Genomic DNA, 144,179 nt, shown 5'->3' with positions numbered 1-144,179 from the left:
AATATTCCTAAAAAAAATCTTCAGTAAACTACATAATTTTTTTGTGTACATACGTTCATTCATGTTTACTAAAATCCTATTGGATTACGTGAAGATGCACTCACTAAATTAAGAGCTATATTACATGTAGTCTCTCGCTTACGCAATTGTTACAGTGTTAAATCAAATATGTCAGCACATTGGCATAGGACTAATGCGTGGCTGCTTTATCAACTTCTGATGTGTAAATTCATGCAACCATCCTTTCCAGGAAGCATAGTAACAATCTTCCTTGGAAGTATTTTGAACAATCAATATCCTTTTTAAAATAATGAGTCCAAGACTGAACACAATAAATTAAATGTGGTCTAATCAGAAGCATGTACGAATAAATTAAAACTTTCTTTTATTTTTATTCAGTATTCATATGAACACAACCCAAATTGCTGTTTGACCCTCCATTAAAAATAACACAGCGCTCGTGTCAGAGACTGGCTGACCGAAGTGCCACAGTTCTTTTCTTTTACAACACTATTGAATTAATTTCCATCAAAGTGATAATTATAGTTTAAACTCAAGGTAGCCCACATGCATATCATACTCTTAACATGAATGAAATGTCATCTGTCACTTATTTGCCCAGTTTACCAAACGACCCAAATTTCTTTGGAAAGCAACAGCATCCTCCTCACATCAAATTATTGCAAATGTTAATATCATTAGTTGACTTAAGTAATTTTCACCATTTTATTACACATCATATACGTTGCGAACCGTGATGTCTGTCCATGTGTTTTGTCTGTTTAAAAAGCTGCACATATAGGCAAAGCTCAACATTCACTTTTTAGATGACGGGAGAACAGGCGTGAATAATTTTAGAGCCAAAGTTTATTTCGAAGAGAATGATATTTTAAACAAAATCGTTAGGTATCAATCACACAATCATTCAAATTCAAAATCTGACCTAATGCAAAGAATAAAAATTTAGATTTATTTTGTTATTGTTGAACGAGTCTTAGCATGATTGCAATACTCAGTAATTACTTTATGCTATGGGGGGTATGAATAGCTCAGAGCTTTGGCTATGAATAAGATTAATAATTTTAGTGTCCATAAAATAATTTAAATTGATATATTAACTTCAGTTTTTTCCGTCACTGGAAATGTTATTAGTAAATATTAAAATAAATAAAGTTCCCAACATAAAACTGTCAAGTGACCCTCTTATAACATTGCTGCCTTCTCCTTAATATATGTGCATGCTGTACATTCTTTTTAGACCCAGTATGGTTGGCAGTGGTGTGATTTTGTTACATACCTGCAGCTCGCAAAACACACAAGCAAACTGGCTACCAAATTTTTGTTTGCTGTTTTTCATTACAAAATCACATATTGGAGTATGTTTTACTTGCCTACTACAAAAAATCGAGCCCCAGCTTTTAGCTAACCCATCAGTGCACATCACTTTTTCAATAGGTGTATCAAACAACTACTTTTTTGGCATACAATGTTGCTAAAACGAAGTTATATCAGTGTTTTCGTTTACCACGTGGTTCATGACCAAGCAACAGATTAACATTGGTGCTAAAATACTATCTCGCCGAAGTACTAGTTTTCTACAGTTTCTGACACCAGCAATGTCAGGAAAGTTATCGATTGCTCTAGTATTCATTGGGAACTTAAACTTGCATTTGTATATTATTATAACTATAGCTTAAATTGTTAGTTGACTGCTGAACTTACCTGAGTAAGTATTGATTCAAATCAGGAATCAATAATTCAAACTAGCTGGAATAGCTGCAGCCATAGCTTACTGTCAGTCTTTCTTTGCATGATGTAGTGGCAACCTGAATGGTACTCGCATTGTTTTTTCACTTGACAATAAGAAATGGTCATTCATAAAAAGGTGTGCATTGTAATATATTAACTCATAACACTACATATATTTTTAATCTGACAAATTGAACTGAATGCTGAAAGTAGAGCTGAGAGAATTTTCAACACGTGAGAAGCACTGTTGATATTTTGAACGTGCCAATTGGTTTGAGTAGAGTGCCTGTCCCTTTCGAGAAGCCGATGGAACTTACATTTAGAGGGATATAATAATAGATATTTCTACTCCGTATGGATGATATCTTAGTTTTGGCCGCATGTAATCTTACCTTTACTACATTTTTGTGAGACCTTGAATAGTGGGCAGATACCAGTAGACTGGATGTTGGCTGATATTACATCTATTCTACAACAAGTATTATCCAAGTAAGTATCGGCCAATATATCTTACTTTTGTGATGAGAATTGTTTTGGAGAGACTAAATAAAGATGTTTTGCAAAAATCATCTAACAAAGTTTACAGTTTTGTTGATCAGCCAGCATAATTTCTCAGGGTAAAAATCTTGTCTCATAAATATATTGGTTTTTATTCAACCATGCCACTGCTAATGTTAATGAAGGTAAATTATGGATTTGGTATACCTGGATTTGCAGAATGCTTTCTACAAAGTGCCACAATAAAAAATATATCAAACACAATTATATTGTTGATGCGGGGACTAGTTAGTTAATCGATTAAAGGATGGTTAAAGGAGGGAAGATAAAGGTTCGTAATAAATAGGGCTCAGTCAAACTGGACTAGAGTTGTAAATGAGTCATCTCAAGTATCTGTGTTAGGATCTTTACACTTTTGTGATTCATTAATAATATTGATGGAATAGAAAACAAATTAGTTAAATTAGCTAATGATATTAATATTAAGTTATTTGACTGCGAGGATGATACTGTTGTTTTATAAATAGATTTGGATCATTTGGCAAGTAAGAGAAATGGATGACAAAAGGCATTTTCTTATATTAAGTGAAGAGAACGTACATGGGCTCTATTAATACTGGTTATAATTACCACTTGAATGGAAATTAACTCAATATTGTTACTGAAGGAAAGGACTGTGGTGTTTTGATCAATCAGTCTTTCAAATCATTCAAACTGTGTGCTGCTATAAGTTAAAAATCAAATAGGATTTGAGTAGTATTTAAAGAAATATTGAATAGGATATTATAATTTGTTTGTTCAAGTCTTTGGTTAACTCTCATTTAAAGCATTGTGTTTAGTCTTAGAAGTTATGTAAATTTATGATTAATGAAAGGTTATCTTAAAACATGAAAAGTTGTTTCCTTTATATTTAATTTTAAAAATCCCAAAACACCCATAAAACAGCAAAACACAAAATGTGGATCCATAAATTCGAATGTATCTCCTCATTGACCCGCCAAACCCTCATGCCAAATTTGATGAAGATCCATCAACAGGGGTGAAGTAATGGTTTAAAAAAACCAAAGACACTCGTAAAAACTGCAAACTCCAAAATTGAAAATTTGTATGTATTTCCCCATGGACCTAATGAACCTCCATACCAATTTTGTGAAGATCCATCCACACCATGCGAAGTATTTACATGGACATACAACAACAGACAGTACTATTTACATAGATGGCGACAGTGCATTGGATTTGCGTCATGACGTCATATCTGCACCCTAAGAATGGAGAAAAATAAACTTTCCATGACAGGAAACAAAGCGAAACAGGAAAATCGTGACTCCTATTGCAAATCTACATGCGCACATTACAAATATTTCCCGAAGTTGTGGGTTGCACATTTCGTAATAAAAAAAATTTCAGTATCATTCAAGCAAGATATGTATGGTTTATGAGATGGAATAGGTGCGTGTATTTGCACATCAACTAATGGATAAAGCAGCCATGCATTAATTCTTTGTCAATTTGTTGGCCAATTTGACTTGCCTTGTAATAACTGTGAAACCATAAAGCAGTATATAATATAACTCTGAATTTACTATGTGTATATTTTCACAAAATTTGACAACTTTGGTAAACAATATAAATCTTCTTTCCACACACAAAAAAAATAGATTTGTTTGTAATTACGTAATTTTACAAAACATTTCTCTGGTTGTTTACGAAACCTATTCTAAGCCAGTGCGAGTTGGAGATAAATCTCATTTCCTTTTTTAAAATAATAATAATAGTGAAATTATTTATTCAGTTATTTGTATTTATGCATTTTAGTCATAATTTGTCATATAAAGATATAAGTATAAAAATTTTGTTTTGTCCTCACCATAAAAACCATTAGTAAATGACACAATTATTTTTTCCATGTATCATTATGCACAATCATTTTAACCACTACATTTATTCTGTTTTTCAAATGATGCATAATGTTTAACATTTGGTTAAAAAGTAAGGTCATGAAGTAACTTTATTTTATCAATGCTTTTAAAATACATTAAGTCAGTCTCTCTCCTTTGCTAACCATACAGAAACATATATGTGAGGCAACACCCAGAGCATGGAGATTTCTTTGCTTATCGTTAAGTATGAAACTATGCTCTTGGCTCTCTGTGTAGGCCCGGCATGGCCAAGCGCGTAAGGCGTGCGACTCGTAATCCGCGGGTTCGCGCCCGCGTCGCGCTAAACATGCTCGCTCTCCCAGCCGTGGAGGCGTATAATGTGACGGTCAATCCCACTTTTCGTTGGTAATAGAGTAGCCCAAGAGTTGGCGGTGGGTGGTGATGACTAGCTGCCCCCCCTCTAGTCTTACACTGCTAAATTAGGGACGGCTAGCACAGATAGCCCTCGAGTAGCTTTGTGCGAAATTCCAAAAAACAACAACAAACAAACAAACAAAGCTCTCTGTGTAATACCCACCACAGGTATAGAAATTTAGATTATAATATTATAAGCCTTCAAACTCACCCCTGTTACGTATTATAATTTCAAATAGCTTAATAGTGAGTTAAACTGTAATTTAAATCCTAAAGTTAAGTACATTACGTATTCAATTGATGATATTTAACAACAAGATTAGTGCACAAAGTTTTTCAATACAAATATAATTTAATATACAAACAATAATCTAACTTACAATAACGGTTATTACAAATAATAATCTATATATAAAACTTTTACAAACTTACAAACATTATTGAATCTATTATATGATCTGGAACTTCCTTGATATCTTTTTAAGAGTTCACGATGACCGAATCAATTTCGAGTGGATGTAGATAAAATTCACTTAAAAGGGAGCTAGCAGGCTTTGTATTCTTCTCTTTCCGCCAGTCAAACGTCGAGTTTTTCCACCAATGAAGTTATGTAATGTTTTCGTAAAATTATTAATGTCCGATGTGAATCCGCTAAAATTAAATGCTTTGTAATGTTCGAAATTTATAATCATTATTCCTGGTAAAAGATTTGAATTTCCCGATTAATAAGCGTTAATTACTGTTATAGCTTCCGAGGTCTGTAGTATACCAACTATAGCAAACCGATAATATATAGTCTCTTGGTGCATCGTGTTGGTTACATTTGTAGGCTCTCTCTCTCTGTATGGGTATTTGGGTATTGATGTTTGTCTACCCAGGAGGGTCAGGTTTCGTTAACCTCTTCCTCCTTCCTTCAAATTTGGGTTTTTTCAACTGTTAAGCTTATTTATATATGGCACACGAGGGCCAGAGTAACCCGCACCTACTCAGGCCCCTTTCAGGGCAATGTCCATGCACTATCTATACATACACTTGGTGCAAATAAAACATTTCTCTTATAGTTCCATAGATTGTGGAAAAAAATATCTAAACTAATGTGGAGTCTAGTTAATAGGTGGCCTTTTATTATTATTTATTTATTTATTTTTATTTAGAAAATATATATTAACTGAGGAAAGGTGCTTAGGTCTATCATCATAATGTAAACAATACCTGTCAAGTTCGCTCACTAGTTCATTTTTTCTCCAATTGGTATTAAAATAATTTATTGTACTATGTCGGAATCTATCTCCTATTGTTTTGATATGTGCGTATTTATGCATAAATTTGGAAGATGTTGTTCTAGGTACTATATAAGCTGTTGTGAGTAATGTATTTTGTATTGTTTGTAGTTTTGTTTGAAGTAGTTTTTTGCTTACCTTTATCCATGCAGGAGCTTTATAGTCAATGATGGGTCTAATGTATGTTTTATATATTTTTATCATGTAGTCTGCCGTAGCTCCACTGTTTTTGCCAGATAGACTCCTAGCATAATTTGTTCTTCGCCAAATTTTTGTTCTAATATTATTTATGTGGTTTAATCACGTAAGTTTTGAATCGAACGTGAATTTTAAAAATTTTGCTGGTGTAGCAATCTGGAGTTGTTCACCATTCATGTAGATTCGTGGTTGTGCTTTTTTATGTTCAGTTAATTTTGTGAATACTACTACTTGTGTTTATTTCGATTCTGTATTTTTGGCAATATTTACTTATTCTATTTAATTGTGGTTGTATGTTTGTGGCTGCTATTGCTGGTGTTGGTGCATTTTTCCAAATTACTACATTGTCTGGGAACTGTGATGAGTATCCATGATTTGGATCTTTTAGAGGCATATTATTGACGTGCATGATGAAGAGGATAGGGCTAACTACCCCTCCTTGAGGGACGCCAGCTTCTGGAGTGAATCTCTCATACAATGTCCTTTCAACATTTATTCTGCATGATTTGTTTTCCAGAACGTTTGACAGCCAGCGAATAGTTCCCCGAGGTAGTCCCATTTCTTGCATTTGGAACCAGAGACCGTTGTGCCATACAGTGTCAAATGTTTTCTCAATATCGAAAAAGCAAGCGACAGTGCATTTTCGTTTATTAAAACTATTAACAGTTGCTTTGGTTAATCTGACTAAGTTGGTCTGTTATTTGTCTAAGTTTTCTGAAATCACTTTGTTCTTCTAGTAATTTTGATGTTGTCTCCATGAATGTGAAGAGTCTGTTACTAATTATTCTTTCTAGAATTTTGCCTACACAGCTGGTCAGGCTGATTGGTCGGTGGCTATTTGAGTAATTGGCTAGCTTTCCTTTTTTATGGAACATTAATACATTTGCATGCTTCCAAGAAACCGGGATATAACCAGAATATATTGATAGATTAAGAATTGCTGTGAGATGTTCAGATAATTTCGGAGTGCCTTTTTTAAGAAGAATGGCTTGTATACCATCTTTTCCTGGTAATTTATCTTTAGTGTTTATTATTGCTTCTATGAGTTCTTGTGTTGAAACTATGTTTGTAAACATTGTGTTTGTATAGTCGTTTGTGTTGTTGGTTTGATAATTATTTAAGTCTACTGGGAAGAGTGGTTTGAATAATTCACTGTTGTTCATAATAAAGTTATTTACTTTATTATAGTAGTATGTGTTCATGTCTGGATCGTTATTTGTTTTGAACGATTTTCAGCATTTATAGGCGTGAGTTGGTTTGGTTTGTTTCGAATTTCGCGCAAAGCTACACGAGGGCTATGTAGCCGTCCCTAATGTAGCAGTGTAAGACTAAAGGGAAGGCACCTAGTCATCACCACCCACTGCCAACTCTTGGGCTACTCTTTTACAAATGAATAGTGGGTTTGACCGTCAGATTATAACGGCCCCACGGCTGGGACAGGGTAAGTCTTCGGATATACAACGCTACAATCAGATGTTCCATTCCCCTTGGTGGACTCAGCAGATAGCCTGCTGTGGCTTTGCTATAAGGAAACACACACATACACTGCCGCCATAGTATCGAAACTTGATTTTCAACGTTGTTAGCTGAACCATCGCGGGACTATCATGCAAGAAACCTAACTATTCAAGTGATTTCTTAAGGTAGATCTTGTTTTTCAAGGATGTTATTCTACCTTTGTAAAATTCTTCACTTATAAGATTTTTAAATTTGTTAGTATTAATTTTAAACGAAATAAATAAAATAAATAAATAGTATTGAAAATTAATTAAGATTAATTTTGATTAAAGTGTATTGATATGTTTAGGACTCGAGCGCGAAGAAATTAGTTCTATCGGAAAACATTCGTAAATAAACTACGAAGTGTAGAACTAATGTACTATTTATACACGCCATTTTGAGATCGTGTGAGTGAGCGAGGTTCGAAGATTATTTTTTTTTTTTACATTCACCGACTTTCAACACGTTTTTTGTGTTGGGGTATTTCGTTAAGTGCCGTATCTCGCACAGGTGATCACTATTTCGTTATAAATTTCTGACGTAATGTTTTGATTATTTTACATATTATTTGATAATATGATACTAAGAAATAACAAACGAATTAGTTATTATTATCTGAGTGCGCTGAGAATAAATGTTTAAAAGTGTAAAGAACTTAAGTTAGGCTTGTAAGTTATTAATAAAGGTATTATTTACGAAGTTGTTATTTATGTGTACCGTTTGAAGTTATATTTACAGAAAGACTTAGACGTACAGAGAAGCTTGACTTCGGTGAGATAAAATAACATGTAGGCATTATACTGACACTGGAAATAGACGTTAGTGAGTGGAAAATAAAAATATTAACTTCAGTATCGTGGTAAGGAAGTGCAAGTTGCATTGACTCTTTTACCCGCTGGATGAGTTTCAGAATTTCGTGGCCTGTTCTTTTAAATTTAAATGTGAATTACATTGACTCGCGTTTACTTTTTACCTTAACCCTATATAGTAAGTTACTTTTACTTAGATTATATATTTGAGTTTTAGTACTTTTTGTGGACTTGGCGCATTGAAATACGTTTGAATTTTCATTGTGAATTATAATTAAGGTAACATAGTTGAATTTTGAAAAGTGAAGTCTTCATTATACAAGTTTTTAGTCTACTTAGTTCATAATTTCCTTGGGTATAATAAAGTACACTATCAAAGTAGTCACATTCTGTAGTTTTATTAGACTAGTAGTTTGTACAATGCACGAGTTTATGCCATGTTTCCTTGAGTCTTTGTTATGAAATGTGAACATGTGCCTAAGAGAATAACATACAGATTTTTAAGTCGTGGCAGTTTGTTAGAACTATATATAATTTACATTCCCTAGAAATTGAAATATTTGAATATTTTTTTTCTTTGAAACTTAATGTAATTCATAAATTTAGAATTAATGTTAAGCTGAGAATAGAAATGTGAAAGTTAACCAGACCAGTTTACTTGCATGGCTTGAACAGTAAGAGCTTGGAGTCGTTGAATATTGGTATCTAATATTAGAAAACCTGTAAAATGTAAAATATAAATAAAATAGTAAGAAACGTATTTTTGAGATGTCTTAACTAATTAAAAGTAATAATAATAGGTCTAATACAACTAAAGTACATTACAAGTGTAGTAAAAGAATCTCAGCTGCGTATCCCTTAAATCTCAAACTAATTATAAAAAGAAAAATGTAATTAATAAAAATAGCTTTGCTGTATCTTACAAAGCTGAAATAAGAAAGTAGGCCTGAAAATATCTGGAAGAAAAGAAATATCTTGTATGTTTTAAACCCTGTAACCAAATAATATTAGTAATGCATGCAAAGCATTTTTTCTGATATTAATAATGTTGGATATAAATAATGTCTCAAGAAGTTTTGGAGAAAAAAGGGCAAAGCTGTGCTCAACTTTTAATTTTATATAGTCTACTTTTTATGACATTTTTTTAAAAGACATATTAAAAGTTTGCTTCTTTGTAATTTTAGGGTTGTTTGTTTCAAAGTGAGAACTTAATTATGTGAGGAAAATTACTTTAAAAGAGTGTTTGTTTCCAAATAAGAATGTAGTTAGGTAATAATAGCTTGTATTTTTCAATTCAGCACTTTGTTGCATAAAATTTGCATCTCATTAGAAAGAAATTGAAATAAAGCAGTTGTCAAAAATATATTTCAGTCAAATACAAGATAATAAAAATTTTCAAAAATGATTGAAAATACAAAAGGTATACAAAAAACAATTTTGTCTGAACACAAAAAATATGACAATTCAATTCATGTAAAGAAAAACTTAGAGCAATTGCTCACGATTAACATCAATTGAAACACTTGAATATTTATAAAAATTAGAAAAATTTTGGTGGTCGACTTCATTTGATTACTGCATTCAAGTCATATAGTTATAAATTTTCACAAAATATGCATCTTAAGCTTTATCAATGTAACACCAAATTTTTACAAAACTCTATAAATAGCAAGGTAATATCAAAAGTTTGTTTCAAAGTGAGAGCAGGTGTTTGTGGACATAAGACACTGTTCTGAATCCTAAATTAGTATGTAAGTATGCATGAACTTTTCTGTGTTAATATACTTTTGTGGGCTTTTGGCTCTCTTACTAGAGCTCTCATTGGTAAAAGTTTGAAAATACAAGTATTTTAATGGAGGGAAGTACATGCACATTATACACATGTACAGTGATTAGCTCTTTATATATATGTGTAATCAGTATCAAATGTATCATTTGTATAATCTCTATAACCTAAAACCCTAAATACATTTCAGGTGTTTGTTTTCAGTCAGTCTACTATTTATAAATGCCATTTTGATATTGTGTTATTGAGCGAGGTTCAAGGAATTTATTTATGTTCACCTACTCTTGACATATTTTTTATGTTGGTGTGTTTCATCAAGTGCTCCATCATGCACAGATGATCACTATTTCATTATAAATTTCTGACGTAATCTTTTGATTATCTTATGTCTGTCATTTTCTATACCGTAACTCTATACAGGATCTATCAATTTGACCAACTCTGTAATCACAATAACAAAAAAAAAAAAAAAAAGAGAGAGAGAGAAAATAAATACAAATTATGCTTTTTATTCTAGAATTACTATAGGTTATAACACACATATTTAGTCTAATATGACTTCATTTAAACTCAACATTATACATTCATATATATATACACACACACACATACACACACACCAGGCAGACATTATGGAATTTGCAGTATTGTACACATGTACTCATGTTACTATATCTATTATCCAAGTATATAAAACTGGCCTTTACAAAGTTACCTATCTTGGATGTGTCTTAGCAGACCAGCATTTTGTAAAAGTTATTTCAGTTTTAATACATCATATATGTATAAACACTATTATTATTTAAAATGAGTTCTTTCAATTATTTGTCTGAAAACAGAACAATAAATATGGAATTATAGAAAATTATTTCTTATCGTTTCAGACTAAACTTCTTTGTTACTTGTCATATGTTGCTAAGCCTTGTGAAAATTTGCATGTGGAGGATTTGAAATAATTTTTTGTTTTATACTTTTTTGAAACAACCAAAAATAAATTACTATATCAGTACCACAGAATTCCACTATAATTTATCAAACTCAATTACTGCTGTCTGTGGGTCTAAAAAAATATGAAATTTTGAGCTTACTGAAGACTTATCATTTGACATTTTCCATGAAAAGATAAGTTTGCATTATAAATACTTTCTAAAAACTGAGAACCCAGTGTGGTACATTCTGAGCTTTCAGTTGGTTATTCACACACTTTAGAAGTAAGTGTACATATTTTTAAAGTGGAGTTACTTTCATTCAGTACATTTAGTGATGATTTTTAGCAAATAATATGAAGATATAAAATGTTCTTATTTTAGATTCTAGCTTATCAGTAATTTAAGTTCCTAATTTGTAAGAAACTAGATTTTTTATATCACATCAGACATCTAATTTGAACCAGTGCAACATTCAACATGACAGAAAAATTAATATTTACTTTTGAATTAAAAAATAACTAATATATAATACTAAAATTTTGAATTATAATCTACAGTTTGTTCACTCCTCTACGTAAAAAATTTTCTCACCCCAAACAAGCCGTTTTTTACATATATATTTCTCTACAAGTGGGTTTTCAAGTCACTGATTATTATAAAACAAAGCTACACAACGGGCTATCTGTGCTCTGCCTGTTGCGAGTATTGAAACCTAAACTATAACGTTGCAAGCTGTCATACATGCCGTTGAATCACGGGGAAGCAGTTTAATTGGTGGTAATAGTCAAACTTTGGACTAATCCGCTTTACACTGGAAGGCGTTCATAAAGAGATTTCAGTTGAGTAGAAATAATTTACAAGGTGCTTACACGAAAATTTGAAATTAACTAAGTAAATATTATTCACACTTGAGCAGTATCAGAACTTAAAAACAGCACAAACGTTCACAATGGTTGGTTTGTGCCACACCAAATGTTGAAGAACCATGAACCCAAGGCCTGCGTCCAATAGCAGACACAAAATTGATCTAAAACGGGTTTTTCATTCACCTTTAACTGGATATTTGTAGATAATTAGAAGCGATATAAAATTATCTGCATAACTCATGCTTTTCAAAATAGAGAAACAAGAATTTTTGTTAAATTCCGCGCAAAGCTACACGAGGGCTATATGTACTAGCCGTCCCTAATTTAGCAATGCAAGACAAGGGAAGGCAACAAGTGACCATCACTCACGCCAACTCTTGGGCTATTCTTTGCCCAAGGAATAGTGGGATTGACCATAATTATAGCGTCCTCACGGCTGAGAGGGACGAGCACGCGTTTATGTGATGGGGATTCGAGCCCGCGACCCTCGATTACGAAGTCGGCTCTAATCATCTGGCCATGCCGGACCGTAAAATAAGAATATAAACCACAAATAAAAGTTGTATGTTCAACGGTAACAGTACATCTGATCACGCACGGGCTACTCGTATTAGTACAAGATAAATAGTGTTTTACAGTAGCGTAGTGAAAGAAGATCCAACGATGTTGTCCAAATAGAAGCAGCTTATCACACGACAATGTCAAACCTTTTTGTACCTAGCATGCACTGGTTGTTGGACAAATCGTTTCCACAATCACGTTCTAAAACTAGTTTTCACAAAAATGGGACTTTGCACTGCTCTGATTGACTTGTATTATTCTTTGTGTTGTTGTATGCGTAGCTGTAAATATAATTTTTATTTATGAAAACAAAAAGATTCCGAGTTGAAAAACTTTCTATTGGGTCACAGTGAACGAGTTCATGCACATCTGTTAAACTGGTATATTAAACTATCAGTTACCGTTAATTTTGGCTTATGTTGATAACTAGCTTTATTTCTTATAATTAGGAAATATCTCACAGCATCAAAATGAGATATATATATAAGGGGGAGTATAGGGGTTCAGTTTAACAGGAAATTCTCTTTCTGAAATAGAGAGAGAATTGTTTGTTTTTGAATTTCACACAAAGCTACACGAGGGCTATCTGTGCTAGCTGTCCCTATTTCAGCAGTGTTAGACTAGAGGGAGGGCAACTAGTCATCACCACCCACCGCCAACTCTTGGGTTACTCTTTTACCAACGAATAGTGGGATTGACCGTCACATTATAACGCCCCCACGGCTGAAAGGGCGAGTATGTTTAGCGCGACGGTGATGCGAACCCGCGACCCTCAGATTACGAGTCGCACACCTTAACACGCTTGGCCATGCCGGGCCTAGAGAGAGAAAGCACATTTTTCCATTGCAAACATTTTCCATAAAAATATTAATCACAGTATAAAACAGTATTTCCACATTAAATGCAAAATTAAATACGTTCAGTTGTAATGTGGTTTGTCTCACTCTACTGTGTTTGTAAAACGAGAGTGGATGAGTCATATTTCGGCAACAACAAAAAAAAAGTTCTTTATTTGTGCTTAAAAAAACTTAAACAAAAACACGATTAATAGTAAAGTACGTGACAGTCGCAAAACAATCATTTATTCATTAATATGACTACGCCTTCAGAGATTCATAATACTATTACTAATACAAGGCTGAGAAATTTGCGGTTTCTGAAATTGCCGTAAAAGCTTTGTTTTCTTACAACCTTCTTATAAGGAATGGTACGTACAAACATAATACATTGATAAAACCAGAGTTTTTGACATAAGCATATAAGTAGTACACTAAAATTTTGAATGCAAGTTGATAAATGCAATATGACAGCCTTTGACCCATGGTTCATAGTGATAGGGTTAAGTAATTGTTAGAGAGGGATGTCATTTTTTATTTTACAAATACTTTACAGTGTACTGTCACCAATATATTACAGTATGAACTGATATACCTGTAGATTGCACATTATGTAAATGGCTGTTTTTCCACATAAATACTTCAATAGTGCCTAATCCTTTCACTGTAATTCAATTTCAGGAATGCTCCACAAAAGTTTAACTCTCCATAAAATAAATAAATATAACTTCTTTTCAACTTGAAACTACCATAAATTTTCCATATCTGGCATTAAAATTTCTTAACCAATACTAAGTAATGGAAATATAGGTTTTTCTATAAGAAAATGTGCAAAATTTATTGAAAAACAGTTTTAGTATTTGACAGTAAAATTGATCACAATGATTCAATAACAAGCCAAATGTATTGTGAAAGCATAAAATTGTACTGCACACACATGCACACATAGTATCATGATTAAAACACAATACACATGTCATTATCAGTGGAAAACCCTCTATATAATCAAACGTATTTGCATTATCTAGCTTGATATCATGTAGAAGAAAAAGCATTTTCCAGCAAATATTCATTAATTAGGTAGGTTGTGTCTTTTGTTTTTCCCACGACCATTCCCCAACGTGAACGAAAAATGAGGAGTGGCTAACTAATGAATGAATATTTGCTGTAAAATTCTGATAAATGCTATAAGTGTAGTTGCTATTTTGGCCACCAATTTTGATTTTCATTCCTTTAAGCTGCAAGCTTAATTGTTTTTGGTAATGTTTCTTTCCACATCTGTGGTGTTTTTTTATTCATTTCAATCACCATGTCTTACAGCATATGAAATTGCATAATAATAAATCAGTTTGACTGAAATGTTTGAAAGTAATTCTGAAATACATATTAAGTACACATTCAGTTAAATAATTGAATTTGTTTTCCAATATTATCAATCCAATACTATTACAGTTGTAGTACAACAGTCAAAATCTACCTCTGTAGCCACCTGTATCACGATACGCATTTGGATAAATATTGAATACTGGATGATCTGTTCACAGTTGACTTTGCAGAGTAGGTGTATTTATTTTGTAAATTGCGTACCAGAATCATTTTTACTTGAAACTATTGTTTTTTTCTTTATGTTTGAAACATAGTGAATGTTACCCAATATAATTTTTTTATTTTCTTAATCATTTCATTAGAGAAGTAAAACATTGTGATAGTTTCTCTCATCAAATATATCTATAATGACACTTAAGATTTTACAAGTAAGTGACATGTTTTAGCTTTGAAATTCAATGTACTTGCAGTGTTTAAAAGTAAATATTAAAAACCTAAATATCAGTTTTTGTGTGTTGTGTATGCTGAATTTAGAAATGGTTCAAATTAGATGTTTGTGATGTCCATATACAAAGCCTATAGTTTCTCATAAATTAGGAAATCAAATTACCAATATTAACAAGCTAGAATATCAAATAAGAACCTCCTATCTTTTCTATTTCCTGGGAAATTACTACATGAACTGAAATACAATGGCTCCCATCTATCTCTTTCCATATTTTGGAAAGACATGCTTATGTACATTTTTGTCTATAGTGTGTGAATAACCAGTCAAAAATTCAGAATGTCTCCCTAGTGGATTTTTCAGTATAATTGAACATTCAGTTGCCAAACTTGTTATTTTAAAGATTAAACTCAAAAATATTCATCAAACCATGCTTCTTCAGTGGACTATGTTTTCAAAGTACTGTGAAGTGGTATGATCAGCTGGAGTCTGCAGTAGATATGGTTTATTTAAGATGAATGTATGGCTACCTTAGATCCCATCTAGTTGAGTTCTGGTATTGAGCAAAGTCTTACCTTGTAGCAGACAGTAGGTAGAAGTTTAGTATTATTTTTCTGCATGTAGTTTAAAACTTGGTATCAGTTAAAATAACTTAGTAATTATTTGAAGTTCTTAAATTTATCACTGTGTAATATTCTTATGTTGTAACATTTTTTAAAAACTAAAAAGTATTTTTAGTAGCACATTATGAAGACCATAATGGAGTGTGTCTATTTGCTATTCAAATTTTGCTTTCAGGAAATTGGTATAAGTAGAAGGATTGGAGTTTGAACATGTTTTACTTGAATTGTACTTTAAATTAAAAATGTAGAAAAATTAATTGAACAGCTTGTGGAAAAATTCTGTGTAGAAGGTTTACAGGGAAAATCATATTGTTTAGGTAACTGAATGTGTTTATACTTTTTAGTAATTTTATTTAATGAGTGATTCTGAATAATCAATTAAAAATTCTTTATTTCATACAGTTGTGAAAGATGTCTAGTGGTCAAGGTCCATCAGGTAGAGCTCGTGGACGAGCCCGGGGAAGAGCCCGGGGACAGCCCACAGAAGCTGCCAGAAGACCTGGAGAAGAAAAGGAAGTACCTCAACAAAGAGCTGTGGGTTATTTTTTCCTTTTGTTTGCCTCAATTTGCAAATTTTAAATGCATTATTTAAGAATTAGTTTTATTGACACTGAATAAAAAAAAAATTACCTTACCAATAAAACAGTCTTCTTAATTTTATGTTTATAATAACTTAAGCTAAAAGGAGTAGAATTTTAATATTATATATTATTTAATTTCATAATTTAAAAGTAAATATTAAAAAAAAAACGAAAACTGTGTTGTGGTATGTTGAATATAGCACAGGTACAAATTATGTTTGTGATGTCAAAATACTTGGTTTATAGTTTTTTATGGATGAGGAACTCAAATTACTGATATTGAAAAAGTATAATACAAAATAAGAACCTCCTGTCTTTTCTATTTGCTGAGATATTAATTATATTGTGAATGAAACTTAGTGGTCCCACTCGCCTCTTTCCATTTTTGGAAACTTTCCAAAATTCCACCCAATTTGTAATGAGAGAGCTAAGAATCCATGTAGAGGATAAAGATAAATGTTAAATGTTAGTTGATAACATCTAAATGGAATAACAGTGCAATTTTATGTTGAGTTTCTATTTGGTGGATGAAACAAATATTTATAAGTATTGAAGTATATGTTCAACTCATGGAACAGAAAGATTAAGTAAATATTTGTCAGTACTTCTAGAATATAAAAGTAACAAAGTTTGAAACATCATAGAAAAAAGCACTAAGTGTGCAAAATACCAACCACAAACCAGTGGCATTTTTTTTGTAATTTTTCCACAAGTTTTATTGAAAGAAATAACTAGGAAAAAGTTGTTTACAATAAAATCATTCCCATGTAACAGTTTTATTACATCTTGAAATCAAATACCTAAAGGTGCATGGAATATTAGATCATTGTAATTGTGGCTTTATTCTGTTAATCTTATAATTTGTCCTTATATCATTTGTTTGTTTTTAAATGTAGTGTAAAACTCTGGAAAATGAAGTGTACTGAGGTGTACTAATTGTATTATTAGCTTAGCCAATTTCTAGATGAAAATCACCATTGATTACTATGGAAATGATACACACAAAACATGACATCCTACAGGTTTATATTGTGGTATTTACTAATTATGGATCATGTATATAAAGTTAAGGTATTTGTAATTATTCGTGAGCCTAATGAGGAAAAGTAATATTTTTTAACCAGATGAACATAGTTAGCTTATTAGTCCAATCCAATACTGGACAAGAAAAGTTGATTCTACTTCTAAATTTTCCTCTATTGATGTATAATGTGTCATATTTTATTCGAATGTAAAGTCTGCTGTACACTAACAATTAGATATGTTACAAAAGTAATTGTGCTCAAGATATCTCTGAATTGGTAATGTCAGTATATTTCAGACTCTGACAAGTCAGTGCAAGGTGATGTGCATATGAAGAATAAAAATATTTTTGTTTGTTTTATACTCTGTATTGCATAACCTCAAATGTGTACAGGTTTTTCACTATTCACATGTGCTGTATCAGGTACTTACCTTTCTGTGCCATGAACTCTCACTAAATCAGCAATGTTAGATAAAATGAATATTTGATAGTTTTGACATCAAATACATCAGGCCGTGTTGAATGACGTTAAATGATGCGACATACATTTTGACCCTCACCCAATTTGTAAAGTTAAAGCATTTTATTGTCATGGTACCTGTCTTCCCAATGAATTCTTTGGTGGAAGGGGAAATTTGGATGCTGAACATTAGGGCTGTTTGAATAGTGTAATGCATTTGTCTAACTACTGTATAAACTCAAGGATACACATTGATGCAGTATCACCAGATTTTGTCAATTTGGAACATTGGCTGTAATTGTATAATAATCCACATCTCTTACACTCAGTGCAATTGTAAATTGCCCAGATTAAAACAGGCTGAAAAAGCTAAAACCAAGAAGACTGTCCAAAGAGAAGACCCCAAAGTTCATAGTAAAATTCACTGCCTTTATCAATTAATAACTTGTAGGGTTATACACTTCAAGTAAGAATGTCTTTGAAAGTCAGTTTTTGTTCTTTTTTTTGCATGTTTCAATTTGTAAGGATTTATAAAGGACATTTAGACATGACTGAAATATGCAAAAATCAAAATGCTACTAAAGCAATACTTAAAGGAGATGACCAAAAACACATAAAAAAATGTTTTTGAGAAATACTAGAAATAGGATAGTTGCCCTTCATACATTGAAACATCTTCATAAAACATTTATTATTTACATATGTTCCAGAGAAAAAGTAATGATTTCCCATCATAAACATTAAAGTCTTTATGATAATTAAGATACAGTATAAAAATCACACCATGTACAATTTTCTTTGTCATTGCATTATTAACACTAATCTATATCATTGTATGTATAAACAACAAATTTGTATAAAGTACAAATGTAATTGTAAAATTTTCTTTGGGGAGACAGAGGTGGTATATTATAGCTTCTTGTTTCACCAAATTACCTAAAGTTAGAACTGTTAAATTAATTGTTAATTAATACATGTAATTGTATAGTTGTACTGCTTTGTTTTCTGTGGCATAAAATTTTTAATTTCATTTTCACTGAACCTATAAAGCCAGAGGAATTATTACTGTTAAAAATTACATAAAAAAAACAAGAAAACTGAAAATACCAACAGTAACAAGAAAAAGGATTTTATAACAGACTGAAAATTACTTTTTCTTTCAAGAATGTTTCAAAACTACTGGTTATTTAAGAAAGTATTATTACAAGTAGCATTACCCACAAAATGATATATTCTTTCTAGTATTCCTGTGACTAGTTTTAATTGTTTTAAAGTGTATTTCATGCAGCATATTTTTCATAGTTGAGTATTTATACAAATTGTTATAGTTCTACTGTTTAACTTCTAATAATGAAACATTTGTTAGTGAATTTTAATCAGTGGTTAAATGCTTAATACATTATAAAAGTAACAAAATTTGATTTGTTAATATTCATAGTATTAATATGCTAAACTAAATTATGCATGAGAAATGTCCATAGATCTTGGCTCTTTCTGATCTTCTTACCACTATGAACTACAGTTTGTTGTACTAAAAGCAAATGTGCATCACTTTTAAATCAACAGTATCTGAAATAATGTACATTTTAAAATAAGCAATAGATGAACCTCATCTGTTGTTAGTTCCAGGGCTGAAGAACAGCAGCATCATTGTGTAGTTATGTTCCCATCTACAACTGAGTCTGTATGCTTGTTTAAAAAGTAGTAAATTATTAACATTAAAACTGTTGTATTGCCATTCCTTTGCTTGTGGCCAATGAGCAAATAAATGGTCAGGAAACTTTTGCTTAAATAAAATAAAAGAGTAAAATTATGTTAAATATGAATAATTGCTGGTGGTTTTTGGTTTGAATCTAGCTGTAACAACCTACCCTAATTCTGTGAAACCACAAGTAAAAGAATGTTATGTCAAACACGCTACATTAGACATACCCATTGCATAATACCAGGGTTCATGAATAACAACTGTTGTGTTAAACTAGATTAAATAATGCAGTTGTGATTATTACAAATTTTATTTCAAGTCATTTAGAAATCAGATTTTTATGGTAGGGATTAATACCATTTCAAAACATATTATTTACAGCAGCTATTTGAATATGTATATGTGGGATGCAATCTACATCACAGAAATCTGTAGATCATTCTTTGTTCTATAATAAAAAACTTTGAAAAACATTCAGGTCTATGATAATTCAATTTCCAACTGCCATGAAACATATGTGGTATTCATTTATTACACAATGATTGATTGGCTGCAGAAGAATTATTTCACCTCTCTAATGTTCTGTATATGCTTTCTCTTTACTTTCAATACTGGCATTTTGTGATTTGAAAATGCTAAAGCTGTTTATAAAATGTGAACCCTTATATGATTGTGTTCATCTAATCCTTGAAAATATGCAAACAAATTATTAAATACTTGAAATAGAACCAAGAAGAACATGGAAAGATCAGACCAAGTATAGTTTCAGCATTAGGCCAAATTAAGACACCATTTGTATTCCCTTTGACAGCCAGTTTGTCCAAGTGAAAGACCACATGACTGGTTTTATATTGGCCCATCAGTCAACAATTGAAGGACAGAAGACAAAGTAGATGTTCATTTCAATCTCCAATAAATAAAAAATATTCTATTCTTTGTGTAAATAAGTTAGAAATTAAATTCTGTTTGTAGATTTGTTTATTTAATTTGGACATTAAGACTGTGTAACATTGTCAACAATTACCTGTAAAGGATACCAGTGTGATACTATTATGTTAGGCAAGTTTTTATAAAATACAATTATCACAAATTTAACACTTTAATGTTACCATGCTTCATTTGTTTCATTACCAACCATTCAGAATGCACCATTTTAATTTTGAAACAAAAATAAATTACTCTTGCACTCAGTCCCTTTGCAGTTTTCCACCTTTTGAAATTTTTAACGATCCTTATACTTATGTGTGAGCAGTGAATGAGTTGTTTTTTTTAAATAAAATAAATCATTTTTAACTACTTTAATAGATATTAATGTAGTAACTTCTTATTTTGTGTTCATGTTAAACATAAACAATATATGTAATTATTGTTTCATGAATTAAAAGTTCTATGTACATCCTATTTATTTGTATAAATATTCTATTTATTTATTGTTGTTTTTTTTACAAATGTCAAATCTCATTTAAATCAAGTGCAGTAAAGATTTTGTAAAATATTTCATAAAAGTTGAAAGGTACATGATTTGGGTATAAATTGGTGTATCTAAGTTACAATTGCCTGGATCAGCAGTTGACAGTACTGCTTACATTCACTTTGTTTAAAATAAAGTACTATAAAAGTTACATCTAAATCCCAAAAACTGGTGAAATATTAATATCCAATAGATTTAACATTAGTATTAATGTCAGATAAAGTAAGAAGAACATGAGGAAATGTCTCAGTCAACATGTTTATTTTATTACCTCCAGTGAACAATTCATGGGTATAGTGTTTTTAAACCACATTGACACAAAAAACCCATGCAAATGTCCAGTTATTAAACATGTATTCCACATATTGTATCATACATTCTATTATATAATTACTGATTAAATCTGTTCTTTTCAAACTTCTCTTTCAATACAAAAACTAGTTGTTTTTTGTTAGTAATTAGAATATTGTGAGCTTTTGAAGTTTTAATGCTGATGATGGAATTTTAAGCAATTCTGAGGTGTCTGTGAATAAAGATGTTTTTTGATATTATGATATTTAATTAATATTTATTATAAAACTTAGCTGTAACTTGTCTTTACAGGTTTTTATTTAATGTTTTCATTTTCACTATAGACAATAGTATATTATTTGACATCATAAAATTATCATTCAATGAATAATGAAAAAGAACATGAAAAACAGAAATGTCTTATTTAGATTATGAAACAATAATTGTCTACTTACCTGAATTTACCCAACTTGGGTACATTCAGATCATGATGCATGTCATCTACAGAAGAGGCTTAAGAACTCCCAATCAAGCTTGTAGTAAACATTGCCCTAAACAAAAATGTAACACCTTGGGAAAATGATTGGTGAAAAATTGTGTGCAGAAAACTTTACCTGTCTTGTTAAGTAGGTACTGTGCCAATTTTAATATGTACTAAGGAGGGAAATGTCTTGTTGCCTAATATATCTACAGTGTTGATTTATATGATTACAATTTGATATCATTGAGCTATGCAACATAAGCTGTTACATTCTTATTGTTTTTTGTATTTATTCGTTCAATAAATAAAGAAAAGGTTTAACATGTGAAAGAATTTATTCTTCCTCATTCTATTAAGCATGATCCATTTCAGTTAGGACCGTTATTGAAATTTAACAAATTCAACTATTTTCAGTCTCTCGCTCAAGCTCAAGCTGCAACAGGTGTATCGGGAAGAGCCAGTCACAGAGGTGGTGCAAGAGGTGACCCTCGTCCAGGGGAGCATCCCCAACCACCTGTTTCAGAAATGGCAGCCTTACAGATAGGTGAAAGTGACCAAGCTGGTCGTGGGGCAAGAGGAAGAAGAGAACCAGAATCACTAACAACTAGACCTGAACATGTTGCAAATAAGAAAGGTACTCTTGTTTTTGCTCAGTCTTTTTAGAAGTGTAATTTCTGAATTAGGATGATTCAGAAAGTACACTTCTGTGGCTTAGTACATTTGCCTGTTCATTGATGTAATTCAGATTTAGAACTTTACCTATGTGGTCAATTTTGGAAATCATGAATTTTTAAGTTGTTTCATATGTTAGATATTTTGAAACCTATTATGAAAATAAAATAACATATTCTCACTATAACTTTACTAAATTTATCATTAATAAAAACATGTTATGCATACTATCTTAATAGTAAGACTAAATATCATTGTAATATATTGTTTTTCATCACATGAAATATTTTGCAAAATGTTGTAGAATTATTAATTTATGTTTTATATTGATAGGCTGTGGTATTGTTACATAATTTGGATCTAAAACAACAAAACTATTGGGCTGTTGCAGAAAAAATTGTTTTCACAAGCTTGCTTGTAAAGAAATATTATTCAGCTAGCATCCAAGCCAAAATATTTTGTTTCTCTGGATTTATTTTATCATCTGTTCCTATATCCTAGGAAATTTTGTGACCAATTGATACAATAATATTAAGTTTTTAACTTCACAGTGTAGTGCAAATTTGTAGCTTTCATCTGTAGATGGTTTCTCAATCCATGTTATCAGAAACAGTGAATTTGTGAAAAATACTTGGTTGAGCAAGGCCTTCATTTACCTAAGAATCATTCAGATGTAATGGTATTAATTCAAGGTTTTGCTGAGGAAGTGGAAAAAAAAACAAAGCAAAAGCAAGAAAACCAAAGGGGGTAACTATTCAGTATAACTTTGGACAAGTACACTTCTTTTCAGTGTAATCAATTCATCAACATCAATTTGCATGCACATGAATTCTTTAATCTTGGCCTACTGAAAATGAGTGTTAGCTTCTCTGCTGAGAAGTGTCTTGATCTTTCACAAGCAAAAATAACCAAATATTCAGTGTGCTTAGAAAAGTGTGTATTGAGTGAAGTTACAAGTATTTCGTTTTCTTCAGGAATGATGGAGAGTTCATCGTAAAGAAAATGGGAGATTTATCTCCTTGTGAACATTTAATGTGTTATGCACATTCCATTCATATGGCTTTGTGACATCTCTCATCTTAAAAAGTTGCATAACATGACCTTGAACCGAGTGTTGTTGATGAAAGTGACAATAGGGAGGTTGAATCCCATGGGGAAAAAGACTTTTCTGTGGTAGATTATGCTCCTCAGCTGCACAAAATTGTCCAGAATATTAGAAAAATTGAGAGGTTTTTGGAAAAGCCTAACAAATACAAACTCGCTGAGAGTTTACACCAAAGCAGAATTTAGCCATTTGTTGAAATTTCTTTGTAACTGTGTTAAAGAAGTTTATCATGAATGGTGCAGCAAGAAAATTAACTGATAGCTCAGAAGATTTTCCACTTTGTGAGGAAGAGTATGATGACTTCATAATATAGTGTCTTGAATATATTGAGGTTGCTGTAAAAACTATTTACCATAGAGATGCCAACTTGCTTACAGTTGATAAGAATCTCAAATTCATCTTTAGTGAGCTTCAAGCCAAAAGTTCAAGCTTTTCAAAAGACTTGAAGTTTTCTAGTGGAACAAATTTAGCAAAGAAGGAAGGCTAATCTTGTCAATCTTCTATGGCTTTTACATGACCCTGACATGCAGAATCAGTTTGAAAAATGTGAATTATTCAAGTCACTTCTTAATAAGAAGATGGTGAAACTTGCCAGAAAGATCCTTGATTGGCTTTTCCCTTTCACTGAGCCTCAAAATAAGAGAGAGTATGTTGACACACAAATTGAGAAGCAAAGTGAGGAAAGTGCTGAGCTTCTTTGCCTAAAAAAATTGGAAAGAAGGCTCAAGAAGACTTCTCAGCCTTTTGTACAGATAAATGATGTCACCAGTGCTTTAGTTAAAGAATTTCACATTTTGAAGACCATGTGCAAAAAAGGTGGGAAATTTGGAAAATTATTTTTCTCATCACCATCCCACCTTCCTCAGTGGAATCTGAGAGGGTCTTTTCATCACAAAACTTAAATAAGGCTAAGCATTCACCATATCAACCCCCCAGCCATTTTGTCAGTCAGTCAGTCTTGAAAAAAATAGAACCAGGTGAATTGTTTGTTCCATGTTTTCCTAAACTGCTTTTTTAAAGAGTTTCTTCATTATATACTGACATACATTCACTACAAAAAAACAGTCAAATTTTATAATTTAGTTTTTAAATGTAACAAATTAAAATGGCACTGAATGTAGATAAGTTATAAAACATGCACTGAAATGCTTGAGTGTTTATACTTTAATTCTATAGTGGCTCAAGAGTGACACTCATCAGTCTGAATAATAAAACATAACATTTTTATTTAGAATTGCTATAGATTTTAACATATTAATAATATTTACAAATTATTCCATCTCTTGGAACCAGCTTTATCTTTTGTTTACTGGAATTGTGCTTTGAATTTCCTGCATCCTGGGATGTGAAATAAGGTGTTGATAAGGAAATCAGCAACACTGATTGTAAGAAGTTATTGATTGTAATATTAGCAATGTTTATTTGATGTTAGCCATATCATTGCACATAAACAAATTATGTGTGATGTGTATGTGTTAGATTGTATTTTTGTTGACAATAACTTTCAATCTAAGCGGTTTATCTTGAAAATTAAAGTTTACACTCGCATGTGATTTCAAGGTATAAATATTGTTTGTCATTATTGTATACTACCTATACTTAAGCCAAGTTGTCAGGGGCCTGACAGTAATCATCAAAGATTCTCTGCTGATGTTGTTAATTTAATTTTTACATGTATGGCATCAAACTTCAGGTAATGAAGAAGATAATCTAGCAAAATTATTTAATCTGCAAAACAAATTTTAATATGCGAGATAGTGTATAATGAATATTATTACATGTGACTCCTCAGGCTTAGTGTGGTATTCATCTTTTTTCCTTTATCAGGTAAATCTGGGAACCCATTGACTGTTATTGCCAATTACTTTAAAGTTGAAACTATACCTGATTGGGTGATATATCAGTACCATGTTGACTTCTCACCCAGCGTAGAATCTCCACGTATGAGAAGGGCTCTTCTTTGTATTCATAAAGAACAGCTTGGATCTTGTTACCTGTTTGATGGTATGTCAGATCTGAAAACCCTGTCAAGACTAGCTACTGAGGTAATTTGTATATGTTGATAATGTTGCTTTGATTCTAATTGGATGTATGCATTTATCATTACATAATTTAGACTTTATATTCTATTGCTAATGTAATTTTAAGAAAGGCTGTTTGATTTATCCTTGTATTACTTACCTCAAAATAATATTTTAATTTAGCAAAATAGGTGTTAGTTTAAAATATTCATTTAATAAGAAAAACTATTCATAGGAGAAATAGATATTAAGAACTGTTACTAAGGGAGGTGTTAGATCATACTTCTGAGAAAAAAATGAACTAGTATGAAAATGATTAGAAAATACATTTGTGAAATGATGTTATTATGCAATACATAACTTCTTTGGTTTTGAACATTGGCTTCATATATTTTACAGCCAACTCAGCTATACAGTCAGAGGAAAACTGATGGGGAAAATATTTGCATCACATTAAAAAGAACAGCAGAACTGCCTCCTCGTCATCCAGAAGTGCTGAGATTATTTAATACACAAAATAGAAGGTAGAAGTTGTGTTGCACATACTAAAGTTAAAATCTATTTTGAAGAGATACTGTTAAATTTTCTAACTTAAAGTAATTTAATTACAGTAGTCATCAATCACCTCAGCACTGAAAAATTATGGTAACTTATAGAAAAGTGCTATCACAAGCAAGTATTTACCACCACTAGTGATAACTCTTGTGGTTATAAAATTTCATCATTGTTTCATGCAGTGATAGTATTCAGATGTTCTTCCTTCACAATAAACAAAAACTAATGATATTTTCAATAAAATTTAAGCAAACTGAACTTTTTTAGAATGCCATAACTTTAATAACAAGAGAAGTCTCTTATTGCCATCATGCATTCAGTGAACTTAAAACATTACAATAAGCTTTACATTCTTGTATACTTGTGAAGGAAGATCTGTGGCACACAGATTGCAAGAAAAAATAATTGCAGGTTTTAATTAGTATATTTACAAATGACAACTTCAGTAGAAAAGTTTTAAAAATAAAAGAAACAGATAGTTCAATTGTACAGTTCTCGGCATTACCAGCTTCAAAAATTCAGAGGTTTTAAACTACCTGAGCTAAAAAGTTTGTTATTGCACAGGTGGGAAACTGTATTATTTCCACCATTGGAATAAAAATTCCAACAGGAGGCCAAAAATTGACAATAAAGGTTAGAGTTTTGAATTTTTTTGTATTTAGTTATTTATTTCATCCAAAACAAACTGTAGTAAAATGTCAAAAGGAAATTTATGGTGATAAATCACAAATAATATTTCATAATTTGATATTGCAAATTTTGTCAGGGTAATACCTTGGCTGGAAGAGTTTAATTAACCATATCAAGATGGTCTAAAGTCAGTTTGGCCAATCTTATAACTATGAAATTGTACATAATATAATTAAATGTATTGTTAAGTATATCTTCATAAAATTTGCCAACTTTTCAGTACTCTTTACAAGTATGTTGTACACAGAAAATCAAATTTTTAAAAAAATATTTTCACTGAATGCTTATCTAAACTTACAAAGCTTCTAAGTTAATCTGAGTGAAAGAGGATTTTCATGCTAGGAATAAAAATATTTATTTTCATCTTAAGTTTTTTTATATCTCACTTGTATAACCTGTAGAACTTCCTAAATGAAATTTTTGTTGGGGGTAGGGGTATATGGTTTTGTCTGTATTTGCTGTATCCTATAACACTAACTGAAGTTAAAAAATATTAATTTTTTTTTTTCATAGAATGACTGCAGATTGTGATAGACAATTATTTATCTTAACTGGCCTAAGGCTTTTTAATAATTCAGTGTCTGCTATCACTTGAATTTATTGTTTTATTACTTTTTGAATCATGTCTAAACAGTATTATATTTTCAGTGAAACTGAGGGACTAATCTTACTGGCTTTCTAACTAACCTATAAATAGGCAAAATTGCATAACTGCTTAGTGAAATGTTATGAGCATAAATATGTGTGAGTGCACGCACACACAGACAGACAAACAGAAGGGAATGAAATTGTATATTCTGGCTTGTTTACTCTCTCAGCACAGTCCTGGTCCCAGGGACCGACCTTATAATCATTTTGTGTGTTGTTTTTATGCTATAACGTTTAAATTAGTAAGCATGTCTTACAGAATTTTTCATATTATCACTAAACATTACAAGGCTTTCATACACAAAATATCAAAATTATATTAAGTTTAAGGTATTTTTAGTGATGTTTTTCTCTTGCCTTTTTTCTTTTCTAATGTTGACTATCCAACATACAAAGTACTTTTGATATTAAAATATTCTTATGCCTCAGAAAATTTTCAAACATCAGATGTGGAATATTTATAACCTCCAGAAAATTATCAAATAGTTTTATCTAAAAAAAATTTGCTTTTACTATCACTATTGTATCACTGTGTGGGTTTTTGATTTGACCAACATTATAAAAAATATATATATATAAAAATTAGGAAATAAGCAATATTTTTTTCTAAAATCATTCTGGAATAACACTTAAACACAAATGTTTAGTCTGAATAACATAAAATATCATAACATTTTACATATGTATATGTTTTGTTTTTAAATCCTGAGATAAATAATGTTATCAACACATGCAGCAGAATTAGAAATTGAAAATACGTCAGTATCTAATACAGAAGCACATTACTTAGATTTAGAAATTAAAATAATTTATAAGAATATCACTGTAAATATTTTTGATAAAACAAAATATTTTGCCTTTCTAATTTATGGTTTACCCTCTTTTAATAGTAATGTACCATACATAAGTTATATGTATTATAACTTTGCAGCTATTCAGATTTTATAAAATATTGTAATAAATTACAATATTTTATCAGTAGTGCAAAAATTAAAATTTAATAGATTTAATAAGGAAACTTTAAATAAAATCATTAAACTGTTCTGTAACCAATATAACAATGTATTAAATAAATATAAAGAAATAAATTTCTAATTTTTAGTTATGAATAAAATCATTTAACAACTTGGCACTACTTTATGCAGATGTACACCTTGCTGCATATAAAGGCTTGCTCAGAGCATGATAGTCACAGTAGTCTTTATAAATGGGTGGTGGTTGGGTGCTATACTAGTTTATTTAGATACCTGGATGGGACCCTTCATGTTAGTATAATTCATTTATTGGGCCACCAATTAGTGCCTTTCTACCATAATGGGGGCTAGAATGCAAACTGAGGTTTTTAACTTACTTACACCCATATGGTAGTACCTTATTTTTCTTATTCAATTTATTTTTTCTTTACTTTGAAGAGCAGTCACCTTCCCATAACTGTCTACAGGCAGTGAAGGGTGATATAAATGTGGGATGTTGTGAACACCTGCATCTTGTTTTCCTAATTCCTGTTTCTATTGCTACTTTTTTATTTTATTTCTTAATGTGAGACTGGCAAATGGAGGTTAAGAATGATAGATGATGTATCCTGTATTAGAACTTGTACCTTATAACTTGTATGTGAATTACCTGTCTTGGCTGTGTTTTAGTGGCCTTGTATTTTGTAAAGTACAATCATAGCAAATGAAAAGTATAGCGATTGTCTCTTCTAGTTATGAAACTCATACTCTTTTGCTGCTTTCTGTAAGTATCTAAACCTTCATCAAATTCCTCACGTGAAGGATCTGAAACAATTTTTCTTGGGTTTTATATATAACTTTTCAGTATTGGTTTTTAAGTATAATATCTGTAAGAAACTATAGGCTTTATATTTGGACATCACAAACATCAATTTTAAACCAACGAGACATGATGCAAAAATCAAAATTTGTATTTTTTGAGTAGTTACTTTTAAATTATGAAATTAACTAATATTAATAAATACTAAAATTTGAATTATGATCTACAATCTGATATCAAGATTATTCATGTAATTCATAAAGTAGTAGTTCAATAAAATTTTGATTGTATCATCAAATGGTCCCTCCCTTGTGTAATCCATTTTTTAAAATGGTTGTCATGATGGGATAATCTGTTATGAAGCCTATGAAATTGCAAAGATTTATCTAAGCTACTTTAAAGTAAAGAAAATTTATTTTCTTAAAAAAAAACAATACTGACTAATAGGAATATTGTAATATACAAAAGCATAGCATTTTTAATAATAACATTCACCTACTAGAATAAGATTTCAATGGTGCTATTGCATTAAAAGTATCAGTGGTAAATTTTACAACAGCAAAAATGTACAAATGTGTTCTTGACTTGGATAACTTTTGTACTAATGTAGCTTGGTATATTTAAAAACATTTGCTGTTCCACAAAATGAAATTTTAAAACTTCTTCACACAAAGCAGTATGTATGAATAGTTTATAACTGTCATGATGATGAGAAATGCACTTGAAGTAAAAATGTGCCTCAAGACAGCTGATAGGGGTATTAAAACTTTTATCAAAATAAAGTAGAGGACAATGTTTTGACCTTCTTAGGTCATCTTCAGATTGACAAACTCCTTCTTTGTTAACCTGAAGATGTTGTAAGGAAGTTGAAATGTTATTCTCCATTTTATTTTAATAAACATTTTGATCACACCAGCTGTTTTGAAATATAGTTTGTAACTGCAATAGATGCTTGAAACAGTGGGCAAGCAACACTGATTGACTAAGAATCTAGCACTCAAACCCTGATAGAATCAGAAGGCATGCCAGGGAAAAGTAACAAAAAAAAACTGATTTTGATAAGTGATCCTGAGTAATCAGGTAGTATCTAATGCAGTATACTATGTCCCCCTTTTTTGAACACTCAGATCACTGAACCATGTATGAAAACTTATCTTCCTGAATACCTAAAATAACATCTTTTAGAACCTGGAATGTTAAGAATACAAGCTAAATCCCTGTTGTGTTTCTTTGACATTTCACATAAGAACCCGAATCTGTGAATATTTCACTTGAAACTCGCAACTAAATGAAAATAAAAAGTTGCATTGTTTTGTCCTTTAGTAGCCACAAGTGCTATTATTTATCCATGGTGATTGTAATATTCTGCTATTCTATTAAGATCTGGTGCTGAGTTACTGGAAATACTGGACTTGTTGTATATGGACGTAAAATGACCCTCAGTATTGATTTCCTTCTGTAGTGAAGATATTTATTGCATATGGTACAAAATAGTTTGCCACCATTTTTACAAAGGTCTTTGTTGTCTGGTGCTCTGTCTTTTTTCCATGAAATTTATTGCTGTTAAATTCAGACATGTTCCCAGAGCTCTGTGATGGCCTGAGAAATCTGACTTTATTATTTCCTAAAATCCTTCCATAGTTATCACTAACGTATATATCCTATTCCAGTAACATCTTATAATAATAGTAGGTACCACTTAAAAGGTCTCACTCCCTTACCAAAAAATTTGTGTTGTTTTATGAACATTTGTCAACTATCTAGTTGAAGATATATTATTTGAAATTAATTCTGCTCGTAACTCCAATTTATTTTCCTGAAAGTTAAAAATAATTAACTTTGGATGATAAAAATATGTATATTGGCAGGGGTATGATTATTTTATACAGAGGAGTTGAAACAATGATCTTTTATATTGAATAAATTAAGTGTTCAAAAGGTAGAGGAAGAAATGAACTTTTGAAAGTTATAAAAGAAATTTTGGTCATAGAAAGGGGTTAGTGGAAACATTAGTTTAAAACCTATGAATACTGGCTTTTACAAAAAAAAAAAATCACTGTAGAACTGGTATCAACTAGTCAAACAGTGGAAAGCTAGGGAAGAACTTTAGGAGTATTCATTGGAGGAAATGGAAATATCTGTCCTTTGTTACAACCACAGTGAACATGTTATTGTAAATGCCAGTTAAGATTGTCAAATATATATTTTGCTTACTGTTATCTATTTCTAATGTTCCAGAAGTATTCCTAAGATGTTATAGTGATGTCTGTTAAAAAAGGTTGATTAATTTACATCCCAATCTCCAGTAAGGTATAATTTGAGAGTTAGTAATTAGGCAGGTATGAAGGAGAAGCATTTATAATAATAAAGTACAAGTTGCAACCAGCCTCGCTTGTTGCATGAATTGATAGGGCTTTTCCTCTTTCAACCTCTAGATAAAACTGTTTAAAGTGTCAAACTACCTGTATAATTGTGTCAATATTGATCTTGATTTCTGTTAAATTGTAATAATTTGATATATGCTAATAAACTGTAATGTCATTTGTGCTAATGCAGAATTTTTTTTTCATAATTGATTATTATGTCATTGACTTTGAAAGTTATGTACATTCCCTAAATTAGGACTTTGAAAAATAATTGTCCTTAAAATTTGTATGAACAGTGAAATGTTTATAAAACATCTGCTATATTTTTAGTTTTCTTAAACTAATAGTGCTGAATGAATATTTTTTAAAACTGTAAATAAATTAACACTATATATAATTGAGGTTTTCATTATATTTGAGGATTAAAATAAAGGTAAATATGCAGATTTGTCATTCATAGATTAGTGTATTAATAAAACATGTAGCAGGTTATGTTAACTTATTAATTCATTGTTTCGAACTTTAGTAGTAAAAGTAGAAATGAGATTTATAAGTACTATTACATGTTTATTGGTATGTAAAAATTTTTTTTCAAATAGATTTTTAAAACTTTTAGTGGCTTGAAAATCAGTATTATATATTACTGTTTACTGTGATTTTAAAGTTTACTAAAACAGAAGTATGTCTATAGGAATCTACAACATCTGAAATTCCAACTTTTGGGCCAACACTATTTTGATCCTCAAACTGTATCTGCAATTCCTCAGCATGGGTAAGCAGAGGTTTAACACCACGTTTTGTGTTGAAATTATCTGAGCAACAAACATGTACTGTTAACTAAGATTTTAAAACTAAGCTTTAGGAAGATTATTAGGTTACTATTTGTTGACTAAGTTACCACTTTCAGGGTATTAGCTGAGAGTTACCTATTAAATTATTGGGTCAGTTACTGTTTATAGGAGAATTTAACTGTTAACATATTTTTTTTGTAGTGTACTGCTGCTTGTGTGTGTATGTGTAATATGAGAAAATTTCAAAACTTGTATAATTTCCTTGCACTTTCTGTGTCATAATATAAAGGTCATGATGGGTATATTAAAAGATGGTGATTTATAAATATAATGAAATATTTTAATACATGATACGTGTTTTAACAGAGCTTTGAAGAAAATGAACTGATGCTATGTCAAAAGGTAGTATGTTTTAAAATATATCATTATGCTTACAAAACATTGTCTCCTGGTGTAATGTGCTTTCCTTCACAAATAGCTTACTGTTGGGAAGATATTGAGAACTGAAAGGTTCATATGCACCCTGGAATGTTTTGGACTTTGGATGTTTTTAATTTCCAGACCTGGAAAATCCTGTAAAAACAGTACCCATTCTGAAATCTCTAATACAGTTAAAGCTTAAAGCTATTAACTGCTGATACGATGGTAGTTTATCTAATTTTACATTATATATTTTCATTAAGTTATTGTTTATTATAGGATATTAATTGACAGGAATTAATATTGCTAATATAGTTGCTGACTTGCTATGGATAGGATGGCCTAGATTAAATATTAAGTCCCTTGTGTGTAAGTTGTATGTTAGGTTTATATTAGGATGGCTGACAGAATTTAACTCAATATTTTTCTGTTATTACATTAGCTGACTGTGTGTTAGAAGTATTTACTCTTAAGGTTGTTAGCAGATTGTTCAATCTGTGGGCAGGATATTAGCTGAATAAAGTACTCTTAGGAATTTTGCTGCCAAAAAAGTTTGGAAGTGCATTTAAAAAGTAGTTTGCAGGACATTATTTGAGATTACTAAATATTGCCCATAATGTTGACAGCTTGGCAGTGAGGACATTTAAGTAGTAATGTGAAGAGTTTTAAAAAAAAAAACTTTAATTCATTCTTTAACATCTTTTATACAGAATAGAGTTGTGGCAAGGAGTAATCACTGCTATTCGACAACATGAAAATTCAGTGATGATGGTTGTTGATACCACCTATAAAGTCCTTCGACGTGATACTGTGTATGATCTAATGTATGAACTACGCAAAAGCCATAATTATACAGATGAGTGTACCAAGCAAATTGCTGGATCTGTTGTCATGACAAGGTAAGAAATTTCGCATTTTATAATTTCTATAAGAATTTATATTTTATATGAAATTGGTACTAAAGTGTCTGACCATGTATTAGCTTGAAATTTTCACAAAAAAAAATATATAATGATGTGAAAACTACAGGCATTGTTGATGAAAGCCTCAATAGATTGCTTTTATAACATGTTAGGTTTTAGTTGCCTCCAAATAGTTGATGAACCTGCTATATGTTAAAAAACATCCAATGCTCTCTTTAAAATCTCTCTGTTCTGAGCAGCCTTACAAACTCCACTGAACAGTTTTTTTTTATCATTTGATAAGCTTACAAGCAAAAGAAACTTAATGTTTAGTTGAGTGTGTTACAAATACTATACATGTTCATAGTTGGGGCTGCCACGCTAAACTTTTTATACCATAGAAAAGGGATAACTAGAACTAGAAGCTTTTGAGTACTATGATTTGTGATGTGCTTGCAGTTTATAGGAAACTTTAATTAAGATGGTTATTTGGATGTTATTTCTTTGATACGTTATAAGTAATGCTTTTTAATTGAGAATTGTCATGCAATTCAGTATAAATTAGTTCTGAAAGTAGTATTAACAATGATAGTTTTTTCTCCTAAAATATCTATCATTAAAATTTTTCTGATACCTAAGAAGGGAATAAGTTTGTGCTGATCAAACTAGTGAAAGAAATATAGTTTTAGGATTTGGGCTTAACATATTTATCATGAATTAAGCATACCAAATGTACATGAACTTTTTATTGTACTTGAAATACTTATTTATTGAGCAATTTGTATAAAACATTGATGTTTAGAAAGCATTTTAATATTCATAATGCAAGTAAAATTTACTTTTAAACATTTAAGACTTAATCTCTTCCAAACAAGGGTATCTTTGAAAAGTTTATCTCAAAATGCAGTTCATGAAGAAAAGTTTTACAAAAGTATATTTTTGTTTGCTAAACCATTAAATCCTGACACAGTTTATATTTTACTATAGAGTGATTCACTGTAGAAATTAGATGTTTATTCTGGTTTTAAGTAGGAATGATGACTGTATAGTTTGAAAATTACTATAATTTATTTCTAAAAATCTGAAGTAGTCTTCTCTAGATAACTTAGTTGAAAACATTAATAAATACTTTAAACCTTTATATTTTGATCATTAAAACAAAAAGAAAAACAGACTGAAGAAAGCTGTAGAAAATTTTACCATTTCATACTCGATCTCCTAGGATAAAATCTTTGGCCATGTTTGTGTAAGCAACTGAACTATAGATATAATCTGATTTTGTTTTTCTCACCAAGAGGAGTTTTGTTTTTTCATACTTCAGATATAATAATAAAACATATCGTGTGGATGACATTGCTTGGAAAAAGACCCCATGTGATACATTCGAGACAAAATCTGGACCACTGACTTATATGGATTACTATCTTAAGGTACTTGTTTCTTGGTTTTGCAGTTAACTCTATCATCATTGGCTTAGTTGATTTGACTGACCTCATGACCTGTTTGTACTTGCATAGTCTATAGATTTGGTACCAGTAACGTTTAATATGGAATGTATATCTTCAAAAAATTTAAGTCTTTCACTTTTCATACTTTTCAGTGAAGTATAAATAAACTTAAAGATTAATCTATGAATATATCAACTATTTGTTTTGAATAGTTCATGTAAAAAGTGCTTTTCATGTTAGAGTTAAAAATACTTATCTCAAAATTTTCAGATTTGATTTGTGTTATCTCTAAAACCTCCTAAATACATTTCAGATGTTTGTCTTTAGTGAAACTTTGTTATATTCTATACCCTAACTTGATACAACATTGGTCAATCCACTTGTTACATCCTCTCTTTCAGGATATGTTAATAGTTCTCTCATGTTTAATTAAATATTACATGTAACATATAGAAAATCAATGTTTTCATCTGTCAGGTGATTACATGCTACATTGTATAATGTTGTGCTCTGAAAAGATGTCATTTCACTCATAATGCAATTTCAGGTCCTACTGGAATAACAATACTAGCTTGGATGAATTTGTAACAGCTTTTGTCATATAGTTAGTTACAAAATTGTAAAAGGAAGTTGCCTGCTTTTTACATAATATTGGTTTGTTCTTTGGTGCACTGCAGTTTGTGTTCACTACTGAATTGTGTACCATTTCCATTCTACTATTTATGCTGACTATCTTAGCTGTCTATTAGTTCTGAAATTCCTTAATGTTAGTTCTCAGCATGTTCAATAGTAATAGGTCCATTTTTGTTTATCTTGTGTTTCAACTGTGATGAACAACATCATAACAAACATTTCCAGGTTAAACCTCTTGTTGCTCTTTGGTTGTCTTGTTTCTATATGGATCAGAAGGAAGAAATTATTTAGGCAAGGCTGCATATTGATCACAGTGTATAATTCGTTTTCTACAATATAGTACTGAACAACCAATGTGTATTCTTTGTGACACCTAAGTCACAGTTGTACACGTTTTACACATTTTACTGTAATGTTATTGTTACAACTATGAACAGTATATTAAACTTGTTTTCTAAGAGATAATTTTATCATGTCAGCATAGTTTTGTAGCTGTGTTTATTTGGTTTCTTAATATGTTGAGTTTTTGTTTTGTTTTGTGCTGAAACCCAGGGAATGTATGGTCCAGTATGATTGATTTTCTTGTGGATTTCTGTTTTACATTTTGTATCAGTTTTAGTGATCTTGAGGTTGAGAAATACTATCTGTTTAGTGTGAGGTTGTTTTAGTTTTCTTTTCTATGAAAAGATATTAATTCTATAAACAACCTAAAACAGGACAACAACATAAATTGTAAAAGCAGGTAAAGGCAATGCTATAGTAATAATGAACACAAATGACTACATTCAAAAAATGAACATCTTATCAGATACAAACAAATTTAAACTGATATGCACAAATCCAACAAAAACACATGAAAACCAATCAAACAGAATACAGTTACAAGTGAAAAAAAAAAAGAACGCAATCTCATAAAACCTTTATTCTTACCTACAAAGGACTGACTTGTGCACACCACAATTAGGCGGTACCCCCCAAACAAATCTCTCAAACTCAATTGTCCATTATGACCCATAATGTTGACCTGTAAATCATTTAACTTGTAACCTTGGTAAATGCGTAGCATTGATATTTTCTAAATATTTAACATCAACTGGCTCCTTTTTCAAAAACTTTTGACTTTAAATCTATTTTTAATCAACTAAATCATAAAGCCTTAATGGCCAGTCTTGATGTAATCTCCTTCTTCACAGAAGTCTCAACCATTGAAGCCTGCAAGATAGCTTTAAAACTTTATATCCAAGATCCCAACCTATTGATGCACATTCCCAGCAACCAGTTAGAAACCCTTATTGAATCCAGTACTACCAAAACTAACTTTAGTTCAATAACCAAAACTACCTACAAACAAATGACCTAAGTATTGGGAATTCCGTGTCAAAAGTTCTAGCCAACAATTTTATCTCACAGATTGAAACTGAAGCAATTAATTCAGCCTTACACCCACCACTATACTGGTACAGGTAGGTTGATGATACAATTTCTGGATTCACATCTACAGAACACACAATTTTTTTCAATCACATAACTTTATACACCCCAACATTAAGTTCACATGTGAACAGGAAAAAGTAACCAAATAACATTTCTTAACCTCATGATCACAAGAACTAATACCCAATTCAACAGAATTCCACAGAAAAATCACTTGTACTGGACTATATATTTCATGGGACTCGGTACATGAAACAAAACAAAAGCTCAACATATTGAGAAACCAAATAAACACAGCCACAAAACTATGCTCACCTGATAAAATTAATGAAATCAACAAAATACAACACTTCATCAACATTTTTCAACCGTTGAAAAATCACACACACACGCACACCTAGATCAACAACAAACAAATGATAATAAATCCAAAGATACAACAAACTACAAAACTTTACACTTCTCTCTACCATATATTCCAGACATCAGCAAAAAAATAACCAACAATTGGAAAAAAATTATAACAAAACACTACATTCCAGCAAACACAAAATTTATTCAAAAACCAGGTACAAAACTAAAGTGCATACTATGTAACAACTACATTGACAAACACAACACTAACATTATTTATAGAATACAATGCAACAACTGCCATGAATTCTATATTGGAGAAACAAGCAGAAAAAATGGAAACCAGATTCAAAGAACATAAAAAAAAAAACACCACACGTTTTTGAACACTATAAATCAAGCAAACACAACATAGCCATAAAAAACACTCGGATATTAAGTAAGGAAACAAATAAAAACAAATGCAAAATCAAAGAAGCCCTACCTGTACAACAACTAAAACCAAAATTAAACCAATATAAAGAAACACCTTTATACCTATACTAATTGATAACATCTAACTGCAGCCTTCTGCAAGTTAGTACAGCGGTACGTCTACGGATTTATAATGCTAAAATCAGAGATTCGATTCCCCTCAGTAGGCTTGACAGATAGCCCGATGTGGCTTTTTTATTTAAAAAAAAACAAAAAAACATCTAACTGTAATGCCCCCTGCAATCCCATACCTGTTTACACTCTTGTCCCTAAGATGTGCCTGGCAACAGGTAGTTGCAAACTCTCACTTTGTTAACCTGAAGATGACCTAAGAAGGTCAAAATGCAGTTCTCAACTTTATTAGCAAAAATGTGAATACTCATACCAGCCATCCTGAGATACATTTTTACTTCATTTGGATTTCTTGTTATCAAGAATAGTAAACATTAATTCTCCAATATGTGCTTGATCAATCTCACATGCATATGTTTAAAATGAATACAAATAATTATACTTATCATGAGACATTGTGTGAGGGTATTTCTTAACCTAATCCATAAGAAAAGTGTATGATGATAATACTCAACAAAATTGTGTTAGTCATAACCATTATTTATGATGTGTTTCATTCAGCCCAGAGGTTTTTAGGCTGGCTGGGATACAACAAATATAGCAGCAGTCAAAACACCATTTACATAAGGAATTTTGAAAGCAGCCATTGTTATGGTATGTCTTTTAGAAGCTGAGAATGCATGGTTGTAAGTAATTAAACTTTTCATATGAGTATAACATAATGTATTAAGCCATATTAATTATAATCATGCTTTCTTAACTTCTAATAGATCTGCATACCATAACAATTGTTGAATATAAATAGTATTTGTTACCGAGTTTCTCACACTTTATTATACTAATGCAGGTACTTGTATTTAAAAAATATTAGTTACACTTTGATAGTCTTCCTTCACTTAAAGGGGAAATACGAGGCTAGTGTTCACATTGGTCCCAAATTACAGAACATGTGAGTTCTTGGGCAGTTAGTTAAGTGCCAAAGCAGTAACTTTGGATTGGCATGACCTAGTAGTTAGTATGTTCAACTCCCAACAGGTCATAAAATAAAATATCATACTATCTCATCCTTTCATTCCTTGGGTAATATACTAGGATTATATAAGTCACTAATTGTTGATAAAGAATGTCCAACAAAATGGCATAGGTAATATTGACTAGCTGCCTTCTCTCTAATAATTTCTAAATTAAAGATGACTAGTAAAGACATTCATCAAACAGGGAGTTAAACATACATTTCAAACAGGTGTGGGGGTTTAGTCCACTGAATAGTTGTATGTGTGCAAGCAGGAAAGTTAATGTCTTAAACCATCTGAAAATAATTACAGTTGGAAAAATAAATTTGGGTTAGTATTTTCAGTTTTTTTTTAGAATTTACTTTGTTCAAAATAAATGTTAATAAAATTTGCACAAAAATTAAATACCTGTACGTTCAGTTATTTTATTTTTGAGAATTTTTCAAACTCATCATTTTCCCATTTAAAACTATGTTAATGCATTACTTTTTAAAGCCCTTTTATATTGCTATTTTAAAATTTTAGTGTGAATAATTTTTATTATTTTTAATCTAGAAAATTTCAGTGTTATTATGAAAATGTAACTTTTCATGTAATTATCAATTTGAATAAAAATTAGATCCAACAGTCTCAAATATTTTCCATGTTCGACACTTTTCTAATACAAAACATTTCATCTCTATAGCTAAATTAGAACAGTAATGGAGATTTTTAATATGTTGTCTTATTATTGGACTGTTTCTAAAATTAGCCACTGTATTTCAAAAGTAAATGCCTATTAATTATGTTCCTTGATGTATTGTGTGGTCAGTTGTAACAGTTATTTTTGTGATGTATTTATTTTATTTGCTACCTAAAGCTACTTAAATTTACAAACTTCAAACAGATTAGATTGCACTGTAAAGAGGATTAACAGTTGTTAATGTAACTTTAATTTGAAACAGCTAAATATTCTAAAAAATAATTATTAATTTAGGTAATATACATTCTTAATGTTACACATTGTTTCATTAGAGTTCTGAAGTACAGTAAAACCTGTCTTAGGTGGAATTGCATGGGACTGAGTAAAATTTCTAGTTTAAATAGGTTTTCCAGCTTAGACAGTGAACATGCATTTTCGTAATTATATATAATTTTTGAGCAGAATGTTATACTTCCTTGACTCAAGGGAAGTAAGACATTTGTGAATAAAGTTATTATACTGTTTATACTATATTTATTAGAATAAGAACAAAAATATAAGTACACAAAATCTTAAATTTACTTGAAGAAAGTGTCTAATTTCAACTGTTTCATTTTTTTTTTAATGGGCTTTTTTTGCAATTAAAAGAAAATGCCAATTCTACGGCCTTTTCATGAAGTTTATTTTCTCCCTTCAATTTTGCATACAATTTGATAGTGTTGATATAACTAAACACTTGCAAAAAAGTAGGAATTTCTATTTTCTCACTATCTTTACCATTTTGTTCATCTTCTGAATCTCTCACATTGTTACCATCTTGTGATCCTATTATAAACCAGTTTCATCAGTATCTGTTAAAACATTCTTTTCAACGTTGACAAAATTTTCTGCTTTAACAGAATCATCTGCATCAGTCTTCTCAATCAGAGTTTAAATTTCACTAGAATTGTCATAACAAACAACTTCTCCACAATCTCTGCCATTATCAAAAATAAATCCACTGTTTCAAAAGCATCTTATTATGCATTTGATTGAATGACTTAAAAATGCAGTTGCATCTAACACGTCAATTTTCATGGTCGTTTCAGATGCTCTTTTACAGTCGTCCATGTTTGCAATAATATTCTGAAGCATTAATTTTCTGTATTTCAATTTTATATATTGTATAATTCCATTATATAGTGGCTGTAGAACTGATATTGTACATGGAGGTAGAAAGACTAAACAAACATTTGAAAGTTGAAATCTTGGGTGACAAGTTGCATTATCTAGGAGAAATAGAATATTCTATTATTTTGTTTAATTTGTTAAAAATTCCTAAAATATAGCACTTGTCATCCACACTTTATTATTTGCTTTCCATTCCACAAGAAGTTGATTCTTCTTTAAACAGTACAGATTTTCACTTATACCTCTTACAAATGTGGCTAGAAGTATGTACGTTAATCATTCTTTCAAAAAGCAATCTCTGGAATGATATCGGCAGAAAAAAGAAAATGTTTTTAACCAATACTTACTGTAACAAAATGTCCAAGAATTTATTAATATTTAATCAGAAAAATTTTCAGCCTTACTCAGATTCTAATTCTACTTGTTGATAAATGAGGTAAGTGGAAGATAGTTTTCCCATCTGTGTTATGCAGGTTCTACCATATAGAGGGCCTTTTATAAGAGAAATCTTAAGATAATGCTGCAAAACTTTGATATATTTGTCTTATACAGGTTCCTGCTCTGTGCAGTTTCTGGCTTAAACAGGTTTTACTGTATATTGTTTTGCACAAGGGTAATAATGAATTTTGTTTTCAAGCATTATGAGATTAGAATAAAGGATCAAAAACAACCGCTTCTCGTATGTCAGCCAAGTAAGCGAGATCTTCGTGCTGGTAGGACCCAAAATATCTATCTCATACCTGAACTTTGCTGTTTGACAGGTGGGTTTGCATTTCTCATTATAATTGCTAAATAACTTGTGCTTAAGAGTATATATATATAAATACACACACACACGCACACAAAATCATGTGAATTTAAATAGAAAATTTATATTTCCTAACAAACAATATCAGGTTATCTGCTAGTATAAATTAAAAATAATGCTTTTTTTTATCTGGTTTAATTGCTATTTCTGTTGTTAGATTAAAGGTTCCTACCCTTCTTTTCTTGTAACTTTCCTGGTTGTTGTGTACTTTCCAAATGTTAACTGAACACATGTATATCATATCAAACTTCAAATTTTAAGTAAAAAGTATAATTATAATTATTACTTACAAAAAATTTTATTTGGATATCATAAATTGATGTTATTTCATCCCATATTTACTTATTTAACAGAAAATATTGGAATTTTCGTCTTTGTAAATCTGAAGAATCTTGCATGTAAACATATTTATCTTTTTTTTTTCATTTTTAATGTGTAAGTTTATATTATACAATAAACTGTTGTCCCTTGGAAGAACCCTTCGAGGTGGAGGCATGTACATGGTGAGGGAACCTCCCAGAGAAGGTTCTGTACTTTTAATTTACCTCCTCTGGGATCTAAACATCCACCCACATGTTTGCTGTGTGTGGCGACTCGTGAAGGGGAGAAGAGAATTCTGGTGGTTGAGAGGTCCAGCTTTAACACACCACTTTGACCTTGAGTTCCTGTAGACGGGCAGCCCTGGACGTTCTCAGTGGGTGTTGTGAGCATATGTGTGATGCTGGTGTTTAGTTATAGTGCTCATGAAACCCTAGTGTTGCTGCAGTGTCCTTGTTTGGCATTGTAGTGCATCCCCTCATAGGGCTTCATGGTGGGTGTGGTCAGTGGGCACCAAAATTTCTTTTTTTATTATGGATCCCCCAAATAAAAATAAAATGGTGAAAAAACCAGATCCTAGGTAAACAACCACGTCTTAAATTCTGAGCAGCAATCTTCAACATCTGTACCTCATTTTCTTTTACAACATTCTCTTTCAGACAAATCTTTATGGCAAATGTCTCCCCTTTTTATTCAGAAGGGACAAGAGGGACTTGCTGGCTCTCCAAAGTTAGTAAAGAAGCTTTGCTCTGGTGACATATTGGTGGAAACATCCACATCTCAACACAGTGAATTTCTCTTGCATTCAAAGGGGATAACCTATTGAGGTTACACCTCATGCTACTTTGAATTCATCATGAGGCATTATTGGTGAGAGGGATTTGAAGAACATCTGCTTAGTCGGAGATTCTCGTTCGTTTCTCCACTCAAGGAGTTTCTGCAGTGAAGTGTATCTCCACTCGCAAAGATGGAATTATGATGCCAATCAATGTCCTCATTCTGACATTTACATCACCAAGTCTGCCTGCCACCATCAAGGCAGGTTATCTTAATTGCAGGGTATGGCCACACATTCCAAACCCTCTCAAGTATTTCCAGTGTCAGCTGTTCGGTTACACAAAGACACTGTGTTATGGCTCCTTGACATGTGCGCATTGCAGTGGCAAGGACCACGATGTTTATGAGCATGAAATAGATTTTCATTGTGTTAATTATAGTAGCTCTCCAATTTACTTTCGTTCGTGCCTGTGGTGGGTGGAAGAAAAAGAGGTGAAGCGTTTCAAAACAGTTAACAGCATTTCTTACCACAAAGCTTGAAAGTTACTGTCCACCACTCCAACTGAGATGTGTGCTGCTGCACTTCATTCCACTGCTACAGTGGAAGTGCAGATAGATCTCTCTATGCCTCTGAAAGAATCATTCTCAAACCATGTGAAAAGTCTTTTGCCTTCCATGATTTAGAAACTTGATGAATAAATTTCAACACCCATCTCTGTCCCTACCATTCCTTCCAGCAGATCCATGGATCCACTTCCTTTGTTTCCAGGTTTGGGCATTTCCTCAGGTCCATCTTCTTCTCTGGCCCCAAGATGCAGAATGGTCATTCATTCACACCCTCAATCCTTGGAATCTTCTACCAACAATAGAGACCTGCCCAGTTGACCCAGGAGGTCAATAGATCTCCTTTGAATAAAAAAACAAAAGACATGGTCAAAAACAGAAGGACTCTCCACCCTTTATATAAGTAACAATGGCCACTTTTATACAGTGGAACTCTCAAGGTTTACATTTTTATCTGGATGACATCAAAGCGTGATTGATTCTTACCATCTCCTGTGTCTTTCCTTCCAGGAAACATTTCTGAAATGTGCCAATGCATTCACCTTTTGTTAGTTTTCTTTGTACAGAAATGACAGGTTGTGTGATGGATGAGTGCATGGGGAGATGCTACTGCTAGTCAATCAGCATGTGTCCACCCTGTCTTTGCCACTTGATATATCATTGGAGGCTGTAGCCATCCATGTTTTCTTGGGTTGTATCATCACTGTTTGTTCTCTCTACCTGTCTCCTGGAGAGACCTGTGATCAGTCAGACCTGAATGTTCTTGTTGAACAGTTGCTATCTCCCTTTTTAATCCTGGGGGCTTTAATGGACATAATCCCCTCTGGGATTATGGAGGGTTGACAGTAACCCACAAGGCAGTGATCATTTTCCTGTCATTTTGAGAGAGACTGGCTGTGGTAAATGCCCTGGTGGAAGCTGGACCAAGCCAATAGACCTTTCTCACTGCTCTTGTGGCACTTGATCCTGCTGTAATCTGTAAGCCATCAATAGACAACATTGTGGCAGCAGTGACTGACTGTATTATCCAAGTCACTGCTTATTGTATTCCTAAAATCTCAACACGTTTTCCATGGTATCCTTGTCCGTGGTAGAATCCTGCCTTCCATATGGCACAGAAGGCTCAAAAATGGGACTGGGATTCCTTTCATTGGTATCCAACACTTTTGAACCACATTGCTTTTCAGCCAGAGTTCCTTTTTGTCTTTGTGTCCAGGTGCAGTCAGATGAATTGGATCTGCCCTTGGATGACATTGCTGTATTCAGTGGTCAGGCCATCCCACCATGGCTTATCATCATCCACAGGTCATCTGAGAAAAGCACATTCTCCCAATTGGAAATGCCATTTCTATTTCCTGAACGTCTTTCGAACCAACCTTCCATTCCCATTTATATGAATGGTTCGAAATCAGGTGACTCTGTGGGCTCTGCCATGATTTGTTGTGGTTCAGTGGTTGTGCACGAATCTCCTCTACAGGTTCTGTGTTCACGGCCAAACTGTCATTTTTCTTGCCCTGGATCACATAAAAGCTAAGCACTACTTGAATTGTGCTATTTATACCAACTCGCTTAGCTCTCTACGGGCTCTGGAATTGCTTCACATTAGTTCTCACTCTGTTCTCACCGATATTCAAAACCAACTAGCCCATTTCTCTTTAACATCTACTTCTATCCAGTTTTTCTGGATACCAGGCCATGTTTGTATTCCTGGGAACAAGCTCACTATCACTGCAGCTAAGTTTGTCTGCTGTGCCTGTTTCATACATGAACTATGGTCCTCTATTTGAGACCCAGATCCATGCCAGTTGGCAGTTGAATTGGAGTAAGCAACTTGAAAACCAACTTTTCTAGATAAATCCCTCTATTAGACTTTGGCCATCTTGTTTTCATAAGGATGAGAAAGAAGTTGTCCTAACTCGACTACACATTTTTCATAATTATTTTAACTCATTTTTCTTTTATCTGGGATTGATGCACCAATGTGTGTTGTCTGTGTGACACTCAGGTCACAATAGTCCACATCTTACTGTCATGCCATCGTTATGACTTTTAAGGATGACACTATTTTAGACATGTTTTGTCCACAGGTTTACCCCTGATACTGGATGGTGTCATTGGCAATGATGACACTGTCCATCTTACGTATGTTTTTAGTTTTAAGTTTTTAATTCAAAAATAGAACTTTGTTTTGTTTTAACATGATTCCTTTTTATAATTTTACTTTACTTTTAATTTTTTTTACCAGTTGTTTGGTCCAGATAGCCTAGTTACTTTGTACCATAAAATGCCAAATCATGTCTCTCTTCTCATAATTTTACTTTTTTGTCAATCATTTTATTACAACAGGCTTTCATTGCTTTCAAAACCTCTGGTCTAAACATGTTCTAATGAAGAACAGCTTTGAAGAATTACTTGAACCAAAACTCATTTTATTTGAACACTTATTTTTTTACAGTATATATTATTGTGATGTATATAAAATGCTTGTACAGATTTTATTAAATTGCCTTTTTTGCAAAAGCAAGTAAGAGTCAAAAGGAAAATCTATCAAACACCAACAAAGTAGTTCTAGTGTTGGACAAAGTCCTGGTGGAAATTTTACTAATAATTGACAATTTTTTTAAATTCATAACTCCTACTTTTCACTGCCAGGCTGAATCTCACAGGTCTTTGATTTATTAATTTAAAGACAGTGTCAGCAATGTTAATCAGTAATGTGTCAACTTTCAGTAGCTTCAAACCCTCAATAATGTCTAACCTTCCCTAATTGTAACCCTTAATCATGGTTTTTCTTCTTTAGAGCTATAGGAAAACCTGATGGTCAACTAAAGTACTAACAAATTTTGTCATTCTTTGCCATAATTTGTTTTTTTTTATAATGATTTACAGCTGAAAGTGGTGATTGCATAAATTGTGTGAAGAGAAATTTATTACTGGATATTAAACTAGTTGAAATTGGCTATATATATGGCATTCTGATCAATAGGAAAAAATAATTTCTAGGTTAAGGGAAATGTTATTTTTTAAAGTGGTTTTTCACTTCAAATTTTTGGAAATTTCACAATCTAAAAATTAGAAGAATATGAAATAAATTAATATTAATTATCTCAGTAGAATCTAAGTAATTTATAGTTTGTACTTTTTTTAAGAAAGTTTTTAAATACTTGCACTGTTTAAATTTAGAAATTCAGGGTTATAAGTGAGACTCCTAGCTTGGAGAGGAATTAAACATTACAAATTTCTTCTGTACAATGCTACTGGGAAAAGATTCTTTGTGTTTGCAGTTAAACATGTTCTGAGTTGCCAATACAGTAATAATTGTTAAACACAATGTTTGTGAAATGAGTATCAGTATGGATGTAATTGCTAGTTCTTTTATGAAAACCATTAACTTGATAACAATTTTTAATCTTAAGTCTATTAAGTTTTTAAAAAAAGAATTTGCAGATTTTCCAGGTTGTGCAACTCTTTCAAAATTTGATATTATTTAGAAAATTTTTTTTGTTGATTGTTTTGTTTTCAGTGAAAGGGATATTAAATGAGCAAAGAATATCTTGTCTCCTTGCGAATTTGCCTTAAATTTGTACAGAATAAGTGTTAACAAATGTAGAAAGGTTATAAATGTTCATAGATTAAACTTACTTGTAAACATCAGTTTACTGTAATTATTTCAGGATTGACAGAAGCTATGAGGTCAGACTTTAATGTCATGCGTGATCTTGCTGCCTATACTAGATTGCCTCCCAATAAACGTGTTGAAAATCTGTCAACATTTATTCAGAGAGTTAAGAGGTAATTAACTTTAATTATTACTTTTTATTATAGATGAAGTGAATTTATAAAGTGGAGTTGTATACTGCTTTAAGAAGGAAACGTAGATGTTTCTGAGATTAACACCTTATAACTCAATAATAATGTTCTATCTAGTAAGCAATATGACTAACATGATTGACTCTGTAGTTAAGCTGTTTTAAAAGCATTGAATATAAGTAAGAAGGATCAAAAGAAAAGTTAGGATTAGGAAATAAATCTTTCAAAAATAGCATTTTTCTTCATTGGGGAGAAATAAAGTTTAAATTTCTAATGTTGACTATCAGTACTAAGAAAACTGAAATTAATAGGAAAAAAAGATGAATTCTTCAGGTTAAAACATTTTTATCATGAAATTTCTATCATATAGTTATGATTAGTAAAATATGGGTGAAAATATCAATTTAGATTTTGTAAAGTAATTAAGATGTGTTTTACTTTACATTGACTAACAACACAGTAATTCAGAAGTCAGAAAAGACATGAGAGGCTGGGGTATGGAATTTTCCAATTCCCTTGTAGAAGTTCAAGCACGTGTGCTTAATACCGAGAGAATTATCCAGGTTGAGCAGCCAAGCAGCTATGACCCAAAGACAGCTGATTTTTCTAGAGAAATGAGAGGAAAACCAATGGAGTTGTGTAGAGACCTGAGAATCTGGACAGTTATTGTAAGCCGAAGAGATTATCCCAAATTTGAAGATTTCCTGCAGTCTCTGAAGCGTGTCTGTCCACCAATGGGAATGCGTGTAAACAATCCAGAAGTGTAAGTTAAAATGGATGTGAACTAAATAGCAAAATGCATAGTTTTATAGAAGTTTTCTGTTGTGTTAGATTTTGTTCAGGCTTGTCTTTTTACTCCTAGTTCTTTGTACTTATAAATTTAAAAAGTATTTTTCTAGCATATTTAAACTTGTTTATATATTATCAGGATATTTCTTCAAACATGTTTGACTGTTACCAGTTAAATTATTAGAAGTAATTCAAATGTAAAGCTCATTGCTTCAACATTTTTGTTGAATCAATAAATGGGATACTCTTGACAGTGGATAGTATATAGCAGCCTAGATATCTAAATGAGAAAATGTATAGTGGTGTACTCTTTCTTGTGCTTAGGATAACCATTGAAGATGACCGAATTAATTCTTTCATTGGTGCTATGCGTCGAGGTATTGGACCAGAGACCGGAATGATCCTTATAATTGTGCCAAATAACAGAAAAGACAGATATGATGCTATAAAAAAAGTAGCATGTATTGACATTCCAGGTAAAAAGCTCTCTGTGTGTAAATTTTTTGTTTCACAAATTTGGTATCAGAAATCAATAGAACATTTGCAAAAGGAGGAATGTATTGAATTATGTTGTACTTGTTTTGGATATAGAACAGTAAGTAGCATATGGCACTATCTGTAGAGGTAGAGGATAACTTGGAGTGATTTTAAATTGTCACTTGTTTTTCTTTATACATTGTGGTTTGTTTTGTGTGTAGAGATGGTAATAAATGATGAACATTTGTGATCTGTTGCACAAATTCATATAGATACTTAGAGGAAAGTGCTAGAATTTTCTTTGGAAACACTCCTGTCCTTGTAGTGATGTAAGATTTTTTTATTAGATTTATTCTTAAAACTTATTGTAAATTACTTGTAGATGTAATTGAAATTTGTTGCGCCTTGGCTTCTTAGTTTCACCAATCCCAGCTGAATCTTTGGCATGTCTTTACGGTGTTTTGTTAAAAGTGGTGTTTGTAAATGGTTTGAAAGACTGTTTCTTATGGAGTGAAGCATACTGAAAGTATGTAGTTTAAGATTTGGGTGTTTTGCAAAATTTGTTGATAAATTAACTCCAAAAGCATTGACATTTAAAACTGTGTTAAAATTATTTACAAAGAAATGTTTTTCACACAAATCATACTGAATAAGATACTCTAAGGCTAATGATAAAATCGAAAGTTTCTTCAGTTAAACTTTTACTACAAAAATTATGACAGCATTACTAGGTTTATTAACACTTATTATTATGTGTGCCATTTTGTGGTCATTGTGATAATTGTTATATTTACAATGAAAGCATTCTATCATTTTCATTGAATAATATGGATTAATATAAATAGAATTGTGCAGCATATAGCAATTGGCTGGAAATAAAGTTCAACTGAATGTGATGAAATCTCTTGCACTGATCCTTGTTAAATGAAATATATGAATAATCATCAAACACTGCTACGTATAATAAGAATTGACAAAACATACAAACCAGTGTGTGAGAGTAGAGGAATACATCCTGGTGAGTATTTTTTTTAATTGCAGGACTAGAGTAAAAATGTTAAAACAATGTATATTCAAGACGTGGCTAGAAAATTCATCAGAAAACTGCAGATTTTGTGAAAATCGTGTAAAGTATAAAAGATAAGCAAGTTGGAAATCAAATCTTTCATGTGCTGATGTAAAATTGTGCAACTTGCCAAAAAAATGATGTTTTTCAGTTAGCTTTAAGACTTCCATGGGTTATAATTCAGCTACAATTCAACTTCTGAATGATCATTTGTAACTGTAAAACGACTGCTTAAAATTGAAGTTATATTCAAACATGAAAATGTATTTAATTTTACAAATGATATTCCATGAATATTTGCTTGCAAAATTTTGAGTTACCAAAAATGTGAATGATTTGAAGTTGCTTTGAAATTGCTCTCCATCATGGTTCCCAAAAGTAAGGGTAACTGGAAAAGTTGGTGGATTTTATATTTCAAACTCCTGGCCTGCAAATGAGAATTTCATTTTACAGAAAAAAAATTTAGAAGAATAGGTACATTTCTTGGAATACATGACACTTCTAGGGCAAGAATAATAAAAAGAAAGAAAAGAAATTAGTGGCAGAAAATGATGTTCAGATTAATTATAGTGCATTTAGCATGTCATTAGGTATATTTCATGGATAAACATTGTTTTATTTACATCACTGTCCTTGCTTAGTGTTAATTGTTGTGAAGTGTGAAAGCATTTGCAACAGACTGTGTAAACAGTAACTCTATTACTGCCTAAACAACATCTAAGAGCTCTGGAAAATGTCTTTCTCTACTACCTAAAAGCTGTTAACAGATTATTATCTAGAGAAGCTGTTTATGTTAAATAAGTTATTTCAGTCTTACAAACTTTAGTGTTTTAGCACATTGTAGACAGGTGACAAGCGTACTCATGTTTTATGATGAATGTTAAAATATTGAGTTTGAAAGGAGTCAGGCACATATTATTTTGTTCTGGACAATTATTATTTTTCTGATCTTTGCTTACAATACCCATATTTTTATAAATGACTTCTCACAGAAAATGTAACATGTTGAGAGAAGATAAAGTTACTGAACTATTTTGATGATAATTTGTCAGATATTAATCTTTCAAGTGAAGGTAAAGATTCAGATGTGTATGTGGATCATTCTGACTGTTGTTGTTAGACCTACAAAACAAATATATAAAGTTGTTGTGCTCTCAGCTGATTCTGAATAAGGAAGTAATCTTGATTTTACAGATGTTCCTGTTAGTTATTGATTTTTGTATTGTGATAATGATAATTGGTCAAAAATAGATATTCCACCAAACTTGGAAATGTTTGTAGGAAATCCAGAGGTTGCTATAACTATATCCAAACTTGAAGGTATTGCTGCCATGACAAGTCTAACGTTTGGTGATGACTTGTTTGAAATATTTTGTTATTGAATGTGTACCTACCATAATCAAACATAAAATATCATCTAATGGACATCTACAGACATTTGGAAATAATGTTGTCATTGGATGAGGGCATGATTTTGTGGTGAGGATGCCTAAAATTCTAAACAGACAACCATGCAAGAAGTGTAAAATATGACCTAGTGAGAATGGTATGTGAGAGTGACACAGGTTATATTTGTAATGTGGAGATTTATACTGGTGAGGGGAAAAATTGGAAGAAACTATTCTTCCAGTCTTGGATTGTAGTGCCACATAAACCATGACAATTATTATAACATTACTTCCACAGCAATTTTGTTCTTATAACATAAAATGAGTTTGCAGAACAATCAGACTCAATAGATGATTGCTATGAAGCCTGAAAGCTGAAATTTCAACAATGAAAGAAAGTGAAACAGCTTTCCTTAGAAAAGATGTTTTTTCTTTTCATGTATAAAGACAAGAAAATGGCTCACCTGTTTCTACCACAGGAAATAAAAATAGAATAACTGGAGAAGAAATAATACCAGATACAGTATACATGGATGCTGAAAAACTGTAGAGGACAGTTTTGGATATTCTATAAGTTATGCCAGCTGTCGGTGGACAAAAGCATTTTAATTCTTCACATGAACACCACTTTTCATGCTGACTTGTTCAAGGCAGACTGATTTGCAATTCACAGATGTCAAGTATTTGTAACGCATCTGATTTTTTGTAGAAAGGTTTCTTATAAAATACTTTTGCTCACATGTCAGTCCTGTATTTCTGTGTATTGGAATTTCAAGAACATGCAGCATTGGTGAGACTAATTCATTCTTGTGAATTATTTTATGAAACAAGCTGTTTAAAGTATTAAAACACACCATTTGTTTGTTTTGTTCACCAATATATATTGTCTAGTCTTATTTTTGTCTGCCCTTGTCTAGATTGATTAATTATGGGTAATCCCTAAAAACTGGTATAACTTGGTTGCAGATGGTAAATATTGTAACATATTATCATGTTTATGTTTTAAACCATTTATCAAACATATAGTATGTTCTTTATATTAAGTAATATTCATTATGCTTATTAAATTGTTTTTCATTTTACTGTCACTTTCAGTGACAGACATGTTTGGATATAGTAACATTTGTCTGTGCCACTTACTGTACCTATGAGCATAAATCTATCATGGTGGTGTAGGAATAATGTGGTATTGATGTTTTGTTAGTGGGTCTGGTTCTGTGTGTGAAATGATTGTGTGTATAATTAGAATTTACAACTTAATTATTTGTATTGGGAATTTTAGATTTGTCTAAAATGTTGAACATTTAAACTTTTTTTTTTAAAAAAAGCTTTATACATATAAAATATGATGTATTTCTGTAAATTCTATAAGTATATAAAAATGAAGTACTATGAAAGACAATTATACCTTGGATATGGTAATATCTGTACATGTACAGATACTGGAAATGTTATTTTAATACAGTGTTCAGTTAGCAGCCAAAAGTTTCATACATTTTGTGCATGTAAACACAACAGAAAATATTACTTCACTAAATATATAACCTAAAGGAAGCATACTTAAAAAATATTCCATTTTACAATAGTTAATGTGCCTTCTGTGTATTAAAAATTGAAACATAATAATTATAATTGTTTATGCTGTAATAATGCTTTGGTGATAACATTAAAAAGTGTGGTCACTGTGCAGTATCCTAAATGGATAAACTGCCTTTGTTGTGTGCGTTTCAAGAAGTATTAGTAACTCAAATTGCCACTGGTCAAATGGAAAGTTCGTGAGATAACACAGAATGATTTGAGCTGTGCATTTGTAATATTTGAAAAAATTCATACTTTGTATCAGTTGGTGCATAAAAATGAAAATTAATGCAAAAATTGTCCTCCTACCAGCACCTTATACTTTTATTTTGATTTTGCATCATGGTTTGTAATGCTCGGTTACATTGGCTGGATTCAGTAGTCTCCATAATACGTAAATGCTACATGAACTGAAAACTGAGATAATATTATGTGTGACACAGATTTATAATTCACATGCTGTGGGAACAATGTTTGCCACAAAGAAATTGTGCTTGTTTAATAAAACAGCAACCAAGTGGCCAATTCAACTGATAATCTACCACTGCAGAAGTGACCAGTTCAGATCACAAGGAAAATGAACCTGTAGAAACATAGCTTGAAACTACTAACTTGAATAATTACTTTTGTACAGTTCTTACTTTATTCAGAATTCAACAACAAAATGTTTTGTGAACTTTTCAGAAAGCTGAAATTTTAAAAGCATGTTAAGGGTAGGTACAGGTAATTTCAAAACATTGTTGACAAGACCTAGAAAGTAAGAAGTACAAGTATGTAGTGGTATTTTTTTTTTGAAAAGAAAAAAAAAAGGTAAGAAAGAAAAGGCAGTTAACGATGCTGTGAAAACAATCTACTAGATGATAAGAGTATCCTATTATTTAAACATGTGAGTGGCAAAATTATTTGCATTATGATCAACAGACCAGACGTAAAGAACTTTGATTTTACTGAAGCATTTGTGCACAGTTTTACTACAGTGAAAAAATAAATAAGCAAAGAGTTGAGTCCAACATGTTTGATCAACTCTTATCCAAATTTGTGTAAATATTAAAGCATGAATATTTGTTTGTACTCTCTTCTAGTGGAGGAACTGGCATGTTGACTATGTTGCTAGATGCATTTTTTTACTATCGGAACTGCATCTTGCAATATGTACAAAAATGGTGTAATGGCATTAACACAATCTAATATTATGCAAAATTCTTTTAGCAATTTTATAAGATCTCCCTGTGTTTAACTGATCATTATGTCTGTATCATGCAAGCATCATAAATTCCTTAAATGTTTTTTGCCTTGTGTTCTGTAGCCTTTTTGAAAAGTTTTATTACCAGTAGGATGAGAATAACTTGCCAGGCCTTTGTTTCAGTAAAGTAAACATGCTTCACCCATTGTGACGGTATATTTTCATTTGTCATATGCTGTGTACTTCTTTTAGAGCTTTTGATAGTTGATCTTCCATTTAGCAAAATGTTTTTTGGAGAAGTTTGTGATGGTATGTGTCACTGCTTTAATAAACATAGATCTGTATGAATTATCTTGTTTACAGTTCCAGCAAATGTTTTCCTTCTTTAGTGACTATGGGACTCTGTGCTCTTTGCTTATGTCTGTTTAAAAGCTTTTGAACTTAATTTACCTACCTGTGGTGTGTGAATGTTAAGAGGGTTAGGGGGTAGTCCATTTTCTTCCTTCTCCCCTTGGTGTGGATTGCTGTACGTGGTGAGGGGACCTCCAGGAAGGTTCTGTTCTTTCAGTTTACCTCCTCTGGAATCTAAACATCCACCCATATGTTTGCCGTGTGTGGCGACCCATGAAGGGGAGAAGAGGATCCTGGTGGTTGAGGGGTCCAACCCTAACACACCACTTTGGCCTTGAATTCCTGTAGACGGGCGGCCTTTGGGTGGCCCCCCTTGGGTCAATCGGCTGGTCCACTTGGGATAGAGTCAACCAAGTACCAGCGTTGGAAGTTCTCAACGAGTGTTGTGGACATTGTGTCTGATGGTGGTGTTTGAATATAGTGATCATGAAACCCTGGTGTTGCTGCAATGTCCTTGCATGACATTGTAGTGCATCCCCTCGTAGGGCTCCATGGTGGGTAAGGTCAGTGGGTACCGAAAATTTCCTTTTTTCCTATGGATCCTCAAACAAAAAAATTAAATAGAATAGTGAAAAAACAGTCAATAGGTAAAGGACCACGTCTTGAAGACTCTGAGCAGCAATCTTCAACATCTGTAACACCTGTACCCTATTTTCTTATATTACATTCTCTTTCAGAAAAACGTTTAGGGCAAATGTCCCCCTTTTTTATTCAGAAAGGACTAGAGGGACTTGCTGGCTCTCCAAAGTCAGTAAAGAAGCTTCGATCTAAAGACACATTGGTTGAAATATCCACATCCCAACACAGTGAACTCCTCTTGAATTCAAAGGCAATTGGGGATGTATCTATTGAGGTTATCCCTCATGCTACCTTGAATTCATCACGAGGAGTTATTGTCAAGAGGGAATTGAAGAACGTCCCTGAGTCAGAGATTCTCGCTGGTCTCTCCACTCAAGGAGTTTCTGCAGTGAGGCGCATCTCCACCCGCAAAGACGGAGTTACACTGCCAACAAATATTCTCATTTTGACATTTACATCACCATGTGCCCCTGCCACCATCAAAGCAGGTTATCTAATTTGCAGGGTACAGCTGTACATTCCAAACCCTCTTCGATGTTTCCCATGTCAGAGGTTCAGCCATTCAAAGACGTCCTGTCGTGGTTCCCTGACATGTGCTCTTTGTGGTGGCAAGGACCACGATGCCTATGAGTGTCACACGGACCCACATTGTGTCAACTGCAATGGTTCCCACCCTTCCTACTTTCGTTCTTGCCCAAAATGGTTTGAGGAAAAAGAGGTGCATGTTTGAAAACGACTCATAACATTAGTTTTCCTGAGGCTGGGAAATTGCTGTCCGCCACTCCATCTCAGATATATGCTACTGCACTTCATTCCACAACTACAGTGGGAGGGCAGACAGATCTCTTTGTGCCTCCAAGAGAATTGTTTTCAAAACAAATGAAAAGCCTTTTGACCTCCATGGTTAAAAAGGTTGATGAATCGACTTCTACACCCATCTCTGTTCCTCTCATACGTTCCAACAAATCTCAAGATCCACATCCTTCGGTTTCAAATACAGGCATTTCTTCTGATATATCTTTCTCCCACCCCACAATGCAAAACAATCATTCATTCGCATCCTCAGTCACTGGAATTTCCTTCCAACAACAAAGACCTGCCCAATCCACCCAGGGCAGGATCCATGGAGGTCGATAGACCTCCTCCGAATAAGGACAGTAAGGAAAAAAGACTTCATAAGCAGGAGGGTTCTCCTGCTACTTCGTCTACCCATCATTAAAAATGGCCACCTTGATACAATGGACCTGTCGAGGTTTACGTTCTAATTTGGATGATATCAAAACACTGATTGCTTCCTACCATCCTGTATGTCTTTTCTTACAAGAAACATTTCTAAAACCTGCTGATACAGTCACCACTCTGTATTTTTCTCTGTACAGAAATGGCAGGCTGTGTGATGGATGGGAGGGGTGGCACTATTGGTTGATCAGCATGTGCCCACCCTGTCTTTGTCACTCAACACACGCCTCCTTGGAGGCCATAGCCATCCGTGTTTCCTTGGGTCATATTATCACTGTTTGTTCTCTCTGTCCCCTGGAGAGACATGATCAATCAGACCTTGATGCTTTTGTTGAACAGTTGCCATCTCCATTTCTAATTCTGGGGGACTTTAATGGACATCATCCCCTCTGCGAAGTGCTGTTATTGATAGGGAGGGGTTGCTCTGTAGAGCATATGCTCTCTGATCACAATCTTTTTTCAATACTGGTTCTTCCACTTATTTTCACGCACCTAGTCAGTCCTTTACTGCTATTGACCTCTCAGTTTGCTCCCTTTCATTATTTTCCCATTTTTTCATGGAGGGTTGACAATAATCCACTAGGCAATGACCATTTTCCTATACTTTTTTAGAGAGACTGGCCGTGGTCGATGCCACCCTACCTGCGTGCCCAGGTGGAAGCTGAAATTCAATATTCTTTGTTATTGAGAAGGCTTATGACACAACATGAATGTATGGCATTTTGTGAGACCTCCATATATATGTTAAAGCTATATCATGCTCTTATTTGTTCAAAACTCGACTATGGATCAATGGTCTATGGCTCTGCCAGACCCTCGGCCTTGATGCTGGACCCCATTCATCATCAAAGACTTCGACTCTGCACTGGAGCTTTCTGCACCTCCCCAGTTCAGAGCTTATACATGGAATCTCACGAACCTTCTCTGCACCTTCGCCGTTTGCAACTGTCTTTACAGTATTCTTCAAAACTTCACTCCTTACCAAAGCATCCCACTTGGGGATGTGTTTTCCTTCCTCAGTGGGCCTTACTTTTGCAAAACAGACGATCTGCCATTGCTCCTTTTGGCCTTCGCATCCAGGCGCAATTGAATGAATTGGCTCTGTCCTTGGATAGCATTGCAGAATCTACTGGTCAGCCCATTCCCCCATGGCTTATTACAGCCCCCAAACGTGACCTTTCTTTAAGTCATCTGAAAAAGACAGATATTCCCAATTGGAAGTACCATCTTTTATTTACTGAACATCTTTCGAACAATCATTCTATTCCAATTTCTACGGATGGTTCCAAATCAGGTAATTCTGTGGGCTCTGCCATGGTTTGTTGCAGTTTGGTGGTTGCATGCAGAATCCCCTCTACAGCTTCTGTGCTCACTGCTGAACTGTATGCCATATCTGTTGCCCTGGATCATATTGAAGCTAAGCAGTACTCCTACTGCACTATTTATACTGACTCCCTTAATTCTCTGCTGGCTTTGGACTCACTTCACATTGGCTCACACACTGTTCTCGCTGATATTCAAAACTGACTGGCCCATTTCTCATTAACATCTACTTCTATCCAGTTTTTCTGGATACCAGGCCACGTTGGTATTTGCTGGAATGCGCTTGCAGACATGGCAGCTAAATCTATCTTCTCTGGCACTATCACCACTATGCCTATTCCGTACATGGACTATGGTCCTGTATTCAAGGCTCAGCTCCGTGCCAGCTGGCAGTCCACTTGAAGTGAGCAACGAGACAACAAGCTTTTTCAAATAAAACCCTATATTGGGCATTGGCCGTCTAGCTTCCATAAGGTTTGGAAGGAGGAAGTTGTTCTAACTAGGCTACGCATTGGTCACAGATTTTTAACTCATCGTTTTCTTTTATCTAGAACTGATGCACCAGTGTGTAGTTTGTGTAACACTCAAATCACTGTAAGCCACATTTTACTTTCTTGCCATCACTACGGCTCTCAACGATGACAATATTTTAAACATGTTCTGTCCCAGGGTTTGTCTGTAACGTTGGACAGTGTTATTGGTGATGGTGACACTGTCTACCTCAATAAAGTTTTTAGTTTTTTAATGGCTATTAATCTTTTTAGCCTCATTTAAGTGTTTGATATTTATTCATTACACCTTTTTAATTGTGGTTCCCTCATCAGAGTCTCAATCTCTCTCGTTCAATTTGACACTGGAAAATGGCCAGAACATTAACTCAACACCAGGACTGGAAAGGCCAACTTCAGGTGACTAACACTGCTGTTTGAACTACCCGCTAGTCGTCCTGGCGAGTTGTTATTACAGTTTTGTTGTATGTTTTTTAACACTTTTATTACTTTACCTTTTGGTACTGGCTATAATGACACATAACCCGGAACCAGGACTGGAAAGACCAACGTCATGTGACTGACTGTGGTTCTTATACTTACCTGATAGTCTTCCTGGCAGGTTATGATCATTACCATTCTGCTACGGGAAGTCCTTTACAACTTTGTAGACTAAATGTCAACATTGGTTTTATGCCATTTTCTGTTTTAATTGCTGTTTTGTTTTTACTTTTGTTTCCTTTTACGAATTTTACTACATTTATTTTACTTTTACCTTTTTACAGGACATTTGGCTAATTTTTATTATGATTTTGCTATGACTTTTTACACTTTTATTATTTTACCTTTTGATAATGGCTGTTATGACAACATAACCTGGAACCAGGACTGGAAAGGCCAACGTCATGTGACTGACGGTGGTTTTTGTACTTACCTGTTAGTCTTGGCAGGTTATGATCATTACCTTTTTGCTAGAGAAAGTCATTTACAACTTCTCATACTCTGCTGTCTCTCTTAACATTGTAAACTAGATGTCAATATTGGTTTTATACTTTTTCTGTTTTTCAATGATGTTTTGTTTTACCTTCATTTCCTTTTATGTATTTTACTACATTTAATTTGTTTTTATTTTTTTACTGGATATTTGGTGCAGATAGCTTAGCTGCTTTGTGCCATAAAATACTAAATCAATCAATCAATTCTTCTTTCTGGAATGATCTTTCCTTCTTTTACCAATGCATTTAAATACTATAAAGGAATACTGCTGAATAATGGGAAATTTAACAGTATCTGTAAATCATTTTAGACTTTGTCAATTCTCACTTGTTTCTCAAAGCAATCCCAAGTCATAATTTACATAAGATACCATATTATATGTGGAGAATAAGTTTACTTTATTTTTTAAATAGGACTATCACAGTTGTTATTGCTGTAATGTAGAGCAGTATATGGTAGATAATAAATTTTTAATTATTTGTTAGTTCCGTCACAAGTTGTTGTTGCCAGAACCTTGAGCAAGAAGCAAATGTTGATGAGTGTGGCCACTAAAATTGGTGTGCAGCTTAACTGTAAGATGGGTGGTGTTCCTTGGCGATTAGAAATTCCGGTAAGAATAGAAGATGGACTTAAAAAGTTAATGCCAACATCATATTAGTTCTTAATGCAAAACCTCAAATACACACATTTACTAATCATTAGATTTATATGTAAATAATTGTATGACACTATAAAACTCATTGGTGCAATGCTAAAACATTGTTTGAAAACTGCTCCAATTTTTAAAGTTTAAGATGTTGCCCTGAAAATAACTTAAGTGAGTTTGAATAATGTTTTTAAAGAAGTTATAGTGAGATCTGTTGGTTTTGAACATAAGATATGTTTTGATTCTGATACCTCTCACTTTTGTGAAATTCTATTAGTGTTGTGATTAACAACTCTAAAATGAGATTATATTTAGCAGATGTATGAGTAAAGACTGTATTTCACCCTTAGTTTGAATTAAAAGTGGTTTTGTATAAAGAACTAAATATGTTCATTATTTAAAGTGACAACTATTATTGACACTGGAAAAATACTTTGGAAGGAAGTCTTTTGGTATTTCTAAAGTACTAGTATATTTAACCATGTTTGAAGTATAAGGTAAGTTTTTTTTTACTTTGACACTTATAATTAATATGAAACTTTCTTGCAGTTGTTCAACTTGATGGTGATTGGCTATGATACTTATCATGATTCTTCTCAGAAAGGACGTTCAGCTGGTGGTTTTGTGGCCAGCTTGAACAAAAATCTAACTCAATGGTATTCACGTGTAGCTTTTCACAACACTCACCAAGAGCTTTCAGATGCCTTGAAAGTACATATCACAGGTGAGTGTCTTGCATCTGTTTATTCAGTCTTTACGTGTAATAATTTTAACTTTCTTGGATCTCGTGGTTTCTGGTTCGACAGCAAGGTTTTTCAATCATGTCATAAATTAACTCCCATAAATGGGAATTTTCTTTTCACCTGTAATTGAAAATGTAGTAGATCTAAAAGTTAAACAATTAAAAACTTAAATAAGGTAGTTCTACAACATCATCACTGAGTGCCTTTTTAGATGGTAATAGACCTGTCAAAATTTGACTTATTGGAAGCTTCCATGCTATCTGCCAGCATACCATTGTTGCTTAAAGCTTGTGAAATATTTAGGTTAGTCAAATCTAACAAGTGGATTCAGAACTGGTAGTGTGAATAATACACTACTACTACTTAATTTGCCATTTAATTCAGTCTGAACCTCATTCTGTTGTGAAATGCTGATGTTGCAAAACTGGAAGTTTCATGTAGATTTGCAGATTGTTGCAAAATCAAATGTTGTACTGCCAGAGATGTAAAAAGTGAAATGGATTTTTATAGTTTCAAGAATGAAATATTTATTTTCCAATAAGAAAAGGTTTTATATTGGTTTTTTTTTTCTGTTATTCTGGTAACAGTTTTTTAGAATTTTGTCTTTCCATATTGGTAATAATGAAAGAATGGTACCAGTTTAACCCTATATTGAACTCGTAAAAGCCCTGTACAATCTGTTTTGAACTACTTTGTCATTTCAAACCTACAAAATCTTAAAACTGTATGTATTTTTATTGTATGTGCCCACTAGATGTGAAACAATTAAAAAAGTGTTTTTTCTCTCGATCTTCAGAGCTAAAACTTTTAAAATGTATTATTGTTACTGTGTTAGTTCTTATCATGTGCTTATAGTGAAGTTTTACTGTAAGTAGTATTTTCTCATGAATGAGGTTTTGTTTGAATTTGATATTGTCATTGTGTTAAAGAACTGAAAAATGACTTTTTTAATTGTATAAATTAACTATGAATCAAAACTGTTTTTTCTCAGTTTGTATGGCTTCATGTTAAACTTACCAAGTTATTTTTATTGATATACTTTTTAAGTATAATGTTTTATTTAACAGTAACTGAAATAAAAATCAATTTGTTTTCATTCACATAGTTTACACAAATTTATCAGCTAACTTTTAAAACCAATTTTCAGTTTGATTATGTTTCTTTAATGTGGTAATAATACATTGTGGTTTATTGTGTAAAGTATGTATATAATTAGCATAAGAGCTCTTTAGTGTGATGGTCATGCCAGCTCTAAAAACAGTTTTAGTAAACTTAAAGTATATATATGTATTCTTAGAAAAACTGATTTCTAAAACTATATTGCATGAAATATATGCATGTATGTTTTTTTATATAAATTGGTGATAACGAGTGATAATTGGTGAATTTTCTTTAGTTGCTCTCAAACGCTACTCTGAAGTAAATGGCAGTCTTCCAGACAGAATCATTTTCTATAGAGATGGTGTATCTGATGGACAGATCCACCAGGTTCAAGAATGGGAGCTTGAGCAGCTTCGTAGGAGTTACAGAGAGTTGGCTCCTGATTATACGTAAGTTCTTGTACTTAAAATTGGGAACTTTTTCTGTTACTGTCACGCATCTTAAAGTAAAACATGTTTACTTATCTAATTTGTCTAAAGTTTTTAAATAATGGAAGTGTGAGCTATTATAAACACTTCATATTATGTAAAGTAACAAGAACAAAATATTCTGAGATCTCAAGGAATTGTAGAATTTTTATTTAAAACTATATCCTAGTATGCTGTTTATTAAAACGTGTAGATAAATATCCATATATAGACTTTTATCCAAATTAAAATAAATTTATTTGCAAGCTTTTGGTTCTTTTACCAATTTTAAATAACCAGAAATTTTAATTTAGAAGTTAATTAAATGTCAATATGTATCAAATTTGTGATACTTACCAGCAAGATTTATACAGTCTTCTTTTTTCACACAAATATATTTTAATATACAAATAATAATACTATTTATAATAATAGTTATTACAAGTAATGATTTATATACAAAAGTTTTACAAATTTATAAACAATACTGAGTCTTCTGTGTGGAACTGAATATTTTATCAGTGGTTCACAATGAACGAATGAATTCTTTTTGATACACAGGTACACTTTACTGGACAGGAAGCCAGCTTGCTTCTTGACATGTGGGTTCCTTCTGCTGAATTTATACAATATCTTTGTAGAAATACTAACATCTGAAGCTAATTTACTGAAGTTACAGTTTGTAATGTTCAAAATTTGTGAACATTCATAGTCAAATATTATAAGTTTTCCAATTAATAAGTGTTTATCACGGTTATAGCTTCCAAGGGTTTACAGTATACTAATTGTCGCAAACTAACAATATCAAACTGTCTCTCTGCATATTGGTTTATAAAATTTGAGGTTCTTAAAAGTTCAGTTGGCAATAATACTGGAAATTACAAGTATTTTACATATACACTTAGTACATTGTTAATTCTTATGCTTGTATTGGCTTTTTTAACCCAATCGTTATTTATCAAGCCTAATAGTTTTGTCGGAAATTTTATGAAAGCACGTCTTTAACAAGCATCGCGTACAAATGAGGCCACTCACAACAAATTTATATATTATGTATTTATAGTCACATAAATCAAGTTTCATTGAAAAACTAATTAACTTTTAAATAAGTCATGTACATAGCATTATTTTGTACAGTGTGTGTGTGTGTGTGTGTGTAAGATTTGGTGCAATATACCCATCTGATTTTGCTGTAGGCTTCTAAAAAAAAAAAACACTGAAGTACACACTAACAATTTCAACAAAACACAAAAATCAGTAGAATAAATTGCCACTCTCAACAGTTGAGAACTTGGCTATGGTAATCATAGTAATCATATGGTAATCATCTAGTGCAAGAAAACTCACTGAAATAGTTGCACAAAATTATGAAGAGACAAAAACAAAATTTAAAAATGATTAATTCTCAACATACCAGTTTCCTCTTAATCTTCTCACAAAGTTTTAGTGTCTTACATTCAAAGTTTTATTAAACTACTTTTGTTTAGGCTATACTAATAAGTATAGCTTAAAATCTTAATAATCCACATTTTGATAGTGTACAAGTTTTATGTTCCTAATTCTACAAGGAAATATTTTTAAAATCCTGAATTTCCCCTAGTATGACACATGTATTTTCTCTATGAACCTCCTCCCTTTTATCCACAAGCCCTTCAAAAAGTATGAAATGAAACATAAATTACTCACTATAAAATCATCATTGCTCAGACAAATCATAATTTTTTATTGCCTCCATATTTCAGAGCTAATAAATAGGAAATCATACTTCACCTATCACATTCTCTGTTTCAGGATATGTTAATAGTTCTCTCTTATATTTAATTATATGTAACCAATAGAAAATCAAAGTTTTCATCTGTCTAATGACATGTTGTTTAATGTTGTGTTCTGAATAGGTAAATGTCATTTCACTTACAATTTTCGGTTCCTACTGGAATTACAGTGACTAGTTTGGATGAATTTGTAACAACACTTAATATTTTGTTACAAAACCACAAAAGTTCTGCTTTTTGCATAATATTGGTTTATGTTCTTTGGTGCACTGCAGTTTGTGTTCACTACTGAATTGTGTACCATTTCCTCTGTACTATTTACACTGACTCTCTTAGCTGTCTACTAGCCCTGGAATCTCTTAATATTAGTTCTCATCATGTTCTTATTGGTATCCAATAACAACTGGCCTAATTTTTGTTTATCTTCTGCTTCAACTGGGGTGAACAGTGTCATAAAAACTTTGAGATTATACCTACTGTTACTCTCTGACTGTCTTGTTTCTATATGGATCAGAAAGAAGAAATTATTTAAGCAAGGCTACATATTCACAGTGTATAACTTGTTTTCTATAATATAGTACTGAACAACCAATGTATATTCTTTGTGACACCTAAGTCACAGTTGTACACATTTTACTGTAATGTTATTGTTACAACTGTGAACAGCATATTAAACTTGTTTTCTAAGAGTTTATTCTTGACATTGGATGGTGTCAGAGGTGCTGGTGACACTGTCCAATTTTATTGTGTTTTTGGCTTTTTATGGGCCATAGACTTCTTTAGTTCTACTTATGCATCTTTTAATACCTGTTTTTAGTTCTTTGTTTCATTTTTAATTTGATATTCTTTTACATTTAATTGTCTTTTACTTTAGGCATTTTTCCTGGTTGTTTGATATAGGAAGCCTAGTTGTAATCTTTGGAGTATTATTTAAATAAAAATTAATTAGTGCATTACTACCATTTGTATTTTTTTTTTTAAAAGTAGACTTAAGTTTCACTAACACGCAACAGCAAGAAAATAGTTTGAGTATTTTATTTGTTGTTTTTAATGCTTATTTTTTATTAATTATTATGAAAATGACTAAAATTGTAATATAATAATATTTCATGAGGCATGCACATGTGCTGCACCCACCACAAGTGATTTCACAACTTAATGGTACAGACAGCAGTTAGATACAATTCAAAAGGTATTAAAACAATAACATTTAATTATAAATTAGTGTATATTTTTACAAGCTTAGTTAGTTAAGATAAATTAATATAATTTCGTGTCACAATTTGATTTCGTTTTAGAGAGAAAGAAAGGGGTGATAATTTTTAATGGTTATGATGTCTGTCAAATAGACTCTTCCTGTTTTGAGATAGAGTAGAGAAAATAAAATATACTTATGCTGAAAAGTAATGTTTAAAATGTATTAATGAGTTTTAAGGGATTACATAAAGGAAACTTGAGATTTATGGGATGAGAAAAAGTATTTTTAATTTTAACTTTCAGTATAGTGTGTATTGTGTATATCTTCACAAAAGTTGACAGTCTTTCACATGCATAGTGTTTTTAGTAAACTGAAAAAATATTTTTATTGAATATTTCAAGTATTTGTTTTGAATATTTTTATGCTTAGTGATTTTCATGTTAAATTTAAAATATATCAAAAATCTCGCAGTTGATATGTGTAATCTCTTAAAAACTCCTAAATACATTTCAGATGTTTTTTTAATGAACTTCATATTTTCTCTTTTCTCTAACCTAATACTATTTGACATCGATCAATCTCACCAACCTAAATATGAAGCAGATCTAAATTACCCCTTTTTATTTTTAGAATGGCTTCATATTGTAACCTGAAACTACATTCTTTTATCCTATGTAACTCTAAACTTAACAGTTTAGATCTGTTTATTATTAAATTACATTGTTTTATTGCCCTTTGAACTATGTTGAACTACTGTTTGTGCCATTATTAGTTGTAAATCACTTGGGGAAAATAAAGTCACATTACCCACAAGCTGCATGTATGCATGTCTTGTGAAACATTTTTATTATTATTTATTTATTTTGTTTAATCTTAACTAACCTAAAAAGATCCTATTTTTACATTTTTCTTACTTTTGTAATAACTAATGAATAAATATTAAAAACAAGAAACTAAGTTCTTAATCCTATCTTCTTTTTTATTGCTGTTAATAGTTGAAGACATTTATGCCTCCTTTTTATACTAATGGTTGTGATGCACTAAGTAAATTTTATTTAATTAAATAATGTATCAAACAACATGGACTAATAACATACAAAAAATAGTTTACCATTCAAAATTTTCCTGTCCTTTCTAATTCTGCAGTGAGAACCTTTATAAATTCATCCAAGCCAGTTGTTTAGTTTTTAGCTGGAATGTTGCTTTTACTCTGAATGAAATTGAAACAAAACATTATGCAGTATGTCATGTGACAGACGAAATCCTTGATTTTTTAATAAGTACATATAATGTATAATTAAACACAAGAAACCATTATTAACATAGACAAAAGGTAGTGTAATAAAACTTTCTCATGCATAGTTAAGGATATCCAGGATGAAAGGGTTAAGTGATTCTACACTACATGACAATGTTAAGAAGGCAAAATCTCTAATTTACAGTCCTCTCACAAAGAACAGAGTTTATTTATAGCACTTGGCATGAGTGAAATGAACAATATCTTGGGGAAAGACATCACCCATTACAGATAAGGTTTGGAGAAAACTAAAGAGATATAAAGAACTATGTTATAAACACGAGTTATAGCCTTGCATATTCTTGATAACGACCCTATAATAGACCTAAAATAAAATGCAAAAATGATACAGAAACTTCTAATGGAGTTAAATCAAAGAAACTATTGGCATCCAAGTACAAAACAGTTGACCACTGGTGGGTGTTAATCAAAACAACAGTTACTCAATAGTGCTTGGAAGTTACTTATCAAAGACATTAAATCTGTTATTTGAAGTATGATAAATGTATTTTTATTTCTGTTCATAATACATACAATTGTATATTCATTAAATTTATCATATTAAAATAATATATTTTATATCTGCATAATTTTTATATAGAATTATAAATTTAGTACCAGATGTTAATTATTGTTACAGTTGTTGCCTAGATACATATTTTAAAGCAGTATTCTACAGGTAAACAAATTTGCATTGTTCAATACATTGTTGCCCATTGAAGGCTGTGGTAAAAGTGCCAAAAGCTTGCAAATAAATATTAATGTATAGGAAAGTCTGTATATGATGCTGCACATCTCCATACACGCTGATATAGTGCTGATAAGAAGCTGCACCCACACTTGTCACTTTTGTATTTCAGTAGTTTTGTTACATTGACAAGGTCCAAGTCATAAGGTTTGGCTCTCAGGATACTGACTTATGACCATAGTGTTTGGTAACATTTTTCAGAAAATTTGGGTATTGTATATTGGGACAATTTAAAAGTAAGACTACTGTATATCATTACCTAAATAAAATATATCCAGAGGTACATTTAGTTTCAAACAGTGGTCTGATCTTATTTTATGAGTAAAGATAAAAATTGTTTGAAATTTGGATTTTGAGTTGATATCAGCATACTCTGAACAAAATCCATTAGTGTTAGTGAATTTCCTAAAGCTTTTTGTTAGCACTGAATAACTCTTAGAAGGAAATTTCTAAGTTTTGAACAAAATAGTTACTGGTTTGATCTTTTTCACTTGTACAAGTGAATAACTTAATCTTTTTTGTGTTTTTTGTTATAGTGAATTTACATCTGAAAGTATTATAGATTTATATCCTGTGTTTTGATATTTGTGATGCATCAAAAACTTGTTATTCCCCACTTCATTCTAGACCGAGATTTGCCTTTGTTGTTGTTACGAAACGAATATCTACAAGATTCTTTGTCAAAGGTAGTAGACAGTTTGAGAACCCACCACCTGGTACTGTGATTGATGATGAAGTAACACGTCCTGAAAGGTATGTATTGAAATGTATTTAAATTAAGCTGCATAAGGTGCCGTACTTGGTATTGAAATTTCCTATAAAACATTTAGATTTAAAGCGTAAAAAAACATACAAATAGAACATGAAAAGAATTGTATACAAAATGTGATATTAGATTAATGCACATCACTTTTAAAAACTGTGAGTTCTTTCTTTTTGGTTTTGTGTGCTTATGAAACTTGGTAACTAGGAAACTGAGGTTTCTTCACTATAACTGAGATTATGTTTTCCACAGGTATGATTTTTACTTGGTCTCCCAAAGTGTTCGTCAAGGTACGGTAACACCTACTCAGTACAATGTTATCTACGACACATCAAGTCTTAGTCCTGACCACATGCAGCGGTTATCGTATAAGCTTACTCATCTGTATTACAACTGGCCTGTAAGTATTGTAAAAATTATTTATTGTGTTTATCTTTGACTACTATAAAAAGATCTTAAACATTGGTCAATCCATAAGATCAAGTCTGTATTGGAAGATTATATTGTAATTCTGATTGTACTGTGTATAGGTTCATGATATTTGTTAAGTTTTTAGTATGTTACAAGTATGTTGAGCGTTAAAAAATTCATTTTTAATAGACATATTTTTGTTAAAAATCTCAAATTTTATAATACAATTATTTTGTACTCAGTTCAAAAAATGTTTCTAGTCTCAACGTTATGACAAATTACAAATAACTTACCGTTCAGGGTTAAAAATAAAAACCTGATGAATGGAAGCAGGCTTGTACACTACACATTTCAGTGCATTTTGCAGTCTCATTTTTAGAACAATATATATAAAATATATTTTGTTAAATTTTGAGTTTTTAACATCAAACATTACACAAATATCAATAAATTTTACATATTTTTCTTAAAGATTTGTCTCAATCTACATGGTCAATGTGACAGAGATTCTGGTTAGTCTTTGTGCAAGTGATTTTTGTATTAAAAGTGAAGGTATTTGCATTTAATTAACTTTTAGAATGTCCTAAATAAAATAACTATCAAAAGATTGTAATAAAACTTCATATCTTGTATTGTTTTCTCTTCCAATGACTAACTGTATGTGGACTCAGCCACTTTGGACAGCCTTTTGAATGATCATATAACTGCTTTAATTTACTCTTGTTTTGTTACCCATTGATTTTTGTCTAACAAATAAATGTTTGAAAAAAGCAGTACATTGCCTATTGAGAGCAAAGTATAAGTTACACTGAATAAAGTACTGGATTCTATAGTAAACAAGAAGCTCACCAGGTTCCTCGTGGAGAAATTATTTAATGTTTCTTTCGTTTTAATATTTTATCTAACTTAATTTTTGTTACTTCCATAGCTAAATAAATGTACATGAAAAAAATTTAGTACTTGTTTGGTCTTTTATGAAGACTTCAACAGCAAGAAAGTAAAAGTTAAATGGTTTTTGGTTGGTCTGTTGATAGTATGTTATTTCATGTATGCAGTTTGGAATACAGAATGATGAACATAAAGAATACAATGTCCTTATAGCTACTGTAACTTAACTGACTTTTTAATTAAGCTGCAAGTGGGACGCTTTAAACTTTTCATTGTTTATACGTGTATATAACTAAAAACTTATAAAAAGTCTATAAAACAGTAGGTGCAATATAAATTGATTCTGGTTAATTCAGTAAATATATTAATGTCTCAAAAATAGAAAAGGTAGGAGGTTTGTATTTGTCAGTATTGGGAATTTGAGTATGTAATTCATAAGAAACTATATACTTTGTGTTTGGACATAACAAACATCTAATTAGAACCAATTCTCCATTCAACATACTATGTAAGATAGAAAAATCGATATTTAGATGTGTTTCTAATATGTATTTTTAAATTAAGAAATTAACTAATATATAATACTAAAATTTAAATTATAATCTACAATTTGATACCAAAGTTATTGATGTGCATTTATAAAATAATAGCTCAATAAATATTTTGAATGTGAGACAACAAATGCAAAAACATTGCCTTTGACCTGTGACTTGTGTCAGTAATGTTAAAAAATAATTTTCTTTGTCTGAAAGTTTCAAAATTTCGTTCATGTTACCTCTAAATTTTTCTAATTAAATATCAAATACCTTTCTTTCTGAAACTGTATTTTCTCTATTTTATATGGATTTGATTGATTTGAACAACCTTGTGAACAACATAAAACAAAACTGAAAAGTCTAATCTACTGCTTGCTTTTCTTTTTAAAATGACTTGGATTATAACAAAAACTTCAGTTATTTATTTTGAATGTTCTAAGGCTCTTAACAGTCTCAAACTTTTTCTACTTAACCGTTTCCAAGAATATAAAACTGGGCTATCTAGGTTGTGTTATTTAGTGGGCTATTATTTTGTAAAATAATCACATTTCAATTATACATTATTACTTTTTACAAACAAGTCATTATCTTATTTTTCTTAAAACACAGAACAATAAATAAAGAAATACTGTAATTATCTCTTCCAGTTATGAACCTTGTATTTGTTTGCTGGTTACTATAGGTTGTTTAAGTTTTATATATTCATTTGAATAACCACAAAGTCATAAATTATCATATCAATAACATGTTTCCACTACAATTTATTGAGCATAGTAACTGAGATGTATTTGGGTATAAAAAAATTAAATTCTGAACAACCCAAAGACTAAAGTTATCAGCACTGTGATGTGTTTAGAAAGAAAGAGAGGGTGCCATTATGTTTGAAAATAGCTGTGAAAACCACTGAATGCTTGATTGGTTATTCACATCTCGTATATAGAATTACGTGTAAGTAACAGACAGTTTTCAAAAATTGAAGGAGGCAAGCGGGACCACTGTTTGATTCAGTATATAAGCCATATCTCAACATATAGAAATGGTAGAAGGTTTTGTTTTATATTCTAGCTATTAAATATTGGTAATTTGAGTTCCTAATTTATACAAAGCCATAAACTTTGTATTTTAACATCATAAGCATCTAATTTGAACAAGTGCTGCATTCATCATATCACATGACTCACAAAAATCGTTGTTTAGGTGTGTTTCTCAAATATTTATTTTTAAAGTTAGAAATTAAATTTATAATGTTAAAATTTGAGTTATAATCTACTATTTGATACCAATTTTAACAAGTTAAATTTATATAATACTAATTCAATAAAATTTTGAGTATAATGACATGGCCTTTGACCCATTGCATTAGGATTAATTTTATTGTGCTATTGTTCTTTAACTGTCTAACTAATAATTCTGTAATATAAGTCACCTAGTAAACATGTAGCTATGAATGCTGCTGATGTAATGAACTGGCTGCTCACTAGCATATCTTAAAAATTATTTTTCATTACCTTACCTTGTTTAACCTAATAAACTTCTAATTTTTACATTTTAGTCTCATTTATAAGTAATACAAAATGTGTGTGAAAAACATTAGTTCTTATGCTTGCCTAATGTTTTTGTTTCCTTTTTTATATTGATGGTATTAGTATAATAAATTTTATTTTCTTAAACAGTGCACCTAAGAGCACAGAATAATAATATGCACAAAGCCAAAAATAACTTGATATTTAACTGGTTTTCTAAGACAAGAGGCTTAAAATAGTGCACTGTTATTTGATCTGTACATTGTAACATAACTTTCAAACTAAATGTTGGAATTGACAGTACTGAAAACAATGTTGGGCTACACACCAATTGATAGATTAACACTTAGCCTTTTTGTTGGCTGTAAGTGGTTTAAAACAGCAGAGATAATTATTAACAATTTGTAAAATAGTGTGGCAGTTTGTTTGGTTTGCTAGGTTATGATTTTGTAAGCAAAGAAGTTTGAAGACTATGACAGTTAGACTTTGCTTTTATAATAGCTATATTATATAATTTGTTAAAATCTGTACTTTAGATATGAATGATAAGTTAGAGAAGGGGGCAGACCAAGGGAGAAAATGTCATGATGTTTGTACTAGGAGAGTTTGAGGATTTCTTGTGATGATGAAATGCAGTGAGAAAGTGTACTCCACACCCCAAGAAAAAAAAGAATATAATCTGCATGTATTTAAATTATTCACAGGGGAAAAAAAGGTTTTACTGACTGCATCTAAGTGATTAAATTTGTTTTGCAAGTTAGTATATGTTTAGTGATTTGGAGATAATGAATTAGAGGATTTGATTTCAGATTCAAGATTGGACTTCTGTAAGAGAGAATTCAAAAATAAAGATACTGCTATTATTTTTTTGATTTTGTGATCTTTCTTAAAACTGATAATCAAAAATTAATTACTGTTTAATGTAAAGTTTGAAATTTTCTAAAAATGAGAAGAACCATTTGAAATCTCTTAAAAGATGTACTTAAAATTGACAACTACTGTAGAAATCTTCAAACATTTCAATAAGTATTTGTTTTATAATTTAACTTTAAATTGTTTATGCTTTTTCAGGGTACAATTAGAGTTCCTGCTCCATGTCAGTATGCTCATAAACTAGCTTTCCTTGCTGGTCAGTCACTTCACAGAGAACCATCCCCTGCATTGTCAAACTACTTGTTTTATTTGTAGCCACATGTGAAGTGGTGTGATATGTCTGAGCTATCATTGAAATGATGCAAGACATTACAATTTGCATCAAACTGATATTCCATGAATGTGTTCAACATGTTAAAGTGTTTTGGACAGTTTTTCTTTTATGATATAACTTCTGTTAAGTCAAAACAGTATTTTGACTATGAACATTATTATTCCACATTGTAAATGTCCTAAAAGTTTGGTTATATGCTGTAAATGTTTTAACTTGATTAAAGGATTTGTTTTCTTTTTATCGTCTTATTAGTTAAAAGAAAAATGTTTAGTTTTTAAGTGAACACTGTTCAACTAGCTCTTTGGTAATTTCTTGTAATTCACTATAAGCAGGTAGTGAATCTTTTGTCATTAAAAGTTTTTTTTTTAAGTCTTCCCACCCCATAATATAGCAAACTACATTTAACATAAATTGTTTGATTCAAAATAGACAAAAAAATTAAGTTTTTTCTGTACAAAAACATCAGAATTATGATATTACAGTTTTGGTTTTGCTGTAAGACACTATCAGAGGAATGAGGGAAGGAGTTATATTTTATAACTGATGATGTTTAGAACTAAAATGGTTTATTTTGGTATTGTTGCTTGGCCTTTGCAGAATTTTTATGTAAGGTGGTTCAGGATTTATTTTCCCCTTATGTGATGTTATATGAAGAAAATGCACTTTGTAAAACACTTGCAACTAGTATCTTGTGTTAATCTAAAATTTAAAAAAAAAACCTTTTCAAGGAAATAAGAAACAAGATTATTTGAAGTGCCTAAGAACATTTTTTTGCATATACTTATTTGTCTTTAAGTAATGTATTATGCATCTTTAGGATTTGTGATTTCAGTGGTTTCTTTATTACAGTCCTGTTCTATACGATATTTTTCTGTTTTTTGTGATGTTTTAAAAATTCAATTAATATTGAAAGATAACTGGAAATGAGGGGTTTGAAAGTGTTGTTTTACTGAAAGATGTTTATTTTCTTTGTTCATGTCACAAAATATGTAACATCCACTGGAAAGAATATTTTTCATAAAGAGAATTAAAAAATATTTTGTAAAAATATTGTAATATTTGTCTGATAAAGAAAGTCAAAAGCAAAAAGTAGTGTAGCTTATTACTTCCTTTTCTTTGTCGAAAGTAATCTCAGTACAGAAAAGATGAAGTAGAGTCTAGAAACCTTACCTGTTCTTTGAGTTGCTTCTCCCACTACAGCAGACTAGTTTTCCTGAATTTACAATTTACATGTCATTGGTGTTTCTTGGAAAAGCAGAGCAAGTAAATGAAATGGGCTTCATATGGTGATAATTGTTAGAAAAAAGCATTTTCTCATAACAATACATTAACAAAAGTTATGAGAACCACTTCATACTTGATGTCTTATATACACATTGGGGTGACAGGTAGTCCAAAAGTAAACTTGTAAATGGGCATCACAAACAAAATACTATTATATCAACAATTGACTAAATGTTACAGTTTATTATAGGACTATTCTTATTATTTAAAACCATATGGTATTCATTTATTATTTTAAGCTGTTTTTGAATGCAGATATTTTAGCATATTAGGATTAACCATCAGATTAATTACTTGTTTTTATTTTATTCAGATACTGCTACAGCACCAAAGATATAGAAATGATCACAAACATTGGGTTAACTTACTCATTTTATATATGAAGTGTACAGATAGATCCTAGCAGTAAATTATGGATTAAATGCAATACTGAAAATATTTTTGTATCCATTTCTGGATGTAACTTGTTACTATAATAGGCCTTGAAACCAACAATTTGGTACATAAAGACTTTGGAAAAATAATTAAATAGAAAATGACATCATTCATAATTAAGTGTTTTTGTTATTGTAACAAGTAGATAAGTCTTGGTTGAGAAAAATTCAAAACAATGATTTTACAAACCAGTGGAGTTTATCAAGTATTTTAATTTGTGAAGAGCATGAATAGAGTTAATTGTTAAGTTTTAACATCAGAATTACACCCTACATGTAATTCTTAGATATGAAACTGTGATAGAAAAAGAATAATTATGTAAGTGGAAAGTGAGGTTCAGTGTGAAAGCAGTATTCAATTTTGGATTTGTAATGTTCTTGGAAAAAGAAGTTATTCAATATTTTTTCCCAAGCAATGTGAAATAAAAAGAGGACTGACAACATTGATTCAGTATGAAACTATTATACAGATATTATAGTGGTAACAATGATAGTGTGAAACTATTATACAGATATAGTGGTAACAATGATAGTGTGAAACTATTATACAGATATTATAGTGATAACAAGTGGTGAAACATTATGATATTATAGTGGTAACAATGATAGTGGGAAACTATTATACAGATATTATAGTGGTAACAATGATAGTGTGAAACTATTATACAGATATTATAGTGGTAACAATGATAGTGTGAAACTATTATACAGATATTATAGTGATAACAATGATAGTGTGAAACTATTATACAGATATTATAGTGGTAACAATGATAGTGTGAAACTATTATACAGATATTATAGTGGTAACAATGATAGTGTCCTTATTTTGATATAAAGGTTTGTTTATGTTGTATTAAAACAAATTTGGAGCCTTGTCACATTAGTCATACTGTGACAATTGTACATTTTGATAATAGCCCTACAGTGTACTCTACATTGTAAAAGGCTTTGTTATAAGTCAAGCATATTCAAAGCATACTACTCTGTGCTTACTCTCCATATTTCATCTAGTATGTAAGGATGGTGGAATCCTAGCAACATTGTAATTGCATGAGAATCTAAAGGCAAGGAATTTGATGGCATGTCTTTATATGGGTTAGCAGGAATACCCGATTCATTTTTAGCTGCATGAGGTATGTTTTGGCTAAACAGAGATAACGTGAAAACAGATTGTTACCTGACTTGTTTCCCTTTTCCATATAGAGATGTTTCTTCATTGCATTGCATACTGTTATCTGTGTCATAAGAATGCCTTTTATCACTTACCCTTGTATTTGTGGGTTCTCACTTGTTAAAGTACAATACTGTATTTACTATGACTATGGTACAGCATATTATAGGTCTCTTTCTATGTTGTTATGACACCCTAAATTGATTCATATTCCTTTATTTTCTAATACTGTTAGGTGAAAGGTATGTCCTCTGCTCATAAATTCAGAATTCTTTGATTTGTACATAACTTTCTGATATGATTGTGCAGATATTTTTAATGAAACACAACTCTTAACACACCCTTTATAAACAGGTCATTTGTTTTGTGACATCATACAACCTCAGAAAACCAAAAAAGTTTAAAATGTAGTTCTGATTCTTTTAGTTTTACCACATCCTTATAATTGTTGTGTTTGTCGTGTCACTTGTTGATTTGCATGTCCATAATTATTCTGATGTATTTAAATGAAGTTTAAGATTTTGGTACAGGTTTTCATCTGTTAGATCTTTGCAGCAGGATGTTCAGGAGTGTAAAATGCTTAAACTTTCCCTCAAGCAGCAAATATTAGTGTAGGTGAAACATTTGTATATAGCCAGCATACTAAAAAAAAAATCATTGATTGTTGTTTAAAACATCTGATATGTTTTTTTGTACCAAAGCTCATATTACATGGGTAATATGACATTTTGAGAAGTCCTGAGAGACACTGAACTTAAATGTATTTCTAAGCAAATCTAGTTAATGAACAATTTAATTTTGGCAAAATCGATAGTGGAATGAAGTTAATTTTAGCTGCTGTCGGTAATATGTATAAAATCCAGCTATAAATTAACAATATATTCAGGTTTCTTGCCTCTTTTTACATTTTGATAATAAAAGTTTCATTGTTCAATACTGTGGCCTGGCTGCTTACTTGTTTTGATCAACTCTTATTTGTGTACATTATTCCGATATTTTCTAAGAACATCAATTTTTATAACTGAGGTCTACTTACCTGCCAGTTTCAGCTTTACCTTAGAATGCCACGATTTAATAACCCATCTATATTTTCAGTATTTACACAACTCTTATTTTTGGCTTCATTAAGAGATAAATCTTGTTTTAAGAAGTGCTATATCCATCATATGAACATTAAGATGGACTTGTGGGTTTTTTTAAGCATTACTAATCTCTAGTACACTAATTTCTTACAGATAAGAACGGTACATGTTCTAACTTAGGTTTGGCAGTATGTAAATTTAACACTTCAGAAAAATACTTCACTAGCACCACAAACACAGAATAAAAGTGGGTATTAGACAGTTAGATTAGAGAATAAAAATAAACGAGATCCTTAACGTGACGGAATAAACTATTAGTGTATTTATCACCCGCATTTACTGGTCACTTCATTGGTGAAAATAGGTAAGATGGAGGCTTCAGGTATTTCTAAATGACTGAAGTTACTAAATAACATCTTATTGCATGTGAATTCTCTAGCACTACCATCTTTTATGTTGTAAAAGTACAGAACATGGCCGTTATTCCCATCAAACTTTGCTTTTGTGACCTGGATAATGAAATTTGGAAATTAACCTATTTTATATATAAAAACGAGCAAATTTGCACATTTTCATTTACATGAGGTCTGAATAAAACAACATATGAATCAACATTTATACTAAAGTTATACAAAAATGTTACAAGTGAGTAGTTTTTCGAGATTTCCGACTGTAATGTAAATCACTTTTAAGTAACAGCCCCCAAATATAATCTCCCATCATGTTTTCGTTATACCTTCCCAGATCACAAAAGCAAAGTTTGAAAAGAAAAATAGGTCTTTTTTTCCATTTACCTTAGGCATAAGGAACTGGGAAATATCTTTTCTCCTAGGAAGAAAGTGTTAAACATTTTGCTACATGGTGTTATCTGCATGTTATGTGTGCTTCACAATAGGTCCCCATAACCATGAGCAAGTACGAATTTGTTTGGTGAACGAGATATTTCAGTATTTCCAAATGAAATGTAAAATCTTGGTTAAGACACATACACTCAAAATAAAATTGGAATTTGCTCTCCAAATGTCGATAATGTCGGGATTGACATGTTTTGTATAATAGTAAAATATGTTATTGAATTTTGGGCAGTAATTACAATTAAAATCCGGGGTTTAAAACCCCATAATTGTATTTAAAAAAAAAGGTAGTTATGTTTGTTTTGTTAAAATCTTGTAACCAGTATTCGTAAGGAAAACACCACCAAGAAATGTATAAGTAAATTTAGATCTGATATATAAAAAGCAACAAGTAATTTGATACAATATATGTAATCCACTGTTCGTAATGCTACCTTTCTTGGTAATGATTCACTGTGTTAATAAAGTTCAAATGGCTGGTAACTGATCTCAAGTGGAAATGCTGCATTCAAAGCATAGTCGATGGGAATTTTTTTATAACTTTTAGTAATTATTAACTTGTGTTAAGAGCGAGATCATACAACATTATTAGGAAAAATCTGGGATTTGACATGTTTGTGTTTTTCTTATAGCAAAGCCACATCGGGCTATCTGCTGAGGGTACTCGAACCCTTGACATATTTAACATTCGATTAAAAAAACTGAGTATCTCAGTGATTATACAGTCCCTCGCTAGTACAGCAGTAAGTATACGGATTTACAGCTTAAATCAAGGGTTCGATTCCTTTCGGTGGACTCGAAATATAGCCCGATGTGGCTTTGCTATGAGAAAAAACACACACATCCAATAATTATAATAATGTGGAAGTTTGGAGTTCACATTTCTAGTGCAGTAATAATTCTGATTTTTTTAATTTTGTTATTATTATTTTTAGATCTATTATCATACTTGTAACAACCTCTTTGAAGTTTCAGAAAAGTACAAATAACATTATAATTTAAATAAATAAATGACTTTGTAAGACATTATTGCACCGTGCCCTCTATTTATTTTGGATGTGTGTTCCTCAGAAAACCAGAGATAACGTAATTTAGTCATTTATTGTGAGATATTACTTGCCCATAATTTAGAGGAAAAACAAACTAATAAGTACCTGTTTCTTGTTTGGAATTTCGCGCAAAGCTACACGAGGGCTGTCTGCGCTAGCTGTCCCTAATTTAGCAATGTAAGACTAGAGGGAAGGCAGCTAGTCATCACCACCTACCGTCAACTCTTAGGATACTCTTACCAACGAACAGAAGGGTTGACCATCACATTATAACACCCCCCACGGCTGAAAGGGCGAGCATGTTTGGCGCGAGGGGGATTCGAACCCACGAATCGCACGCCTTAACGCACTTGGCCTAATAAGTACCTAAACTGTACTATCCTATTAATAAATATATTTAAATATAATAGTACTGTCTGTTGTATGTTCATGTAATTATGTCGCAGAGTGTGGATGAATCTTCACCAAAATTGGTATGGAGATCAATTGGATCCGTGGGAAGGTACGTTCAAATTTTGGTGCGGCTTTGCGTTTTTTACAGCTACAAAGGAAACAGTTTTCATATTTTGAAATAACATGTCAATGAAGAATTTATATGACTTTCGTCCAAAAACGGGTACTCGATCTAGTAAATAAATATTGTACATGAAATATACAAAGTTGGTTGCTTTTCTTGCCTTCTTCGCTGGCCGTTTTCCAGACATAATAGAATGATTTGGGAAGCTTGGAGTTGGCACAACATAACAACTTAAGCCGTCACAGTATCAAAAGATGGCCGAAAACTGGATTGACGCTCGTAGGCGTAGAGTAAAAACGTCGCTAGGCAACACAAAGTAGTTTCGATGCATTTTGAGGTCTTGAAAACGACGATGCAGTGAAAATTGGCATTTATATCGAAACTTGTGCTGTAATATATTACTAACTTTCTAGTAACACAATATAAATGGGAATGACTAAAATAGTGGCCTTCCTGTATTAATGTTTTTCAGCTATGTAAGAGATATTTACAAAAAAATGGTCAAAACTTTTATAAACGTGTTTAATGGAACAAGTTGTATCTTCTTCAATTATTTCTATACCCTCACATTCTTTGTCATCACAATTGGTAAACTGTAGTCTCAAACATCCGACCGTTTAGAAGTATTTCTTCAACAGCCAGTTTGTGCATGGTTCAGTTTATAAGTATTTGTCAAGAAGTTTTCTTTTGTAGAAAAGCACAAAGTGGCACAATGGGCTGTGCTCTACTCACAACGGGTATTGAAACTTGGTTTTTAGTGTTGTAAGTCCACAGACTTACTGTTGTGCCACTGTGACATAAGTCAAAATTCTTATCAAGGACCACTTGCAGAATATTATAAAGTTTGTTTTCGTGATATAACAGACAAAGGATAAACATTCTTTATATATATATATATAGCCACTAAAATATAATTATTTTTCAGAAAACATATTCATAAAACATTAATTTAGATTTCATTTTCGGAAGAACAATTAATCAGCACTTACCGGGCCTGGCATGGCCAGGTGGTTAAGGCACTCGACTTGTAATCTGAGGGTCGCGGGTTTGAATCCCCGTCACATCAAACATGTTCGCCCTTTTAGCTTTGAAGCGTTATAATGTAACAGTCAATCCCATTATTTGTTAGTAAAAGAGTAGTCTAAGAGTTGGCGGCGGGTGGAGATGACTAGCTGCCTTCCCTCTAGTCTTACTCTGTAAAATTAGGGACGGCTAGCGCAGATACCTCTCGTGTAGCTCTGCGTGAAATTCGAAACAAAACAAACATTTACAGCCACATGACGAATATTCAGCCCGTCACTGTTAATGTACACCATGATGAGAACTTCTGATGAATCAACATGATTAATTTGATACATCCTTTCACATACATCATTACCAAAGGACGAGACGTTAGAGACACGTTGCCTGGCCGCCATGATAGATGGCCATTACATTATTGTTCAACGAAGTGTCACAAGACGGCGCTAGTAACTTATTAAGGGCTGAAATTATAGTTCGATACCAGACAAGCGGCTACAATGGAAGATTATTTCACAAAGTAGATAACATATTTTAGGTGGCTATGACTCATACAATACATGTCTTACCATGTTGATAAATCATTAATTAAATCGTACTAACAACGCTTACACTTATACATTTATAAATATTTCGTGCTAAATAGAACGTTTAATGTTAATTAACTTATATTTAGTTAATTAAATTATGTATAATCAAATTGTCGTATAAAGGACACTTAAGACTAATTAATTCATTCTTAAAAGGACGATACGGTAATTAAAACTTATTGTTTAAAGAATTTCAGTACTAAATATCTAGTTAATCAGTACAATTATATTTAATTCAACCTTAAAAGAACATACTTAATATTCCTTTATTTGTAATTTATTCATTAAATTAATTATAATTAATTCGTCATAGTTGTTTGTTTGTTTGTTTGTTTGTTTTTTGGAATTTCGCACAAAGCTACTCGAGGGCTATCTGTGCTAGCCGTCCCTAATTTAGTAGTGTAAGACTAGAGGGAAGGCAGCTAGTCATCACCACCCACCGCCAACTCTTGGGCTACTCTTTTACCAACGAATTGTGGGATTGACCGTCACATTATAACGCCCCCACGGCTGGGAGGGCGAGCATGTTTAACGCGACGCGGGCGCGAACCCGCGACCCTCAAATTACGAGTGGCACTTTGCGAGTTATATTAATATTTAAATAACTGGCCTGGCATGGCCTAGCGCGTTAAGGCGTGCGCTTCGTAATCTGAGGATTGCCGGTTCGCACCCGAGTCGCGCCAAACATGCTCGCCCTCCCAGCCTTGGGGGCGTTATTATGTGACGGTCAATCCCACTTTTCATTGGTAAAGAGTAGCCCAAGAGTTGGCGGTGGGTGGTGATGACTAACTGCCTTCCCTCTAGTCTTACACTGCTAAATTAGGGACGGCTAGCACAGATAGCCCTCGAGTAGCTTTGTGCGAAATTTCAAAACAAACAAACAATATTTAAATAACAAATATGTGAGTTAAAGATGGATGTTACAGATTATTTGGAATATAAATATACGCTATTTATAAAACATATAAGAAAAGGTACAAATTATCTTTTATCATAATAAACTTGCAATATAATTTCTAGGTTGTATGTCCGTTGTGTATAAACAGTCGAGCTACTTGTTTTTGGCGTGTTCCCTGTTTATATGTGTTTAATATATTTGTTGTATTTACACCATCACATAAGTAAGTATTTAAACATTCCCTAATGTGTGACATGTTACGTAAGTCTCACATTACGTTGAAGATCAGTTTTTAAACTGTAAAGTACATGGCTGATTTAGTTTTCAAATGTTTTGCATAATTCCTAAAATAAAGAAAACTTTGATTATGTTAAGTGAATATTAATTCGAGTTTATTATTATTACAGTAACCAAGCTACAGACACTGAAATGCTATCAAAACTTTAATCACTAGGCTCTTGGACTACGTGGTGTTGTCAGATATTTGTTCGTTCTGGACATACGATTTCCTTTGTGGGTTGTATCACCTGTAAGTAGAACGTTCATTTTATTCTAAGCGAGCTGAAATTGATAGTTTTTGTAATAATTTATGGTAAATAATAAAGTATTCATTTAAATGTTATGCAAACAACTTTTAAATTTCAATGATTAAAGTATATTGTATATATATATGTAGGGTTCATTATTAAATGTATTGTGTGTTATAATTATCGTCTAATTGACTATATTTCGCAATTGGTGAAAGTGAATATCATTTATTCTCGTGACTGATGTTAAGTATGTTATATGACAAACATTGAATTGTACAAATCATGTTGCCTAAAACGTATTCACTTGGTCCTTGGACTAGCTACTCGATTATTGGGAACTACACTAGGTAATCCTAATCCTATGGTTTTAAAATTTAGTATATTTTCTCAAGCAAGATGAAATATGGTTTTGAGTATCAAACACTTCGGGCTGCGATCATCTTCTCTTCTGGAATTGTTTGAAATGTAAACAATAATGACATCAGTATTTCTGTAGAGGGTTGTGTTCTATATGTTTGTGTGTGTGACCACTTGGTAACATTTATATTTTTGTATTCAGATTATATGCGTGTGAAATAAAGTTAAACAGTATCAAGGGTTGACTATTCTAATCCAATGATTTATCTAAATTTCTATAGTTTTTAACCAAAATGGTAAGTGTCCTTCACTGACTCAAGCTTGGTAATCTGTATTGTTGATGACGTCGACATGTACAAGGTGCTGTAGAACAAAGTTTACATTTAATCACGTGCTATCACGACAACTGATACGGGTTCGTTAGTCTTATGAACGTATAATAGCTGCAGGTAGAAATTTCTATGTGTTTTATGATAGACGATCTGAAAGTTGTATTTATAATATTCAGTAAGTAGTTTATATATCTGTATGGCGTTTATTAGTTGTGTATGATTTGTGAAACATTAAGTGTCCTACAGAATACTGTCTGAAAGATGTTTTATACGTGTTTACCAATGACCAATGGCTGTATAGAAAATGGTCGAAGTAAGTTAATCATTTATTATTTTTATTGCAGATAATGAATTTTAACGTAATGAAATCTAGACATTGATTACTTGTACCACAACAGTATTCTTGTTAAAATCCGACGGTAACAGTAGTGATTAAGTACATGTAAAGTCCATCTTTGTAAAACGTGTAACTTATTTCGATACAAACTATTAAAATTGTTACTGCATAATAAGAATTTTATTAACGAGGTAAAATGTTCTGTAAAGTTCAAGTGTTAATTATTATACGACATTGCCCTTTTCAGGGAGGTTTAAACACACAGACGTACTGTGTGCGTTATAAAACACATATAATCATGATCATGTTACGTTAAATATATATATATATTGGGTTGAGGAATAATTCGTGAGCGTTTTTTCAAGTTAAAACAATATATTCATAAATGAAACGCTTTCGCAAAATATTTCATGTCATTTGGTATATAAATTTTTGCTCTAATAGATGGTGTGTTTGATTTTCATATGTCTTTAATTTTTGCTTTCATTTTCAGCTCATTAAATGGAATGTCAAGTGGACAAAATCGAGCATTTTCGACACCATCTGCTTTTCGCATTTAGTTTCTTGCAATTTCGTGTAAAACAATGCGCACACACTATATACCTAGGTATTACATGAAATAAAGTATCATAATAAATGTTTTGGGTGTAATGTGTTCATGCATTGAAGTATTGTATAGTCTTGCATGTAATGCTTCAATGAAATTATTTAAAAACGCTCACGAATTATTCCTCAACCTAATATTGTGTCACTGAAAACCTTTAATCACTTGATTAAGATAGGACAGGAAATGTAACTTACTGGTGAGTTAGTGTTAAGCGTCATTTTCTATGACGAATTAATTATAATTAATCTAATGAATAAATTACAAATAAAGGAGTATTAAGTGTGTTCTTTTAAGGTTGAATTAAATGTAATTGTACTGATTAACTAGATATTTAGTATTGAAAGTTTTTAAACAATAAGTTTTAATTACCGTATCGTCCTTTTAAGGATGAATTAATTAGTTTTAAGTGTCCTTTATACGACAGTTTGATTATACATAATTTAATTAACTAAATATAAATTAATTAACATTAAACGTTCTATTTAGCACGAAATATTTATAAATGTATTAGTGCAGGGGTGTGCAACAGGCGGCCCGCGGGCCACAACCCGGCCCGCCAAGCCATTTAGTGTGGCCCTAGTTGTTGTAATCTAACCATGTGACCTGATCTGTAATCCAACGCAAATAGAATATTTTTAAAAGCATCGATCCTACGGGATTCCCAGGCTTCGACTCGACAAACTTCTAAAATTATCTTTGCTAGAGAGGAGCAGGCCGAATTCGATTGGTCGGCCTCCTTAGGGCATGAATAGGTGACGTGCACTAGCACTATTGTCTACGACTCAACGTCATGTCCTGAACCTCGCCTTCGCCCGCTGGCGACAATTTTCCCTAACCTCTGCTGTCCGTCATTCATTATTGGTGAAAATTTTATTACCTTTTACAGTTACTACAAGAGATTGAAGGTAAATTGATTATTATTTAGCATATTGTTGTGACTTTACTGAATTTATTAAAATTTTTGCTTTCAGATGCATCTGATTCTATGTACAGTGTGACCTCGTTATTCGCGGGGGTTACGTTCTTTACCCTCCCGCGAATAGCGAAAAACCGCGAATATTGGACGCAGTTTTAAAACGTATATGTATGCGATTATATACTATATGAAATGCTTCCCAAACACTAATGATACTTATACTCATTGATGCAGTAATAATATTGCATACTGTTATGTATTTCACTAAATTGTACCGTGCGTTACCGGGCTGTGCTTTGCCGTTTGCGTTGTTGGGAAGCTGAGGCAGTCAGCCAATAGCAGTCCAATCTTGTTTGGTGAAGACGACAATTGATAAAACGGCTTGATTGAGTAAATACAACAGAAATCTCCTCGAAAAGCCCTTTCAGTCTCTGTGACCTACAAAACGCAGTTCGCGCATAACCCGCGAATATGCGGGGCCGCGAATGGCGAACCGCGAATAGGCGAGGTCACACTGTATTTTGCTATTCTCAATTAATTTAAGTACCGGAAGGCTATGATCGGGATGCCAATTTAGAAACATGTGTTTCTGTCCATAAGAGGTTCCATGTGTAAATAAATTCTATGTTTTTTCTACTTTGCTATTTTCGTGAGAATAATTTTTTGTTTTGATTTCAGGGCTAGTAAAATGTCAGCAGTTAAGAAACGAAAATTGATGATGAGGGAAGGTTATTCAACAGTGAATGGTGCACAAAATATCTTGTTGTCCCACATAATCAAGGTGTTGTCTGCCTCGTCTGTCAAACTACAATTGCAGTCATGAAAGAGTACAATATTAAGCGATATTACGCAACTAAGCACTCCTCCCAGTTTGATGAAATTGTTGGTCAGGCACGAAAGGACAAAATTGAACATTTAAAAACATCCATTGAAAAGCAACAAGGTGTTTTTACCACTTTCAAGAAAAATTCAGTACTGGTGACAAAACTGAGTTTTAAGCTTTGTGAATGTATGGCAGAAAAGGGAAAGCCTTTCAGTGATGGAGAATTTATTAAAAATTGTTTAACAATATTCACAGAATATGCATGTCCAGAGAAAAAAATATTTGGTGGAGCAAACTAGCCTTTCCCGCTTTACTGTCTCACGCAGGACAAAAGATCTTTCAGAGGACATCAAAGAAACTTTGAAAGAGAGATTGAATTCGTGTGAAGCTTTCAGTCTGGCTTTTGATGAAAGCACTGATATCAATGACACATCCCAACTTGTCATTTTCATCAGAGCTGTTACTGCAGGCTTTGATGTTTTCGAAGAGTTTTTAGATATGGCAAGCCTTTCCTCCACAACCACAGGACAGGATATTTGTGAACAAGTGCTTAAGGTTGTAGAAAAGTTTGAACTGAATCCTTATAAATTATGTGGTGTTACAACAGATGGTGCTCCTTCCATGACAGGTAGGACAAATGGATTCACCAAGAAATTTCTAACTGCAATTGGAGCACAAGACGTAGTTGTAAGCCATTGCATTATGCACCAAGAGAGCTTGTGCACCAAAGTTCTGGATTTTGCAGAAGTCATGAAAAATGTCGTCCAATGCGTAAATTATATTCGAACACGAGGATTAAATCATCGACAATTTAAAACTTTTTAGATGAGCTGGACAGTGAGTATTCAGATGTTTTGTACTTCTCTGCTGTACGTTGGCTTAGTAGAGCTGCTACTTTGAAGAGATTCTGGAATCTGCGAGAGGAGATTAAGTTCTTCATGGAGAGCAAACGTCAGAATGTGGACTTCTTGAGCAATGAGAACTGGCTGAATGACTTAGCATTCCTCACAGACATTACACAGCATCTGTCTGAATTAAACTTAAAACTACAAGGGAAAAGTCAACTTGTGAATAAGTTGTTTGAGCATATTTGTGCTTTTGAGAAGAAATTGGAACTTTCCAGGTTCAGTTGAGAAGAGCCATATTGACCCATTTTACATGTCTTGCAACCAGGAAACTGGAATTTCCTAATCTGGATTGCACCAAATATGGAACCAGTGTAAAAAAGCTGCGTGATGAGTTTGCATAAAGATTTCCAGATTTCAGACAAACTGAAATTAGATTGAAATTGTTCGCTCAACCTTTTGATTTGGCAGTGGAAGACAGTCCTGATGATTGCCAAATGGAACTCATTGAACTGCAGGCTGACATGGACACTAAAAGGAAATTCTCTGAAAACAGTTTGCTAGACTTTTACAAACTCTGTGTACGTGAAAAGTTTCCCAATTTGTCCCGTCATGCACAAAGAATTGCCTCCCTTTTTGGTAGCACCTACTGCTGTGAGCAATTTTTCTCCAAAATGAAGCTCATCAAAACCAAATGTAGAAGTCAGCTGACTGATGAACATTTGACCAGTCAGTTAAGAGTGGCAACCACTTCTGTCAAAGCTGATATTGACAAGCTCTGCAAGGACTCTAAATTTCAAGTGTCGCACTAAAATGATCACTCATGCAAAAATATAAAATATTATTGCTTGCATTTTGAGAATTTTTTTAAATTTATTGTGCATGTACACGAATAAGCTTGTTTTTTAAGTGGCCCCGCTTGATTGATGAAGTTGGTTATATGGCCCACCGACGAAAAATGTTGCACACCCCTGTATTAGTGTAAGCGTTGTTAGTACGATTTAATTAATGATTTATCAACATGGTGAGACATGTATTGTATGAGTCATAGCTACCTAAAAATATGTTATCTACTTTGTGAAATAATCATCCATTGTAGCCGCCTGTCTAGTATCGAACTATAATTTCAGCCTTCAATAAGTTACTAGCGCCGTCTTGTGACACTTTGTTGAACTATGACGCAATGGCCGTCTATCATGGCGGCCAAGCAACGTATCCCTAGCGACTGGTTCCTTTGGTAACAAAAATTGGAACGATGATCTGGTCGTCTTTGATGACATAAAGACATTAGGGACCGCTAGCGCAGATAGCCCTCGTGTAGCTTTGCGCGAAATTCAAAACAAACAGACAGACGTACTAGACGAGTTTTTAATGCCAGCTAAAGCTATTTTGTAGTCGTGGCGCCATCTCTAATATTGAGCCATTAATTGTTTATATGTTATTGAGATATTTATTGATCAACTATTTAATTATTTCTTGCGTTAAGTGTCATTTTCTTAAAATAACTGCTCAAAGTAAATAAGAGGGGAGTTGAACTTTTAATATAAAACGTAAGATAAAAACTTAAGTCAGATTTGTCTGGTTAATTGCATCCTGCATACGATCTCCACGTAATCGAATTCGAGTGCTAGAATGACCAAAAACAGTTTTATCCTCTAAACCATTGTTGATAATACAACAATTTTACAAATGAGCTTCTTAAAGACGTACAATAATAAATATATACTATGAAGTTAGTTTTGCTAGTCTAAATACAGTGCCTTTTAAAAGTATTCACCCTTGCAATGTTTCCACGTTTCTTTGCAGTTTAAACTTGCAGTCATGGAACTTTCGAATGGGACTTCATATGTAGAAACTAATAGTAATAATCTTATTTTCATTTGCCCATTTTACCATTATACCTTTTCAGTTTTCTTGTAGATTATACCGTTATGTTAATGTTTCTACTGGAAGTTGTGGTACAATGTATCTTATACCCTCTTATTTAATGCATATTATTTTAGAAATGTCTCTAATTTCTTTCAGTACAATTTTAACGTTTTTGATGAAATATAAAAACTGTACACAGTTTTTTAATGAAATTGGTTTTATTTAAAATATTATGATTAAACTTAACACGATTATGTGTGAAAGAGGCTGGATATTAGCAAAACCTACAAAGAAAATACATAAATTTACATTTTCTGATTGCATGAGTATTTAGCTTTTTAAGTAAGTACTTGGTGGAAGCACATTTGTGAGAAATTATTGCTGAGTCTTTTTGGATAGGCCTCTACCAGCTCTGTACAATGGAATTGTGTAATTTTTCCCCATCCTTCCTGGTAAAAACTGCTCTAGTTCTGACAAGTTCATTGGAGATCGTTGATGGACTGCAATCCTCAGGTCTTGCCATAAATTTTCTATTACATTAAAGTCTGGACTTTGATTGGTCCACTACAGGACATTCCTTTTCAGTGCGATTTTGATCTTCTGCTTCAGGTAAGTGTGATGCCGAAATGTGAATTTGGTATCCAGTTTTAGATTTGTGGCTGAATCAAGCAGGTTTTTCTTTTTAATTCGTCTGTATTTTGAATCATCCATCTTCCCCTCAATCCTGACGAGCTTTACGATCCTTGCTGATGATAAACACCCTCATAACATGCTACTGCTACCACCATGGTTGACAGTTAGGATAGTGTTGACTGGGTGATATGCTATGCTGCACATGCCTCAGACATAATGCTTTGAATTTAGACCGTAAACCTCAATTATTGTCTTGCCGGATCACAAAACCTTTTACTGCATGTCTGCAATATCATTTACATGATTTTCGCAAACTCTATACACAATTTAAGGTGTTTTTTTTGCAGTATTGTTTTTGTTTTGTCACTTACTCATGCAGGCCAACTTTATAGAGAGACATGGAATTTTAAAATGTTTAAACGTCGCTCTTGGCTTTACAGTGGCGTCCGTAAACAGTTTCCTGCTTACCTGATTGCTTAGTTTGAAAGAGTGGCCTGACCTGGGCAGTGACCTGGTAGTGAGAAGCATATTACACTTGTTAATGGTGGATTTCACTTTACTGAAAGGGATAACACTATGTAACACAAATTTTGTTCCTGGATAATACGTGTTATTTTTTAGTTGCTTATGTTGTAAAAGTACAGGAAATGGCCATTATTCCCTTCAAACTTTGCTTTTATGACCCGGATAATGAAATTTAGAAATTAACTTATTTTCTGTGTAAAAACGGGCAAATTTGCACATTTTCATTTACATAAGGTCTGAATGAAACAACTTATGAATTAAGAGTTACATGTATTTATATTAAAGTTATACAAAAATGTTTGGAAGTGAGTAGTTTTTCGAGAGTTGTGACTGTGATGTAAATCACTTTAACGTATCAGCCCCGAATATATAATGTCCCATCATGTTTTCGTTATACACTCCTTGGTAGCGGCATTCAGAGTCTATGGTGGAAGCGCTCGCCTTGCTCCTCTGAGTATGCTCCCATGTTATCCTTGAATTTGTCAAGATGAGCGTCAAGGATATGGACTCTCAGGTGCATCCTGAAGCCTATTTTGCCGCAGTTCTTCACCAGAGCCTCAACCAGTTCTACATAATTTTCGGCCTTGTGATTGCCCAAGAAGCACCTAACTGCTGTGACTAAGCTGTCCCAAGCTTTTTTTCCTTCTTACTGGAAAATGTCGGTGACGCTTCCTCTGACTTGCGACTTGAGCACTTTCATCTAACAAATCCCACTCCTTGAACCTAGATGTCAAAGGCTCGGCATTCGACTTTGTTAGACCAAAATCTCTGATCAAGTCATTGAGGTCTCTTTGGTTGGGGTAGTATGGGTTTCTCTCACCAGCTGTACCCTTGAAATTGTAATCTGGATCTTCAACGTCTACCTCCTCTTCTGAGGATGGCTGCTTTCTCTCTGGCAGAGCACCCACTCTGGGTACAGGGAGCTCAGGGCAGTGTGGCACTGGGGCGATGGATGATGGAAGGTCCAGATACATGATAGCAGATGCACTCTTGCCAGCTTGATGTTTGGAAGGATCCACCATGCAAAAGTAGCAATTGCTTGAGTAGTCAGTGTCACACCAAATTCTTGAAATAGCGAACTTCATGGCTCTCTTTTCCCCTCTGTACCATCCTGCAAAATAAAATTGTTATTATGAAGAATAAATTTATTTCATCCATAACTAATGTGTAAGAGGTTCGTGCAAAATATTTCATATGTGATATTTTTTCTATACTATTGGAAATTAGGAAAAATGAATTAAAAGATATTCAAATTTTAAGAGGTCTAAAATTTGTATAATATAAAATCTTACTATTCAAGCAAGCAAAAATTGTCCGTTTTACTTTTTAGAGTTTTTTTTTTTTTTACAGTGTTCGCAGGTAAATGAGGTGCCCTGAGTTGTTCTTGATCCACGACAGGCATGCCGAAATATGCTTTGTAACCTCCTCACTGGGTCGTGTAGAAAATGTTTCTGGTGGGATATCCTTATCGTGCTAGTAACGTTGGAAGCCATCTGGATCATCCAGGTTAAATGTTTTCTCATCAAAACCTTCGTCCACTTTTCTACGTCCCATGTTTGGTGCTTATCAGCAAAGTTTAACCGAGCTGTTTCGTGGTGTGGAAGGAGGCGTGGCCTTTGAAGACGTTTACAGTTTTTAAAGCTTTTCTCTCGTTGATGCCGTCTTACTGTTCTTGGGCTGCATTCTGCGTCCCTGAGGGCTTTAATTTGGTTCGACATTTGGCTGGTGTCTTGCCGGACAACCCATCGAATTCTCCTGCTCAACGCCGGCGAAATTTTCTTGGGCCAACCACTTGAAATTCTTGTTCCGTATCCCTCAGGGTTTAAAGAAACTTGCAACAGCAGTTTTACTACGCCCAATCTCACCAGCGATGGCACGTTGAGAGAAACCTTGTTTTTGCAGCTCGTCAATTCTGCCACGTTCAAACTCTGCCAACTTTTTAGCCTTTGCCATGTTTTTACCCAATGTAACACAGGAGATGTCGGTAGGAGATGTTGACAACACTAATGCTTGAACACAAATGACTAAATTTCGTTACGTGTTTACCGATTAACGCTTCGTTTAAGTATGGACTTGGGTCTGGCATGGCCCAGTGTGTTAAGGCGTTCGACTCGTAATCCGAGGGTCGCGGGTTCGAATCCCCGTCGCACGAAACATACTTGCCCTACCAACCGTGGGGGCGTTATAATGTGACGGTCAATCCCACTATTCGTTGGTAAAAGAGTAGCCCAAGAGTTGGCGGTGGGTGGTGATGACTAGATGCCTTCCTTCTAGTCTTACATTGCTAAATTAGTAATGGCTAGCGCAGATAGCTCTCGAGTAGCTTTGCGCAAAATTCAAAAAACAAACAAACAGTATGGTTTTAAACTTTTGACCAGCTAGTATTTAGGCTAATTTCATAGTGTTCACATTTTCCCTATTAAAAAAGTTTATTTTTAATATCCCTTTTCTTATTTTCATCTTTCGAAGCTCTACTCAAATAAATGGTTAAGTCTAACAATGCAAAATGCATATTTTTTCTTTATGTTCATTGCCATTAAGATTTTGGCCGGCAGTGTATTACTATGGAAAGTTCTAGAAAATTCTAAAATGTTCTTGAAAATTCTCATAAGTTCTATTTAGAACATTCCAGAAAATTCTTGTAAGATAGAGAAAATTTTCTATCAGCGACTCAGCACTGAATCTACCTGGAATGTTTTGAAAAATGGGTAAATTTGAAAATTTCCTTACCCAGGTCACAAAAGCAAAGTTTGAAAATAAAAAATAGGTCTTTTCCATTTACTTTACGCATAAGCAACTGGGAAATAACACTTTCTGCTCAGGAACAAGAAAAAGTAAAAATTTTGTTACAAAGTGTAATCAGCGACTTTGAGAATATTTTAATTGTCTTTGAAAGTCCAATTTAATTATATAATATCGACGTCATTATTTTTTGTTTTTAGCTTTTTCAGCATGGAGCAGATTGTGTACATTTATAAGGCTCCATTTGAAAGATTCATGATTAAAAGCTCAAACGGCAACAAAACGTAGAGCTTTTGCGGATGAGCGAGTACTTTTGCAAGACATTATAAACTCTAGTTGCTAGTGAATCATAGAGTGACCCGATGAACTGTAATACTGCAGAACACAAATTAAAAATTTATTTCTTCATTAAAATATTTAAGGTTAATAATATTTTGTTGTTATTTTCAAGCATTTAGAAAAACTGTGAACAAAGACTTACGTTTTGAACAAATAAATCGTTCCCCGCTGGGACAGCGGTAATTTTTCGGATTTACAACGCTAAAATCAGGGGATTCAATTACCTTTGGTGGACACAGCAGATAGCCCGATGTGGCTTTACTATAAGAAAAACACATACACACAAATCAATTTTCATATAGGACTTTTCACGCGTTTCTTAATATTGTAATTCTATTTGGATATTGCAGATAAATGACCTCTGAATTTTAATTTTTAGTAATGCTTGAGACATTTCGAAATGTATTGACGCGTAATTTCATTTATCTGTGAAGATTTCGTTTGATTGTTTTTGAATTTATCGCAAAGTTACAAAAGATTATCTGTGCTAGCAACCCCTAATTTAACAGTGTAAGACTAGAGCGAAGGCAGCTAGTCATTCTAAAGTGAAATTCTAAAAACAAACAAACATTTAATTTGAAAGCGTAAGTAGAATAAAAATCAAATTACTGGGCATTGATTTCTTATTAAAATATGCTGACCTGAGAAAATTTTATATATTTAATAGGAAGTTTTAGTTATTTAACAGTCAGAAATTTATCTTGTAATTTTTAATATCAAACATGAATTTTTTCTTTGCCCTATCTTATAATGACTTTAAATAGAGCACTAGAAAATATGATCACGAAGTGATATTTGAGGTTCTGCATGATATGAAAACGTGACATTATGAGAGGGCGTTGTTACTTTTCAACAGGCAGCAGCGTTTTTCCAGCGAAAAAATAGAACTGTTGTTCTTGGCTAGGTTTTAGAGTTGGTGGTAGGTAAAAACATATATTTATTTAATATAACTTTTATCATCACAGTTTTGCGTTTGTTATTTTAATGCAGTCCTATATAATAGACTTGCATTGGGGCGACTGGTATGGGTATTAACACTTTCAATAATAAAACAGAGAACAACGTTTCGACCTTACCAAGTCATCTTCAGGTTGTTCTCTGCTTTATTAATGAGAGTGTTAATGCCTATACCAGCCATTCTAGATACATTTTTATTCCAATGGTTTTTTGTCATCAAGTGTATAATAGACTATCCACACTTTGTCCTCCACAGGGAATCGATTCTTAGATTTTAACGTTGCAAGACTATTAATTCTTAATAGAATGCTTGGTATTCCTTTCTAAATATATTAAACCTTTTAAAATTTATGGTTATATAACTACCAGGGTGATATCTCGGTATTCTTTATGTCACGCGATTTTACAGTTGCGATTTTAACTGGTAACGCGATCGCCATCTTGACAAAGAGGTAAACAGTTCGAATGGAATACAGCTGCGTGTACGGAATTAATATAGGTCTAATGCATATTTGTGATGCTGATGTGCAAATTCTTCAGTTATCGTTCATATATTATTGTTTAATAGTGAAATGATCAGTTGCAGTGCCTTGTAGAAATTGTTGGCTAAGGCATTAGCAGTTATATCTGTAAAATTATAGTAAGTAGGCTCAGGGGCGTAGATTTTTTACACCCGATGGGGGGGGGGGATGATTTTTGCAACCACTTATGTGGACTGTTCAAATTGCAAATTGGTAATCTCTGATTACGTGAACCTGAAAGCTGTAAACCTGCAGTCACAGAGTAATCTTGTTGCCACAATACTTGCATGTATACTTAGGCCTACTGACTGATACTTACAAACTATCACTTAGATCGAAAAGCTTAGAAGCATGCCTGTGTTAAAGATGTATGTTTGGCTACTGAAATAGCCTACATCTAGGCTTAATTATGTAATTCAGTTGGTAAGAACACGAGAATCACAAGAACAGACACACAATTTGTAGTCCTGTGATGCAATAAAACAATTCAACAGACCAAACTGTAGGGGGAGATGATTGTATGCATCATACCCTCACCTAAAATGAAGGAGGGATGTATATCCCCCATCCCCCTTTGGTTCTACACCCCTGAGTAGGCTTGATTTTTATCTTTACCAGTACTAGCACCCTGCATGATATAAAATAAGCTGAACACACGTTGCTTTGGCTTCACACAGTTGGTCCTGAAGTTTACAGCTTTCAGTGACTACACTTTTCTTTCCTTTTCATTAGCTTGTTTTTGTGGGAAAGCATGCAATAAAAAGTAAACTACCAAGTTAAACTAGTTTTTCAACAGTTATCGATAAATTGTTATAAGATTATTCTCAGCTAAGAATAGAATCCCACAAGTATTTATGCTGTGCTTACTATTACTCATTAAGGCAAACTGGAGCAATGAATATCAAACAGAAGGAAAGTTCAGGTATTTTTGACTTGTCATTGGTGTAACTGAATACGCAACACTTTACAAATTTATAGCAACAAAAGTTCCTTGCAGATGCAAATAGTCATTACAGGCAAGTGTATAGAATAAACAAAATTTCCCCTTTGTTTTGGTGTTTGTTTGCCTTGGTTGCTAAGTGGACACTGCATTGTTAGAGGTCAGTTTCCAGGTGTCCAACCTCAAGAATACTATTAGTATTAGTAAGGAATGGCGTAATACAAATGATAAAAGTGAATTATACTATAAATATAATCAATATTCTTTTTATCGTTTGGCTGACTAATATATCATGATATTGAACTTGTGCATAAACAGTACCTTGAAAGAAAAGTAGTGTAGATTCATCTTTATTTAATTTCTTACTGAATTTTGTGTTCAGGTTGTTTAACACCATTGTCACTCTGTGTTTATCAATATGAAGTTGCTACTTAAGAATGCATATGATATGTTCATTTACAGAGATGGCAAGTTTTTTTTTGGTAAATGTTTTTGTGTGTGTAATGTTACAGACCATGTAGATTGATTGAGTTCCTATCATATTGCAATAGTGGAGACTGACATTTTACAAATACTTTGAAAGAAATTTATTAATTGGTTTAATTTTTTTCTTACCTCATGGTGGTGCAGTAATAGCCATAGTAACCCTAGTGGTAAATTGATATAAGGTAAGTTGGAGAAATTGTTCAGTCTTCACATATGATGTCTATTGATGTACTTTAGGTATTAATAGGGCTCATGTTGATGATGTTTCTTACAAAAATCAGTGGAGTTGGCAACAGGTAAGATAGTAATATTTCTGCAGTAAGTATCAGGATTACTCTCACTTCATTTCATTAATGTAAATGTTTTTAACATGCAATGTAAGCTGCTGTTTAATGTTGCAAACAAACAACTAAATTTAGAAAAATTATCTAACAAACTATTTTTTAAAGAAGTTACAAATAATCCAAATGTTTATTTTTGTTGACATAGGTAATTGTGTTGTATAAGAGTTGTATATGTGTAACCATAATTTTTTAAAGCCAAAACAAACATTAAAGTTAAAATGTGCTGCATTTTTTAAAAAAGACCCTAGGGTACAAGCTACAAGATGGAATAATAAAATGTATCTTAGGTTTTGGAGGTGACTGAAGATGTAGGACCCATGTTGAGGAGGGATACACTGTCTATCAGTCTTAACCTCCAATTCACTAGTCTCACATAAGAAATAGGCACAATTAGGCTAGAAATTAGGAGAGGGAGATGTGGATGCTCAAGCTCACAACATCCCACATCTATATCACCCTTCACCACCTGCAGACAGTTGTGGGAAAGTGACTGCTCCCCCCATGTTAAAATAATAATAAAAAAAAAGATATAAAAATAAGGAAATAAGGTACTACCATTTGGGGGTAAGTAAGATAAAATTTGCCTCTTGAAGTTAGCATTCCTATCCCCAGTATGATATATACACACACACACACACACACACACACACACACACACACGCCTGTGTGTGTATATATATATATATATATATATATATATATAAATGTATATAGGAGATATTAAATTAATTTTATGCTTTATTCTATATAGTTGGGATAATCCTCTGAATACAACTACTTAGATTAAAATGAAGTTATTTGTTGTGTCTTAGGACAGCTGGTATATTACCATCTTGAAGATGACCTAAAAAGGTCGAAACATTATTCTCTGCTTTATTAGTAAAATTGTTAATACCCATACCAACTGTCCTGAGATAAGTTTTTATTTCAAGTAGGCTTCTTGTCAATAACGAAGTTACTTTTTTCCTTCAGATGGGTAAACGATACTATTGTGACTACTGTGACCGCAGCTTCCCTGATAGTGCTGACAACAGAAAGAAACATATACAAGGAGTTCAGCATCAGCGACTTTGTAAACTTCATTATGATGCTTATAAAGGTTTGGTCAATATTTGGAGATGCATTGTTCTACAAATTGTGTATATTTATATATCTCACAATCATATTTCACAATAATGGGTTGTGAAATGTTTATGTTCAAGGAAAAATTTGATTAATTTTGGTTAGAACATTTAATGTTTTTATTAAAATTACATTTTTTAAAACAAAATATTATTTATATTTACTGCAAATATACCGGTAGTGCTGTTGCAGTTATACAGGTGTTTTCTTTTTGTTTAATTAGTTTTTCACATACATAGTTGTATTCAAGATATTATATTCTCAATGTGTTTGTCAGGGGGGATCAGATGAATAAATTTGTGTATAATTTGTTGGACTGTAAGATGTAAGAACAAAATATGTGAAATAAAATTTAGAAATCTTCAAACAATGTATGCTTTGGACAAATTTACCTACAAATTTTGGCAACTTACATGCTATATTCAGTCTTGTACTTCCAAGATTGTTGGGACTAACAAATTTGGAATTAATTTCAAGTTAAAGTTGTTTCCCCATATATATATGTGTGTGTGTGTGTGTGTGTGTGTTTTCTTTCTATAAATCATGGTGGCTTTTTCTTTTGCCACTCAATATGTCATAGTGTTTGAACAAATCACTTTGTTTTCAAAAATATATTAGCAGATCCTTCATGAGTCAGTATAATGTTCTTTAGTATCAGCTTGGGGACTGCTTGAAAAATCCAAAGAAGTGCTTTTGGGGTTCAACTAGTTAAGAGAAATTAATGACAAAACTACAAGTAGTTGAAAACACTACCAGAACAGTAAGAGACAATACACAGCCTGGTAATAAACAGTGATGAGGAACTCAATCAACAGTTTAATCTTAATTGATGCCTTGCAGTCTTGTATTGTTTTGGTTTTTATAGTTACTCTTCATGTGGTGAATGACTTAAATGTAGCACCAGTTGGATAAGTTGCAGTTTCTTTATCATGTATATGATTGAGGTTGAGTTTTGTCATAGCCACTGTAGGAGTAATTATGAAGTCTGATTTAACAACAATATTTACCAAAGGGATTCTGAGCACCCCTGTGAACAGTCTGAATTAACTCGTGCTATAAAAGCAGTGACACCTTAACAAATTTCAGTTTCTAATGGGAAGTCCAGCCTGTCTGTACTAGGTAGATTATTATTTGAGCTGGAATCTTAACCAAAACATCATGAACACCAGGAACATGAGTGGCCTCAATTGAAGCTTTCACTTATGGCTTCTTTGCCATTTTTAAGAAACGGGAATGGCACTTGCATCAAGGTCATCCTGAACATCATCTACATCACTTGAAACCAGAGATTCAGTTGAACCACTGTCAGCATCATCATGATATTCAACCTTATTTGCATTAAAATCATTACTTTTTCCAAATTCTTTTGCTCATAGTGTAATTGGTTGCTTACTTCATGTTAGGATGTAACTTTGTATATGGTGACAACCATCACAAGAACATCTACAGCATCTGCAATTTATGCACAAAGTATATTTAGATTGCTTGCATGTATTGGGTTGAGGAATAATTCGTGAGCGTTTTTTCAAGTTAACAAAATATATTCATAAATGAAATGCTTTCGCAAAATATTTCATGTCATTTGGTAGATAATTTTTTGCTCTAATAGATGGTGTGTTTGATTTTCATATGTCTTTAATTTTTGCTTTCATTTTCAGCTCATTAAATGGAATGTCAAGTGGACAAAATCGAGCATTTTCGACACCATCTGCTTTTTGCATTTAATTTCTTGCAATTTCGTTTAAAACAATGCATACTATATACCTAGGTATTACATGAAATAAAGTATCATAATAAATGTTTTGGGTGTAATGTGTTCATGCATTGAAGTATTGTATAGTCTTGCATGTAATGCTTGAATGAAATTATTTAAAAACGCTCACGAATTATTCCTCAACCTAATACAATTTCCCCAAAAAGTAACACTTTATATTGAGATTTTAGTGCCTCCATCTGGGTGATTGGGATCTGTTACCTGTCTAAACAGTGTACTAAACACATCCTTTTTTGACCAGTAAAAAATTATCATGAATTTTCATAACATTACAATAAATTCTGCAATGGGCTGGTGTTTTTCATCATCAGAAAAACATCCCCCTGACTCGTAACGTGTATGTTAAAATACCCAAACAAGTAACATCGTATGACAATTAAAATCTTTATTCAAAGGCAGATCAATGATCATAAAAGACGCTTCATGTTTTGACATTAATATACATCATCTTCAGGAATGTGAAAAAAATACTGTATGACCATATAAGCACAAAAAACCATGGTCATGTGACTAGTAGTTTACATATTTAAAATAATCACACCATTTATATACTTTCTGATTTTCTAGCCCTACATTCTTATTTAAAATGAAATTATTTTTAATGTGTTTCATTACTTCTGTAGTTTCTCTAATACTTCTAGCCATCATATTATTTAAGTAGCCAAAACAACACTTTTTTCCACTGGATGACATGACCAGTATAATTTTCATTTTTAGGTAGTGCAGTTTTCACTTTTGTTTTTAACATTTCTTGTATTGATTTTTTGTACATACATTACATCTTGCACATATGTTATTGTTCAACAGAAGAGGACAGCTGCTTTGTATTGAATAAATCAATATGGTCTGTTTTTCAAAATAGGGTTTCATGGTCACCCATTGCACTGTTTCAAGTGTTGTAATTTGCCCAGACCTCTACAACTTCCCCCCCCCCCCAACCTTTTCTTTTTTTTGAAAACCCTTACCACTCTTCAGTTCCAAGCCACTGTGATGGTGGACTGTGGAGGTATCCTCCTTAAGGTAATAATGGAAAACAAAGAATATATATATATATATTATTATGAAACCATTCAGTCAAAGGTAAGGTGTTGGTGTTCTGCTGGTATGGATGATATGTCCTCCACTATGTAACATTGGAGTGAGCTACCAAAATTGCAGTTAACCCTTCAATTGGATCACTTACCCTATCCCTATGTGGATGTCAGTTCCTTGTGATTGAGTTTTGGATTTAGAGTTGAATGAATCAACATATGTCTTCACAAATTTATTACAGATGTCTATTCCCCCATTTATTTCTGCTCTTGTTACTCCATTTATATAGTGGGTCATTGTGGAGATACTTGCAGATTACTGTCATTCTTTCCCTTCTACTATCCCTCAATGATTATTATTCCAAGAATGTTCCTGTCATTATACATTTGAGTGAGATGGTTTACATTACACAGACAACTTTTCAATGCCACATGTTGGGTTCCGAGATTGAACGTTCAATTCTCATATGGTTATAAAACAACATATGCCTGTTCATGGATAGAGAGGAGTGAGATTCCCTCTGATCATGTGAACGTAAGGTAAAAATAGTGTGATCCACTTGGATGTTGGTACTTGGCAGGCGAGGTTTTGGATTGTAGTAAAATGTTTCATAGATTAAAAAACAAAGTTTCATTCCCCATTTATAGACCACTGAATAAAATTAGTTAAATATTAAATAAAACTAAAGATGAAATAAATCTAATGGAAAAACAGGTATTTATGAAATTGAATGTGGTTGTGTATACATTGGTCAAATTAAAAGAAATTTAAAATTCAGAACAAATAAACATAAGAGAAATATTAAAAACACAAGTTAAAAATCTACACTACAACAGCATTCAAATTATATTGGTCAATGGGGAAAAATGTTATATTTTGTTTAACTGAATAATATGATGGCTAGAAGTATTAGAGAAACTGAAGAAATAATGAAATACAATAAAAATAATTTCATCTTAAATAAGAATGAAGGGTTAGAAATTCAGAAATTATGTGGATGGTGTGATTATTTTAAATATATAAACTATTAGTCATATAACCATGATTTTTTGTATATATATGGTTGTACAGTTTTTGTTCACACTCCTGAAGATGGCAGGAATTGACTTTGAAACCTTTATCATGTCTTTTATGGATGTTGATTTATCTTTAAAGATTTTAATTGTGTATTATACAACATTGATCATTTGAGTATTTGAATGTTTTTTAAATATTTGCACAAGTTTCTTAAATTTTATCCTTTTAGTAGTTTTTAATCTTATAATTTAAAGGCAAGGCTGAGATGTAATTATACAAATGTGATTTACTGTTTTGAAAAGTCAAAAGTTCAAGTTTATAAGCCTATTTTTTCCTAAAAACATGACACTGAAAGTATGTTATTTTCCTCTTTATAATTTAGATTAAAATTTTTAGAAGTACTGTACAATTTATTTGTGTAAACTGTTTACCTTTTATCTGTTAATTCTGAAGACACGTATTTTCTTCAGAATGTTTATTCCAATTTTACATGCTTGTACTGATTCTTCCTAACATGAAACAGAACCAGAAGAGATTTTGAAGGATGAAATGGAGAAAAAGCCTTGTCACCAGTTTCAAAAAATGGGTTAAGTAGTTATTTAATGTTTCTCATTTTTTATGATTATTATTTATGAAAAATACTCATTTGGGTATTATTCTGCTAACAAATCATATTTATCAGCAAAATATCTATTAATACATGCATAGATATTCATTAAATAATAAATATACAAATACCCCAGGATCTTAAATTAACTGCGTGAAAGATGCTGTGTTTTTTGTTGTCATGTATCAGTTTTACTGCTTCCAGTAAATTAATTTTTGTAAAAAACTTACAATGTGAACAGTTTTCATTCTTTGGAAAATAAATAGTGTGTAAGGATAATTTCATAGTTTTAAAATGTTGAAGAAAAAAACTGACCAGCTATAACCTAATAATATTTCAGGCTATTGCAACTTTGGGCCAGGGTGCAAATATTCTCACATAACTGAAGAGGAGATGCAACAGCTCAGAGAAGAAGGTTTGAATTTATTTTGTAAATGTCTGATTGTTGTGTGGTAGAACTTACAATAACTGTGTTTTCACTATGAAGAAAATGGGCATAAATATAAGTAAATCTCAGTTGTTTTTTTTAACAAAACAAAGTATATGACAGAAGAGTAGTAGGCTGTAATGTTTGTAATGTTTAAAGTATGTTAAAAAAAAACTACGGTCCATTGTTACTCTCCTATGTGTGATAAAATTATGTGCATGTTTTATGAATTGTTACATAAGTTATATTTATATTTATAATTAAGTCATACACTGTAGTGAATAATATCCCCACATCATACATTCCAAGAGTTTGTATTAACTTTATTACTGTTGTAATATATGACTTTATAATACATTCAATATCATTGCACTCCTTGCATTTGCTTGTTTAAGTAGATATATAGTGTTTGTTATAAATAAAAACAAATTCAAACAACAATGAAAAATGTTGTAAATTGAAAGGATCCCCAGGTGTCAGACTGTTAATGTGGGATATAAAATGTACCTTAAGCTTTGGAGGTGACTGAGGAAGGACTCACATTGTGGTGGGGATACATTATCTAGCAGTCTTAAATTTCCATTTGCCAGTCACACATGAAGAATAATTGAATAATAAAATAATCAAAGGAATAGAAATGGAAATTAGGAGAGCGAGGTGTGGGTGCTCAAGACCACAATTTTCTGCATCTATGTCATCCATTAAGGCTACTGTAACTACCAATTTTCAGACTAAATAAACATTTATATACTGTAAGGCAGTGATGGCGAACCTATGGCACCGGTGCCAGAGGTGGCACATAAAGCCACGATTGCTGGCACGTGATAGGATTCCCGCATCTTTGCTAAGAAGTATGTAGCGAGCTAGGTAATTATGAGAGGTGGCATGACCTGAGAGCACTAGGGTTCAAGTACTTCGATTTTCAGGGCCTCCTCGTGGTGCAGAGGAGGCAATGCGCGTAAGTGTAGCTAACACTAGAACTAGGGATATTCCCGGTAGGATCGATGAGAAGGATTGGATATCGGTAAAGTCTGGGAAATCGTTGTTCCCAGTTTAATGCGCTTTAACGTCAGCCCTTGTCTCTACTTCGGGTTGGATTAATACTATAATATATCCCAGGGATATATTAGGGATATTATCCCTACAGGTTGCATGTCGAACCTTTTGAACGACGGGGGTGGCATCGTAAGTCATTACATCATGTCATCCAGTTTCATTGTATTATACATCAAGAAGCTCTTTGTGCAAAAGAAAGTAGCAAAAAAATTAGATGATATACTCAAAGATGTTACAAAAATGGTGAATTACATTATGACTCGTGCACTTCATTTTTGTCAGTTTCAAACACTTTTTGATGAGGTTCAAGCACAATATAGTACTTTAATTATGTATAACAATGTCCGATGGTTGAGCAGAGGACGTTTTCTGGAAAGATTTATTGCTTGCTTGAACGAAATTAGATTTTTTATGCATGAAAAAGGACAAGAATTTCCACAGCTCACTGATGTGGTTTGGCTTAATAAACTCATGTTCTTTACAGACTTTATATCACACTTCAATGCACTGAACACAAAACTACAAGGAGTAGGAAAAACAGCAGAAAGAATGTTCTGTGATATAAAGGCATTTGAGAGAAAATTGCAAGTTTTTGAAAAAGACATCGGAGGTGGGGAACTCAAATATTTTCCAAATCTGAAAATTCATTTAGAAAACTTGACAACATTTGCTGACTGTTCCTTAAGCAAACAGGAAATCTCCCAAGAATTTTCAAGCATTATCGTGGTAGCGAAGGAGAGTTTTAGTAACAGATTTATGCAGTTTCAAAAGATAGAAAAAACTTTGTATTTTCTTACCTTTCCCGATAAAACTGAATTTAAAGATCTCGATCTTTCCTGTTTACACTGGTTGGGTTTGAAAACTCTAGAAATGGAGCTGGTAGAATTCCAGGAAAACTATACTTGGACTAATAAATTCTGTGCCCTGCGTAAAACACTTCAGAAAATAGAGTGTGGAGGGATCTTGGAAGAAAACGTTGCAAAGAGTTGTGAAAATGAAATTCTTAAAGTGTGGAATTCTTTGCCAATTAATTTTAAGTCAATGAAATTACTTGGAATAGCTCTTCTTACTTTGTTTGGATCATCTTACGCTTGTGAGCAGCTGTTTTCAACTTTGAATTTCATCAAATCAGACAGAAGAAACAAGCTTACAGATGAACTGAGTGCTGCATGTGTTGCTCTCAAATCAACAAAATATGAACCATCAATTAACAAGTTATCCGAGTGTTCACAACAGCAGAGATCGCATTGATTTAATAAAATTCAAGACAAAATATACAAATTTTAAGTCAAGGCTATTTATTAGTTTCATTGAAACTTTTGTAATTCGACTTTTTTTAAAATAAAGATACTCATCAAAAAGTCAATTTTTTATTGGAAAGTAACTGTCATTTTTATGAAAATCCTGGCACGTTCGGATAGACAAAATAATTTTGGGTCACAATTGAGGCACGCAATCTCTAAAAGGTTCGCCATCACTGCTGTAAGGTATTATTCATGTAAAATAGTGCCAAGTTGTTTAAATGATCTCATAAACAACTAAAAATAGTTATTAGAAACTTTTAGTAAAATTTACATTTTTTTATTATTATTAGTCATATTTTTAATTTGTGAAAATAAAATATTAACTAATTTATTTATTAAAATGACTGGTTCTTATTGAACTTGAAATATATCTAAATTTAATTAGAGATTTATGGAGTTTAGGAATAGCAGATAGAAAAGGTAAATCAACATAAGAATTTGATATATGATACATTTTTTTAAAGTTTTAATTGCTGTATCTTTAGATTGGTCAGTAAGTTTAATTGTTTGTGTACTATTGGTTTCTTTTATTATAATTAATGCATAAAACTTTTTACAAATGAAACCAGAATCATGGTGAGCTTTATCAGTATAAATATGTTTAATGAAAGAAAATATTTTGCATTTCTAGTATATGGTTTACCCTCTTTTAATAGTAATATACCATACCCTTCTGTCATAAGTATTGTAACTTCACAATTATTCAGATTTTGTAAAATTTGTGATAAATTACAATATTTTACTATTATTATTGAAATATTGATACAAAAATTAATATTTAATGGATTTAATAAAGAAACTTTGTGATAAATATAAGAATGTATTAAATAAATATGAAGAAATAAAAATTAAAGAAATTTTACTGAAGTTTCTGATAATTATTTTTAGTTGTTAATAAGGTCATTTAAACAACTTGGCAATACTTTATTCAAATGAACACCTTATTGCATATAAAGGTTTGTTTATAACATGGTAGTTAAAGTAGACTTAATGGGTGGTGGTTGGGAGTTATACTAGTAAGTTTAGATAACTGGTTGGGACCTTCCATACTTGTATAATTTGTCTACAAAGTGTCTTACCATGATGATGGGGGCTGGAATGACAGTTTTAGTAGGTACACTTATTTAAATTATTTACCCACAAGTGGTAGTACCTTATTGTTACTATTTTTATTTAATTTTTTTTTCCTTTACTGTGGAGAGTAGTCAGATTCCCACAAAAGTCTGCAGGCAGTGAAGGGTGATATACATGCAGGAGGTTGTGTGCTTGAGCATCCACATCTCACTCTCCTAATTTCTATTACTCTGATTATTTTATTATTTAATTATCCTTATAGCAATGTGGGTCCTACTTAAGCAGCCTCCAAAGCCTCCCCTCGATGTGGATTCTTGTACCTGGTGAGGAGACCTCCCAGGAAAGGTTCTGTTCTTTCAGTTTACCTCCTCTGGGATCTAAACATCCACCCACATATTTGCTATGCTTGGTGACCCTTGAAGGAGAGGATCCTGATGGTTGAGGGGTCCAACCGTAATTCACCACTTTGGCCTTGAATTTCTGTAGATGGGCAGTCTTCCTTGGTCCAGGGCTAGGGTCAACCAAGTACCAGTGTTGGATGTTGTGGGCAATGTATCTAATCCTGGTGTTTGGGTATAGTGCTCATGAAACCCTGGCATTGAGACAGTGTCCTTGTTATGCATTGTAGTGCATCCCCCTCATAGGGCTCTGTGGTGGGTTGGTTAGTGGGCACCAAAATATTCCTTTTCCTATTATGGATCCTCCATATAAAAACTTAAATAAAACAGTGAAAAAACAGTACATAGGTAAACAACCACATCTTGAAGATTCTGAGCAGCAATCTTCAACATCTTTAACACCTGATGTACCTCACTTTCTTATACAACATTTATTTTCAGACAAACCTTTAGAGCATACCTCTCCCTTTTTCATTCAGAAGGGACTAGAGGGACTTTCTGGCTCTCTAAAGTCAGTAAAGAAGCTTCGCTCTGGTGACATATTGGTGGAAACATCCAAATCTCAACGCAATGAACTCCTATTGCGTTCAAAGGCAATTGGGGATAACCTATTGAGGTTACACCTCATGTTACTTTGAATTCATAACGAGAAGTTATTGTTGAGAGGGATTTGAAGAACATCCTGAGTTGGAGATTCTCGTCAGTTTCTCCACCCAAAGAGTTTCTGCAGTGAGGCGTATCTCCACTCGCAAAGATGGAATTATGATGCTGACCAATGTCCTGATTCTCACATTTACATCACCAAGTCCACCTGCCACCATCAAGGCAGGTTATCTTAATTGCAGGGTATTGTCATACATTCCAAACCCTCTCAGATGTTTCCAGTGTCAGCTGTTCAGTCACTCAAAGACATCATGTCGTAGTTCCTTGACGTATGCTCGTTGCAGTGACAAGGACCACGACGCCTATGAGTGTGAAATAGACTCTCATTGTGTCAATTTGAATGGCTCTCACCCCTCCTACTTTTGTTCTTGCCCTAAATGGTTGGAAGGAAAAGAGGTGTAGCATTTGAAAACGATTCAAAATGTTACTTACCTCGAGGCTCGAAAGTTGCTGTCCATTACTTCATCTTAGATGTGTGCTGCTGAACTTCATTCCACTACTATGGTTGGAGTGCAAACTGATATCTCTGTGCCTCTAAAAGAATCGTTCTCAAACCAAATGAAAAGTATTTTGACCACCATGTTTAAAAAAGTTGATGAATCAACTTCAACACCCATCTCTGTCCCTAATATACATTCCAGTAAATTGCAATATCTGCTTTCTGTGGTTCTGGGTACAGTTAATTTCCTCAGGTACATTATCTTCTCCCACCCCAAGATGCAAAACAATCATTCTTTCATGTCCTCAGTCATTAGAATCCTCTTCCAACAGCAAATACCTGCTCAGTCAACCCAAGACAGGATCCATGGTGGTCAATAGACCTCCTATGAATAAGGACAGTAAGAAAAAAAGACATGGTCGTAAACAGAAGGGTTCTCCAGCCATTTTGCCAACCCGTCATTAAAAATGGCCACCTTGATACAATGGAACTGTCGAGGTTTACGTTCTAATCTGGATGACATCAAAACACTGATTGCTTTCTACCGTCCTGTATGTCTTTCCTTACAAGAAACATTTCTGAAACCTGCCAATACAGTCACTTTTGAGGTTTTTTGTACAGAAATGACAGGCTGTGTCATGGACAAGTTCATGGAAGGGTGGCACTGTTGGTGGATCAGCATGTGCTCACCCTATCTTTGCCAATCGACACACCCTTGGAGACAGTAGCCATCTGTGTTTCCTTGGATTGTACCATCACTGTTTATTCTCTCTTCCTATTGCCTGGAGAGATCTATGATCAATGAGACCTTGGTGCTTTCATTGAACAGTTGCCATCTTCCTTTTCAATCCTGGGGACTTTAATGGGCATCATCCCCTCTGGGGAAGTGTTGATATTGATAAGAGGGGTCACTCTGTAGAAAATAAGCTCTCTGATTGTAACCTTTCTCTTTTCAATACTGGTTCTTTTACTTATTTTCACGCACCTAGTCAGTCCTTTACTTCTATTGATCTCTCTGTTTGCTCCCTTTCACTATTCTCCCAGTTTTCATGGAAGGTTGACAATAATCCATGAGGCAGTGATCATTTTCCTATAATTTTGAGAGAGACTGGTTGTGGTTGATGTCACCCACCCCACTTGTCCTGGTAGAAGCTGGATCACGCAAACTGGCCCTCTTTCACTGCTCTCGCAGAACTTGGATCCTGCCATCATCGGTAAGCCATTCATAGAAGACTGTGTGGCAGCAGTAACTGACTGTATTATACAAGCATCTGCTCAATGTATTCCTAAAACCTCGACACATTTCCCACAATATCCTCGTCCGTAGTGGAATCCTGCCTGCCACATGGCACGAAAGTCTCAATCACGGGCTTGGAATACTTTTTGTAGGTATCCCACACTCTTGAACTGCCTTGCTTTCCAGCAGGCTTGCCCACAAACTCGTTGGGTAAGATGCCAAAGCCAGAAGGAATTTTGGATTAAGTTCACAATCAGCATGTCTTTTACCATCAGTTCCAAAGTCATATGGGACAAGATTTAAAAGGTCAGTGGGCAATATAATTCTGTCCCCTCTCTGATGGCCAGGAATGCCTGGTGCCAGACTGTTGTCCTACCTTTCTCTAAGCCTGGGAAGGATCCCAAGATTCCTTCAAACTACTGTTCAAATGCTTTGACAAGCTGTCTCTGTAAGACCTTAGAGAGGATGGCTAATGCTCGTCTCCTTTGGTTCCTCGAACCAAACACCCTCCTCTTGCCCACCCATTGTGGGTTCCTAAGACCACTTCACCGTGGACCACCTGATTTGATTTGAAATGTCAATGAGAGAAGCCTTTCTCAAATGACAACATCTTGTATCACTATTCTTTGACACTGAGAAGGCTTATGATACAACATGGAGGTATGGCATTTTGTGAGACCTCCATTTATATGGGTTATGTGGCAATTTGCCCATTTTTATTAAAAATATTTTAATGGACAGGAGATTCCAAGTTCGTGTGGGTTCAATACTTTCCCATTCTTTTCTACAGGAACTTGGAGCCCCTCAGGGATGTATTTTGAATGTCACACTTTTCAGTATAAAGATTAATGCCATCACTGAACAACTCCCTCCCACTGTTGTAAATGGGCTCTTGGTCAACAACTTTCACATCTTATGTCAGTCGTCGAACATGAGGTATATTGAGTGGCAGCTACAGACTGCCCTCAATCGTTTACTGAAGTGGACCACAGCAAATGGCTTTAACTTCTATCTCTCTAAACCCATTTGCATGCACTTTTGTCACCAACGGGTATTCATCCTGATCCTGAACTCTGTATCAGTGAAGTTGTGCTGCCTGTGGTCCCTGAGACAAAGTTCTTGGGGCTTATCTCTGACCATAAGCTGACCTTTATACCACACATCAAGCAGCTACAAGTCAAATGTACAAGAGTGCTGAACATCCTCTGGGTCCTCACTTCCACCACTTGGGGAATGGATCGATGTTCTGTGCTAAAGATATATCGTGTTCTTATTCGATCAAACTCAACTCAACTGTGGATCACTGGTCTATGGCTCTGCCAGGATTTTGGCTCTGCACTGGGGCTTTTCACACTTTCCCAGTTCAGAGCTTATACATAAGTCTCATGAACCTTCTTTGCACCTTTGCCGTTTGCAACTGTCTTTACTATATGCTTCAAAACTTCCTTCCTTACCAAATCATCCCACCTGGGGTTGTGTCTTCGTTCCTCTTAGAGCCATTCTTTTTCAGAACATACGATCTGCTATTACTCCTTTTGGCCTTGATATCCAGGAACTGTTGTATAAATTGGGTCTGTCCTTGGATAACATTGCTGAATCCACTGGTCAGCCCATCCACCATGGCTTCTTACACTCCCCAAATGTGACATATCTTCAAGTCATCTGAGAAAAGCACACACTCCCAAATGGAAATACTGTCAGTTATTTTCTGAACATCTTTTGAACCATTCTTCCATTCCTGTTTATACAGATGGTTCGAAATCAGGTGACTGTGTGGGCTTTGCCATTGTTTGTTGTGGTTTGGTGGTTGCATGCAGAATTCCCTCTACAGCTTCTGTGTTCAATGCTGAACTGTATGCCATTTCTCTTGCCCTGGAATTGCTTCACGTTAGTTTACACCCTGTTCTCATCAATGTTGAAAACCAACTGGCCCATTTCTCTTTAACATCTACTTCTATTCAATTTTTCTAGATACTGATCCACGTTGGCATTCATGGGAATGAGCTTGCCAACACAGTAGCTAAATCTGTGTGCTCTGGCACTATCACTGCTGTGCCTGTTCCCATATATGGACTGTGGTTCTCTATTCAAGGCTCAGCTCCATGCCAGTTGGCAGTCAACTTGGAGTAAGCAATGTGAAAACAAGCATTTCCAAATAAATCCCTCTATTGGATTTTGGCTGTTTTGCTTCTGTAAGGATCAGAAAGGTCACAGTTTTTTAACTCATTTTCTTTTATCTGGGAATATGTTGACTGTGTAACACTCAGGTCACAATAAACCACATTTTACTGTCTTGCCGTTGTTATGACTCAATGATGGCACCATTTCAAACACGTTCTATCCCAAGGTCTATCCGTAATGTTAGATAGTATTATTAGTGATGGTGACACTGTCCACCTTGGAAACGTTTTTAGTTTTTTAAAGACCATTAATCTTTTTAATGCTATTTAAGTTTTTAATTTATACATTAGACCTTTTTTTAATGTGATTCCCTTTTAAGAATCAAAGTACATCTAGTTTGATTTGAAATTAGAAAATGGTCGTAACATCGAATAACTGAAAATCAAGACTGGAAAGGCACATTACAGGTCACTAAGGCTGCTGTTTGTACTATCCCTTAGTCATCCTGGCAAGTTAATTTAAATTTTGGTAGAAGTCTTTTGAAACTTTTATTACTTTACTTTCTGAAAATAACCATAACATCAAATACCTACTTCAGGTGAATAACAGTGGTTTTTGAACTTACCTGTTAGTCCTCCTGGTGAGTTATGATAATTACAAGTATGCTACAGAAAGTCCTTTACAACTTGTATTAGTGTAGTTTTTTCTCTTACTGATGGAGACTAGATGTAAAAATTGGTTTTAATGCTATTTGTTTTTTCGTAAATCAAAAATTAAACTTTTTGTTTTACCTTAATTTCCTTTTATGAATTTTACTTTAACTTTCTACTGAATGTTTGGTGCAGATAGCCTAGTTGCTTTGCACCATATCAATGAACCAACCAACCTCCAAAACCTAGGGTATGTTTCTTCTTTGACATTATAGCCTGTATCATTTCAATTGGTACAGCATTTTTCAGTTTTGTTTATAACAAACTCACATTGGTCAGAGGTTTCGATTCACTTAACTCTTCAGTGTTAACATACATATATACACACACTCACATTATGGTGAACTTAAAGCATAATGTTTCTTGACATACTGTATATATTATTTTCGAGGTCATTGTTATCAGATACCAGGAATATAATTTACAGATTGCATGGTGAATTATTTCATCTAAAAAGGTGACAAAAAAATCTTGTGGTTTATTTAGTGCAGCAGCAATCCCTTCAGAAACAAGGAGCAGCCAAATATGAAGATGAGAAGGAACCTGATTTGGATTCCTGGCTAGTTAAAAGAACTGTGAATAAGGAAATAAAGTCCCCCAACCAACCTTCCATTATAGATATAGAAGCTTGGTCCCTATCCCCAGAATTGGCATCAGTTCTAAATCTTCCTTCATCTCTTCTCCCTCCAAATCCTCAAGACTTTCTTATAGATGTTCAGTCAGAGTGGGGATAGTTATGAAAGAGTTGATAGTTGAATTCCAGGGAGGAAGTAAAAGTATTATTAACTGAAGTTTTGGGGAATATATTACAGTGAAAGAGGTAAAATCTGAATTTTCACTAAATGCACTGAAATAAGAGCAAGTGTCCAAGAATAGTGAAAAACCAGAAGACTGAATTTCCAAACATCTTCTGAAGTTATCTATTAAACAGTGCTCGTTGTAATTCTGGCTATTACAGGTAATCTTTTCTTTTTGCATTGCTAGTTTTTTTCACAAAAGGTCTTAGTGCAGTTTATGCAGCTTACATAGTAGTAGTGGAATGTTTTAATGAGTTAAAATACTGAAAATGATTTTTTTACATATTTCTTGATCACAGGTTTGTAACTGCTGTAGTTACTGTATTTCTTGAGGTGACTATGCTTATCACATTGTAGATACACGATAGTCTATAACAGTGTAAAAGTGTGAGGATCTGACATGTGTCCAACAGGTACATTGTTATTCTAGTGTTACAAAGTATGCCATAATACCAATACATGTGTATGGTTCCAGTGTTATCCAGATTGTACACACAGGTTATCTTGAGCCTTATAAGCTTCATGATTTTGTTACTATTTACATAAGAGCATAGTACCAGTGTTAGACATATGTCCAAGGTCTGTATACAAACTCAGCTGAAATTTGCTCTAATATTTACTACTTTGCTATGACTGTAATTTACATTTGGAACAGAATTTAGTGAGTTTTACAATGAGGCAGATCTCATTAACTTCTGAAAGTAGCAATGTTTATTGTCCTGTTTTTTTTTATACAGCTCAGGTTTATCTTTTGGATCCATTGTTACATTTGTTGTACGTATGTAAGGACTGCCAAAATCAATACCAACACAGAAAAACTATGCAAATAAAAATCATTTTGCATGATTTGAATAGTCAATTTTCATTAACTAGTATCATATCACTTGATGTTAGGTTTACTTGATTTACACAAAATACTACTTCTATAACTTAATCTTTTAATGTAACATTTGAGGTTTTAATATTCAAATCAGATTTTATTCTACAGTTGAAACTGTAATCTGAAAGATTAGGAACAGGAAGCAGAACTTACCAGTTAGCAAGATTCACCAATTCTATTTAAAATTAACTCTTATAATCTTTTAAAACTTGCTTGAAAAATTGTTTAACATCTTTCATTGTTAAAACTTGTATATTCTAAAGCTGTCTAGTTACATAAATTATTATCAAAATAAAATACACATTATTATATATATATTACTTATAAAAAATATTTTTCAGAAATACCACAATATTACAGTGTACACACCAAGGTCCCCTGTTTACAAGCCATCAACTCTCAACCTTCTAAAGATGTGAAATAATGTATGTTTAGTATTAATATAAGTTGAAGGTAAGATATCAAATTCAAACTATGGCAGTATAATAAGAGATTTAGTTTTAAAACTATCCTGATACTGGTTTTCTGCTTAACACTAACTGTACAGAGACACATGAGCATTAAAACAAAAACATCACATTTTACATTGAGCAACCTAGTTAGGTCAAAAGAAAAACACTACAACCACTCCAGTGTTCATGGATGATTAAAAAATACGTAACAAGAACTACAACTTGATTCACTGGATGTTCTTTACACAAAAAATATTTCAATGATAAAATGTTAATAATGTTTGTATTTCATACTACTAGTACAAACTGTACATTTGTGAGTGTTACTCCAATAACAGAAATCATGTCTCCTATCTACAAACTATTTATTGCAAATGCCATATTAAGATTAGCATAAAACACTTCATGATAACATGAACGTACTCTTTACTGTAGTAGACGTAACATTATACCTGTTATCAGATATTATAACTGAATTTAGTTAGTAGTGAACAGATGGTTAGGATGCATTGTTCACACTTTCCTAATATAGATGAACTACAACAGCACAAGAGAAAAATTTAACAAATAAAAAGTGAACACCAATCCTTTGTGTTTGGCAACTTTACAATTCTTCAGATAAACAACAAAGAATGACATTAGTTTTCTGTGAAACAAACTTTTTAAATACCTAGGTTACTGAATCAAGCTTTGTAGTAAATACACTGCCTACTAAATGTTAAAAATTAGATCTAATACAATAACACAGTCAACACTTTAAAACTATCATTAAATATTTACAGGTGTTTCAGTATTAAAACAAAATTCTAATGTAAATCAATTTTGTCACATATACAATCAAATTAGCCAAAACATTGTGTTAAACACAAATACTATATATATTATACCAACTAAATTATTTCTTAGAATTTGTAATTTTGATAATTTTTTTTAGATTAGATATTTATAGAAAAAAACATTGAAATTTTCTGTAATTGGCACAACAACTAATGATTAAAACTGAAGACTTTGGTATAAATTACATTACTAACAAAACCTAGATTACACTATGAACTAGCTCTAAATTATCATATAAATGTAGAGTTAGCTTTAGAAGCATTATTTTATTTGATCTGTATAAAGGCAGAATAAATATGTGTGAGTAAGGAATTTAAAACATCTAAACTGCCTATGCAAGAAATAATTAAGGTATGCAAATCCTTAACCTTTCTATGCAAAAGTCATTTGATTACTTTATGAAATGTCACACTGACATGCCCCCACACAGCATTGATTTATTTTATTATACATTTAAGTTTTAACTTACACTGTATTTTTATTTTCAAAAGGAATATTCTGTTCATTTTTTTTAGTTTATAATAAAACTTTATTTCTAAGAACTTATGAGTGTAAGTAAAGAATACAGGAACCACATTACATTTGCTCTATTCAATGTTAATGAGGCTCTCAATACCAGAGCTTATCAGGCTGGCTGGGATAAAACATTAGTAGTTTTCAAGGCACTATTTGCATCTTCAAAGATTTGTATGAAAACCAGCTGTTTTGGTGAGAATAAACAAAAATATGGTAAAAACCAGCTGCCAATAACATGATTTGCAATTAGATATGAAATAACTGAAGGAAGTAATAGGAGAAACCCAACAACAATCTTGCTAGGTATTTTTAGAATTCCATGGTTGCATACCACTTTCATTTCTTAATATTTATCCAAATATAAAATGTTTGAAACAGAGTTACCAAGTTTTTCTGGAATAATAATTTCATATATTTTTTTCACAAAACACAATGTTTGTCTAACATATACACATTTACAGTAAATACATGTAGAAGAAAAAAATTTTAACAGAAGTTTTAACTTCATCCATATTTCTACAGAGACAACATTTCCCTGTGTTAATTCAAATATTAATTAGACCTTGCTAGGAAACAGAAAATTATTTTAAAATAATGGTAAGAAATCTGTTTATGTTATTCAAAATAATAATAATTTATCCAGATTTTAAACAAAATGTTTAAAAGAAATAATTTTCCTAAACTCAGTAATATCATCTGCTACAAAGTTACATCCTCATCTAATGAAGAATCACAGAATATTTTCAATTTATTGCTTTCATAACTCAGTGTAAAACATTAATACATTTGATAATCCACCCATTCCATCAATATATCTTAATTGTTGGTAAGGCTACAAAATTTTAATTAATTAAAAAAACCAACATGCGAGAAAGTATGCCAATGCTTAAAACCAAAATTTATGAAGATATTTCCCTAATGCACAATAGTTTTAAGATATCTTTTTCTCTTGCATCTGTCCAGACACTCTCTAAATCTGAGTTTGTCCATTCTAATAAAAATCCATAGCAATGAACACATTACACTTATTCAGTCGTAATAAAATATTGCAATAATAAGCATAAATGTATATAATATACACAAATAAATATTTAAAAAAATATTCAAGGCACCGAGTGAAACTGTGCTTCATGTAAAGTGCTATATTTTTTCTTTGCAACCCAAAGTGTATGATTATAGTACTGTTGAAAATGCTTTTAAAACAATAATGAATTTAAAATTAAAACATATTTGAAAATACTGTAATCCTCAAATCCTTTGGCTGTTGAAAAGCTACCTTAGAAAATTAACCTAATAAGTTAATTTTAATGTCCCTCTCCAAGTAAATTCATGAAATACATATTAACATTTCAGAGTAAAATAAAAAAAAGTTTGCATATCTGTAACCATCTTTACTCAAAACTCCTACACAACACATGCATTCTCAATTTAAACTAAGTTAGTTTTAGCTTAAACTTGATTTTAGCTGAGACATTCACACAAGCTTCTTAAGAAACATATTTCTTATAAATAACTACTTTCATAAATTATAAATGGCAAGTTGAACACTTCTTACTCAACTAAATACTCCCTTTTCCAGCTGTGTTATCAAAACTTAAACTATAAAATTGAATTAGTAGTTTTCACTATAAAAAAATTTGGAAATAAAATATAAGTTTAGTATCCACATATAACTAGAGATAAAAGAAAATAAAAAAAACATCCACATAGACTTGTTCTGTTATCTGTTGAAAACAACTGTTTGCTTCTTTTAATAACTATACTACTGCCTGTTGAAAGCAATAATTTGCTTCCTTAACAAACCTATACTACTGCCTGTTGAAAGCAATCATTTGCTTCCTTAACAAACCTATACTACTGCCTGTTGAAAACAATCTTTTGCTTCTTTAACAAACCTATACTACTGCCTGTTGAAAACATCTTGCTTCTTTAACAAACTATGCCTGTTGAAAGCAATCATTTGCTTCCTTAACAAACCTATACTACTGCTTATTCAAAACAATCTTTTCCTTCCTTTAACAAGCTTGTACTACTGCCTGCTTTAAACAGTCTCTTGCTTCCTTTAACAAGCTTGTACTACTGCCTGCTTTAAACAGTCTCTTGCTTCCTTTAACAAGCTTGTACTACTGCCTGCTTTAAACAGTCTCTTGCTTCCTTTAACAAACTTATCCTACTGCCTGTTGAAACCAATCACATTAAACTGTGATCAATAAACATAAAGCATAATTTGTGATGTTACAAGAACAGCAAAATCACAGTTCCTAAAGCAAACACAGTATACTTTCCTCATTTAGTGCACTGTGTTATAAAAAACCTGTAATGTTCACTATCTTCTGAAGAGATTCAAAGTTACTTTTAAGTCCATTCTTCTGTGGGGTCATGCTACACACAAATTATCAAGGCATAATTAATCAGCTATTAAATTGAGTGTAACTAAGCAATCAAAGTACTTAAGATAATATGTTTGTGTCTGGTATTTATGTTTAAGATATCTTTTCAAATCTGGAAACACAAATACTTGCTCAAGAAAAGCAGTTTTGATTATAGCTTTGGTAAAGACATTTCCATATATATATATATATTTGCTACATTAACAAGTTGCAGATTGTAGATTTTCATTTTTTCAATGTTTATAACATGCTTGAAGTTTTTATATTTTAAAAGTCCTTCAAAATTCAGTAACTGAAATATTAGTGCTTTCTCTTTTGTTTACAAATACTACAGTTTTTATCTAATCCACTTACGATTTCAAAAAAAAAATAGTGGTTGCCTGAATTTGCTATTTTGGTAAGGTTATTAATTAGGATAACATTATGTACATTCCTGTTCCTGTCAAGACAAATTGTCTTTAAACTCTGGCACTCTTCATCACTGATAGCTTTGTTTTGTTTGTTTGGACAGTCCACTTAATAAATCTGATCAACAACTTAATCTATAACATCTTTGTTCTTGTCTGAAATTAATGCATTAATTTGCTCAATATCTATACTGTTGCTAGCATCCATGTTCTTGTCTGAATTAATTATTTCATCATGTTGCTCAGTAATTTCACCACAACTAATATTTGTGTTTTTGTCTGAATTAATAATTCCATCATCTTGTTCAGTAATTTCACCACTACTGGGGTTTGTGTTCTTGTCTAAATTAATAATTCCATCACCCTGCTTATTAATTTCACCACTTCTAACATTTCTGTTCTCATCAGAAACTATTATTCCATACTTCTTAGTAGTTTCAACAGCTTCACAGCTAAGTTTCTTGTTCTTTTCTGAACTTGTGATATCATGCATGACAAGTTTGTCACTGCTGACATTCTTGTTCTTCTTTAAACTTATTATATCATAATCCTGCTCAACAACTTCAGTGCTAGCATTCATCTGTTTTTCTGAACTTATTATGTCATCATCTGGAACAAATTCATTACTGCTAATATTCTTGTTCTTGTCATAATTTATTAGGACATCTTGCTCAATAATTCCAGCACTGCCAAACTGGTTCTTTTGTGATCTTTCTTTACCATCTTTCTGTGTTCTGTCATTGTTGTCATCAAATTCAAAACTGTTTATAGTAAAAGAAGAGTTCTCATCTGCATCTTCATTTACAATCTTCTTGTCTTGGTCTGAATCTTCCGTGTTACTATAACCAGTATTGTTACAATTGCTACAGAACGTGATGCTGTTTGAGTTTGTTGTTAGATTAACTTTCAATTTGTTTTCATCATCCAGATCATTCCTCTCTTTATCTGAATGTCCAAAATTATCATTACTGTGTTCAAAATCCTCATCACTACTAAATTCTGTCTTGGCTGCAAAGCTTTTTTCACCTTCAGATTCTGAACTTTCACTCCTCAAAAGCTTTTTTTTACTTGAAGAAAAATGATCAGTTGCAGTTGGTGGAATCCAGCAGCTCATCCGTATCTGACTACTAAGGTCAACAGAGTGGACTCTACGTAAAGGAATGTTGTGTTTTTTTGCCTTTGTTCTTTTCAATGTCTGACTTGCATGTTCAGCAAATGCTAACATTTTCTGTGTTTTCTGGAATGAGAAGAGAAACAAGAACATAAACCACAAAGTTTTCTAGTTCACTAATGAAACATCCATAAAATGAGAAAGAATAAAGTTATTTGTTAATTATTTAGCACTTTTTAGTATTAAGGATTTTCTAATTTAAATATATCAAAGCATTTTCATAACTGCAAACATCCGATCAAGTTAATATTAATAGCTTATGAAAAATAAGTTTTGTTTAAATAAATAAATCTAGTCTCATACCTGGTGGACTTAGCAGTGAAAACAATTTCTTTGTTCTGGTAACTTCAATATTATTCAAGTAAATTCATTAATTTGTTTCCAATCATGCAGGTAAGGGTAATAAGGAAGATATGGTTAACCAATCATGTAACTTAGAGAAGATAAGAGGTTAATTAACCAACTGGTTAACACCAGTTACAGAAGTTAGTTATGTCAGTCATTTAAGGATGCTTATGGTATGCCAGATATTCCAATTATGTGGCTGATAGTCAGTTAAGCAATTCAATTGGTTAATTATGTAAGGCTGATAAACAGGTTCAGAATAAAAAAGTTTAAGGTATTAAATTATTACTATAAAGAAATGGAAAAGACAAATATAAGTATGTAAGTCTAAAATAAAGTTTGGATATACTATTACAAAACCACAAGTATCAACACTTTCATGTGTCCTATTATGTATAACTTTTTTTCTCAAAGAAACACAGCTTATTTCATAATGGATGTTCCAAGTTGCTTCAGGGCACAAGATTTAAAAAAAAAAAGTTCTACTCATCCTGACCTCCAGAAGTGTTGAAGTTTGGCAACCTTTTGATTAAAAGAACTTCACTTAATTTTTTTTACATAATTTCTAGTTTTATACATTATTTTGGATAGTTTACAGTTCAACTGTTGATAAAGATTCCTCATTTGTAGAAAAAAACTTTGTTTCACAATTTATAATATGCTTTTTATATTTTGAGTCTTATATTTAAATTTTTACCTGTTCCACCAATGTAATCTCTTTTTGCAGGATTGGCATAGGACTATACAGACACCCTGCTCTTTATCTTGAGATAAAGTTTTGTTCATGGGTAATAAATTTTTAATGGTTTAAGGATATAAAGAAACAACTTGAAAACTGTCATTTTTCAGACATTTCTCTAGTCATAATACTAGAAATGTAGTTAACACTAAGTATTTTCTTTTCATTTTCATGTAGATGATGCTGGATATTCCTAAAAAATATTTTTCTTAACCTTTTGATGGGCATTTTTGATGAAACTTAGCATATTGCAGCCTATCAAAAACTGCAATATTACTTTTTTAATTTCTTTATTAAAGATCATGTGGTGATACATTCTATAATAAACCCCTTCAAATATTGGAATTATAACTGATATTTTAACCATTTTGTGGTGTAAAGAGGAAATATCAATATTATTTAAAGGGTTTGATGGATTTCTGTAGATAGGAAGATTAAGTCTTGTTTCTGATCTTGTTATGCTGGTTTCCCATTTCACTTTAAATCTACTACTATGGATAAAAGCTACTATTTGACCAAACAGAAAATATTGCATCAATTTTACTTTCAAAATATTGCATAAAATTGAGAACAAAGACTTACCAATAGTCATTTCAAATTTTTGTTGATAATATTAACCCATACAGGTTAATAGGTAATTTTCAACACATACTTTGGCAATGGATATAAAAGTATGGACAAGCACCAAAATTAGAAGGTCAAATTAAAGTAATTTTCTTTTTAGGATGTGTATTGTTTTGTAGCTTAGTACATTTGAACAAAGATTCAAAACTGACCACCTCTTCTTCATTTACATCAATTTTTTTATTTCATTTGCCAAATCTATTATTCAGAATATGTGAGAACAATGAGAACTTTCCAAGAACAGAAGAAGGATGTTATGCTAGCGATTTGGATAACAAATAATTGATTCTACATTGGAAGTAGTCAGTTTAAAACAGCAGCCATCTTTAAGGAGTTTAGGTAACCCACATACAGATAGTTCTTGATTTACACCATAGTTACATTCCAGGAATTGGTTATGTAAATCAAACACCATTTCTCATAAAGTATGCACGATGTGTGCAACCCCAGAGAAAATTCCGTCAGTCAAGCCTTAATATACTGTAGGAGTTCCACCTATGCTCACATAGTCAACATGTCTACAGAAAACATCAACTCTAGTGTGATACATAAATTGATTTTAATGACTTTGTTGTATGACCAAATGGATCCTACAACCATCCAATTACTGCACAGATAACCATGATGTTATTGTCATTGTAATGTCACTTCAACTATCACGTGTCATGTTATTGCAGATGTTATAGTAATAAAGCGTCTGCATCGGCTAAGCCTTCAAGCGCACAGTGAGTAAATGCTTCTATTTGTACCATTACAATAAACAAATCTCCCAAAAATCACATTAATCCTAATTTGCAAGCTCGTAACTTAAGAAATGGTGTTATTCCATTGATTCCGTTAATCCAAAAACTTAAATTGAGAACTACCTGTATATATGCCAGAAAAGAAGTGATCCACTAATGTAAAGATTTTTAAGACATCAGGATAACCAGCTAGAAATTTGTTTGAGGTATCTGTTAAAATGTGATACTTAATTGGAAAAAGTGGTTAGCCTCAAGAGTATTTTTATACTATCATACAATAAATCCTTTAGTTTTGTTTTGTAGACAGATTTATCCCAGATTGACAGTTTCATTTTATTTTGTCAGATTTACTATTACAATATCCTTGTTTGTTTTTAATATTTTTTCAGATACAAAAGATAGACTGAAGAGTACCATGTGAAAGTGTCATAACTTGTGGTTCTGTAATAATTCTGATTACTTTATATGGTATTCTGCACCTAACTATTGTAAGGAAATGTAACTTGTAACAATACTTTGATGAAAAAGATACCAAAAAGGTGTAGTTTTTGCAGATTCCACACCTCTTCCTCAGTCATTCTTTACTGCAAGATGCCACACTTTTCACATTTCTTCTTGCAGTTGTAAAAATGCTCATGGGCTCATTAAAATATTTGTTTTATAAGCATGTGTTTCTCGAGTTCAAACACTTCTTTCATTCTTAATTTCCATGGGTTCCACAGGTTACCATTTTCTGTATTTTATATTTTCATTTACCAAGATCTTTTTATTTCTATTTAATTCACTTTAAAAGGAAAAATTAGAATCTGATAGGTGATAATATATAGAATACAAGTTATCAGAAAACAGGAATCTGGCCAGTGACTCTGAGATTCCACATCCTGTGCCAGTGTTTAAGTACCAATTCTTACCCTGAATGACACATATCAAAATTTATGGATGTAAATTTATTATCAAACCAGCCTTATTTAAACTGCTACAAGGTCTAAATAGAACCCTTTATACTATTGTCTGTCTTTCTCAGAAAAATCAAATATTAAATATCAAGAACATGGAATGCTATTTCAAGCAATAGTCTAATATATTTAGATGAAATCACAGAAGCATTAATACTGTTAAAAACATGAATAGTATAACAGAAACAAAAATGTTTAACAATCACTGCTTACTCTGCTTCATGAAAAAACATCAGTGATGGTTTTGTTATTTTGTCAGCATTAATTACACTGCCTTATAAGACAAGAAATAGAACAAAACTTACTGAAATTTATGTACACCATGGAAGTTTCATGAATTAATAATATATCTGATTTGTTTCTAAACAATTTTGTTTTAATGATTAAAAACCTCAGTAGTCAAAACACAAAATTCTTTAAAATCAGCATTATACAACATCACTGTTGCAACCTGAAATCATTTTGTATACATTTCTTAACAGGTTCGTATGAGTTTGCTGGCATAATTAACTAAGTAAATTTTGATTGTGACTGTCATGTTGGATTTATTCAAGGTGAACAAAAGCCACCAGAAATTCAAAACATCTTTCTGATTAATTATCATATCTGTATACAAATTCTGAGAAGTTAACCCAAGGTTTTGGTCCACTTCATATTCAACAATCAAAGTTAATGTTCTTTACACATTCACAACTAAATATCTGACAGAAGATACATGTACTGCCTCTAGATTGTCAGGTGTGAAGAACAGAACACAAACTTTGATTACTGTATAAAGAATTAATTTACTCTAATATTTTTTCAGAAACTTAGAAAAGGAACATATATTGACCATAAGAATAATTCCTTCTGATAAATGTAAATTCTTTTATTATAATTAAAGAAACAGTAGACTTCCAGTTGATCTTAAGCACATCTTCTCAAGCCCATACAATTTAACTCACTTTTCATACTGCTATAGCTAATATATTAAGGACACAATTTTCTTATTACCTATAATGTAGAAGCTAAGCTAGTATATTAAGGACAAGATTTTCTTACTACCTGTAATGTAGAATGAAGTTCAAGTTTTTCTGTTTCTAAATTACTTAATCTTTTAACAAACTGTTCATTTTCATCCTCTTTCTTTCTTTGCCAAGTTTCTAACTCTAAACGTCGTTTCTGTTCCTCAGCAAGGCGTTTCTCTTTTTCTGCCTTAATTCTTTCCAGTCTTTCTCTGTGTTCCCATTCTTCCATTAGACTCCTTCAAAATATATTAAGTCACATCACTTAAGTCTAAATCTAACTAGAAACAAACAGCTAATGCTCAAAGGTTTATCAAATTAGACTATTTACTATTTTCTGATCGTATCTACAGTGCAAATAAAGTTTTGTACTTGACTATAATACACTTAAAGACTAAGCATCCCTACCTTGTGTTTTTAGCTATAACCTAACTAAAAGTCCCTATTCTTGGCTACAACTTAATAATACAATTCCTCCTTTTTGTTCCTAGCTATAATTTAACTAAATATCCATACTTTCTGTTCTTAGCTGCAACCTAACTAAATACACTAATTTCTGAATTTATCTATATCTTAACTAACTGGCAATTGCTCAGGACCCCACATGTGTAAGGGCCTCTAGTGCTATGTCTTTTAACCCTTTCATAATGGGCTCGGTATAATATACACAAGTTTGTCTGCACATTTGCACACGTTAAGTATTTTCACTATAACTTCTGATACAGCATGTGTATCTTCACAAAATTTGGTAGAACATTACAAGTGTGTTGTATACAAGAAATAAGAATTTAATAAAATGTATATACTAAAGATTTTTTTGTGAAAATAGTGTTTTGTCACTAGCCTCAGTGCAAAGTGATTTCATGTTATGATTTAAAAAAACAACAGCTATTCTTTGCCCCAAAATCTCATATTTGTTTAATCTGTAAAATCCCCTAAATACATTTCAGATGTTTGTTTTTTAGTAAGACTATATTTAGGTTATATACTCTTAACTATGTAGGGTCTGTCACTTAACCAACCTTTGTAACCATCATAAAAAAAATTAGGAAATAAATATAAATTATGCTTTTTTCATTATAATATGAAAATACAAATGTTTAGTCGAAGTAGCTTATGTCTCATAAAGCTATACATTTATTATATTGACCTTCTTGTCATGCTTACCTAATATTACATAATTTGCATAACAAGGAGTGTGGATACTAAGGCCATGTATCCAGTAATATAGAAATGACCTTTAGTCTTCTTTGTCTTGGCTGTATTTTAGTGGAATAGTATTTTGTAATGTATGGTCACATTTCAATTATATATACATATATAATGTGTGTTTTTCTTATAGCAAAGCCACATTGGGCTATCTGCTGAACCCACTGAAGGGAATTGAACTCCTGATTTTAGCACTGTAAATTTGTAGACTTACAGCTGTACTAGAGGGGGGCATATGTATATAGATTACTACTTTGTAGAAATAAATTATTAAACTAATTTTTATTAAAATATAGAACAGTAAGTTAAGACATAAAGCAAACAATTACCTCTTCTCACTAAGGCCTTTGTACTCGGTTGTTGCTGGTGGGCATAGGCTATTAAAAGCCTTTTAAAATTTCACATGTGGAGGACATTAAACAAAATTTATTTTAGGTTGTATACATACAGTTGAATAACCAAAAAATCACAAAGACAACCTACCTCCTTGAAAACTTGGATTGAAAGAATGCAGTAGCTTTTTCAAAGATTAAAATGGCTGAAAAAAAAACACTCTGGGGACAGCCTAAGCTGTTAACTGGTTATTCAAATGTCATATACTGTAGTAAAAGTATACAAGAGATGGTTTTAAAAAAAATGGAAAGAGTTGAATAGGCCCACTATGTTTAATTCAGTAGATAAGCTATATCTCAGCTTAATAAAAAGATACAAGTTCTTATTTTATATTCTAGCTTGTCAATATTAGTAATTTGAGTTTCTAATCTGTACAAAATTATAAACTTAGTATTTGCACATCACAAATATCTGATTTTAAACTGATGCATTCAACATACCATGCAACTCTTTCAAATCTACTTTTACAAACTCATATAATAAAGTTTGAATTATGATCTACAATTTGATTCCAAGCTTATTGACATAAATTCATAAAATAGTAGTTCAATAAAAGTTTGGATGCAACAAACATGATAATATGGTCTTTGAACACTGATCTGTTGTGAAAGAGTTAATCTACTTCCGAGTTTTTTATCATTATGTGGCTTCATTTACTAAATTCTGCCCAGAATGATTAAGACTGCCCCTGTCTGTATTAGAGTAGCTGTATGTCTCTACTTTACTTTATATCATTGGCCATAAACTAAACATCCCTACTCTCTATTCTTAGCTGTAACCTAACTAAATACTCTATACTTTCTAAACATATCTATATCGCAACAAAACACTTATTGCTTTCTTACCTTATATGTATCATAGCTATACATCTCAACTTTCTATTCTTAGCCATAACTAAGTACTCTTGCTACATGAACTAGACACCTTGAATGAACACCTTTTATTCTTTAACATATCTATAAACCAGCAGAATAATAATTTTTACTGAAGATACAGCATAATATAAAAAGTATATGGTAAAAAACAATACTGTACAAAACATTTTCTCCTGTTAAAAATAATTATATGAAATGTTTAAACACTAAAGACACTAAAAAAAGACTTTCATAACTGTGCTGTATTTTAGAAACTTGGTGCTTTATTTTTGGAAAAGTTTCCATAGAAAATATTTTCATTCAACAATAAACAATAGTTTGTCATTTAAATTTTAGTTTTTAATCCATTAAAGTCAAGGTTTATGAAAACCTTGACAGTTTGAACCTTTTATTTTCTAACTTAGAAGTTTTGTTCAATCTTACAAAATAAATTTAAAAGGTGTTACAAAGAATTTTTGTGTCAAAAGAAACTACACTGATAAATAACAATTCCTCACTTAGACAGAAGGTTCCGCACAATTTCCTCATCTCTTTTAGCCTGGCGTTCCTCTTCTAGCTGTCTTTCTAGTTTTCTCTGCTCTTCTTCAAGCACATGTCTTCTCTGACTTTCAGCCTGTATTGCTTCTTCTGCTTCTATTCTAGCCTGGAATATCAGATATATTTTACAAAAAAGTAAGAAAAACCAATGGTCAGTTCTAAAAATTATACATATATTATATAAATCATAAACAAATGAAGTGCCAACAACCAAAAAAATAATAATTCTGATAATGTTTCTCAGTATTTATTTTCTTACAGATTCTAAATGTTGTAGTAGTTCTACATATATCAGAAGAGATAAATCTTATGTTTCATCTAATTTTGATAAATAGTTATGCAGGTTTCTACTTACTAACCCTATAATAATGTATTTTGGAATCAGTTTCTATGTTAATTTGTTTTATCTCAAAAGTTCAAACATGTTAAATATAAAAATGTGGCTTCAGGTACATTTTATTTACTCCTTTATATCTATAATAGAAGACATTATTGGTATGAAAAATAAAATTAGTAGTTTTCTGAGATAGAACAGAAAATAATTTATGAAATTATACATTTCAGAAATCAGTAACATGTCAGAGAATTTTAAATCAGGAAACACAATGTGTTAACAAAATAAACGAACACAAGAAATGAACAAATAATAATAACAAGTGTGCAAATAAAAGACTACCACTGAAAAATAATGTCATAGGGAAACCAAACATGAATTACACCAGTGGACAGATACTGAGAATGAGTTCTAAATGTTGTAAAAATCAAAATAATAAAAAACAAATCTCGTTTTAACTACTTTGTTACCTTCACAGAGCTATTCAACAAATCATATAAACTTCATACAGAAACAATCTACAGTATAACAATAACGGTTAAGTTCTCACTTTTGTCAAATATTCCAGCTGCTGTTGCTGTTGAAGCCGACTAGCTTCCTCTTCCTCCTTTTTGGCTTTAGCCAATAATCTGTCACTTTTTCCTTTGTTAGCTAGGTGGCGCTGATAAGACTCGGAAGCCTGAGAAAACTGAAAAGCAGTTTGAAGAGCTGAAAATAATACAGTATGAATATTAAATAAGAGGGACACACATTAAATTTTTTTTTATAAAATGATTATTATTTCAAACATTTATTAAATTTCTATTAAGAAAACTAGAAAATTTACTGTATGTCAAACTAAATGCAAGATACATGAAAATAAATATAAAAAACATTTACTTTTCAAATTTAGCGTAAGATATCCTCATAAATGGCATGAAAAAACAAAAATTACATGCTACTTTTATGACAGATACCTGTCATCACTCAAACAGCTTTTTTTCATAGAAATACTTTTTGTATATAAAACATCTAACCAAAAGTTATGTAAGATCAAGATAAGTAAGCTGCATCTAAAAAAAAAACCCAAAAAGTCATTAAATAGCAAAAGTCATTTTTTGTAAGATTTGTTAGTAAATAAAACAACTATTTCCATACTATATTACTCAAAAATATTTTAAATTTGGCATCTCAGAATTTTTTATTTAGTGTATCTTACAAAGGAAAATTTAAAAGAACACTCAAAAGTTTACTTCTGCAAGTCTTATCTATAACCAACACATGTAACCTTTTTTAAAAGTGTTCACTCATCTGAAAGTGTAGGATTATATTTGCAAAAAAACTGTCATCCCTTGAAAATGCAAATATTCATATTTTGTTTCCCTTAAGAGTTTATTTTTCTGTCAATGGTTTTATCAATCCAACCATTGGTTTTTCATCCTTTAGCGATGCCATAGCATTGAACATTTACTGATGAAACTTAGCTTTTAACATAGCTATAATTAGATGAAAAGAAGCTAGATAGCAGGAAGGTTCTGATTTATCAATGTCACTATAGAGTAAATAAGCTGGTTGTAGAATCAATCTAAGGTTTATTGATATTCTAGCTTCCCTGAACTAGCATAGTAGAGAAAAAAGGATTTCAATTTTTTTTGTTACTGATAATATCCTTGCATCATCTTTTTTGAAAACTATAGTAATTTTTTACTAGGACAGGACAAAGACACTGTTGGCAGTGGATGTGACAAATACAGTAAACTGCCTGTAATGGAGATAAAAGTGTAGAGGACAACGTTTTGAAAGTCTTCAGCCTTTTGCCTTCAGTTGCCATTAATTCTACAATGTTTCATCATGAATATTCTGCCTAAACAATCTATCAAAGAATACATTGGTTAAAGATAGTGTTTTCTCTATCAATGGAAGTGTATTTTTGATTGATACCTCCTCTCACAAAATAGCTTTCTTCAACTAGCAATGACCTCTATCAATGAAAATTTTTAATGCACTCCACTTGCCTTCCATCCACCACTTTTGCATATCCACATGCAGTAGCTTTCCACAAATAGCAGCATGACACCACTTCTATCATAACCTCTTCATATCTACATTCATTGATTACTTCAAGATTATTCAGACTTACACCATGTATCACCAGAAGTGGGAAGAGTTGATGAGAAATTTGAGAAGAGATACGTAGCTATCAAAAGTACATTTTCAGTGCGATAATTTTATAACCTATGGTATCTTTCCTCTTCTCACAAAATAGATAAAATCCCATATGAAACTGATAGATGGCAAATTTTGAAAAAATGACCCCTCTTTAGAAAATACTCTAAAACACCAGGAAGTGTGAAAAAAAGAAAATACCACACCTCAGCAAGTGATTGCACTACATCTAATCCATGTATATTCTTCCCTCTTTTTATGACAGGGTTGCAGAAAATAAAAGGCAAAAAAATAAGAATCCCTGAATATGAATAACTAATTAATAGTACTCTTGGGTGTCAAAGTGGCTAAGGTAGACAGTAGTGGTAGTTTGACCACATCTAACACCAGAAGGTATCTGGTATGGTGCATCATAACTATAGTAGTTGGAGGCTCACATACCACTTCACCTTGAAATGGGAATTTGTAGGGAAGACAAGTGTCCATACCATAATCCATCTCTATTTGCATGCATTTCCTATACAACCAACACCATATCCATCAGGAATTGACATGCAGCAGATATAGGAAGGTGGAAAGTCCTGATGGGATAACATGTGTGGTCCAAAACCAGCCTTATATGAGTATGGTACATCCAGTCTGCTAAGAGAAAGATATTCAGCTGTACACAAATGGGAAAATATATGCTATGTCTAGCTACAACTAACACGAGATCTGCCAGAAACAGCTATCAAGCAGGTGCTAAGAAGAGGGGCTGCAAAGCTTGGATGCATCTCCAGTTCAAAATGTGATGGCAGTTGGCATTTGTCATTCAGTCTGCAGCAGAAGGAAGGATACTGACAAGCATATATGAAGACTTACTTAGCTGGGCCATTTCCAACCAATACTGGACCAACCAGAAATGTACATCTGGAAGATGGTAGGAAAAACAATCAAGTGATATATAGGCAGGAATATGATGTAGTACTACAACCAAAATCTGGTGGCATCTGGAATTGTATGTGAGCCTGCAGTAGGAAATGCAACATACCAGCAATATGATTCATCATTAAGGAGGACAGGCCTCCATGGTCCACCACCCCAGCAGCTAGGAACTGGTAAGGAGTTCCATACTCCAATAGAAGAAAGAGGGAAGTGCATTAGAGAATCCAGAGAAAATGCAATGGAGGATTGCAATAACCTATTTGGTAAAGCAGAGCTACCATGTTGACAGAGTTGATCAATCAAAAGCTGGCAGCATCTGGAATTGCACTACAACAGATTCATGGTATGAAGAGCTATAAAGTTATTTACAATGAATCTGTTCAAGGGATTGTCAATGCATTTAAAATACAAAAAAACGTATACTTGGTCAGGCACCACTTATCACAAAGTGTAATCCACAAAACAATAGCAAAAGGCCTCTGAAAAAATAAGTTGGAAAAAAAAACTTTCACAATATTAGAATGCAAAAAATTAAATGAATAATGAAGAAAAAATAGGCCAGTAGTATAATGGAAAACGTTGGAAAATTCTTGAGCAAAAACCAACACATCTGTACAGCACTACTGCCAATCGAGAAGTGCAGATGGAAAGAGGATACTGGTAATAATAGGAGTGGCGTCACACTCCTATTGGTGGAGAACTGCTGCATGATCATCTACATGTGAATATGCAGAAGCAAGAAAAGAAAGTCTAGTGGTGTGCACTGAAGATTTGTCCCAGTAGAGGGTAGTGCTAGGCGAGAATAGGTATCATATTAGAAGTACTATTATTATACAATAATCTAATTCTATAGTCTAAGAGAGACTAATTAAAAATGTAGTGTTAAAAATATGTCTAACATAATGTTTTATTACACGTATAATTAGTTATAAATCTTTATTAATTATTTCAGGGCTTATGATTTCTAGTCAAACGTGATAAGTGGTTTAAATAACAAAATATCAAAGAAACATTCTTATAAATATCAAAGAAGTCAAAACTGAGCAAATAAATAACTGATAAAGATTTATAACTAATTGTATTTGTGACAGATATGTAAAATGAAATTTTCTGGTCAATAAAAAAAAAACAAATTCTATAACAAAAGGAAATATTAGGATGTCCAGAAATAAATGTTATTATTCTCACAATGACAATTAGAAGCGTAATATTGAGTAACTTATCATCAATTAGTTGGTTGGTTTAATCCAATGTTTGTCGCTTACAAAGTGTTAATTGTCTGCTGTTTCAGCTCTACTCAGAGTAAGTTTCACAACCTCAAGGACAGCATGGACAAGAAGGACTTTCATCTGATTTTCCTCTACAGCTTCCAACTTGGATGAAAAGCTACCGAAACTACATGAAACATCAACAAAGCATTCAGCCACGGATCTGTTACTGAACGTACAGATTTTGACAAAGATGAAAGTCTTGAAGACCATGAAGGTCATGGAAGGAAACCATCCTTAGATGAAAATACATTAAGGGAAGCAGTTGAGATAAACCCTCAGACAACAGTATGCGAACTTACAGAAACGCTAGGCATAAGTAATTCAAGCATTGCTAAACACCTGAGTGTGATTGGAAAGGCAAAAAAGTTGAATATGTAGGTTTTGCATGAGCTGACTGAAGATCAACAAAATCAACATTATTGAACGAATTGGAAATCAAGATTCTGTCTCATCCATCTTATTCCCCAGACCTTTCCCCTATAGATTTTCCTTTTTGCAAGCACTTTGACAACTTTTTGAATAATAAATGCTTTCAAAACCAAAAATGCTTCAGAGAGTTCAATGACCATAGAAACTCTGATTTCTACAGCATGGGCAGAAACACCATTGTTACAAGTTGGCAAAAGTGTGTTTAAGCAAATGGTGCTTACTTTGATTAAAGTATGTTTTACAACACTGGTTTATACTTTTCCAAATTTTGCAGTTCGAAAACAACATTTATTTCTGGACAACCTAATATTTTTGTTTTAAAAATTGCACTTCACTACAATGTATGTAAGTTTCAAATACTAAAAATGATAAAAATACTAAATCAACGTTTATGCACTTTAAGTAGAAAATAATTATTACTTGAAAAGTTTAATGAAATGTGGCTAAATATTTTCATTGTGAGAATGAAAAAAAAATCGAGGATATCAGAAAGGGTTTAATTTTGTTAGTCTATATACAAATTGTTTCACTGTTTAAAGCTACAATAATGTTCATAAACTCAACACATTGGGTACCAAACAGTATAAAAGGTACTGAAGCACAAAAATACCAATCCAGAAGCAAGGGTTACATCATTTTGGATATGATGGCTTCACAATGAAACCTTTTGAAATGCAAACTGAATGTAATGACATGGATTGTAATATGGTGAGCCTCAAAAAATAATTTTAATACAATGTATTCAACATCTCTATAACTAAGATAAACACTTCTTTGTTTCTGGTCATATTTTTAATCCAAGTTAATACATTTTTATGATTGTAACTTGTAATGCATTTGAACATTTTCTTCTTTTTGGTCTTACCTATGATCCACTGTAACTTGTTTTTGTGATCTGGAGCTGAAAGATCGAGAATTTTGTCACCACTCATGACTGAGAATCTGAATCCTTTACCACTTGGTGATGAAGGTAGTGTCTTTATAAACCATATTTAAAAGAAAAACTTGTATTACATGGTTTTACTCACATGATAAAAGCTATAAACATTGTACAAATATTCTAAATTGCCATTTTAAAAAAAAAAGTAAAAGCTCTAGATACTAGAGGTAATCACATCTATTTACAAGTTATAACCAGCAGGAGACATTCAACACACTATGAGTTTACCAGCAAAGATCTAAAACTTGTCTCATTTATATTGACAAATATTTTACTCAAGTTGATTTCTGTGTTAGCTTCAATGATTTATGAACCGTATTTCTCTAGCTTTAAAATATCTTTACTGTTCTTGTGTCAACAGAAACATTTTTCCAAACATGAAGGGTTAAAACTCTCCACTTGAATCTAAGCACATTCCCCAGATGTAACATATGTTACCAGGATTTCTTGATAGTTAAAAGAATATTTGTTAAATTATTTACTGAAAAGTTTCTATAGTTTTCAAAAAAACGTACTTTACTCTGTTGTTTCAAATACTCACACAACTTCAGTAAAATAATTCCTTACAGATGTATTTTTATGCTGAATATTTAGAAGCATGAATCATAATTCAAAAAGTGATTTGAATTATTAGAAACGTGCTACATTGAGAGTAAGTTTAATTTTATATGTAAATATAAAATGAACATTAAATATGTGAATATTTTGATAACAAATAATTTCTCTTGGCATTTATAATTGCTCAATATCTCCACAATAACTAGCCTGAAGAAGTAAACAGGATGATTTAGATATTAAATATTTTTAAATACAATTTAAGGCATAACTGGCATCAGATCTTTCATGCAATACATTTGTAAGGAATCTAGAGGCAGACCTCTAGGCTTCAAGTAGAGATAACCAACAAAATATTCAATGACAGTATCAAATATTACTAGCTGATATTGCACATTTAAAGGTTTTATTTCAGTCTTTCATGAAGTCACAAAAATGAAAAGCAGCATTTATGTTAACGTAATTTAAATATTTAACTGTACAAATTTTAACATCAAGGCCAGACTAAACTCACATACAAGTTTCTCTTAATATTATGAACTATCATGTAGTTTTTAATAAAACAGATATTTTGTCTGACTTTTGTTTTTAATCAACACTACACAATCTATACTGTTGTTGCAGATTAAAATATTCTGTACTATACTTAATTTACAAAAAATACTACAGGTCAATTCTGTGATGTCATCTATCTCCAAAAGCAAGGAAAACATCATGAACAAGCCAAACCAATGCACTATACAAAACATTAAAATGTTGCTACAGTTAGTAAATAATAAAGAATAAAATATAAAATTCTGGTGTTTTATGGTTAAATATAATGGGTCTCAAGGACTCGAAAAAACGTGAGTGCAAGCATGAATTTTGGTGAGAGTAGAAATGATCACAAAGTTCATGCTATTTAAAATCCATCTGATCATATATTCTAAACTTTTACTTTTGCTTTCTCAGCTACTTAATTTTTATGTTAAAAATATAAACATTTATTCTACACTTTTATTTCTTAAATTGTTTTTCACTATATTTAGTCACAAGCTTTCTTCAGATATATTCAAACCCAAAAGACCAACCACTAGATAGTATTAAATATTCAAAGCAAGAATTATTTGAAATAAAAACCTAATTTTGGTAGGTCCAGTTTAGTACCTTGCTTACACATCCAAACTTGAATGCAGATAATATGCTCTACAAATTCACGAGATCACTCGGTTTGTTTCTGAATTAAGTGTTTTACTTTTCAAATAATTTAATAACATATAGAAACTTGTCTACCTCAACTCTTGACTTTGTTGTGAGCTGCAGTTCACCTCTTTTATCTCCTTCTTCTTTATTACTATAGTATGTGAGAGCATTAGGCTGAAGCACAAACCACAGTTCTCGCCAAATTCCTAAGCGAGCTATTCTTTTCCTAAGTGACCCCTACAAGTAAAATAGCTTTTCATTAGAATACACAAAGTCAGAGTTTGAACAAGTAAATGTTTTAAATACACCTCTAAAGTATTTTACGAGTATTTTTACTATTTTTCTGTTTTTTAGTAAATATAAAACCTAAGCATAATTACCTTTTTAAGAACATCATTGACGAAAATGTCAAACACTTCCTTGGTTGCTTCAATTAAGCCTTTCACTTCAACACTTTGTGTATAACGTGATTCAAGCAATGCAATAAACACCTGAAACCTGAAAAGTGGAATCACTTCTGCTATTCCTTGAAAATCAGCAGAATCCCAATTCTGACCCAATGCATGATTAAACATCATTGCCACATGTTCCACCTCTTCTGCTGCCAATAAAACTTCTATGGGCTTTTTGGGTTCTTGATGTAGTTCCCCAAGCAAACAAAACACTCAAAAAACTGAAAGACACAATTGTCTGGGAAAGCAACATAATCTCGTCGCAAAAATTTTTTTTTACACACAAGCCAACATACTTCCTCTATTTGATCATGATAGCGATGAAGTGCTTTATAATCTGCTAATCCATAAAGAAAGGAAAAAAGTTCTTTTTGAAGATAAAACAAAAAATCATCAAAACACAAATCCTGGGTACTCCGATGTTCTTGAAGGCCTTTTTCTACATTTTGACATCCCAACAAGGTCCCTAAACTTGCAGTGAGAACCTAAAACAAAATATTTACATTTTTGAACCACACAATTTGTTTCTTATAAGCAAATTGTATAAAAATTATTATTATGAAAAAAAATTACATAACTTCATTATGACTTGATAATGATTGTCAAGTGATATATATTTATTTCACCTTAATCACTGCCACTCTAACTAAATCATGTTTTTAAAATATTAAATCCATGTAAAACACAATTACTGCAAAAATCTACATACTTTATAAAAGACAAGTTACTTAACCACAAGTATAAAAAAGATAGTAAAGCAACTGTTAACCACTTACAAGAAGTCCTCTTTTTAACTTATCTTTTTAAAAACTGGTAATCTTTATTACAGTTAACATTGTTATCAGTTTTCATTAATCCTCTTTAAAATCTAGATTATCCCATCTTCAACCTTGATTAATCTTTATTTCTATCAAGCCCATTTTATAATCATGATTTAAAATTATTTGCTTTATATAAATACAGAATGGCAAAACAAATGAATAGAATGAGTGAAAAAAAACAAAACTGATTGACACATGACTTTATATAATTAGAACTTCCCATTCCCATACTAGCTGTGAGAAAATATACTGTTAGGTACCTCAAGTCTGTACAACAATAAAAACCAAGCCTACAAAGTCATTCAAATACTCTACTGAATTCTCTACAAAAGTCTATATACATGTATTTTACACGTTTACCAGCCAGTAGACAAGGTTGAAAGTGCAGATATAGGATTATATAACATACTGGTTCTTTACAAAAACAACAGATGTCACTAACTTTGTGATCTCTTGCAGGAAATCATTATGTCACCAGCTTTCATGAAAGCCAATGAGATCAACTTCCTGTGTGTAGTTCCCTCCAGTTATTAATATCTGTTCAACTAAAAGCTACTATATTTAACAGTATGCTCCTACTACTTAGTTTAAAGATATAATTTTAAATTATGGGTAGACTGCATAAAAAAAATTAAAAATAGCAATATCAGTTAGCTAATAAGCAACCAATATAAATATAGTTTAATGTAATGCTCATGTGGAGATTTTCTGAAGAATGATGTTCAAGAAACTGTACATTGTTTTTAGCATGTTAAAAGGAAAATACCATCATATACTGAATATAAAAATCAATTTCTAGCCTGTAAAACAAATTCCAGTATGAACTTAAACAATGTCTGCCAATAAGATTGATTTTCCTAGAATATGTGGTCCTAATTCAGCAGTAATAACAGATAAGTAACCTCTAAATGATAATAATGATTTTGAAATACAATTACAAAAATAAGTGCTTACATACAGTCTTTTCAGTACAATGGTAGAAAAACATTTATAAAAAAAAAATGACAATTGTGAAGTTAATTATAAAACACAATACTGTATTTCGACAACCATTTCTCATCCTTAAATCTTAAAAACCTCAAACATATGTGTTCTTTGATAAGAAAACTAAAATCAAATGTTTCACTCCTTAAAAAAAATCTAGTAATTACATGTGTTTAATACAGTAATCAGTTATATCTTCAAGTACTTAAAGAAATGCACATTTAGAACACCTGAAACCTTTTACATACCTAAGAAAATCATGGAACAATATTCAACATGAATCATTTTACTTTGAAATGATTAGTTCATAAAACCAAACCTAACTTTAGAGTTTATAATCAAAAATTAAATTTCTACTTTTATTCTTAGTATATTAAAACATAACTTTCCATGATCTCATAATTTTTCTTCTTTTTAAATCTATTTTAGAAAAACCTGCAAGGTATTCAAAACCCTGCATAATTTAGGCACTTAACAAATGTGATAAACTAATTAGTGTTTGCTATGCAAGATAATTAAGTACCACTTTTTAAATAAATTGGCAAACTTTTAAATTAACTTATGAATTGTAATATTCTCCTTTGCTTTTGTTGATGAACTCTTAAGGTAATACTTGCATACACACTATTCTCTGCACACATCATGAGATGTAGAAATATTACACCTATTACTGTTGTGTTATCTTCTCTATACTACTTTACATAATATAACTTTCTATAACTTAAGTATTTAACATTTTGGTGGAAGCCTTCTTAACTAGTAGCTCATACAACATACATAATGCGACAGGAACCCAAAAATTTATCCCCAACAAGAAACAGTAAAACAAAAACATAAATAACAAACACTTGGCCTTTCAAGGCTGTCTGTATATAACAACCCCATGGTAAATGTAAACAATTTATTTTCAGGAATGCATCTATTTCCCTAGTGTTTATGATTACTTATTCTATAAATTAATCACTCTAATAAAAATAAAATGGTTTTAACTGAAGTCTGGCCTATCTTTTTAGCTCATAAACTTTTATCCTCTCCTTCTATTGCCTTCAGAATACAACACACAATAATCAAAGGCTCTTATCCTATCAACTGCTCAGATAACTTTATAAAATTCAATAAAATCATTTCTCATCCTTTTTTTATGTAATGAAAAAATCTTACTCCAACCATAAAACCATTCTAAGAGCTGTTTCTGTGAGCTCACTCCAATAAGTCGATATTCCATCTTAGATACAAAGATATCTAGTGATTTGTAAAGATCATTACTTCTTTTATTGCAATCATTGCCTATGAATAAATTCCAAAATTATATTAACATTACTACTAGTAATAATGTTCCAATATTTTGAGCTATTTATCTAACACAATGTCAAACTTTTTCTCTGTAGCAATGCTACAGAGTGAATTTCCATCTGTGCTAAACATGTGCTTCAAATTATAAAAACTCAAAACATACTACCTTGTATCTACTGTAATTAAAAGTCATTTCCCAAGTATGTGTCCAATATATCATTTAAGTTATTCTGTAAAGTCTAAAAATATTTTCAGTACAATTAGAAATACTCAGCACTTTAGTATCATAAGAAAATTTTCTTATTTCAGTTACTATGACCCTATCAGTATCATTAATTTAAATAATAAAATGCAGAGGTTCAACACTGATACCCCAATGGACACCACTGGTAACTAAGATTCTCTTTGAACAGACTCCATTAATAACAACTTTGATTTCTGTCACTTGGTCACTCTACTGCAAATTAAATAGTCTTTACCTACATACATATTTCTTTAGCCAATCTTTTGTATGGTACATTATAAAATCTCTTTAAAAAATTTTGATAAACCAAGTCCATCCTTTCCATCATCCAGATAATAAACAACTTTCACAAAACAGTTAAGAGATCTGGAAAAAAAAAGATTTCCCTTTAGCGAATTCATATTCATTTTTATCAGACTAGTATTTTTCCCACTAAAGACAAGAAAAATGAACTTTTATATTTCAGGGCAAATATTATAACACCTTTTAAAACTAGAGGTAATATTATAAACTGTGCACCTTCCCTCTATTAACTGAACTATCAAAGAACAAGCCACACATATCTTAGCTTTAATCCTCTTTAAAATTTGAAAAATCACTGTTTGGTTTAGATACCTTATTTCTAATCACTCAGTCTCTTTACTTATGAAGAGACTAATGTCTAGATGTTTATGTTAATTTCAGTATTTCCCAAATAATGCTCAGGATATGTAATACTTTTATCATATTCTTGTAAAGGTAGATGAGAAAAAAAAACCTTTAAAGCTCAACCAAGTTATATTCCCCCCCCTAAACTTTGCCATCAGCATTTTACCCTGTCAATTTAAATTTATGACATTTTTCTTTGATTTCTTCCTTTATATTCATAGTTATTTAAATGGATTTTATGTTCTATGTTATCCTTTCAGAAATAAGTACCTTGAATTAAAGCAATTTATTCATTGTTGGCAAGTATAAAATTGGGATACACATGTTCTTCACATATGTGCTATACATATTAAGCCTTACTACTGTGGTAACTGTCCAATATTGAGGAAAACTTTTTAATAAATGAGAACTCTCCACAAATGTTCTCCTACTTTAACTCTCTGTAACTGCATCCTTACTAATTATTCATAATAAATCTAAAATGGCATCCATTTTGACCATTTAAAATTCCTTCCAGAAACTCTCCTCTTTCATTACTTGGCTCCATACAATCCCAATCAGGAAAATAAAAATTGAGCACCCACAGTCATTGCATCAGTATCATTATCAGTAATAAAAATGATCTCATTATATGATTTAAACAAGTAAATTAGGTTCACATTTTGTTGCCAAAAATATTTGAAAGTATAATCTCACAGGTGTAGCTTATATTAAAAGCTCATGACGGACTACTTTTAAAAAAAATACACATGACCTAGATGAACCAAGACTTCTTCTACTATCTAATTGTTTTCAAGATCCTATGACATGAAAGAACAACCCAGAGGAACAAGTTTTTAGTTTTCTAATTTACAAATTCAACATTAAAGCACAACTACTAAGTTGAGTTTAAATATTTTTCAGTTGAATGATCCTATATGTCTTCAAAAAAAAATATAACAAACAGTACTGTACTATGAATTTCTTAAAACCTATAACTGTATCAAGCTAAGTTTTATTTTAACTGTTACAAAGCTTGATTTCTCTGAACAAAGCATACTTTTAAGCCCAAGGGTTGTCAGTGTCATCTATAAATTACATCCATCACTTATTTCACTTGAAATATCAAATGCAATGATTCTGAAGGAATGTAATAGAAGGTAAATGCTGATTTTCAGACTTAGACATGAACCCAGGATTCCAAGCATAAGAACGTTAATTGGCTAGTTTACCATTTGAGCCATTGAAACGAAAGCAAATACAGTTTTTTTACTCTCCACTCCAAATTATCTGGTAATTTTGTTTGGAGACTTAATGTATTAGAAAAGAAGCACCATTGTTCAAATATAACATTGACATACATTGTAGAACACACAAAAAGATGCATTATTATGTTTCAAAACCTTAATCAAAGATATGCAAAAATTGAAAAATAAATACATCCTACTAATTGGTTAATTAAGAACAAAATTTTCTCTTTGCTAGTTAATAATGTTTTAATATTTATAAAAATTAATTATATGGCATCAAACTGTGCAGTTAATCCTAAAAATATCTGATAAATTTAAGATTATTAGTTTGCACATAAGACCATCACAACACTTTACTACACTTTTACATGACGGGTATTAACTTTAAATGCCTTCATAAAGCAGACACCTAAAATGTAATAAACATTTAAGAAACTTATTTCACTTCTGAGAAAGATTTCATACATTTTCAAGGCACAAGTTGCATTATATCAACAGTCAATCATCCACTTACTAGTTGACATAATATTTACTATATAAACAAACTGTTTACACTTTTTTTATTTCCTTTCAAATTAGTTTATCGTTAAACATGAAGTGCATATAATACACAGGAGTTAGATACCTGTCAGCTGGGAACAATCTTTTGAATACTAAATATCTTACAGTCCAAAAATTTAAATATTGATGTGCTAAAATAAAAGTAATGATAATAATGAATAAAAATAATGATAATAGTGAATAATAATAATAACAATAACTTCATAAAATGCAAGACCAATTATATATATATCAATTATCATATATTAAATTTTATCAAGATCTGTAAGCACATATTTATGTACTGTTTGGTATTCAGTATTTCAAACACATACATGACCTACAATGGATAAGAATGAAGTTTGATATTTGTTTTTCCAGTATCAGTTTCACTTGGGTCATTTCAGCAAGCTTAAAGACAAACCAGTCTTGTAATTTATTATTATTCATTCTCTAAATCAAGAGAGAGGTGATCACAGCTTATCAATATTCAAATTTTTGGACTGCTGGGTATTTAGTATTAGAAAACTTATTCCTGGCTGCCAAGCATCTAGCCACTGTGTATATAATAAATACCTACATCACAGTAATACTATCTTCAATTAAGAGCTTACATATGTGCACTTGACAAAAAAGGTACAGGAAATTCAATATAAGTAATTAAGGTGCAACTGTATCACTATGCTTAATAACAAGATGCACGTGTGAATATTACAACTGCTGAACCAAAAACTTACAAACATTCTATTTGTAGGATTGATAAATCAACTTGTCAAGCTAAATTTATTATATGATAATTATGTAACAAACACATTGTGAAACTTGACTCTTGTGCTGTAAAATACGTTATTTGGTTCTCAAGTCCAGTGGATTATCCAAGACTCTGAATTTTCCATTCCATTTATAATAACAATCATAGCAATACTTTCCAGAACAGCCATCTCGTGGCAATTATATTTATTAGTATTAATTTATTAGATTTATTGATAACAGATACATTATTTATTTAACTAAGTAATAGTAATATTAGTAACCATATAATTAGGTGACTCGTCTTATTTTCTCTCTCACATTTGTACTTCCAGTACTAGAGACCTGCCAGTGCTCTTACTACTAATACTATGCCATGGTCAGTTAGTTGGTTCAAAGAAGCTTTTCAAAACTTATTTTATTATAAGATATTAAAGTCTGAAATAAATATCTAAGTACAATTCACCTTGAGTCGTGATTTCATAACTCTTCCATTTCTGTGATCATCTAAAGCATCAAATGCATGCCAAACTGCGTTGCTTATATCTTTAGCGAAAGCGGCCATGTTTCAATTTCATATTGGTGAATAGAAAACCTGATATTGAATGAAATTTTAGTTTCAATATTTCTTTAACAATAACGTATTCCAGAAAAAATTAAGATACTGTCACCTTCAAGTAACACTGATATGAAATTTTGGATAAAAAAATTCTATGAATCGTGTTAGTTCAAAAACGATTGGTATAGTTCATAGAAGTCTTAACTGGTCACCACACCCAAACAACTGCCTAGAAAATAAAAATCGTAATCATGTGATTAGTCATCAGAGGTTGACTGGGTGTTGGGCTGTTTAATACATACATGGTGAGAACCAGCACGTAATAAATTAACAACTAATTTAGACTAACTGAGAATTTCTAAGTACAGAGGTTGGTTTGGCATGTGATCTAACATGTTTTTTCATTAGCTTTATAGAACCAGTTTTATGTGTAATATCGTAAACGTCCTGGTGGAAATTATGGCAAAGCAAAATATGAAGCACATGAAACTATAGAATGGACAGGCAACTGCCTATTGTGGAGACATAAGTGTAGAGGACGTTTCATCATGAATATTCTGCCTAAACAATCTATCAAAGAATATAAAGCATATATTTTGTATGTGTCTTAATTCTAACAAATACAAGATATAAATTATTAATGGTTTGAACTTTGTTGCTAGTGTCACCGATTAGTCCCAGTGATTATTTTTGGTGATACTACATTTACATTTCAGATTTAATAATAATTTTAGCACTCATATTCTCAAAGTACACACCATTATTTTTTAACTTACCATGTAAATTAATAATTTATTGAATTACATGTAATAAAAACAGTTTTAACGTGGTGAAAAGTCCCAGATGTTAATTAATTTAACTGACACCATTCTGTTGATGTAATGCGTTTTATCATTAGGCTGGTTCTTTTGGATTATTTGGTGAAAGTATGCGACGTTCAGTCCACATAATAATAAAAACTAGTTTATTTATTTATTAATGTTTGTTATAGAATTATTCACTTGTTGTAGACATGAATGCACAAACAATGTTTGAACAGGTATTCCGAAACTAGCGGCAAGTATTTCTAACTCACAAATAAGCATGCAAACATTCCTCGCTAATCTATCAAATAACTGAATTCTCTCATTAACTGTTCATTACTTCACTGATTCGTGTATTTACAAATAATGAGCCCTTGTTTCTTCTTAGTCCATGGAATTTCTAGATGATTAAGTCACCATCATCATTAACTCTCTCTAGCAAAAGTATTTTAAAAATATAGCTCACTACACAATTATCAGCAAAAAATATATTTACTTTCTATACGGAGAATGTGTTTTATCATTTTTTTAAGCTAATGGATTATATTGTTGTAAGCTATATGTTCATTTAAAAAAAAATTGTTTGTTGGAGAGCGCATGACGCTTAGATCAATTAAGTTCACAAAAGCAGTTTTATAGACTCTTGATGATGAGAAACCCACTTGAAATAACAATGTTAGCCTGAAGATGACCTGTTTGTTTGTTTGTTTTTTTGAATTTCGCACAAAGCTACTCGAGGGCTATCTGTGCTAGCCGTCCCTAATTTAGCAGTGTAAGACTAGAGGGAAGGCAGCTAGTCATCACCACCCACCGCCAACTCTTGGGCTACTCTTTTACCAACGAATAGTGGGATCGACCGTCACATTATAACGCCCCCACGGCTGAAAGGGCGAGCATGTTTGGCGCGACCAAGACGCGAACCCGCGACCCTCAGATTACGAATCGCACGCCTTAACACGCTTGGCCATGCCGGGCCCAAAGATGACCTAGGAAGGTCGAAACGTTGTTCTCTGCTTATCAATAAAAGTGTTAATACCCATACCAGCCGTTTTCAGATACAATTCTATACATGTACGTATGCTAGAGTGGGAGGGATAAAAGTGGTTAGGCCGAACTCGCTATTTTGTGATGTAAAAATTATATGGATTTAGTTATAACCTAGTTGCTTATGATATTTAACGTTGGTTTTCTACACACTAGAACAAGCCCCAGATACTGGTTAACTGCATAAAAGGCATCGTAAGTTATTCATAGGATTGCTATAACAAGTATTCAAAAATAATACTTGCTACCATAAAAAGTGCACAAATAAGATAAGAAATATTAGCTGAGTTAATTTTAAAACGATTTTAAGTCTATAGTTACATTGGCATTGTGATCCGTATAGTTAAATAAAACAGTTTAATTCGTTTTAAAGTCAATCTAATTTGTATTACTTTAGTTGGGCCCTGCAATTTGTTGGATATGCTCGCCCTTTCAGCCGTGGAGACTTACAATGTGATGGTCAATCCCATTATTTCTTTGTAAAATAATAGCCCAAAAAATGATGGCGAGAAGTGGTGACTAGTTGCCTTCCCTTTAACTGCGAAATTAGGGATAGCTATCACAGATAACCCTTATGTATCTTTATGTGAACTTCCAAAACAAACTGAACCAAAACCTTATTTAATTGTATGAGTACTTCTTATTGCACCGTTTATTTTGTTTTAGATACTTCTTATAGTAATTCTACAAATAACTAACATTCCCTATTTCTGTTAATGATGAGAAAAAAAAAAACCCTTTAAAGGTCAACCAAGTTATATTCCCCCCTAAACTTTGCCATCAGCATTTTACCCTGTCAATTTAACTTTTATACGAATTAAAATTACAATCACAAATTTATAATGTGTAATCCTTACTTTGGCTTACAGATATGTGCATAAAGCTGCCACTAGGGGAGAAAATTTATAAATAGAGAAAAATTACTCTTCTAACTTTTCTACATTTAACAATTGATGTAACACAATATTTGAGTGAAATTCGTGGTTTAATAGATATATTAGTCACTTTTATACCCCCAAAGCACTTCAAACAAAATATTATTCTCACTTTATACACCAACAGACACTGAAGAAATTAAATATACTATTCTCACTGGTTATACGAGCGAAAATTCGCAAACGAAGGTAATTTAGTAAAATAATGTGCTACATGTCTTCTATTCCTTCAGGCCTAGCATGGCCAGGTGGTTAAGGCACTCGACTAGCAATCCGCGAGTTCGAATCTGCGTCGCGCCAAACATGTTCACCCTGTCAGCCGTGGGGGGGGGGTTATAATGTAACAGTTAATCCCACTATTCATTGGTAAAAGAGTAGTCCATGAGTTGGCGGTGGGTAGTGATGACTAGCTGCCTTCCCTCTAGTCTTATACTGCTAAATTAGGGACGGCTAGTGCAGATATCCCTCGAATAGCTTTGTGCAAATTTAAACCAATCCACTCCTTTAAGTTTAAAAGTAGAGAATATTATAAAAATTTTCTCTATAATCTCTCTATATCATTGCTCAAGCAGGTTTGTGAGCTTTCTCCAGGGACTATTTTGGTCCAGTTAAGATTTGGAACTTTTTGCATGATTCTATTACAAGAATAACAACTTGCTGAAACAGTCTCGGTCTTGTCGATGAATCAGACATTAGTTGTGGATGAACTCGCCTGAAATCTTCACTACCATGTGGACAACTTATTTAACAGGCACCAGCCTCTGTTTTCGTGTATCCGAAACTCAAGGTGTTTTTTTTTTACGTATTATACTATTTGTCAGCGACTTTTTCATTTACAGAAATGCATCTTTTGTCATACCTATTCTTCCTTTTATTTTATGGTTACTTTTACTATGTGATGTTATCCAGCTTTTCAAAAAGTTGAATTAATTGATATACATTATCTACTTTTACAATGCATACAGGGATTATTTTGTTCTCTGCAATTACCATGCATTCTGTTTTCCTACAGTTTATACTTAAAGTTATTTCTCACTTTCATCAACAACTTTATCTAAAATGTTTTGCAGCTTTTCTTCTGAATCACCTGTTAAAACTGTGTCATCAGCGTAATGTAAGTTGATCAAATTTTGTGCACCAATGATCAACTCTGGTAAATCATCAGCCACCCTCAGAATCTTCTCTTCGTGTAACTTAAATGAG

At 32.2% G+C, this 144,179-nt stretch overlaps 2 protein-coding genes and 1 pseudogene across 12 annotated transcripts; 2 read left to right on the top strand and 1 right to left on the bottom strand.

Moving 5' to 3' along the window:
• The first annotated feature begins 7,646 nt into the window (after nucleotides 1–7,646).
• Nucleotides 7,647–73,122, top strand: LOC143240656 (piwi-like protein 1). 7 transcript variants are annotated; one of them, XM_076483442.1, is made up of 20 exons: nucleotides 7,891–8,032; nucleotides 8,249–8,381; nucleotides 14,762–14,866; nucleotides 16,106–16,237; nucleotides 22,131–22,350; nucleotides 25,321–25,538; nucleotides 25,914–26,038; nucleotides 32,238–32,318; nucleotides 33,468–33,656; nucleotides 34,981–35,089; nucleotides 41,577–41,700; nucleotides 47,081–47,198; nucleotides 47,677–47,979; nucleotides 48,330–48,481; nucleotides 59,219–59,343; nucleotides 59,929–60,103; nucleotides 61,519–61,672; nucleotides 67,333–67,458; nucleotides 67,721–67,868; nucleotides 71,898–73,122. In XM_076483442.1, exons 4-20 carry the CDS (start codon nucleotides 16,115–16,117, stop codon nucleotides 72,012–72,014), a joined length of 2,607 nt encoding a protein of 868 aa, XP_076339557.1. In that variant the 5' UTR covers nucleotides 7,891–8,032; nucleotides 8,249–8,381; nucleotides 14,762–14,866; nucleotides 16,106–16,114; the 3' UTR covers nucleotides 72,015–73,122. The 7 variants fall into 7 exon arrangements, with proteins under 7 accessions (XP_076339560.1, XP_076339554.1, XP_076339557.1 ...); XM_076483440.1 differs by lacking the exon at nucleotides 14,762–14,866 and having other exon boundaries at nucleotides 7,892–8,032; XM_076483443.1 differs by lacking the exon at nucleotides 8,249–8,381 and having other exon boundaries at nucleotides 7,906–8,032.
• A 9,128-nt stretch (nucleotides 73,123–82,250) lies between these two features.
• On the top strand, nucleotides 82,251–113,524 carry LOC143239819 (zinc finger matrin-type protein 5). Of its 4 annotated transcripts, XR_013021396.1 has the most exons (6): nucleotides 82,251–82,467; nucleotides 96,011–96,137; nucleotides 100,507–100,569; nucleotides 100,931–101,005; nucleotides 110,506–110,977; nucleotides 112,038–113,524. XR_013021396.1 is itself a non-coding variant. In XM_076481357.1 (5 exons), the coding sequence occupies exons 1-5, from the start codon at nucleotides 82,459–82,461 to the stop codon at nucleotides 110,751–110,753; spliced, it is 522 nt and encodes a 173-aa protein (XP_076337472.1). In that variant the 5' UTR covers nucleotides 82,251–82,458; the 3' UTR covers nucleotides 110,754–113,524. The 4 variants fall into 4 exon arrangements, 3 of the variants coding, with proteins under 3 accessions (XP_076337472.1, XP_076337474.1, XP_076337473.1); XM_076481357.1 differs by having other exon boundaries at nucleotides 110,506–113,524; XM_076481359.1 differs by lacking the exon at nucleotides 82,251–82,467 and adding an exon at nucleotides 92,535–92,713 and having other exon boundaries at nucleotides 110,506–113,524.
• On the bottom strand, nucleotides 111,505–140,561 carry LOC143239818 (uncharacterized; annotated as a pseudogene). The gene is made up of 8 exons (XR_013021395.1): nucleotides 140,102–140,561; nucleotides 133,055–133,611; nucleotides 132,765–132,911; nucleotides 130,863–130,974; nucleotides 125,779–125,936; nucleotides 124,855–125,000; nucleotides 121,921–122,119; nucleotides 111,505–117,535 (listed from the first exon to the last, which is right to left on the bottom strand). The product of XR_013021395.1 is annotated as an uncharacterized LOC143239818 (transcript).
• Between the last annotated feature and the right edge of the window lie 3,618 nt (nucleotides 140,562–144,179).

Source organism: Tachypleus tridentatus, chromosome 13 (genome assembly GCF_004210375.1).
Source record: "Tachypleus tridentatus isolate NWPU-2018 chromosome 13, ASM421037v1, whole genome shotgun sequence".
Taxonomy (NCBI): Eukaryota; Metazoa; Arthropoda; class Merostomata; order Xiphosura; family Limulidae; genus Tachypleus; species Tachypleus tridentatus.
This window is presented reverse-complemented; position numbering and strand designations above follow the sequence as displayed.

Bases quoted from the DNA above. Each gene is read 5' to 3' on its own strand.
- LOC143240656 (XM_076483445.1), top strand. From the start codon at position 16,115: ATGTCTAGTGGTCAAGGTCCATCAGGTAGAGCTCGTGGACGAGCCCGG. The intron at 67,459-67,720 runs GTATGTATTGAA...TGTTTTCCACAG, and splicing joins GAAGTAACACGTCCTGAAAG to GTATGATTTTTACTTGGTCT. The intron at 67,869-71,897 runs GTAAGTATTGTA...ATGCTTTTTCAG, and splicing joins ATCTGTATTACAACTGGCCT to GGTACAATTAGAGTTCCTGC.
- LOC143239819 (XM_076481357.1), top strand. The intron at 100,570-100,930 runs GTTAAGTAGTTA...ATAATATTTCAG, and splicing joins TCACCAGTTTCAAAAAATGG to GCTATTGCAACTTTGGGCCA. The intron at 101,006-110,505 runs GTTTGAATTTAT...TGGTTTATTTAG, and splicing joins GCAACAGCTCAGAGAAGAAG to TGCAGCAGCAATCCCTTCAG.